This window comes from Sorex araneus, chromosome X (genome assembly GCF_027595985.1).
Source record: "Sorex araneus isolate mSorAra2 chromosome X, mSorAra2.pri, whole genome shotgun sequence".
NCBI classification, from domain to species: domain Eukaryota; kingdom Metazoa; phylum Chordata; class Mammalia; order Eulipotyphla; family Soricidae; genus Sorex; species Sorex araneus.
Window position 1 is genome coordinate 264,306,274 of NC_073313.1, and position 115,602 is coordinate 264,421,875.

At 60.8% G+C, this 115,602-nt stretch overlaps 1 protein-coding gene across 3 annotated transcripts; it reads left to right on the plus strand.

Moving 5' to 3' along the window:
* The first annotated feature begins 13,482 nt into the window (after positions 1 to 13,482).
* Positions 13,483 to 95,979, plus strand: ARMC9 (armadillo repeat containing 9). 3 transcript variants are annotated; one of them, XM_055122550.1, is made up of 25 exons: positions 13,483 to 13,590; positions 18,942 to 19,135; positions 20,952 to 21,077; positions 22,539 to 22,709; positions 24,179 to 24,334; positions 25,616 to 25,708; positions 28,038 to 28,062; positions 30,412 to 30,569; positions 32,404 to 32,502; positions 38,398 to 38,432; positions 40,274 to 40,385; positions 40,704 to 40,796; positions 41,851 to 41,941; positions 44,833 to 44,956; positions 47,129 to 47,268; positions 47,571 to 47,647; positions 50,359 to 50,433; positions 53,662 to 53,752; positions 55,503 to 55,558; positions 77,103 to 77,210; positions 83,847 to 83,962; positions 89,793 to 89,929; positions 93,225 to 93,321; positions 94,828 to 94,997; positions 95,616 to 95,979. In XM_055122550.1, exons 2-25 carry the CDS (start codon positions 19,085 to 19,087, stop codon positions 95,636 to 95,638), a joined length of 2,424 nt encoding a protein of 807 aa, XP_054978525.1. In that variant the 5' UTR covers positions 13,483 to 13,590; positions 18,942 to 19,084; the 3' UTR covers positions 95,639 to 95,979. The 3 variants fall into 3 exon arrangements, with proteins under 3 accessions (XP_054978525.1, XP_054978524.1, XP_054978526.1); XM_055122549.1 differs by having other exon boundaries at positions 13,487 to 13,590; positions 19,052 to 19,135; XM_055122551.1 differs by having other exon boundaries at positions 13,487 to 13,590; positions 19,052 to 19,135; positions 77,106 to 77,210.
* The last annotated feature ends 19,623 nt before the right edge of the window (positions 95,980 to 115,602 follow it).

Here is a 115,602-nt window from a genome sequence, read left to right on the forward strand (position 1 = left end):
ATGGGATGCTGGGAATCGAACCCGAGTCGGCTGCGTGCAAGGCAAATGCCCTACCTGCTGTGCTATCGCTCCAGCGCCCAATGTGGGCTTCTTTCCCCCGCTCCTGGCCTGCGCTAGTGTGTGTGTGTGCGTGTGTGTGTGTGTGTGTGCGCGCGAGCGCGTGGTGTGTGTGTGCGCGAGCGCGTGGTGTGTGTGTGCGTGTGTGTGCGTGTGCGTGCGTGTGTGTGTGTGTGTGTGTGTGTGTGTGTGTGTGTGTGTGTGTGTGGTCTGAACTTCTGGCACCAGGCCCTTGGTTGCCGTGGCTGCTGTGTTCCTCCGAAACTGCCGGATGGACAGACTGAGGAATGGAGAGATGGACACGGCCGCCACGAGCGACAGTCCCGGTGAGCACTGGTGTCCTCCCCACCCGCTTTTATCCTCCCCATCCAGGGGAGGGGAGCAGGACTCCCCACTCGAGGGAAACTGAGGCCCAGTGTGGTGAAACACAGCAAATTGGGAGGCTGGAGTTCGGGTCAGCGTTTCTGAAGCCCTGAGGGCAGTGATTCCACAGGCCAGAGTCCAGCCCGGGGTCCTGAGGCCACTCCAGCCTCACTGCCCCACCAGAGCAGCCCCCCAAGACCTCGTCCCCGAGCTGTTGAGATGGGGTGTGGGTAGGGGAACGACGAGGACCCCAGGCTGCGTCCAGAGCAGCGCCATCCCGAGCCCCCCAGATCTCTCCCGGGGACCCTGTGGTCCCGGGGAGGGAGCGCCCACACGGCAGCAAGTTGGCCCGCCCCGGCCCTTCACACGGTGTCTGTGGCACCCAGCACGGGGCACCAGACCTACTGGCTTCACCAGGGCCATTGCCACTCACCCTTCAGAAGGACTTAGAGGGACCGGAGAGAGCACAGTGGGCAGGGCGCCCTCCTGGCACAGCTGACCCGGGCTCCGTCCCTGGCGCCCCACCAGAGGGATCCTTGAGCACTGCACAGTGAGACCCCTCTCTCTCCCCCGCACAAAAAGGACTAAAGGACTTGGGGTTTGTCTTGCTGGCGGCACCATTGAGGAGGTCCCAAGGACCAGCAGACACTGTGTCCCCCTTTCCCCGGAAAGACACCCGCTCTGCCCACCCCGAGCCACACGGGCCAGAGGGACAGCCCCCACTGAAAGCCTGGCCCAGGGGGCTGGGCACATCCCATATGTGCCCCCCAATAAGCTCCAGCCTCAAGACCCCAGCGGATGGGACTGGAGCGATAGCACAGCGGGGAGGACGTTTTTGCCTTGCATGCAGCCGATCCGGGTTCGATTCCCAGCGTCCCAAATGGTCCCCCGAGCACTGCCAGGAGTAATTCCTGAGTGCAAAGCCAGGAGGAACCCCTGTGTATTGCCGGATGTGACCCAAAAAGCTAAGAAAAAAAAAAAAGAGTCCAGCGGTCCCCTCTGGGTGCCTGCACCTCTTCTTCCTGTGCTGTTCAGGGGCCAGCCGAGGGCAGTCCTGGTCCCCCCCCACACACACACCCGCCTGCAGAGGTGCAGGGGTGCTGCGGGAGGGGGCCAGGCCGGCAGAGCAGGATTCCCCGCGAGCAGGCCCAGCCCAGCGCGTGCCGGAGCAGAGGCCCAGCACAAAATAATTTCATTTTTCTTCAGATAATTGGATCAACATACATTTGTCGCTGGTAATCATCCCCGTGAGGAAGCGAGCAAGTTGTCAGACTTCCTCCCATTGATCTGGGAGCCGAGGCTTAGTCCTGGCCGCAGGGGCGGGAGGCGGAGGCCCCTAATCTCTTTAGCACTGAGCGCCCAGGGCCTAATTCGCCCAGTAGGGACCCTGCGAGGGGCCAGGCCGCCCCCCCCCAGCCGCTGGTTCAGCGCCAGGTCACGCTCTGGCCGGGCTGCGCCTCACGGGAGCAGACCGTGGAGAGAAGTGGGGTGCCGGGCGGGCACGTGAGCATCAGGGAAACCGAGGTCGGACTCAGGAGAGAGCACCTGAGATGCTCGTGCCCACGAGAGAGCACCTGAGATGCTCGTGCCCACGGCCATGCTCCTGTGAGCGGCTAGAGCGTTGGCAGCCTGACCTGGCCTCCGCTGGCTTCCCCCCGCCGGGAGCTGGCGCCTGGCCCTAGCTTCTCCGCGGGGGATCTGCCCCGCCAAGCCCTGCAGTGTCCTGTCCGCAGGCCGGGGTGCCCGGCTGAGGCAAAGCCTGCATCAGGCCAATCCCAGCTGCCCAGAGCCAGCGCAGAGTCCCGTGTCCCGCTCAGAAGCGCCCGCCCTCCGCCTGTGGCTCACAGCAGCCTCTGCCACCGGCTGCAGAGCCTGCACGGAACAGATCTCCAGCCAGAGCCCCCCCACCCCCCCCGCCTGGGGCTGCTCTGGCAGCAACACGTGCTCTCGGCTTCAGCCAAACGCCAGACACTTGGCAACGGGGTTCCTGGGGCCTCCAGCCGAGATCTCACCTAGGCCCTGAGAATCTGAGCGTGTGGAGAGCGGCTTTCCCCAAGGGCATGAGGTAAACCGAGTTGTCTGGCTGGCCCCCTCCTCCAGAATGACTGGTGTCCTTAATGGAGGAGCCTAGGTCACAGGCACACCAGACCAAGGGACACCAGGTGGGGACAGTCAGAAGGTGGCCGTCTGCCATGAACCAGAGACACACAAACGAATCTCGGTCGGGCCCGAGCAGGTTGCTGCAGGGACGGCTCTGGACTTTGCTTTAGCCACTTTCACTGGGCCACTGCAGACGGGGGCAGGTGCCGGCCCCCCGCCTGCCCCCGATGAATCCCGGCGGTCACCATCTTCTAGAACCCAGCAAAAAGCTCCAGGTATGGGTGGTGGCAAACGCCAGGCCTCACGGGACAGGGGAGGAGTCGGTCCTTCCCCTTCCCCCGCCCCATGGGACTCTGAGATGACGCCCACACACGGCCACCATCCACTTAAGCGCCTCGGCCTACAGGGCTTCAGCCCTGCCTGAGGGCACGAGCGATGCTCCCTCGATTTCCAGAGATGAGGGCCCAAGCATTCTGTTTTCTTTCTTTTTTAGGGGGAAGGAGTTTGGGGGCACACCCAGGGTGCTCAGGGATCACTCCTGGTGGGCTCGAGAGGCTGCATGGAGTGCCAGGGATCGAACCCAGGTTGGTCACATGCAAGGGAAGCATCCTGCCTGCTGTTCTGGCTCCTGCCTTTTTTCTTTTTTCATAAATGTCTTTCCTTTCATTTATTTTTTCTTATTTTTATTATTGCTGGGGGGGTCATGCCTGGTGGTGCTCGGGGGCTTTTCCCAGCTTTGCTTGGGGGATCATGAGTTTCTGGGGGTTGAACCTGGGGGCGCCTCCCCCTTGCAAAGCCCGCGTTCAGCCCCCAGGCCGTTTCTCCAGCCCTAATTTTTGTATTCAGGGCCTGAGCAAGAATAGTACAGCAATTAGGGCGGCTGACCTGGGTTCAATTCCTGGCACCCCTGAGCTCCACCAGAAGTATCCCTGAGTGCCAAACCAGGAGTAACGCCTGAGCACCACTGGGTGTGCCACCCCCCACACACACCTCACAAAAATCCTAAATTTTACATTCTGTTAGAGTCAGGGCATAGGATTATTTTTTTCTTTTCTTTTTTGGGTCACACCTAGCGATGCTCAGGGGTTACTCCTGGCTTTGCACTCAGGAATTACTCCTGGCAGTGCTTGGGGGACCATATGGAATGCCGGGGATCGAACCCGGGTCGGCCGCGTGCAAGACAAATTCCCTACTCGCTGTGCTATTGCTCCGGCCCCGGCATAGGATTATTTTTAAATCATCCAGTGGGGGAATAAAAACCACTCTATAGGTTTTATTATCTGGGAATTTCAGGGATGGAAAGATGATGTGAAACGTGATTAAAGGGGGTGTCTGGGGTGAACGATGCTTGGAGGGCCCACTCGGATGGGAGATGCGGGCTGGAAGTAAACTATGGACCGAACATAATGGCCACTTAGTACCTGTATTGGAAATCATAACACCCCAAAGGGGGAGAGAGGGAGAGAGAGTAAGAGGGAATGTGCCTGCCACAGAGGTTGAGGGTGATGGGGAGATGGGGGGAGTGGCGAGAGGGATTCTGGGAACGTTGGTGGTGGAGAATGGGCACTGTTGGAGGGACGCGTACTCGAGCATTATATGACTGAAATGTAATCACTAAAGTTTGTAGATCTGTCACTGTATTGTGGTGATTCATTTAAAAATATTTAAAAGGGGCTGGAGCGATAGTACAGCACGCAGGGCGGTTGCCTTGCACAACGCCGACCTGGGTTTGATTCCCAGCGTCCCATATTGTCCCCTGAGCACTGCCAGGGGTAATTTCTGAGTGCAAAGCCAGGATTAACCCCTGTGCATTGCCAGGTGTGACCTAAAAAAAGAAAAAAGCAACTTTTAAATAAAACTTAAAAATAAATAAAAATAAAATAAATCACTGTAACACTTGATGTATCACTTGACCATCCCGTTGGTCATCAATTTGCTCAAGCGGGCACCAGTAACGTCTCCATGCGTCCTAGCCCTGAGATTTTAGCAGCCTCTCTTCACTCGTTCTTCCCAGCGGTGCCGCTTTGGAGGCCCTTTAAATATAAACATAGATCCCTGAGCCTTCCCAGGAGTGAGCACTGAGTGCAGAGCCAGGAGAAAACTGTGACCATTCCTGGGTGTGGCCCCCCAAAATAAATAATAAATAAAGGGGGTGTCTGGGTAGGTGGAGACACAGCACGGGTGGGGTCTGACAGCCTGGAGGGGACCCTCAGGGCCCTGCCCCGAGGCCTGGTCCCTGCTGGCTGCCACCAGGCGCAGCCTCTCCCTATAAGGGTCTAAGCTGAGTGGCGGGGAACTAACGGGAGCCCCTGGCAGGCTGCCTGGAGGGGGAGGGCAGAGGGCGATGCTGCACCCCCAGAAACTTCCAGAAGCTGGAGGGGACGCGGCCAGCTCGCCTGTCCTGTTTCATCCCTCCAGGCTGGCGCACGCATGTTCCTGGGAGTGGACAGACGGGAGCCCCGGGCACTCTGGGGCCAGGCCCAGGCCTCTGGATCTGGCACCATCTGGCAGAGGTTAGGCAGAGGTGGGGCTGGCCGGGGCTGGACATCCCCAGGGGCTGAGACTAGCCGTGGGGGACTTCGGGGCCCAGCCACACCTTGACGCCCAGGGCCAGGGGTGCTGTCCCTCCCAGGGCGCCCTGTGCCTCCTCCCACAGCGCTGCCCGTGGGGGTCTTCTGGGACACGGGGGTCCAGGGCCCGACTCAGTCCTACATGCGGGCCGCCCGGGTTCACTGGCCACCCCCTTCTCACCCTTTGGCCTCCCCCAGAAGGCGCCATGCCTCGAGCTGAGTCCCCAGAGTAAAAGCAGTCTGTGGCCGTTACTGGACCACCGTTGGGGTCACCTGCCTTGATCTCGGGTCAGTCACCTGATCTCGAAGGTTCCACCGTCCAGCCCAGGACCGTGGTGGGGGCCGGGTCCCCCTGAAAAAGAATCAGCTCCCGAGGCCGGAGTGATAGCACAGCCGGGAGGGCATTTGCCTTGCATGTGGCCGACCCGGGTTCGATTCCCAGCATCCCCTATGGTCCCCCGAGCACTGCCAGGAGTGATTCCTGAGTGCAGAGCCAGGAGTCAGCCCTGAGAATCACCGGGTGTGACCCAAAAAGAAAAAAAAAAATGTCAGCTCCCTCTCGGTGCTCCCCAAGGATGCCCTGGCAGAGAAGCGAGGGCCTCGCCAGAAACAGCTTCACCCTCCTGCTCGCCCGCCCCGCTGGCCCTGCCCGCCAGTGCCCAGCCCCCCCTGCAGGGAGCAAGGGAGCAGCCTGAGTGGCCAGACGGGCAGCATAGGAGTCAGAGGTCAGAGCACGGTGGGCTGCCGGGGGGGGGGCCTTGGGGCCAGGCTGAACGTCCAGCTCCGGCTTCTCGCCCTGCTTCAGCTCCTCCCTCCCCCTCCCCCCTCCCCCCTCACCTGGCGCCCTGGAGGCAGCCCCTCCTGCCTGTGGTTTGGCAGCTAGGCAGGTTTGTCACCGGTGGGTGTCAGCCGCCCCCCACTGGTCCCTGGGCAAAGGATCTAGACAAAGAATTGGCAACTCTTGTCTCCCGGGATGCCCTGGTGACCCCAGCACTGCAGGGGGGCCCTAAGCAAACAGGAAATGACCGGCATGGCACATGCGGAGGACAGTCACACAGGGGCCTGGGCTCAGCCCCCAGCATCACATGGACCCCAGCACTGCCCCCAAAGACCCAGCCCCCTCTCAGCGCCCGCCCCAAGAGCGGCCTGGCAGAGAAGCAGCCTCCCTGCCCTGCCAACGGGCGCCCGCCAGCTCCTCCACCCCGCCCGGCCTGGCCTGTGCACCAGAACCCAGCGCGCGGCCTTATTTGGAAATCGGGTCGTCCAGAAGTGATTGGTCGCCGTGTCACTCTGGAGCAGGGAGGCCAGAGTCCGCGCGGTCCTTATAAGCAGAAGAGCTCACACAGGGACACCGGGAAGCCACGTGACAAGGGAGGCCGGATGGAGGCACCCACCACCCCACCCCCAGGCCCCCCAGAGCCGGGGGAGAGGCCTGGCTGGAGGCCGCCCTGCTGTGGGCGGATGGGGAGCAGAGCACGCCTGGGATTCCCTCGCTGCAGTGCTCCGTCCCCCGCAGCTGGGGTCGTGGCTACAGTGGCCCCAGCCACCCTGCAGGCACCTCGCCCGAGGCTCCCCAGGGGCCATGGGTGCTGCTCTGCCCTCCCGGTGCAGTGTCCTGCCCCACTCCTGCCCCCTCCCGGGCCAGTGCCCCGGTCTGGCTACTGTGGGGGAGGGGAAGGGGGCCACAATAAAGCCCACCCCAGCCAACAGCCTGCCCTGAGATTTCTCGGGGCCCCTCTGATGGATGGGGCCACACAGTGGCCGGAGCCATAGCACAGTGTTTGCCTTGCATGTGGCCGACCCTTGTTCAATCCCCGACATCCCATATGCCCCCCTCCCCCCGCCCCCACGTCCCCCCTTCCCCCCCCCCGCCCAGTACCACCAGGTGTGATTCCTGAGTGCAGAGCCAGGAGTAAGCCCTGAGCATCGCCGGGTGTGGCCCCCAAAACAGAACCAAGATGATCTCAAAGGGGGGCCACACAGCAGAGCTTAGCCGGGAGCAGGCCAGTAGTTCTCGGGGGCCTGCAGGGGGAAGGCAAGGACTTAAGGCACCAGAATACCACTCGGGGACCCCTGCACCTCCAGCAGGGGTGGGACAAGGGCGCTCCCCAGTGATGCTAAGGGGCGGCTCCTGCTCTCTGCTCAGGGCTCGCTCAGCACCGAGTGGAACCCGGGGCTCCGCACGCTGCCAGCCTGGCGCCACGGTGCCCTCACGATCTGGGCGTCAGGCTGCCAAAATTAGGAGCGAGAGGTGACTCCCAGGCTTTTATTTTATTTTATTTTATTTTTTTGCTTTTTGGGTCACACCCGGCAATGCACCAATGCACCAATTCACAGGGGTCACTCCTGGCTCTGCACTCAGGAATCAGCCCTCGCGGTGCTCAGGGGACCATATGGGATGCTGGGAATCGAACCCAGGTGGGCCGCGTGCAAGGCCCTACCTGCTGTGCTATCCCTCCAGCCCCAACTGCCAGGCTTTTCTGTGGAAGGACAGCGGGAGGGAGGGTGCAGGCACCCGTGGATTGTAGGTGGGGCTCTGGGTCACCGCAGAGAAAGTCAAGGACCTACCTCTTTTTATGTCTTTTTAACCAGGGGGATGGGTGGGCACCTTTTGGGTGTGGAGGGAGGGTTTCGGCCACCCCCGGGGTGCTCAGGGGTTACTCCTGGCTCTGTACTCAGACACTCACGGGATGCTGGGGTCAAACCCAGGTGGGCCGCACCCAAGGCCAGCACCCGGCCCTCTGTACTACCCCTCACTGTAGGCTGAGCACTTTTCACTGAGCCTAAAGCAGGCTGGCCGGTGAAATAGGGCTCGGGAGGGGAAGATGATGGTCACCCAGGGTCACCCAGGTTCTTGGGTCCATCCAGTGACAATCTATCGCCTCATCCAGAAAATTCTCTTCTTCTCCCATGGGGCCCTGTCCCCCCCCCCCCCGCCTTGGTCCCTCTGCGACTGGCCGGCTCCTTCCTCTGCAGCCCGCAGCCCCTTGGGCACAGCTCCTGCTCAGTTCAACCCTGACCACCGCGCTGGGAAGCGAGAGGCCCTGAGCTTCACCCCACCCCCACCCCCAAGGACGCACCCACACATTTCTCGCAAAGGCGTCGAGCGCCCCCTAAGGAAAGTCTGGGGAAGTCCCCTCCGCAGACAGAACATCAACGTGCAGGGAGGATGCTCTGTGCTCCCGGCCGGGCACTCGACTCCTCTTCCTCTCCACACGCTCAACCACGCGCTCGCCCCACTCCAGAGCCGGGGCCCACCTCAGAGTGCCCTGCGGGATGCCAAGGTGCCCAAGGGTGCCGTCCACCGCCACCTGTGCCAGCTCCACCCCTGCGTTGGGCGCCAGTGTTCCCTCCAGTGTCAGCCTCCCCGAGGCTCCCTTCACCTTGCGGCTGGCCTGTGCACCCCAGAGGTGGCTGGGCTCTGCAGGGGTGCCTGTTGCCCGCCTCCGGCCCTCAGCTGGGCCTTACGCTCCTGGATCCGGGAGATGGCCAAGGTTCCCTCATCTCCTGGATCGAAGCAGGGGCTGTAAATATCGAGGGGACTGGGGGAGTGGGTGACCAGCCCATTTGTCAGAAACTTCTAGGCTGGGGGAGGAGTTGCCGTCCCGTGGGTCCCTCTGACATCTGGGTCGGCTCCTGCACCTCCCCTGGGCCTTGGCAGGGGCCACGCCTCACTGGCAGCTGGAGGGAGGAGGGGGTGGCAGTGCTCGTCGCTAGGGTCAGCCAGACTTTGCCCAGCAGGTCAGGTCACCAGCTTAGAAGCCCCTGAAGGGGACTTTACGCTGGACGAGACACTCCCTGGGTCTCTGTGAGGACAGGAACAAGGGGCCCCCGGGAGCAGGAAGGACTCTCTGTCCCCGGGGTCTTGCTGGGTCTCCGGTCCTCCCTGCAGGCTGCCCAGTGCTCCCAGCTCATGCTGGCTCCTCCGGGCACCTGCCTGTCCCTGCTGACCTCTGAGGGCAGCTCCTGTACCTGGTCCAGCCGTGCTTTAACTCTGGGAGCACTCGAGGCTGGTGGCAAGGCCAGCGGCTGCGAGGTCCTGGCAGTGCCCATGTTTTCGCCAGGATCAGGGGCTCGGGCTCGTCCGCCCCTGAGTACAGAGGGGCGGGAGGCACTAAGGGTGGTGGGTTGGGACAACAGCAATGACAGGAGGCTTGGGGGCACTGCTCCATGCATGACTTCTGGGAAGCACTCTGGACTCTGCCCCCAGGCCTGGCACCGCCAGGAAATGGGTTCCTGGAACTGACCGCCCGGGAAGGCCCAGTGCAAGCTCTGTGAGACTCCCCCAGGGGCCGAAGACATAGGACAGCAGTTGAGCCTTGACGATGCAGATGCAGTTCCTGGTACCACACAGGGTGACCCAGATCTGAGCACAGAGCCAGGAGTCAGCCCTGAGCACAGCCGGTGTGGCCCCAATAAACAAGACAAAAACTCTTCCCCAGGGTTCCCCAACTGACTCAGATGCTTCTTGGGGGTGGAGGGGGTGTTGGGCCACACTTGGGGACCCTCTGTGGTGCCAGGGATGGAACCCGGGGTGGCCACGTGCAAGGCAAGTATCTGCACTCTCACTATCTCTATTCGGACCCTCCTACAGTGGGTCGCTCTTCATGGAAACCCCAACAAGCCCCATGCGACTTCAGAGAAACGCGCCCGAGGGCAGCGGTGTGGGCACCCGTGACCTCCGAACCTGAACTTGGCCAGTCGCTGGCCAGCACCTGGCCCCTCCCTGGGCAGCTCCCTGTGATTCCCACGCCCCACCCCGCTGCAGGCCTGGGGATGCTCGAGGCAGTCCAGCGGGGGCTGGCGGCCAGCACTGTGTGAGGGCTCAGAGGTTACCTGCCTCTCAGGGCGGGCACAAAGGAGCAGGGCAGGGACGGAGACCGGGCAGGAATTGGGCATCGAGGGTCTGTTATGGTCTCCGGTGGGTGGGGGGATGGGATGGAGCAGCAGCGGCAGGCAGAGAAAGCGCTTCCCTCCCTCCGTGGGACCTGCCTCAGTCTCCTGCAGAGGAATCTGGGGGGCAGGGCAGGTCTGGTCTGCCCTCAGCTGGTCTGGACTCGGGGTCCCACCCACCCGGCCACCAGAGAGCAGGACTGCTTCCACCACTGGAGAGTCCTGGGAGCTCGGCCTTAGGCACGTCCCAGTTCTCTGCTCTTGGCAGAGAAAGATGGTCCAGGCTTGTCTTTATCCTCCGGAAAAGAAAGCAAGCGCTCTACTGATGACGGCTGTTAGAATTCTGGTTGCATGACTGAAACCCCGTCCTGAACAGCTTTGTAACTGTATCTCACAGTGATTTGGTGACTCAGTTCACAAATCACGAATCACAAAATCCTGTTGATTGTCGATTTCTCGAGCAGGCTCAGTAACGTCTCCATTCATCCTATCCCTGAGATTTTTTTTTTCTTTTTTGGTCACACCCAGCGATGCACAGGGGTTAACTCCTGGCTCTGCACTCAGGAATAACTCCTGGCGGTGCTTGGGGGACCATGTGGGATGCTGGGAATTGAACCCGGGTTGGCCGCATGCAAGGCAAACGCCCTACCCGCTGTACTATCACTCCAGCCCCCTATCCCTGAGATTTTAGAAGCCTCTCTCTACTTGGCCTTCCCAACGATGCTGCATTGGAGGCTCTTTCAGAGTCAGGGGAATGAGATCCAGCTTGTTACTGGCTTTGGCATATGAATACACCATGGGAAGCTTGCGAGGCTCTCCCATGTGGGCAGGAAACTCTCAGAAGCTTGCCCGTTTCTCCCAGAGGGAGAAGTAGGTTATAAGATATCCTTCTGAGAGCTTGCTTTTAAGTCTCTGGATGTTGGCCGTTGATGGGCTTACACACACCTAGGTTCCTCTGCCGGTACCTTCATGCGTGAGCCTTGTCCGAACGTGTGGAGAGGGTCCTCAAGCATGGCTGTGGCTAGGTTCTGGTGGTCTTCGGCTGCTGGGAGCTCTGCTCGGGGCGGGGAGGGAAGCTGGAGCCCATCACCTCCGAGGGGCTTCAGGGAAGACAGCCAGGCGCGCGGGCAAGAGACTCTGCCAGTGACTCAGTTAAAAAAGAGAAACATTTCTCTTTTTTGGGTGCCCCCAGGACCCAAAAACATTCATTCAAAGAGGCATATACGCACACCAATATTCACTGCGGCACTTAGTCCAGTAGCTAAGATGTGGAATCAGCCTAGGTGTCCAACTGTGGGTCAGTGGATCACGAAGGTGTGGTATACATATACACAACGGAATACTCCGCAGCTGTAAGGAAAGATGAAGTCATGTAATTTGCTGCCACGTGGATGGAACTGGAAGATACCATGTTAAGTGAAGTAAGCCAGAAGACAAACACAGGACGACCTCACTTACATATGAGACATAGAATAGTTGGACGGATTCAAACACAAGAATGCTGGGTTTGAAAGGGGGCGCCTAGATCTAGACCACCCTTGACCCCAGAGTATAGGTAGAAGGACAGAGAAGGAAAGAAATCGAGGGGGAGAGAAGAGAGAGAGAGCTGAAGCTGAGGGCAGTAGGGGCCAAGGGGACCCAGGAACATCAGCGTGTAAAGAAGCAGAAGGCACAGCTATGCACCCAAGAGATTCTAACTCCAAAGACCGAACTTAAAAATGTCCAGGTGGGGGTGGGAGAGAACCTGGGACCCTGCATAGAAAACACGTGGTGGGACTTGGTATGTCTGAAACTCAGCTATGATTAACTTTGTAACTCATGGCACTTTAATAATGACATTTTTTTTAAAGTGAAAAAGAAGGATTTCAGGAGGAGACAAATAACGCTGTAAAACCATATTTTTTTATTGCTGCTTTCTTTTGTTTTTTGGGATGGGACCACACCTGTGGTGCTCAGAGCTTACTCCTGCTCCCTCCAGCAGTGCTCAGGGACTATATGGGGTGCCTGGGATCAATGGGTTAAAGCGCAAGGCAAGAGCTTTAACCTTTGTACGATCTCTCCGGTTCCAATAAAATAATTTTATCGGAAATAAGAGGAGGTAGTCCATAAAGTCAAAGAAAGAAATGACACATAGGGGTTCCATGTCTTTCCTTTTTGTGCCTCTGGCCTTGGTGGTAGAACAACTGGGTCTCTCCAAGCCTGAGGGAGGGATTTTCTTCTGTAACGACCTTCCTGTTTGGTACCAGTGGCCTCCAGTTCAAATGCACCAGACACGGTGGGAATGATAGTACAGCGGGCAGGGCCCTGGCTTTGCACCCGACAGACTGGGGTTCGATCCTCAGCACCCCATCAGGTGCCTGGGGCTCAGAAGTTATCTGAGCAGAAATAAGCCCTGAGTACCACCTTGTGTGGCCCAGAAATAAAACAATAAAAAGGAAATCTTGGGATAAGGAAAAGCAGGGTCTGAGCTCAACTTAGAGAAAAAGAAAGACTTTTTTTCTGGATTTTTTGGAGGAGGGTGGGAGGGAGCTACTGGAAAGTGGGGAATCTGGGCGGAAGAGGCCCAGCCCTGATCCCAGCCGGCTTGGAGGTCTCAGCAGCAAGCGACATCTTTTAGCCTAGTTCTCCCTCTGGGAGAAACTGGCAAGCTACGGAGAGGTTCCTGCCCACATGGGAGAGCCTTGCAAACTCCCCATGGTGTATTCATATGCCAGAACCAGTAACAATGCTGGGTCTAATTCCCCTGACCCTGAAATGCAGCACCACTGGAAAGGACGTGGAAAGAGAGGCTTCTAAAATCTCAGGGCTGGGACGAATGGAGACGTTACTGAGACCGCTCAAGAAATTCGACGATCAATGTGATGATGATGATGATGATGATGATGATGATGATGATGATGATGATGATGATGATGATGATGATGATTAGAGGGAGCGGTAGGGAGGGCAGAAACCCCAATTCTCTAAAATTCCTTGCAGGAATTTGAATTCCTTGAACTCTGATTTCTGGCGCTTTAAGGCAGGTCCTGGGTGCAAAGGGGGCTCTGGGTCCCTTCTGTTAAATAAGAACAGCACCATTTTTGTCGACTGTGGTGGTGGCAGCTTGGCGCTGGGATGGGGGTTCCGCGGTGATCGTGCCAAACGCTGGCCAGGCCGACCTCGACCACTGAGCCACGTCTCAGGGCCCCACACTCCATACTGCGCCGTGATTTTCCAGAGACGCTGCGAGTTTTATTTTTCCCGGGAGATCAGCGGCTCAGAGGTCCAGGTGGGTGCGGCTCCCGCCAGGGCTTGAGGCTGGGAGGCGAGACAACGGGCGGGGGAGGGGAGAGGACCCCGGAGAGGACGCGGAGCATCCCCGAGCTCGCCGGCCACTTCCGCCTCTGGCCGAGAGGGGGCGCGGCCGAGCGGTCCCGCTCCCGCCTCTCCTCCCGGGATGCTCCGCGCCGGTGCGGGCCGTGATTGGCTGCTAGACTCCACGTGAGGCGGGGCTGGCGGCCCCGGTTGCCGGGGTGACGGCGGCGGCGGCGGCGGCGGCGGCGGCGGCGGCGGCGGCAGAGACAGTCGGGCCGGTGGGCTCGGCTCGGGGCCGGTTGCTGCGCAGCAGGTGAGTGTCTCCCGCGTCGCCGATCGTGCCCCTGTGCTGCGGCCGGGTCTCCCCTGAGGTCGGGGGTTCCCCGAGCCGGCCGCCTGGACGCCCCCGAGAGAGGCCCGGCTGCTTCCCGCCTGTTGCCTCTCTCCTGGGCTGCAGCGGCCGAGCAGGAGGGGAACCTGGAGCCGAGCAGAGGATGATCGGGGGCTTCCAGACCCCCGCTTCCCGCCGGCCCCAGCCCCGGAGTGCTCACGTCTGGGGCGGAGCGGAGCCAGGCTGCGGCCCGGCCGAGTCGCCTTCCTGGGCGATCCCGGCTCTCCTGGGCGCTGGGTCTGTAGAGATCCAGAAGCTGCCACCGGCGCTCTGCAGAGCCAGAAGTTTCCCGTAGTTTCTGGGCCGTGCACAGAGCAGGTCGCCCTGGCCCTCGCCCCGCGCGCGTGGCTGGAAAGCTCAGCGGTTCCAACTCGGTCTCCCTCTCTCTCTCTTTGATTTGGGGCTATACCTGGCCGTGCGCAGGGCTTATTCCTTTTTTTAAAATTTTATTTTTAAATTGAATCACCGTGAGATACAGAGTTGCAAAGCTGTGCCTGGTTGCGTTTCAGTCATAGTGTTCCAACTGTACACGGTCCTTCCATCAGTGTATATTTCCCACCACCAATGTTTCCAGTTTCCCTCCCGCCAGACCCTCCAACCCCACCTCACCCCAGCCCGCATCAGTGGCAGCACTTTCCTTCTTTCTCACCGTCTCTCCTTTGGGGCATTATGGTTTGCAATACAGGTATTGATAGGTTATCCTTTACCTACCTTCAGCACGAAGTGCTTATCCAGAGTGATCATTTCCAGCTATCATTGTCGTGGTGGTCCCCTCTCTATCCCAACTGCCTTCTCCCCCCGCACTTAAGTCAGGCTTCCAATTGTGGACCAGTCCTCCTGGCCCTTGTTTCTACTGTCCTTGGCTATTAGTCTCTTACTATGTTTTTTCATTATCACATAAATCTAGAGTGCAAGCATTCTCTCTCTGAACCTCTCCTTCGGACTTGTTTCACTCATGATACTCTCCATGTCCATCCATTTTTTCTAAATTTTAATATTTTATTTTCACAGAGGTATTCACAATAATTGAATACATTCAATATTTCAACACCAATCCCATGACAAGTACATTTTCCCACCACCATTATTATTTTGTATTGCTTGTTATGAATAGTATGAGATGTCTGTAAGGCTCTATCTCACAGTGATTCAATAAAAAAGTAAAAAAAAAAGTGGCAGTGCGCTCCTGGAACTCTAAGATTTTAAATTTTTTAAATTTTTTTTAAAAAATTTTTTGTTTGTTTGTTTTTGGGCCACACCTGGCGATGCACAGGAGTCACTCCTGGTTCTGCACTCAGGAATTACTCCTGGCGGTGCTCAGGGGACCATATGGGATGCTGGAATTTGAACCCGGGTCGGCCGCGTGCAAGGCAAACGCCCTACCCGCTGTGCTATCACTCCAGCCCCGGAACTCTAAGATTTTAAATAATTGGGGCCTGGAGACATCTCTGCAGCGGGCTGCTCTGTCCCGAGATTCATTTGTGAGTCACCATTTACATCCATTTTTTTTTTTTTGCTTTTTGGGTCACACCTGGCAATGCACAGGGGCCACTCCTGGCTCTGCACTCAGGAATTACCCCTGGCCATGCTCAGGGGACCATATGGGATGCTGGGATTTGAACCCGGGTCGGCCGCGTGCAAGGCAAACGCCCTACCCGCTGTGCTATCTCTCCAGCCCCCCCTTTACATCCATTTTTAAGTGGATTTCATGATTTTTTTTTTCTAACAAGTGCATAGTGTTCCACTGTGTAGATGTACCATAGTTTCTTTAACCATTTGTCTGTTCTTGGGCACTTGGGTTATTTCCAGATTCTGGCTATTGCTGCAGTGAACCAAGATGTGCAGTGCAGATCGCATTTCTGCTGTGTTTTTGCACCCCTGGAGAATATTCCCAGAAGTGGTATTGCTGCGTTGTATGGAAGCTCAATTTCTAGTTTTCTGGGGAATGCCCATGCTGTTTGCCAAAAAGGCTGGACCACTTAGTATTCCCGCGAATAATGAAGGAAAGTCCCTTTCTCCCCACATCCGTGCCAGCACTGGTTGTTCTTGTTCTTTTTTGGTGTGCGCAGGGCTTATTCCTGGCTCTCATTTGGGGATCACTCTTGGTGGTGCTCGGGGAATCATATGGGGTGCTGGGGTCTAACTCTGCTCACTGCATGCAAGGCTATCTCCCTCCCTGCTGGACTATGGCTGCAGCCGCAGGTGGTTCCAACTTTGGACAAAATGGTGGGGTGCTTTCTGGGGTTCTGGGTCTAAACCCCCGCTCTGCTCCTTTTCTCTTGCCTGAGCCTCAGTTGCATCAACTGTAAAACGGAGACACCAAGTTATCTCACTTATTGTAGAGATTAAACTTGAAACACTTTGTGGTGTGTGCGTGGGGGGAGGGGCGGGCGGCATACAGCCAGCAGTGCCCAGGGATTACTCCTGGCTCTGTGCTCAGGGGTCACTCCTGGTGGGGCTCCATTGCCCTGCATGGCAACCCCACATGGGTTGCCAGGGATGGAACCTGGGTTGGCCACACGCGACGCAAGCACCTACTCCCTGTAGTATTTCTTTGACCCAAACATGAAGCATTTGCATGTCTCCAGGCATCCGGGAAGCTCTCCGCGGTGCACCCGAGAATATTCGGTGCTTTCTAGGGGCTGGTTGAGCCATCGAGGACCCACTTGCTCTCCCTGACAGGGAGATGTCCCAGCAGAGCCCTGTTCAGGTGGCGGCCCAGGGGCTGCAGAGATATCTGGAGCCCTAAGATGCTCGGCTCACCTGCATGGTCGGCCAGCTCGAGCTGGGAGAAGCCCTTGAACACCGTCGGGTGTGGCCACTGAGCCTCCCCCCCCACACACACCAAAAGCCCGGATGCCTGGCACAGGGAGCATCTCTGAGGAGGTGACAGTAGGACGTCAGGGGCTAGCTCGCCGAGGGGAGGGGGAGCCCGGAACCTGGCACGTGGCGCTCCTGGGGCTGCACATGCGTCCTATCATCACCGGGAAAGTGGTCCTGATGGTGAAGGGGGGACGGGGTCCCCAAAGATCTCCTGCAGTTCCTAGGATGCGCGGGGTGAGCACGGCGCAGGGTGGCTGGCTGGAGGGGAGCGTCAATGTTGTGGGGTCTCATGGCAGGAAGGGGCAGGAACCGGCCCGAGTGCCCTGTGGTCCACACAGTTCACACCTTGCACCTCGGGCTGCTGGAGCTGGTGGGCGGGGCGGGGTTGGGTCTCTGCCCGCCAGACCCCGCCCACAAGACCCAGGCCCCGCCCCCTGGGAGGAGCATCTGGGCGTCAGTTTCTGTGCTGTCCTTGATCCCTCAGCGAGGGTCGCGGGGAGCCCAGAGCTACTCCATTCCTGGCATCCTGGCCTCATCCTTACCTGTGGGCAGCCTTTTCCTCTTTCTGCCTCCACCACCTGCACCTGTGCTCATAAGTTCTTGGTTTTGATTTTTCTTTTTTTCTTTCTTTCTTTTTTTTTTTTTTTTTTGCTTTTTTGGGTCACACCTGGCAATGCACAGGGGTTAATCCTGGCTCTGCACTCAGGAATTACCCCTGGCGGTGCTCAGGGGACCATATAGGATGCTGGGAATCGAACCCGGGTCGGCCTCGTGCAAGGCAAACGCCCTACCCGCTGTGCTATCGCTCCAGCCCAGGTTTTGATTTTTTCTTGGATTTTTTTTTTCTTTTTGCTTTTTGGGTCACACCCAGCGATGCTCAGGGCTTACTCCAGGCTCTGCACCCAGGAATCACTCCTGGCGGTGCTTGGGGTTCCATGTGGGATAGCGGGGATCGAACCCGGGTCAGTCACGTGCAAGGTAAACATCCTACCCGCTGTTCTATCGCTCTGGCCCCTTGGTTTTGAGGCTGCATCCAGCGGCGGGAACTATGTGGTGTCCAGGAGCAGGCCTGGGGCTCCCTCATGCCATGCGGACGCTCCAGCCCAGTTGGTCATCCCCTTTTTTACTGGATCTGCTCTGAAGTCTGGCCTGAGACACACCGCCTGCCCCTGAGCTCAGTCTTCTGCCTCTCACACTCCCTGGACTGTGCATACAAAGCATCTCTCAGCCCACTGACCAGCTTCCTTGCCCGATTCTTTTAATTTTTTTCTTTTTTTGGCTAGAATCTGTTTGTTTGTTTTATTGGTTGGTTGGTTGGTTTGGGGCACACCAGACTACGCTCAAAGCTTACTCCTGGCTCTGTGCTCAGGGATTATTCCTGGTGATGCTCGGGACCATATGTGGTGCCAAAGATTGAACCTGGGTTGGCTGTATGTAAGGCAAACGCTCTACGCATTGTGCTATCTCTCTGGCTTAGTTCTTTGAAAATAACAGACCTAGTTTGTAGTTCACGAGCTTTATACTAGTAGTGTATAAAGACACCCCACCTTCTCCCCTTTGCCATAAGGAGGGAGGGAACCGTAGCCATACCCACGTGCTCTGTGCGTACGGTCAGCTTTCCTTCCTTCCTTCCTTCCTTCCTTCCTTCCTTCCTTCCTTCCTTCCTTCCTTCCTTCCTTCCTTCCTTCCTTCCTTCCTTCCTTCCTTCCTTCCTTCCTTTTTCCTTCCTTCCTCCTTCCTTCTTCCCTCCCACCCTCCCTCCTCCCTCTCTCTCTTCCTTCCTTCCCTTCTTCCCTCTCTTCCTCCCTCCCTCTCCTCCCTCCCTCCCTCCCTCCCTCCCTCCCTCCTTCCTTCCTTCCTTCCTTCTTTCCTTCCCTCCCTCCTTCCTTCCTTCCTTCTTTCCTTCCCTCCCTCCTTCCTTCCTTCCTTCCTTCCTTCCTTCCTTCCTTCCTTCCTTCCTTCCTTCCTTCCTTCCTTCCTCCCTTCCCTCCCTCCCTTCCTTCCTTCCTTCCTTCCTTCCTTCCTTCCTTCCTTCCTTCCTTCCTTCCTTCCTTCCTTCCCTCCCTCCCTCCTTCCCTCCCTCCCTCCTTCCTTCCTTCCTTCCTTCCTTCCTTCCTTCCTTCTTTCCTTCCTTCCTTCCTTCCTTCCTCCCTTCCCTCCTTCCTTCCTTCCTTCCTTCCTTCTTTCCTTCCTTCCTTCCTTCCTTCCTTCCTTCCTTCCTTCCTTCCTTCCTTCCTTCCTTCCTTCCTTCCTTCCTTCCTTCCTTCCTTCCTTCCTGTGAAGGAGAGGCACGCCCAGCGATGTTCAGGGCCGGCTCCTGGCTCTGTGCTCAGGGATCACTTCCGGTGCTGCCCGGGGGACCCTCTGGGGTGCTGGGGATCGAATCTGGGTCAGCCGAGTGCCAAGTGAGCAAACCTTCACCCCGGAGTGTGTGTCTGGCCCCGCTCCAGACAGCTGCCACCGGCAGGCCCCGGTGAGGTTGGGGCGTCTTCGAGGCCGTCGCTTGGTCTGTGCTGGCGCCCGGTGTTGCAGCGAGTGCCTCGCCTTCGCTCTCCCGCAGAGACTTGCTGTGGACTCAGCAGCAGCACCCAGGATGGGGGACATTCTGGCTCATGAATCTGAACTGCTTGGACTCGTGAAGGAGGTAGGGTGGCGCGGTGAGCGACAGCTCGGGAAAACCTGCGGCTCTCCTGGGGCTGCTTCCCGTGTTATTTTTCATGTGTCTGTATTTGGTTTTTATAACTAACTTGAAATCTTGAAAGGACTTAAAGTCCTATTATTTAAAAAGCGACTGTGGGGAAGAGAGGGGTTGGGCTCAGTCAGGGACAGCGCCAGGCTCTGTGCCCAGAAGTGACCCCTGGCACTTTGCATCCCTGCGTGGTGGCGGGGACTGACCCGGGTAAAGCAGAATGCCTTACCCCTGGACTCTCTGCCTGGCCTCAAGTTTTTATTTATTTATTTTTTTTAACTGTGTTTTTTTTCTTTTTGGGTCACACCTGGCGATGCACAGGGGTTACTCCTGGCTCTGCACTCAGGAATTACCCCTGGCCGTGTTCAGGGGACCATATGGGATGCTGGGATTTGAACCCGGGTCGGCCGCATGCAAGGCAAACGCCCTACCCGCTGTGCTATCTTTCCAGCCCCTTTTTAACTGTGTTGAGCTCTTTTTTTTTTTTTTCTCTTTTTGGGTCACACCCAGCAATGCTCAGGGGTTACTCCTGGCTCTGCACTCAGGAATTCCTCCTGGTGGTGCTTGGAGGACCTTATGGGATGCTGGGAATTGAACCCGGGTCGGCTGCATACAAGACACTACCCGCTGTGCTATCGCTCCGGCCCTCAAGTTTTAATTTTTTTTTTTTCTTTTTGGGTCACACCTGGCGATGCACAGGGTTACTCCTGGAATTGCACTCAGGAATTACTCCTGGCGGTGCTCAGGGGACCCTATGAGATGCTGGGATTCGAACCCGGGTCGGCCACATGCAAGGCAAACGCCCTACCTGCTGTGCTATCGCTCCAGCCCCTCAAGTTTTAATTTTTTAAAAATTTAATTTAATTTTTTATTTTGGTTTTGGGGCCACACCCAGCCATGCTCAGGGGTTATTCCTGGCTCTGCACTCAGGAATCACCCCCGGCAGGGCTTTGGGGACCATAGGGGATGCCGGAGACCAAACGTGGGTCAAGGCAAGGCTGGCCCTGCTGTGTCATCACTCTGGCCCCACATTTACTGTCTGAAATAATCGTTTCCCAGGAGCCTGTCTGTCTGGAGTTCAGTTGTCCCGATGGTTACGAGCCTGCTAAGCTGGGTCCCCAGTTACTCTCTGAAAGAGGAGGGTACATCAGCCCCCTGGGACAAGCCCACGACAGGGGCCAGGTGTGGGGGCATCAGAGACGGTGGATGTGAATGTTCATGTTTTCTTGAGAAAAATGTGGATGTTTTCACTCAGGTTCACCTTGCTGCTGTTTTTTTTTATTTTTTATTTATTGTTATTATTATTATTATCATTTTGCTTTTTTTGGGTCACGCCTGGTGATGCACAGGGGTCATTTCTGGCTCTGCACTCAGGAATTACTCCTGGAAGTGCTCAGGGGACCATATGGGATGCTGGGAATCGAACCTGGGTCAGCCGCATGCAAGGCAAACACCCTCCCCGCTGTGTTATCGCACCAGCCCCCCACCATGCTGCTGTTTATTTTATTTATTTATTTATTTTGGTTTTTGGGTCACACCCGGCAATGCACAGGGGTTTCTCCTGGCTCTTCACTCAGGAATTGCTCCTGGCGGTGGTCAGAGGACCATATGGGATGCTGGGAATTGAACCTGCGTCGTCAGCCGCGTGCAAGGCAAACGCCCTACCCGCTGTGCTATCGCTCCAGCCCCCACCTTGCTGCTGTTTAAACAGAGACTTAATGTGTGTGCACTTATGGGATTTTACTATTATTTTTGTTATCGTTATTTACAGTATTTAGACTTTGCTGAATTTGAAGACACCCTGAAGATATTTTCGAAAGAATGCAAAGTCAAAGGGAAGCCGCTGTGCAAGGCGGCGGGCGGCTCCTCGAGGGACTCCCGGCCGCTGGTCATTCAGGTGACGCTCCGTGAACGTCCATGGGCTCGGAGCAGGCTGCCCGCTGTGCAGAACGCTGCCGGGAGTGAGGGCTGGGGCCTGGGGACCCGGTTCCCAGGGGTGTTTCGGTGGCCTCAGGGCGTGCAGGGGCTGGGGGGGGCGTTTCCAGTGTCCTTGGAAATGGGGCCCGGGCCGGTGGGGCCTTTCTCCTGGAGCAGCGGAGAGGGTGAGCGTGGAGGCCGGAAGGAAGGGGCGGCCCCCACTGTGTCTTACGGGCTGAGGATCTGGGGGGTCCCGCCCACCCGGACACCAAGGCAGTGGCTGGCTCGGCCGGGCACTCCCAGGGAGTAAGGGGGCCCCGGGGTGGGGTGACCCCTGCCAGGACAAGTCTGAGGAGCAGAGCCCAGGCCGCCGCAGCCCGTCTGAGCCTGTCTCCAGCACCCCCCTGCCCTGGGCACCACGTGTGGGACCCCGAGGGCCGCGCCAGGTGCTCTGTGTCCCGTAGGCTCCAGGTACCTGATGGCTGTGCTGCGGCCCCCAGATCTCAACTCCTCTGAGCCCCACGGCAACCCGGGGAACCCCCACCTCCCATCTGGAACAGATGCCCCTGGGCAACCCCCCTCTGGAGCAGATGCCCCGGGGTACCCCCACGCCTGGAGCAGATGCCCTGGGCACCCCCACTCTGGAGCAGACCTTTGGGCACAGGCCTCAGGTCCTCGTGGGGCGTCGGCTGTCTCCTCTGAGCCCGGGGCTTGTTCTCTGGGAAGCTGGCCTCACGCGTGGGCACTCACAGCTCGTTGCTACTTCCTTGGGGTGCGGGGGGGGGCAAGGTGACCCCCGACACCTGCCCCCAGGGCTGCCAGCATCTCTGAGAGCCCCCTGAGCACCTCGAAGGACACCCACGAGCCCGTGTCTGGAAGCTTCTCTGGGAACGTCCCCGACGCCTGTCGCACGGTCGCACCAGGGGACAGTTCCATTTTGTAGTGTTCGTAGGCTCGGTCATAAACAAGTGGTCTGTGTCACCTGACAACACGGGAAAAACATAGGAACTTTAAGCGCGTCGAGAACAGTGGCCGGACGGTGTGTGTGCAGCCGGGGACTCTGCACGTAACCTGCCCATGAGCTTGACCGGCCGCCCTGGGCCCCGGGGCCTTGGTGCGGGAGGCAGGACGGCCCCTGTCCTGGGCACTGCAGCGCTCCCCTCCTGCCTGCCCCCCGCAGCCGCGGAACTGCACCCCCCCTTGATTCTCTGGAAGGTTCCGGGAGTTGGGAGGCCGTCCTGCCCGCCGCCCCCAGGCCCGTGGCAGGCGGCCCCGGCTGGGCCTGGGCGGGCCGAGTCTCTCGGGGGCCTGGCTGCGGGTGGGCCCCGCAGGCCGCCAGGCTGTGGCCGGGGGTCTGGCCCTGCTGCATTCTGGCGCCCGGCGGCAGGGCGGGGGGGCTGCGTGCGCGTGCCGTCCTCACCGCGGGCGCGTCCTCCCCCAGAGGGACCTGCTGGCGGCCTTCGACAGTGGACACCAGAAGGTGTTCTTCGACCTGTGGGCCGAGCACGTGCCCCGCGCCATGCGTGATGGCGACGCCCTGGCCCAGAAGCTGGAGTTCTACCTGCACATCCACTTCGCCATCTACCTGCTCAAGCACCACGTCGGGAGGCCGGTGCGTCCGAGGGCCCGAGGGGCGGGGGGGACGCTCGCGCCTCTGCCCCAGGGAGCTGCAGTGAGGGTTCTGTTGGTGTCTGGGGCTCACACCAGGGTTACTGCTGGCAGTGCTCGGGGGACCCCCTGGCATGCCGGGGATTAAGCCCAGGTGGGCCTCCTGCAAGGCAAACCCCTCCCTGCTCTACTGTCGGTCTGGCCCCTGGAGTTCCTTTTGTAGCATTTTTCCCCCCAGTGCTCCTGAGGGCCAGGCAGCCTGTGTCCCGAGGAACAGGGAGTTTAAGCCTCGTTCCCGGCAGACTGGTCCTAACCTGTTTGGAGCGTGCAACACTTCTTTCTTTTTCCGTTTTCTTTGTTTTTGTTTTTGTCTTTGGGCCACACCTGGCAATGCTCCTGGTGGGGGTTGGAGAATCATGTTGGTACTGGGGATCGAACCTGCTTCGGCCGACACAAGGCAGAAACACCCCCCTGCTGTGTTGTCACTCTGGCCCCAGGAGCGTGCAGCATTTCTGCTGTGAGAGTGACATCTCCGGAGGAGGGCCGCGGCCTTCTGTGAACTCGGCAGGACAGCTGACATGTAGAGGCTTGTTTGGAGGCTTGTCCCAGGGACTCTGCAGAAGAGAGGACAGCGGGGCCCAGAGACTCTGGGTGGAACACTGGCGGGGCACATGTGGCTTTTCTGCTGGTGGGCTTCCATGGCAGTGTGGGGCTGATGGTGGAGGCTGATGGCAGTGCGGGGCTGATGGTGGAGGCTGATGGTGGAGTCTGATGGCAGTGCAGGGCTGATGGTGGAGGCTGATGGCAGTGTGGGGCTGATGGTGGAGGCTGATGGTGGAGTCTGATGGCAGTGCAGGGCTGATGGTGGAGGCTGATGGCAGTGTGGGGCTGATGGTGGAGGCTGATGGCTTTCCATGACTGGTGTCCAAGGGGGCTGATGGCAGTGAAGGACTGATGGTGGAGGCTGATGGCAGTGCGGGGCTGATGGTGGAGGCTGATGGCAGTGCGGGGCTGATGGTGGAGGCTGATGGCAGTGTGGGGCTGATGGTGGAAGCTCATGGCTTTCCATGACTGGCATCAGAGGGGGCTGATGGCAGTGCAGGACTGATGGTGGAGGCTGATGGCAGTGCGGGGCTGATGGTGGAGGCTGATGGCAGTGCGGGGCTGATGGTGGAGGCTGATGGCAGTGCGGGGCTGATGGTGGAGGCTGATGGCAGTGCGGGGCTGATGGTGGAGGCTGATGGCAGTGCGGGGCTGATGGCAGTGCGGGGCTGGTGGCAGGGGACCCAGCCCGTGTGTTGAGAAGGACACCCATTCCAGCCTACGTGCTGCGGGCTGCCGGCTGCTCCCGGCCTTGGATTTGGGTGAACCCCGTGACACGTCAGGGGCGGGAAGGGACACAGAGAGGAGAGACAGGGCGCGGCCCCCCCGGAACCCGTTGGGCCCTTTGGGAGCCTCTGCCTTTCCTCACAGGACAAAGAGGAGCTGGACGAAAGGATCTCCTACTTCAAGACCTACCTGGAGAGCAGGGGGGCCGCGCTGAGCCAGACGACGGAGTTCCTCCCGTTCTACGCGCTGCCCTTCGTCCCCAACCCCCGGGCGCACCCCGCCTTCAAGGAGCTCTTCCAGGTGGGAGGTGTGGCCGCGCCCTGCTGCTCTCACAGGGAGCCAGCCTGAGTGCCCCCCGTGTCCTCAGCCTGGAGGACAGGCCCAAGGCCTCCAGCGTGTCACCAGGGGCTCCCTTCGGGAACTACCTTCCCGGTTTGGGGCCACTCCTGGCCGTGCTTGGGGACCATGTGGCCGGACCAGGGCTACCGTGTGAGAGCACGCGCCTTAACCTGAGCTGACGCTCACCCCGGGTGTGTCGGGGGGGGGGGGCTCTGTCCTCCCCCCCGCCCGCCTCTGGCCATAGCTGCCAGGCCCGTGACGCGCCCCTCGCCCCGCCCCCGGCGCCTGCAGTAGGAGAGATCATTTTCTTTCTTTTTTTTTTTTTTTCTTTTTGGGTCACACCCAGAGATGCTCAGGGGTTACTCCTGGCTTTGCACTCAGGAATTACTCCTGGCAGTGCTTGGGGGACCATATGGGATGCCGGGGATTGAACCCGGGTCGGCCGCGTGCAAGGCAAACGCCCTCCCCGCTGTGCTATGGCTCTGGCCCCCTGGAGAGATCATTTTCACGCACGGCACTAGTCCCGGTTTCAGCTGAGGAGAAAGGCTGAGGCCTCAACCAGGCCATGGTGTCAGGGCCTCGGGGGGCCAGCAGGCGGCATGCTGGGGGCTTCCCATGACAGTGGGTGGGGGCTGCAGCTCTTTCCTGCGGCGCTTCCTGCGCCGGGCAGCTCGACCCAGGCCCGGAGACTTGCCCGTGCTGTCTCGAGTGAAGGGGGCTCCCCAGGCAGACGGGCCTGCTGGCAGCTGCCCCTCCCAGGACCCCTGGGGATGGTCTTCCCGCTGGCCAGGGAGCAGGCACTGCCCTCTGAGGGCAGGGCGGGGGGGCGGGGCTCAGGGAGGGGCCGGCCTCTGTGTTGTGTCAGCTCAGATGCTCTGCGATCTCGGGGTGATTGGGGAACCTCGAGGTGATCGGGTTCGAGTGCTGTCACCCCACAGAAGGACCCACATCACGGTGGGTGTGAGGCCCCGCTCTCCTGCTGACTGGCTGGCCCCTCGTTCTCGGGCGCTTGGGCCTTCTCTCTCGGGGACACGGCAGAAAGGCCCCGGCTCCGAGGGGCGCTGCAGTCTTTCACCTGAACTGTCCCCGCATCCTGCTCTTGGCAGGGCCCTCTCGAGGGGACCCGGCCGGCCCTGGAGACCGTCTCTGGCCACTTTCCCTGTCCTCGGGGGTCCCCTCCAGGTGGGACCCCGAGGTACGGGGCGGGGAGGAATGACCTTCGCTTCCTTTGTTCCCCTGCAGGATTCCTGGACTCCAGAGTTGAAGGTGAAGCTGGAGAAGTTTCTGGCAATGATCTTTAAAGCCAGTAGCACTCCGAAGCTCTTAACGTTATACGTATCCTTTGGACGTGAGGGCCCCGCCCCCCGCCCGGCCTCAGAGCAGGCTTGGCTGGGACAGCCCACCTGGGGGGAGTTTTCCATTTCTCTGTAGAGCCATGCCTGCCTCATGCATGCCAGGCCTGAGCCCTGCCACGGCCCGTGATCCCTGCCCGGGGCGGGCGGGGTGGGGGGGGATTACTAATTTCACTCATCGGTTTACCGGCTTGGGGCCACCCTCGGCCTTGTCCAGGACTCCCTCCCGGCTCGGCCTTCAGGGACTGCGGCTGGCAGTCCTCATGGACCGTGTGGCCCTGGCGTTGGCCCCGGCCCATTGAGCGGAACACCCTCATCGGGGGCTGGACACAGCCCCAGTGGGGAGGCCGGCAGCATGTATGTGCCCCCAGGCACCCCCCGGGGGCACGCCCGAGCTCAGGGCCCAGAGAAACTGGGGGAAAAAGTAAAGAAATAGCAAATGGGCCTCCTTGAGGTCTAGTGCACGCACCAGGGACTTGTGTTCTAGCAGGTGGGAGTTGGCAGCCACCCCTCAGCCCACTTCAGCGGGGACCCCCGGGGGCAGAAGGGGGCCCTGATTCCCCTCCCTCCCCCGCTCTCCGAGAGTGAGCCAGTGAGTCTTGTTGCGTGTCCGGACAGACGCAGGCCACTTTGCCGCCCTCGCCTCTGCTTCCTTTCCCGCTCCCAGCCCCTGCAGGGGTCTGGAGGGCGTGTCAGGCCTCGCCCAGCGCTCTCAGAGGCTGCTCCTGCATCTGTGCTCAGGGATCACTCCTGGTGGCGCTTCGGGACCGACCGTACAGGGTGGCCGGGATCGAGCGGGAGTTGGCCTTATCCCGGGCAAGCTCCTTCCCCTCTGTCCTGTCAACCCCAGCCCCTGGCTCCCTCTTCTCTTTCACACCCGACAGCGCTCAGCGGTTGCTCCTGGGTCTGTGCTCAGGGCCGCTCCTGGGGAAGCTCAGGGAACCGTGTGGGCTGGGGAGTGCCGGGGAGTGAGCCTGGGTGGGCTGCAGGCAGAGGAAGCACCTTTCAGGTGAGTCCCTGCTCCCCGCAGAGAAGTGGGAGCACGGATGGCGGGCGTTGGCACACGCTCCCCCGCACTGCGCGAGCAGGTCTCGGGCCGAGCAGGAGCAAAGGCTCAGACGCCAGAGCCCCCCCCACACCCGGTGCCGGGCCCGGGCATGGTGCAGTGCTCGTGTGGCGGGGGGTGCTGTGGCCCGGAGCCCACTGCTGCAGGCGCTCCGCAGGCAAAGGAAGAGGCCAGAGCCACAGGAGAGTGCGCAGGGCTCTTGCCTCGCACCCAGCACTCCACATGCTCCCCTGAGCTTAGCCAGGAGTCAGCCCGAGCACCACCACCAGGGAGGCCCCCAAACCTAACCTATTTACCACTTTACTTTGTAACTTGGGCGCACTGCTAGAGAGGTCATTATAAGCGATACTTAGGGGACAGCCATAAAACTGTTCACAAGCCTCAAAAATGTTCAGTACTGGGGGCCAGAGGTACTGACGGGGCTGAGTGCTGGTCCTCAGTGCCTTGGGGCCGGCCCGAGCACTGCTGGGTGTGGTCTCCGCAACAGAGAAACCAGAAGGAAGCGAAAGTCCAGCTCATTGATTTGCTCGAGCGGGCACCAGTAACATCTCCATTGAGACTTGTTGTTACTGTTTTTGGCATATCTAATACGCCACAGGTAGCTTGCCAGGCTCTGCAGTGCGGGCGGGATACTCGGTAGCTTGCCGGGCCCTCTGAGAGAGACGGAAGAATCGAACCCAAGTCAGCCATGTGCAAGGCAAATGCCCTACCCGCTGTGCTATCGCTCCATGTGTATATACATATATGTGTATACATGTATGTGTATGTATACATACACTTGTGTATATGTGTATATACATACACTTGTATGTACATATACATGTATATACATATATGTGTATATAGGTATATGCATATGTGTATACATAGATGTGTATATACACATAGATGTATATACATATATATCTACATGTGTGTTTCTATACATATACACGTGAGCATATATGCATGTTACATGTCTGTGGTTTGGGGCCACCCCAGTGGTGTGCAGGGGACACTTCCTGCTCTGCACTTGGGATTGTGGTGTGCTGGGGATCGAACCTGGGCAGAGGTTGTGCTCAGGCGTCCAGTGCTCTCCGGCCCCTGTAGGCATCTTGTGGACGGGACTGTGGCTGGGGGCTTTGGCGGCGCGGCGTGGCAGTCAGGGGCGGGGAGATCGGGGAGTGGCCGCCTTCCGCCGCCATCGGCGTGGGGGTCCCGGCCCTGGCCTGGAGGCCTGTTTTCCTGAACCTGGTTCTCACCTCAGAAGGAGAATGGACAGAGTAACAAAGGTAAAGTACCCTCGGCTGCAGGGGGGCCTGGCAAGGGGCTTCCCCGTCCGTTCTGGGGGCGCGGCGCCTGCTTTCCCTCCAAGGATGGCGTCGGGGAGCCACCGCTGAGCAGGCAGAGGGCCCGGGGCCGCCCCCCACAGCGGGGTCCCAGCTTTCTCCTTTCACCGAGCCCAGGGTGTTTGTGGGCGCTGTGCTGGGGACACTCGGGTGGTGCTCGGGGACCCAGCCCCACTGGGGGCTGAGCCTGGGCCTCCCCGTGCAAGGCGCCACCTCCCCGGCCTCACTCCCGGGCTCCGTGCTCACTCACTGCCATGGATGAGTGGCCCTTCATGGAAAGTGCTTCCAGTTTTCTTCCGTTGATGCGGCAATTACAGAGTTTCCAGCCTAAAATGATCGCTGAGTATGATTAGGCCTTTCTTGCCCAAACTGGCCTTTTCAGGAAGCCAGAAGCTTAGTGAGCTCCGCGGGACCCCTAAGCTTTGCTTTGATGCCGCCCAGTGGGACGTGCCCGCGTGCCCCTCGGCAGCCAGCAGGGGGCAGCACCGCTGCCAGGCTGCAGGGCTGCTGCTGGTGCTTCTGAGAGTCTGGGGTGGGCGCTGAGAGGCGGGCCCTGCCCGGGAAGGCTTCCTCGGCTCTGTGTGCTGTGCTCGGGACCAAGTGGCTGCCTTCCCGGGGAGCCGCTGGAGGTTGGCCGAGGCCAGTCCCTCCTGCGGGGTCGCAGCCACACCCACCGTGTTCTTCCATCCCTGTGTCCAGGCGGGCGAGGGGCTGCACCTGCCAGGGATGCTCAGGGTACCTTGTGCAGGTGCTGGGCCCTCAGGGCTCCCTCAGGAAGGCACCCCCCACACTGCCCTTCTCGGGGTCGTGGCTGTGGGGTCGGGCGGCTGCTTCACTCGCCTCGTTTGTTGGTACCTGGGCAAAGTCGCCCAGATTCAAATCCTGCCGTGGGGGGCCAGGGAGATAGTGCGTGGAGAGGACACCTGCCTTGCTCCCGGCTCACCTGTTTCCATCTCCAGCACCCCAGCTGGTCCCCCGAGGCCCTCCAGGACTGGTCCCTGAGCTCAGAGCCAGGACTAAGCCCTGAGCATCACCAGGGATGGCCCCAAACCAAATAAAATAAACCAGAAAACCGCCACAAGGGGAGCCTAGGGATGCGCTGTGGACAGGAGCTCGCTCTTGTGTCAGTGACTCAGCCTGGGCACTGCCCTGTCCCTCCCTCCACCAGCCGCCCGGGAGGAGCAGCGGGAGGGGGCCCCGTGCCACGGTGGCCGGCCCTCTGCTCGGCTGCAGGAAGGTCCCCCGGAAGCTTGCCCGGCCCGGGCCTCCCCTGAGGTGCAGAGCCCCTGCGGGCAGCAGTGGCAGGATGCTGAGTTGTTTCCAGTGCTTTGGGTTTTTTTTTTTCTTTTTGAGACACACCTGGTGATGCACAGGGGTTACTCCTGGCTCTGCACTCAAGAATCACTCCTGGCGGTGCTCAGGGGACAATATGGGATGCTGGGAATCGAACCCGGGTCGGCCACATGCAAGGCAAACGCCCTACCCACTGTGCTATCACTCCAGCCCCAGTTTGAGCCGGTCAGAGCCAGCTGGGAAGCCGGCAGGGACGCCCCCGAGAGCCCCGAGATAAGCCAGCAGGCGGCGTGAAGGCAAGCGAGGTGCCATCCGCAGAGGTGTGACGCGCAGGCCTCAGGCCCAGATAGGCTAGAGCCCGGCCCGGCGTTCAAAACACCATGACCTCTTAGCACCTGTATCGCAACCGTAACACAGAAAGGGAAGAGGAGAGAGAGCGAGAAGGAAAGGGCCTCCCCTGGAGGGGGCTGGGGCGGGGGGGAAACGGGGCACGTGGGTGGTGGGAAATGCGCATGGTGGAGGGATGGGTGCTGGATCAGTGTGTGACTGACACCCAGTTATGTACAGCTTCGTAACGGTCTATCTCACGGATATTCAAGGGAAAAAAAATTAAAAATATAATGTGAGGTTCATGCCCAATGCAATCAGCTTCATCAATGGCTGAATAAATCGCAGTGCTCCAGGGGCTGGAGCGATGGCACAGCGGGGAGGGCGTCTGCCTTGCAGGCATGGCCAACCCGGGTTCAATTCCCAGCATCCCATGTGGTCCCCCGAGCACTGCCAGGAGTAATTCCTGAGTGCAGAGCTAGGAGTAACCCCTGAGCATCACTGGGTGTGACCCAAAAAGCAAAAAAATAATAAAATAGCAGTACTCCTAAAAAAAAAAAAAAAAGAGAGCCCAGCGTTCAGACATCCTGCCCACGGGTGGGCGGGTGGGCGGGGCGCCCCCCCATGTGTGTGCCGGGTGGGTTTCACGTGGTCTCCCTCCCCTGTCCCCAGAAGCCTTGCAGCAGCTCCACCAGCAGCTGGCGGAGGCGGAGCGCAGGGCCATGACCTACCTGAGACGCTGCAACAAGATCCAGGCCGACTACCACAACCTCATCGGGGTCACGGCCGAGCTGGTGGACTCGCTGGAGGCCACAGTCAGCGGCAAGATGGTAAGGGCGTGCCCGGCCTCTCCCCGTCAGCGCGACCCGGGGGCTGTTCCTCCGAGCAGAGCATGCGCACCAGCCTTTAACTGACCCCCCCCCCCGCCCCTGCATTTAATGTATGTGTGTGTGTCGGGGGTGGGTGGCTTTGCTTTGGAGACACCCCTGGTAGTGCTGGGCGGCTACTCCCGACACAGTGCTCACGGCGTAGCCCTGGGGTTCCTGCATGCGAAGCCCTGCCGGGTGAACTGTCGGTGGCCCGGAAGCCTGGCTAGGTCAGAAGTCAGGGCACTGCACTGCTGGTAGAAATCGCTGCGCTATTTCTCCTGGAGGCTGCTGAGGTCTCGGCCCCCCTGCCCTGGCCCCCCGCTGCCCGGGACCTTCTCCACATCTGTCCAGCGCCAGGCCTGGTGTCCTGAGAATTCTACCCGTTTGGCAAATGAAACTTGGCTCTTTCTATATGATTTTGGGTCACACCCGGCAGTGCTCAGGGGTTAGTCCTGGCTCTGCCCCCAGGGGTCCCTCCTGGTGGGGCTCAGGGGACCCTGTGGGACGCCAGGGATTGGACCCAGGTTGGTGACGTGCCAGGCAGGTGCCCTCCCCGCTGTCCTGTCGCCCCGGGCCTGAGGTTTGGCCTCGTGTGTGCTTAGTCGGCGTGTTGGGGCTGACCGTGTCCCCCTGTCTGTCTGGCGGCTCCTGTACCACTGCCCGTCGGCCCGTCTGGGACAGTGAGGGTCAGGCCGAGCGGGGAAGTTTGCCCTGGCCCCGGCGAGCTCGGGGCAGTGCTGGCCGCAGGCCCTCCAAGGCACGGGGCTGAGGCCCGAGGCTGGCCTGGTTATGCTCCGGTGGACACAGCCGAGGAGCAGCCGAGGCCCGACCCCGAGGAGGGAAGGGCAAGCGCGGAATTGGCAGCCCACCCCCGGGCTGGGTGCCCGCTCCGGGCTCAGCGTTGGGGGCCCACGCGGCGCTGGGGCATGAACCCCGAGTCAGGACGTGACGCCCAAGCTCGCCCTTTGGACCATCTCCCAAGAGTCAACTCTTGTTTTCATTTGTTTGGGGCCACAGCCTGGCGCTGCTCAGGGCTTACTCCTGGCTGGGTAAGTGACTGGGACTCAGCAGCCACTCCCAGCGGGTCGGAGGATCCTATGGGGTGCCGGGGATCGAACCCGGGTCGGTTACATGAAGGCAAGCGCCCTCCCTGCTGTGCCCCCTCAGACTCCCCATCTGACGTTCTGTGGTGGCCGGGATGGAGCCCATTGCCACAGACACGAGGGGACACGGAGCTGCAGGGGACACCAGCTGCAGGGGGACACGGAACTGCAGGGGACACCAGCTGCAGGGGGACACGGAACTGCAGGGGACACCAGCTGCAGGGGGACACAGCTGCAGGGGACACCAGCTGCAGGGGACACAACTGTGTCCTGGCTTGCTGGAATTTCGCTCAGAGGAGAGCTGGGAAATGGGATGGGCACCGAGGTCCCATTGAGGCGGCCGTCCACCCCGAGCGACAGAGCTAATGGGAGGCAGGGGAGGGTAGTGGGCAGTGTGCAGGGAAGGGCAGCCGGGCCCGTGGTGTCCGGCCGTGGCCTCGGGGCTTCCCCTGAGCACCCGGCACGGCTCAGCGTGTCCCCGCGTCCCCATCATGCCCGGGCGCTCGGCTGAGCCCCCCCCCTCTGGCACGGTCCTCCTCCCTCTTCTCCGCCGCGAAGGTGGGGAGGGCAGTGGGGGGAGGGGCAGGCACAGGCAGGGCTGTAGCAGAGCAGCTGGGGCGGGAGCCTCCATGCCGGGCAAGTCCCCGCGGTTCCCGACACCCCGAGGCCTCACAGGACCCCTCGTCCCTCAGATCACCCCCGAGTACCTGCAGAGCGTCTGCGTCCGGCTCTTCAGCAACCAGATGCGGCCCAGCCTGGCGCACAGCGTGGACTTCACCAGGCCCGGCACGGTAGGCCTGGCCCGGCGGGAGGGGGGGCAGGAGGGGGGGGCAGGCCGGCCGTACGAGTCGCCGACGGGAGGGGCGGGCAGGCTGGCCACACGAGTCGCCGGTGGCCGGGACAGATGTTGGTCTGGTGTTTGGGTTTGGGGCCTCGTCTGGTGGTGCGTGCGGTGCTCGGGGGCCATTTCTGGCTCTGTGCTCGGGGGCGGGGGGGCCAGATGTGGCGCCAGGGGCCAGCCCGGGACGGCCGCACGAGCGGGGCAGACGCCTGCCGTGCTGGCCTGTCCCTCCGGCCCAGGCGAGGACGGGAACTTGGTGGTCTTCAGAGTAGCGGCCGTGGCGCAGCCGTGTCTAAGAACGGGGGCTCCCGCCTTGCTGGCCCCCCCCCCCCGGCACTCGGGGTTGGTGCCGGGGACAGGGCTGGGCCTCCCTCCCCTCCCCTCTGCACTGTGCGACCCTCACACAGCCGCTGGCTCGAGGCTTCGGCACTGTGGGAGAAACGGGGGTGTCTCCCTTTGTTTGTGTCTCCTGGGGGTGCGTGTCCACTCGTCAGTGGTGCCGGTGCCTCCCAGGGCTCCGGGGCCCGGCCGGGGGACAGCAGGTGCCGGGGGAGTGTCGGGAGCAGAGTGGGGGCCCCGGAGCCTGGGGCTAGGACGGGGCTTCTGGGCGGCCCCGGGGGTCAGGACAGCGACTCTTCCTGAAGGCTTGACGTGGGCGTCTGCGGCTCCGAGAGCAGAGACCCCCTGCCACGGCCCACCCCCCCCCCCGTCCCCTCTGATGGCCTCCCGAGGCGGGAGCACTGGCCGCTGGGGTGTGAGGGAGGGAACCTGCGGGGCGGCTGGAGAGGGACCCACGAGGGTGATGGTTCCCGCTGTCCCCTGGTGCCTCCTCTCAGGCGTTGGCGAGGGTGGAGAGAGCGAGGCCGGGTCACTTGCACGTAGGCCTCCTTTGGGAAGGGGCACCTGGGGGACCCGAGAGAGGGGGGAGTCCCCTGACCCTGCCAGGAGTGACCCCTGAGCGCAGAGCCCAGAGTATCCCCCGAGCACGGCCAGGTGTGGCCCCCCAGCCAGAGCCTGTGCGGGGTCCGTGAGGAGCAGTTCTCGGGGGGGGGGGGGCGGGGGGGAACTCGCTCCTTTACTCTGAGGGGGAGGGAGCCTCAGTGGGCGGAGCCCTGGCACCGCGCCAGCCAGTGCCACAGTCCGAGGGGGCAGGGGGAGTGGCACTGAGGTCACGGGGAGCGGCCTGCGCCTTCGCCCTTCCTGCCTCCCGAGTGAGAAGGTGGCAGCGTCTCCTGTTAGCCAGGGGCGTTCCCTGGAGGCGGTCACCGCCGGGTAGGGCTGGCGGAGGATGATGAAGGATCTGTGTCCCCTTGCGGGCCCGGGGCAGGTGGCCCGGGGGGGGGGGGGGAGGACACGTGTCTGTCGAGCGTGAGGTGAGGAGGGAGACCCAGGGCTGACGGGGCTGAGCTGGGGGGAGCGGGGCTTGGAAGGGGGAGAAAGATTCCTTTTCAACTGGGCGCCGGAGCCATAGCACAGCGGGGACGGCGCTTGCCGTGACCCAGCCGACCCAGGTTCCATCCCCGGCATCCCACTTGGTCCCCCGAGCACTGCCGGGAGTGAGTCCTGGGCGCGGGGACAGGAGGAAGCTCTGAGCATTGCCAAAAGTAAGTAAATAAATAAAAACTTAAAAAAACAAATCTAGGGGGCTGGAGTGATAGCACAGCGGGTAGGGCGTTTGCCTTGCACGCAGCCGACCCGGGTTCAAATCCCAGCATCCCATATGGTCCCATGAGCACCACCAGGAGTAATTCCTGAGTGCAGAGCCAGGAGTAACCCCTGTGTATCGCTGGGTGTGACCCAAAAAGAAAAAAAAAAAACTACAAATGTGGAGTTGGGGGGGGTCACACCTAGAGGTGTGCTGGACTCCTCACACAGTGCTCTGGGCCACCTCGTCGTTGGAGCCACTGCCCCGGCCCCACTGCCTAATTTTAAAGGCAGCAACTTTGAACCCGGGTCAGCCGTGTGCAAGGCAAGTGCCCTGCCTGCTCTGCTATCGCTCCAGCCCCCTCGCGGTGCTTTTAATAAAAATAAACATTGAGAAGAGAGAGAGAGAGAGACGGGGCCTCTGCGGCTCAGCCCCCGGGAGAGACCCACGGGGGTCCCGAGCACTTGCTGTGCATCGCATGTGGCCCCTGAGCACCAGGAGTGGCCCCGGGGCCCCAACGTCCTCGCCCCAGACAAAGGAGAGAGCTGCAGACACCACGCTGGCCCCGCAGCGCGTCCCTGGGGCAGGGGGACGTGTCCCCACCCACCCCCCGTCATGGGCAGCCCTGCCCGGCCCCTGCAACACCCCTCTGCAGCTCAGGAGCGCCCCGGCCATTGTCCCCCCAAGCCCCCAGTTTACCCTCTGCGGGGGTGAAGGTGTCCCAGGTAGGGGTCCCGCAGGACCGCCCTCCCTCACTGGTGCCCAGGTCACCGAGTCCCCAGCCCGCTCCCCAAGAGGGGGGACGAGCTTCCTGATCTGTGGCCCCGGGGTCAGCCTGAGCCAGGAGCCAGGAGGGAGGCTTGTTGGCTGGGCGTGAAAGTGGCTCTTGTGACAGGCCGTGAGTGCCGAGGACAGAAGGGGACCTGGTGGTGCCGTGAGGGGCTTCCATTCTCGGAGGTGACACGGTGCCGAATCTGCTGAGACCCGCGCAAACCCGGGGTCCCGCCCGCTCCGTGACCGTCTCACCTCCCCCCTGCAGGGGCCTGAGGCCTCTTCCTCCTTCCAGACCTCGAGAAATGAGACTGAGGGGATCATGGGTTAGACGCTTGCCTTGCACTCGGCCCACCCGACTCCATCCCCAGCGCCCGTGTGTTCCCCTGGACTCCACCAGGACGGACCCCTGAGCACTGAGCACAGAGCCAGGACAGATCCCTGAGCACAGCGGGTGGGGCCCAAAAGCAAAAAGAAAACATAACTGAGAGCTGGGGGTTGGGGCCACATCTGGCAGAGCAGGGACGCCTGGGGGGCCAGGCAGTGCGGGGGCCCGACCCAGGCGCCCGACCCGTGCCCGTGGCCGGCCCTTCGAGCATCTCCAACCCAGCATCCCACGGTGGTTTCCGCTTTCTCTCCTGCGGGAACCGTTGGCTATCCCGCTGCCCCTCTGCTCTCCCTGACAGTGCCCCTGTGTCACTGGCCCGTGTCCGTCCTGTCCCCGCCCCACAGTCACTGTGCTCCACTTGGCTCCAGGAGCCCAGCTGGGCCCCCCTACACACACACTCCCGGGACGATGCTGCCTCTGCCGCTGTCTGTCCTCGCCTGGGGTCTGGCCCTTGGGGCCCGATGGCTCCGCCCCTTCCAGACGACACTCCACCCCCCCCCCCCCCGCCTGCCCCCTCAGCCAGGCCCTCCTGGGTCCCCGCCCCACAGGTCGGCCCTGCTGCAGGGGCCACTCAGCTCCCCAGCTCCCGCCAGTGTCCCTGGCCGGAACGCTTCCGGTTCCTGCCGGTGGCTGCACTTCCCCTGGTACCCGAGCCACCGCCCCAACCACGCCACCCAGCATCCCTGATCTCTCCACCTTGATCTGTGGTGCCGGGTGCCAGGGATGGACCCAGGGTCCCCCACATGCAAGGCAGGTGCCTCACCCCTGGCACAGCCCCGCCCCTCCCTCAGTGCTGAGGCCTCCCTCGACCCACAGATTTCGGGGCCCACACAGCGCCTCTGCCGGGTGCTTGCGAGGGGGTGAACCAGCCCCCAGCACTCAGGTGGGCACCCCGTCCGTGCCCGGGGCTCTGTGAGGGGCACCCCGTCCGTGCCCGGGGCTCTGAGAGGGGCACCCCGTCCGTGCCCGTGGCCCGGCAGCGGGCACGCTGAACCCTTACTCAGGGTCTCCTTTCTCCTCTGAGCTGGAGAAGGCGAATGTTCCGTGAGGCTGAGGCCTTCGGGGGTCCCTCCTCTCCCCCAACCCCTCGGTGCTCCGGGTCGACCACCCTCGCTTCGGGCACAGGCACCGCCCTCCCACCCACAGTGCCCACGCCTATTGGGAATCCCCTCGGTGTGGGGGGCTCCAGAGCAGGGCGCCCCCCCTCTAGCGTGCTGCGGGGGGTTCTTTACGGGGGCAGATCGTCCCGGGCAGTGTCGGGGCTGCTCCCAGATCTGTGCGCGGGGACCCTCGTCCTCGGCAGAGCCCACTGAGCTCTCTGGCCTCCAGGGGAGGGTCGTTGGCACCCCCAGGAGGGAGCAGGGCTGGGGGCCGAGCCCTGGGGGGTGTCCCGAACTCCCTAAGCAGGAAGGGCCGCTCGCCCTGTGCCTGGGGCCCGCCTTGTGTCTGTCCTGAAGGCCGTGGGCTCAGCCGCCCGCGACCCCCCCTGTCCTGCGTCCCCCTCGAGACGCCCCCCAGCCTGCCTTCGCGCGATGCTAGCTGTCCTTGAGGGGCAGCCCCAGCGGGCAGGCGGGCCGGGTGCTGAGTGAGGGGACGGGTCGGAGGAGACTGGGGGGTGACGTGGAGGAATCTGCGGAGCTGTGAAGGCGGTGCAGGAGAGGAAACTGAGGCCCAGAGCGGCTGTGTCGCTGGGCTGGGCGGTGCTCCCGGCCCGTGCTCGGCTGCGTCCTTCCCTCTCCCCGCCGTGATGCGCAGACATGGCTGCCGTGGGAAAGGCGAATGCGGAGAGAGGGGCTGGGGGGCTCGAAGGGGTCTCCAGACAGGCGTGGGGGCCGGGGGTCCCACAGCACCCTGACCTGTGGCGCGTGGTCAGCTGCGTGCTCTGGGAACCAAGATGGGCGCGAGGTCCACTCCCCTTCTCTGAGCCCTGGACACGGAGTGTTGGGAGCTCCGGGCACTGCTCCGTCTCCCCCTGCTGGGGGGGGCACTGCAGCCCCCCCCCCAGGGCCACGGGTCGCCTGGGCTGGGGCGGGAGCTCAGGGCATGCCTCGGTGCTGCCGAGCCTGACTCTGGCTGGGACTAATTTTATTTTACTTTTGTTTATTTTTATTTGGGGGGAGGGGCCACACCCGGCGATGCTCAGGGGTTACTCCTGGCTCTGCACTCAGGAATCACCCCTGGGGGTACTCAGGAGACCATATGGGATGCTGGGGGTCGAACCTGGGTTGGCCACATGCAAGGCAAACGCCCTACCTGCTGTGCTATGGCTCTTAACTTTTAAAAGTGTTTTGTTTTATAAAGTAGTTCACAAGGGGCTAGAGCGATAGCACAGCGGGTAGGGCGTTTGCCTTGCACACGACCGACCCGAGTTCGATTCCCAGCATCCCATATGGTCCCCTGAGCACCACCAGGGATGATTCCTGAGTGCAGAGCCAGGAGTGACCCCTGTGCAGAGCCAGGTGTGACCCAAAAAGCAAAAAAAAAAAGTAGTTCACAATATTTGATTACGTTTAATATCCAAACACCAGTCCCGGGGCTGGAGCAATAGCACAGCGGGTAGGGCGTTTGCTTTGCACGCGGCCGACCCGGGTTCTAATCCCAGCATCCCATATGGTCCCCTGAGCACCGCCAGGGGTAATTCCCGAGTGCAGAGCCAGGAGTAACCCCTGTGCATCGCCGAGTGTGACCCAAAAAGCAAAAAAAAAAAAAAACAAAAACAAACCACCAATCCCACCCCCCTGACGCCTTCCCACCACCATATTTCAGGTGTTTCCATCCCGAACCCAACCCCTGCCCCAAAGCAGAACCGAAATAATGTAACGTTTCCCTCTGAGGCTGGCTGCCTCCTACTTTGAACCCCGTCAAGCGTGGCGCAGTGCTCTCGAGCACGGGGAGGGTGTGTCCTGTGAAGTGTCGTGCGCCCGTAAACGGTCGGCCCCGAGTTTCAGCTCCGGGTGATTGTGGAGGCTCCCGGCCCTGCGGCCCCGGGGCTGGGCTGGCCGCTGACCCTCTGTGTGATGCTTCTCCTCTCTCCCCGCCAGGCTTCCACCATGCTGCGAGCGTCCTTGGCGCCTGTGTAAGTACTGACTGTCCCCAGGGGGTCGGGGGGCAGCGTGGAGGCCAGCGGGGGGAGAGTGCCCGGTGGGAACCGGCCGTCCCCGCTGCTGGCTCTGTGGGCGGGGCCTGCAGCCGCAGTGTCGGCTCCGGCAAGGCACAGACGCAAGGGCGGGGTGGTCTTGGGAGTCCCACACCCAGCGTGTGTGTGTGTGTGTGTGTGTGTGTGTGTGTGTGTGTGTCCAGGCGGAGTGGGGTGCTGGGGTTCGGGACCCTCACCCAGTGTGTGTGTGTGTGTGTCCAGGTGGAGTGGAGTGCTGGGGGTGGGGACCCTCACCCCGTGTGTGTGTGTGTGTGTGTGTGTGTGTATATGTGTGTGTGTGTGTGTGTCCAGGTGGAGTGGGGTGCTGGGGTTGGGGACCCTCACCGTGTCTGTGTGTGTGTGTGTGTGTCCAGGTGGAGTGGGGTGCTGGGGGTCAGGACCCTCACCCAGTGTGTGTGTGTGTGTGTGTGTGTGTGTGTGTGTGTGTGTGTGTGTGTGTGTGTGTGTGTGTTCAGGCACAGTGGGGTGCTGGGGGTTTGGGACCCTCACCCAGTGTGTGTGTGTGTGTGTGTGTGTGTGTGTGTGTGTGTGTGTCCAGGCACAGTGGGGTGCTGGGGGTGGCTCAGTCACCCCAGCTCAGGCGCAGCCCGGGACCCGCCCTGGGGCTCCGGTGTGCGTGGTGCGTGCCCAGCCCTCGGACCCTGGCCCTGTGCTCCATTTAGTTTGGTTTGTTGCCTCTTTCTCACATTTGCCGCCCCGCCCTTGAAGAGGATCTCATTCTCTCTCTCTCTCTCTTTTTTCCTTTTGGGTATTTGGCCATACCTGGTGATGCTCAGGGTTCGTTCCTGACAGTGCTCAGGGGACCATATAGGATTCTGAGGATTGAAGCAAATTTGGCCCAGTGCAAGGCAAACGCTGACCCACTGTACTATCGCTACAGCCTCATGTTCTCTCTTAAAATCTGTTACTTAGGGACAGAGAGACAGAGACAGACAGATACAGAGAGACAGAGACAGAGAGAGGAAAGGAGAGAGGGAGTGTTCAGGGTTAAGCCGTCCAACCTAGCTTGATCCATGACACCACGTAGGGCCCCTGGAGCCTTGCCAGGAGTGACCCTGAGCACAGAGCCAGGAATGACCCTTGAGCACAGAGCCAGGAGTGATCCTTAAGCACAGAGCTGGGAGTGAGCCCTGAGCACTGAGCCGGGAGTGAGCCCTGAGCACTGAGCCGGGAGTGAGCCCTGAGCACTGAGCCGGGAGTGAGCCCTGAGCACTGAGCCAGGAGTGAGCCCTGAGCACTGAGCCGGGAGTGAGCCCCGAGTGCCGCCGGCTGTGGCCCAGCCCCCCGACTCTGGAAAGCCGCATCACTCCATTGTGCAGTGCCAGGGCCGCCCACTCTGCCCGCTGCCACTCCCCGTGGGTCAGAGCAGCCATGCCTCTTGCTGGAGATGATCCAGTTCTCAGGAGGCTGTGCTGCCCCTCCCCCTGAGGCCTCGGGGCATCAAGCCCTCCACGGGGCTGCCCCTGCACCCCGGCGTCCCTCGGGACAGACGCCCACGGCTTCCTCTCGCTCCGCACAGAAGCCGCCCGGCCCGGGGTCTGGACCCCTCGCGGCTGACCTGGCTCTGGCCCGCGCTCCCTCAGCTGCAGGTGTTTCGGGGGTCCTGGGGGCCCCGGTGTAGCTAGGCTGACACTCAGCCCCGTCTCAGGACCCCCGGCCAGGGCACGGACCCCCCTCAGGGCCGCGCTGTCCAGGCCCCGGAAGCTTCTGTGGCCCCCGGGCGGGCGTGAGCGTGCCCTTTGCCCTCTCCCGTCTGGCAGGAAACTGAAGGACGTGCCCTTGCTGCCCTCCCTGGACTACGAGAAGCTGAAGAAGGACCTGCTGTGGGGCAGCGACCGCCTGAAAGCCTTCCTGCTGCAGGCGCTGCGCTGGGTACCCCCCTACCCCCCGCGGCCACCCCCACCCCCAAGACCCCATCGGCTGCCGTCCCCCTCAAAACCCCACTGGCCACCCCACCCCCCTGTGACCCCACTGGCCACCCCCCGAGACTCCACCGGCCACCCCCCACTCCGCTGAGACCCCCACCAGCCCCCCCCAGCCCCCCCCGCCGCCCCCCGAGCCCCCACTGGCCATGGCTTCCGCAGCCCTAGCTGAAGTCCCCCCCCCCAGCTGACCATGGGCGTCCTTCCCGCATGACCCAGGGTGTCTGTCCCTGTGAAGACTCGCTTGTGACTGTGCTCCTTCCCCCAGCGCCTGACCACGTCCCACCCCGGGGAGCAGCGGGAGACGGTCATGCAGGCCTACGTCAGTAACGACCTCCTGGACTGCCACAGCCACGGCCAGGTGGGTGGGCTGCCCTCGTCCCCCGGCCCAGCCCCCGCACCCACCCTGACTGCCCCGGGCCCACCTGCATCTGGGGTCGTTCAGTGCTTGTCCTGGCCCCACTCCTTGAGGCCTCGGGCCTCCTCCAGGCCCTTGCCGTGATCCAGAGGCTGTCTCCCTTTTCAGGGCTGTATAGTGTTCCTTGTGTGCACCCTGCTGTGTTGTGTGTGTGTGTGCGCATGAGCTGTGCTGTGTGTTCTGTGTGCGCACTCGCATGTACGCGTGCTCACAGGACACGCTCCCTGCTGTGTGCACATGTTGGACCGTGCTGTGTTCTGTGCACGAACCACACTGCTGTGTTCTGTGTGTGCAGACCACATGCTGTGTTCAGTGAAGGAGCCACGCTCTGTCCTCCGCGTGTGTGTGCGCAGACCCTTTCTGGTGACCACTGGGAATATGCCGTGCGGAACGTGGGACTAGCCCCCCAGCCTTGGTGTCCCTTTAGGCCCCACCCTGATTGGTAGCTGATTTTGTGACCTCCTTGCAGCATGTGGGTGCTGGTTCCCAGGGGCCCTCGGGGATGGCGAAGCTTCCTGGGGCTCTGCCACGCCCTGGCTACTCTGATCCTGGGCTGAAGGCGGAGCTGGCAGCATGTGGGAGCCAGGCCCGGGGGTAGCAGCGCTGCTCTGGCCTGGGGGGCTTCCCTGGCAGGCGTGTGGGGCATCTGCAGATTTTTCCTTCCCCCACACGGCTTGTCCCCGAGCCTCTCTGTAACAAATCTGTAACAAATCGTCTCCTCTCTGCTTTCCCTTGGTGGGGAGTAGGCCCGGCTTACTCCTGGCTCTGTGCTCTGAGCTCAGTCGCCCTGGGGAGGTGCCAGGGATCGAACTCACGGCTTTGGGCTTGCCAGGCAAGTGTTCGGACTCAAAGTCACCTCTTGAGCCCCGCCCCCAAAATTATTTTCCCCCAGACGACACGCAGTGTCCGTGGGACCCGGCATCGTGGTCCCTCTGCCTGTCTCGCCTTGGGGTCCCCTGCCCCGCGCTCACCCGCTGTCCCTCCCCTCTACCCGCAGAGGACGGTGCTCCAGCTGCTGCACTCCCCGAGCGAGGTGGTGCGCCAGTACATGGCCCGGCTGCTCAACGCTTTCGCCTCCCTGGCCGAAGGTGAGCCGCCTCGGGCTCTGCGGACAGACAGACGCCTTCCGCAGCCCGGCCACCCTGAGTCTCCTCTGCTCCTCGCGGCCCCAGCAGGGTGGGAGGCTTTGCGGCTCTTCCCCGAGTCTTGCAGTTGGGTCCTGCAGGCTCTGCTTCTGCGCAGAGAACGCTTTAGACGCTGGCGGGGCCAGAACTGTAACAATGTAACAGTGCGCTTTCGGGCTAAGTAACCAGAGAAGGAAATAAGCTGGGGGATATTTCTCTCTGGTTCCCTTCAGCACCACATTGTTTTCTTCAGAATTTTTCATCTAGAGGAGTGGAACATCTTATTTTGTTTCTTTTTGTTTGGGGGTCACACCCAGTGGTGCTCAGGATTTCCTCCTGGCCCTGCGCTCAGGGCGGACTCCTGGTGGGCTCCGGGGACCATGTGGGGTGCGAGGATCAAGCCCCAGACCAAGGCATCCACATGCAAGGCCAGTGCCCACCTGCTGTGCCGTCTCTCCAGCCCCGAGGCTTTGAACCTCTTACAGATAGATGCTGTCCTCCTCACACCAGTGGCTTCACTGGCGGGACTTTTTCTAAAGTGCTCAATTGTTTGAGCTTTTTTTCTCATGTATTTGACACCCGCTAGGGTTAGATTTCTGATTCAGCACACTGGTTTGATATTTATATACAGATGCGGAGCAACCACAGTGAGTGTGACTCTTCCTGCTAAGCTCTTTTTAACATGGAAGGGAATTTTTTAAGTTTGTTTTTTGTTTTAATTAACCAATTTGGTTTTGTAGGCACACCTGGCAGTGCTCAGGGCTTCCTCCTGGCTCTGCACTCAGGGCTGACTCCGGGCAGGCTCCAGGCTTGGGGGACCATGTGGGGTGCCAGGGATCTTACTGGGTTGGCCACATGTAAGGCAAACACCCTACCTGCTGCGCTCTCTGATCCATTTTAATTTTACTTTTTTTTTTTTTTTTTTGCTTTTTGAGTCACACCCAGCAATGCTCATGGGTTACTCCTGGCTCTGCACTCAGGAATTACTCCTGGCGGTGCTTGGGGGACCATATGGGATGCTGGGGATCGAACCCAGGTTGGCCGAGTGCAAGGCAAACGTCCTGCCTGCTGTACTATCACTCCGGCCCTTAATTTTACTTTTTATTTAGGTTTTTGGGCCAAATATGGCAGTGCTCAGAGCTTCCTCCTGCCTCTGTGCTCAGGGAGCACTCCTGGTGGAGCTTAGAGAGCCATATGGATGCCAGGGACTTAACCTGATTGACATGTGCCAGGCAAGTGCCCTGCCCACTGCACCATCACCCCGGCCCTCCAGTCCATTTATTTTATTTTTTATTTAATTTCTTTTTTTTTTTTGCCTTTTGAATCACACCTGCCGATGCACAGGGGTTACTCCTGGCTCTACACTCAGGAATCACTCCTGGCAGTGCTGGGGGGACCATATGGGATGCTGGGAATCAGACCCGGGTTGGCCTCGTGCAAGGCACACGCCCTACCCACTGTGCTATCTCTCTAGCCCCTCCAGTCCATTTTATTTTTTTTTTCTTTTTCTTTTTGGGTCACACCCGGCGATGCACAGGAGTTACTCCTGGCTCATGCACTCAGGAATCACCCCTGGCGGTGCTCAGGGGACCATATGGGATGCTGGGATTCGAACCCGGGTTGGCCGCGTGCAAGGCAAACGCCCTACCCGCTGTGCTATCGCTCCAGCCCCCTCCAGTCCATTTTAAATAAAAGATTTTTAAATTTTATCTAGAGGGCTTGGGGTTGCTCAGGGTCACACCCACTGTGCTGGGCTATTCCTGGCTCTGTCACTGTGGCCAGGTGTGGTGGCCGGGGATTGAACCAGGGTCAGCCACATGTAAGACAAGAGCCTCAACATTTATGCTGTCTACTGAGAAGTTTTCAGTTGTGAATACCTAGAGTAGCGCAGCTCGGAAATGTGTGCTGCCACTCGGGTGAGGGTGTTTTACACAGACCGGAGAAACTTACGGTATTGGTGAGTGCAGTGCAGCCCTGGGAAGGGTTTATTCCTCCTCACGATTCCCTTCACCTGGGGCCCGGGGAGCATGGGGCCATACCTGGTAGGGCTCAGGGCTTTCTCCTGCTCTGCTCAGTGACCACTCCCGGCTCGGTGCGCGGTGCTCGCTCCTGCAGGTGTTCGGGAGACCCTATGCCAGGCCAGGGATTGGGCCCAGGTTGGTCGCACGCAAGGCCAGCGCCCTGCCCACTGCACGTCTCACTGGCCCAGCACTTACACAGGGACTGAGAACTGTTCAGGGCGTCCTTACGCCCCTGTGTTGTTCAGAGGCAGCTACTACCAAGGTTTTCTCCTTCATCCATTTGCTTGTTCCATTTGCTTCCCTGTAAGTAACTTGTAAGCCGGGGAGTATGCGGGACCGTTCAATGGTACTATTGGGGCGTGCCTGGCATCCGCACTATCTCTGTTGACACTCAAGCCCACCAGGTTAATAATGGCAAATCCAGACTTATCTAGGGGCCCAGGAAGTTCCCACCTCCTGAAGGTCAGGGACACGCCTCGGAGCCAGAGCGAGAGCAGGAAGCACGGGGGGGCAGGGGGGGCTGCCTCTCTGGGGAGGCCCCAGGGGTCCGAGTCCCAGTAACCCGACCTTAGGCTTAGGCTTTCAGGGAAAGAGCAGTGCAGCCCCGGAACAGGGCAGTCTCGGGCACTTTCCGGGAAGAGCAGCCTCTGGGCGTGAGGCCTGTACCGGGCCCCTGGGCCGCCCTGCCCGTACGCTCGGGGCCCTCTGGCCCCGGGCCCCTGGGCCGCCCTGCCCATACGCTCGGGGCCCTCTGGCCCGGGCCCCTGGGCCGCCCTGCCCATACGCTCGGGGCCCCTCCGGCCCGGCCATTCACAGCCTCTCTGCCCCCACCAGGTCGCCTCTACCTTTCGCAGAGCCCGACAGTGCTGCGGATGCTGGAGGAGAGGCTGAAGGAGGAGGACAAGGACCTCATCACCCGGGAGAATGTTCTAGGGGCCTTGCAGAAGTTCAGTCTCAGGTACCCGCCGGGTCCCTGAGAAATTGAATACGAGGCGCCTGTGAAATTGAATACGAGGTTTCCTTAGCATCAGCGTCGTGCTAAGGTAGCCTGCCGGGCCAAAGGTGCTTCTTGCTGATCCTCATGGGGTGTGTGGCGGGGGTGGGGGGCTCTTTTATTTATTTATTTATTTACTTATTTATTTATTGCTTTTTGGGTCACACCTGGCAATGCACAGGGGTTACTCCTGGCTCTACACTCAGGAATCACCCCTGACAGTGCTCAGGGGACAATAGGGGATGCTGGGAATCGAACCCGGGTCGGCCGCATGCAAGGCAGATGCCCTACCCGCTGTGCTATATTGCTCCAGCCCCAACATGGGTGCTTTTTTTTTTTTTTTTGTCTTTTATTGTTTTTATGGCTTTTTGGTGTCACACTCAGTGGTGGCGCTCAGGGCTGACTCCTGGCTCTGTGCTCAGGATTCACTCCTGGCAGGGCTTAGGTGAACCCTGTGGGATGCTGGGGACTGAACCCAGGCCGGCCGCGTGCAAGGCAGGTGCCCTGCTCACTGCACTACCTCTTTGGCCCCCGTTGCTCGAACTCTCTTGTTGGCAGGCGGCGTCTCGAGGCTGGGGACGAGATGGGTCCTGTCAGCTAGTGTCTGCCGCGGGGCCAGGCTGTGGGTGTCCTGCCTACTGGGAGCACGGATGGGGGTGCTGGGTGGTTCTGGGGGAGTGCGCAGGGGCCTCCCTGGAGCACTCCCTGACACTTCCCGCCCCCGGGAGAGCCCGGGAGAGCCCGGCACCTTGGCTTGGACCTGGCTCTTGGCCCCGCCCTGTTTTACCCACCCCTGTAGTACTCAGGGCTTGCTCCTGTCTCTCTCACTCAGGGGACCTTACGGGGTGCCAGGGATCGAACCCAGGTCAGCCGCGTGCACGGCTGGCGCCCTCCCTGCTGGATTATGACTCTGCCCCTGTTTTGGCTACTTTGCATTGGACTTTTTTTTTTTTACCTTGTTTCTTATTTATTTATTTTTAATTTTTTTTAATGAATCACCGTGAAGTACAGTTACAGATTTATAAACTTTCGTGATTGTTTCAGTCATACAAGATTGAGTACCCATCCCTCCACCTGTGCCCATTCCTCACCACCAATGTTCCCAGCATCCCTCCCACCACCCCCCATACCCCCCACCTCTGTGGCAGGCACATTCCCTCTTTCTCTCTCTCCTGTTGGGTGTTGTGGTTTGCAATACTGGTACCAAGTGGCCATCGTGTTCGGCCCATAGTCTACTTCCAGCCCGCGTCTCCCATCCCGAGCGAGCCCACCAAGCACCCTTTACTTGGTGGCCCCTTCTCTATCTCAACTGGCTTTTGGCTTTTTAAATTTCTGTGTATTTGTTCTGGTTTGGGGACCACCCCCAGCGGTGCTCAAGGCTGACTCCCTTTCCCTTCGTGGTCACTGCTGGTGGGGCCAGTCCAGCTGCCCGCAAGGCGAGCGCCCTCCCCGCTGTGCTGTCACTCCAGCTATAGGTCAGAGCGCCTGTGCTGGCTTACAGAGACAAGGATTGAATTTTTCGGAGAAACCTGTTTGCCATGGCCAGGACTGGTGGTGTGGCCCCGGGCCCCCAGCGCTGCTGGCGTGGCCTCCAGGCACCGAGGGGGATAGCTTGCTGTTCTGGCTCCGTTTCTGCAGTTACGGAGATCAGAAGCCGTCAGCACAAATCTGATTCTCTGCTGACAAAATCGTGTTCTCATTTGCTTTGTCTATCGCGGCCCCCCCCAGAGGGGCTGGGGTCCGGGCGCAGGAGGCGGAGGTGGAACTCGGGGTCTCCCCAGCCGGGGCCACTGCTCAGCAGGAGACGGGGAACTGGCCCGTGGGTCTTCCCCTGCCCCGTCCTGCTCGAAGCCCCCCGGAGCCTCCTGGGTAGCACTCGTGCTTCCGTGGCGCTGGAGGCTGGTTCTTTTTTTTTTTTTTTGCTTTTTGGGTCACACCCGGCGATGCTCAGGGGTTACTCCTGGCTCTGCACTCAGGAATTACTCCCGGCAGTGCTCAGGGGACCATATGGGATGCCGGGGATCGAACCCCTACCCGCTGTGCTATCACTCCAGCCCCTGGCGGCTGGTTCTTGCCCGCCCTCCCCCAGCCGGCTGGTCCCCCGGGGCCCTCACCGAGCGGGTGCTCCCGCCCTAGGCGCCCGCTGCAGACGGCCATGATCCGCGACGGCCTCATCTTCTGGCTGGTGGAGCTGCTGCGGGAGCCCGACGGGCTGTCGGACTACACGCTGGAGTACGCCGTGGCCCTGCTCATGAACCTCTGTCTGCGCAGCGCAGGTGGGCGTGAGGCCTCGGGCCCAGCTGCGTCTCCAGGGCCCGGAACGGCCCCCAGGGGCGGGTGCTGTTGGCGCCTCAGTCGCCTGCGCCAGCTGCTTGACCCGGCTCCAGCCCGCTCCCCGCAGCGGTGGGGGAGGGGGTGCCTGGGGTCCCTGCTGCGGGGGGGGGGGGGGTGTGCTTAGACCCCGAGTGCTCAGCCCTCCCTGCGCACCGCCCCCTCGCCCACGGCCCCCCGGAGGTGACCCCCTGCCAGAGGGGCTTCGCGGGCAGCTGTGTGACCCCGTCTGCTGTTTGGTCCAAAGGGAAGAGCGTGTGCGCCAAGGCGGCCGGCCTCGTGCTGAAAGTTCTCTCGGACCTGCTTGGCCACGAAAACCACGAGGTACGGACCCCGCGCATCTGCCCACGCCTCCCCCCAGCCCCTCAGGGGCTCCCACTCCCACCCCCGCCCCCCCAGGATGCTGCCTGCACGCGCTGAGGGCGCCCGAGGGGGTGTGCATGTGTGTGTTGACACGTATGGGTGTGCATGTGTGTGGATGTATATCTGTGTGATGTGTGTGTCTGTGAGTGTGTTAGTGTGTGTATGCGGTATGCTGTATGGGGTATGCCTCTGTGTGAGTGTGCGTGGTGTGTGCTATGTGTGGTGTGTGGTGCCTTGGTATAGTCTGTGAATGTGTTAGTGTGTGTTTGTGGTATAATATATGGGATGTGCCTTTGTGTATCAGTGTGAGTGTGTGTGTGGGGGGGGGTTGTGTGGTATATATATGTGTGAGTATGTTACTGTGTATATGTCATATCAAATGCGGTGTGGCTCTGTGTGTCTGTGTCTGTGTGGTGTGTGGTGCTTGTGTGTATCTGTGTGTTGGTGTGTGTATGTGGTTTTTTTTTTGTTTTTTTTTTTTTTGCTTTTTGGGTCACACCCAGCAATGCACAGGGGTCACTCCTGGCTCTTGCACTCTGGAATCTTGTATGACTGTGCTTGTATGGCGGTGCTCAGGGGACCATATGGGATGCTGGGATTTGAACCTGGGTCGGCCGCGTGCAAGGCAAACGCCCTACCTGCTGTGCTATCACTCCAGCCCCTGGTGTGTGTATGTGGTATACTGTATAGGGTATGCCTGTGTGTCGATGTGTGTCTGTGTGTGTGTGGTGTGTGTTACATGTGTGTGTGTTAGTATATATATATGTATATGTATATGTATGTTAGTATATGTATGGGTGTGTCTCTGTGTCTGTGTGTGTGTGTGAGTGTGTTAGTGTGTGTATGTGGTATCCTGTATGGGAAGTGCCTCTGTGTGTATGTGTGTCTCTGTGTGTGGTGTGTGTCTGTGTGGTGTGTGTGTGTGTGTGTGTGTGTGTGCGCGCGCGCGCGCGCGCGAGAGAGAGAGAGAGAGAGAGAGAGAGAGAGAGAGAGAGAGTGTGTTGGGGCCCTGGAAGGCACACCCTGATTTTCAGGGCCCCTGTTGGGGTGTTCATGAGCTCTCACTACTGCACCCTTGTGTTCCGGGAGGGAGCCGCCTCGGTGGTGCCTGGGGATGGAGCCTGGGTGCAGCCTTGGGCATCAGAGCCAGGGATGGAGCCGGGCTCCCGAATGCAAAGCCTGTGCTCCAGCCTTTTGAGGTGGAGTGCAGGTAAATGAGGAGCAGACCCCCCCCCCCCCCACACACACACAGACATATCGTCATTCTCCCGAGCCACCATGTACCTGCAGAGAGGTGGCTCCTTCTGACTGGAAGTCAAGGTCGCGCAGCCGGTCAGCCTGCCGCCCTCTCCAGCCCCTGCCCAGACCTGCCCTGGTGATGAGGCTTAGGGCCGTGCCTTAACTACACTGTCTCGGGTGAGGGACAGGGCTGAGAGGCAGAGCACATGCCTGACGTGTGTAGCATGTGTGAGACATGTGTGAGACTTGTATGAGGCTCTGTGTTTTCCTTTTTTTTTTTTGCTTTTTGGGTCACACCCAGCGATGCTCAGGGGTTCCTCCTAGCTCTGCACTCAGGAATTACTCCTGGCGGTGCTCGGGGGACCCTATGGGATGCTGGGAATCGAACCCGGGTCGGCAGCATGCAAAGCAAACACCCTACCCCTTGTGCTATCACTCTAGCCCTGCGTTTTCCTTTTTGTATGGGTTTGTTTTGTTTTGTTTTGTTTTGTTTTGTTTTGTTTTGTTTTTGCTTTTTGGGTCACACCTGGTAATGCACAGGGGTTACTCCTGGCTTTGCACTCAGGAATCACCCCTGGCGGTGCTCAGAAGACCATATGGGATGCTGGGAATCGAACCCGGGTTGGCCGCGTGCAAGGCAAACACCCTACCCGCTGTGCCATCGCTCCAGCCCCTGTATGGGTTTTTTATTTGTTTCTTTTCTGGACCACACCTGGCTTACTCCCAGCTCTGTGCTCAAGGGTCGCTTTGGGCAGGGCTCAGGGGACCCTGTGGGATGCTGCGGACTGAACGGGAGCCAGCCTCTTGCCAGGTCAGGGCTGTACCTGCTGAACTGGTGCTGCAGCCCCACAGGGCCCTGAGTTTGATCCTCAGACCTCACCCCCCGCCCAGCACCGCCAGGGTGGCCCCTTCAGATATGGACATCCTTGTCCTGTCGTTCTGGCGTCTGGGCGCCGGGGCGGGTGTGACCCAGGCACCAGGACCGTCTCCTGAGTGGGGATCACGGGCTAGATCAGAGCTTCCAAGGCACGTCCCGGTGCGGTGGGTGATGGGGCCTCCCCAAGTGCCAGGGACGGGACCCGGCCAAACACCTGGGGGGTCCCAGGCCCTCCTGGCAGCTCAGGACTCTGCAGGTGCGGGGAGATGCGGCTGATTCCCTCCTTGGATGGCCGGGCACCGGGGAGCAGTGGGCAGTCGGCTGGGGACAGAGGGCCCCGGGCACGGTCGGGGCGTCAGAGCAGACGGCGGTGAGGGGTCACTGTTAGAGAGGACAGGGACGGATGGGTCTCGAGCGATGGGATCAGCCGCAGGAGTGAGCACCGGGAAGGAGCCGTGAGTCGAGGTAGCCCCAGCACCTCCCTGGGACTGGCCCGTGGCGGGCCTGTTGCTTGGAGACTCCCGGCGGTGTCTGTGACCGCACGCTCCCCCCACAGATCCAGCCCTACGTGAACGGAGCCCTGTACAGCGTCCTCTCCGTCCCGTCCATCCGAGAGGAGGCCCGGGCCATGGTAAGACGGCGGCTCCTGGGGGCAGGGGGGGAGCCCTCGGGGGACCCCGACGTCCTGGAGGGTCCCAGACTCCGTTCCAGAAATTCTCAGCAGGTGTATTTGGGGGAATGGTATTAAACACTCCAGATGGCTCTGTAATGTTTGGGGCTCGGGGAGCACTAGGAGTCTGCAAAGCCCAGCAAGGAAAGGATGGAGGGGCTGGTGAGCTAAGGGTAGAGGGGGCTTGGTGCTCGCGTTGCACGCGCTAACCTGGGCCCAGTCCCCAGCACCCCACACCCCGTGGACCCCTAGGCCCCACCAGGAGCAATCTCTGACAGAGCCAGGAGTAAGCCCTGAGCACTACTGGTGTGGACCCAAACCCCACAGTTTAAAAAAAGAGACAAGGGGCTGGAGCGGTAGCACAGCGGGTAGGGCATTTGCCTTGCACGTGGCCAACCCGGGTTCGATCCCCGGCATCCCATATGGTCCCCCAAGCACCACCAGGAGTAATTCCTGAGTGCAGAGCCAGGAGTAACCCCTGAGCATCTGTGACCCAAAAAGCAAAAAAAAAAAAAAAGAAAGAAAGAAGACTGTAGTGGGAAAAGCATCAGCCAGCCAGGCCGCCTCTACTCCTGGCCCCTCCGTCTGTGCCTGCGTCTGTCCCCCGCCTCTGGTGGGGCAGCACGGAGGGGAGCTGGGGCCACTCCGGGGTGCTTGTCCAGCGTGCCCGGCGCTCTGTGGGTCTGCGTCTGTGCGGACACTTGCAGCCTGGAGCAAACCTGGGCCATCAGCACCTTCTGTCGAGGTGTCACATCTGTTTTGGGGGGCCACACCTGGCGATGCTCAGGGGTTCCTCCTGGCTCTGCGCTCAGGAATTACTCCTGGCGGTGCTCGGGGGACCATCTGGGGTGCTGGGGATTGAACCCGGGTCGGCCGCATGCAATGCAGACGCCCTCCCCGCTGTGCTATCGCTCCAGCCCCTCGAGGTGACACATCTTTGCCCCTTTCCCGTCCAGTGTGTGGCTCAAGGTGGCCAGTGGAGGCATGTGTGCAGCGAATGCCATGACAATGGGCCCCGGGTCCTGTGGCCGCACACACACAGAACATGTTCTTCCACTCGGCTGTGCTTAACTTAGAATCGCTAAAGCTCCTAATTGCCCAGCTAGAGTTACACCAGCCGCTACACCAAAGGTTTAAAAAAAGCTGATTTCGGAATCTCTGCGGCCACCGTCACAATAGAGCTTAATTGCTACAGCTTTCCCAGCGGAAACTCGACCGGGACGAGAGCTTGGCTCAGCTCTGCGTGATGGTCACTCAGGCGCGGGAGGGGGAGAGTGTCAGGGGTCACAGGGGCGCGGAGTGCGGGGCTGGGCATGGGCCAGCCTCCCAGGTCACACCCACATGGCCTGAGGCCCGGGAGGAGAAGCAGAGGGGACAGTGGAGAGGGAAAGAGGAGATGCCGGGGAACGGAGAGCCCCGGGTGGGTAGGGAGGTGTGGCCCGGGCCCCGCCTACTGCCCACGGCCTGGCCTGTCCCCCCTTCCCGCCTCCTCGGAGGACCCTCCCCACCCTGCCTTTGGGGTCTTCCAGCCTCCCTTGCGGAGGCCCCTCACGTGCTCCTCTGTGCACACGTCTGCCCTCTCTGAGTGCAGTGTGAGTCTTCTGGAAGGTTCCGCCCCACCCTCTTCTCACAGCGTCCCTGGGGGTCCTTGACTTCAGCTGCCAGACCTCTCCCGTCCCCTCCCCGCGCAGGCACCAAGCAGTGCCCAGTACAAAGAGCGCTGACCAGCAGGCGCCCCCCGGGTCTCCTTGGTGCCTCCTCTGTGGGGTGGGCACACCCAGAGGTGCTGGGGGCACTGCCGGGTGCTCTCCCCAGCCCTGCTGTGTCTGTCCTGAGCTCGGCCGCCCCGGGCCGTCCCCCTCACTGAGGGGCTGCAGAAATATCGGGGAGCAGCGGCACAGCTTGTTAGGCCACGAGTTAGTCAGGGCGGAGCGGGGACGAGTCGTTGCTCCGCCTCTCAGAAGGCGTCTAGCTCGGCTCTCGGAGTGGCAGTTCACCCTGTCCAGACCGTCCAGGGTTCAAGTGTCTGGGTACATTACCTTGTCCAAAGACTCAGATCCCTACGGGGGATCCTGGCCAGGGGCCCCTCCCATAGCCCTGGAACTTCCCTGCCCTCCTGTCCCCTCCTTTCCCGTCTCTTGGTGCCCGGACAGATAGCACAGCAGGGAGGGCGTTTGCCCTGCACACAGGCTGACCTGGGTTCGATCCCCGGCATCCCACGCCGTCCCCTGAGCACCACCAGGCGTGATTCCCGAGTGCAGAGCCGGGAGTGACCCCTGAGCACTGCCGGGCTTGGCCCAGGCAGGGGCACTACCCACTGTACTATCGCTCCAGTCCCCACTTTACACTTCTTGGAGATGACATTTAGCCCCAAAATCTAGAAGGCAGTGTGTAAATTTAGGAAAAACAAGCAGAAAATTTTTGTAGTTTTTTCCCCCCCCTAAAAAAAATTAAGTCGAGGGGCTGGAGCGATAGCACAGTGGGGAGGGCGTTTGCCTTTCACGCGGCTGACCCGGGTTCGATTCCCAGCATCCCATAGGGTCCCCTGAACACCGCTAGGAGTGATTCCTGAGTGCAGAGCCAGGAGTAACCCCTGTGCATCGCCGGGTGTGACCCAAAAAGAAAAAATAAAATTTAAGTCGAATAATCAGTAATCAACCAAGAGGACAATTTCACGGGGAATTATAAAAGGAACTATAAAAGGAATGTTTCATATTTACAAATCCCTACCCCCCAAAAAGGGATTTTTTTTTCTTTTTGGGTCACACCCGGCGATGCACAGGGGTCACTCCTGGCTCATGCACTCAGGAATCACCCCTGGCGGTGCTCAGGGGACCATATGGGATGCTGGGATTCGAACCCAGGTCGGTCGCGTGCAAGGCAAACGCCCTACCCGCTGTGCTATCACTCCAGCCCCAAAAAAGGGATTTTTTTTTCCGGCTTTTTTGGGTCACACCCGGCATTGCTCAAGGGTTACTCCTGGCTCTGCACTCAGGAATTACTCCTGGTGGTGCTCGGGGGACCATATGGGATGCTGGGAATCGAACCCGGGTCAGCCTTGTGCAAGGCAAACGCCCTACCCGCTGTGCTATCTCTCCAGCCCCCCCCCCCAAAAAAAGGGAGTTTTTGACTCACGGCCCCACCCCTGCGAGGCCCCCGCCCGGCCCCCACTGACCCGTGTCCCCGCAGGGCATGGAGGACATCCTGCGCTGCTTCATCAAGGAGGGCAGCCCGGAGATGGTGCGCCAGGTGGAGTTCATCCTCCGGCAGCTCGGCTCAGGTGCGTCCGCGTCCCCCGGGGCCCCCGCCCGGGCAGTGCCGCACCCCTGCACAGGCCCTCCGCCCAGTGACCCGGCCTCACCGCTGTCTTCTGCTCCCCGGTCCTGACGGGAACCCACGGCCCAGGCCAGCCGCACAGGAAGGGGTGGGGGGGTGCGGGCCCCGCCGGCCCCTGCCCTGCACAGAGGGAGCCCCTCCTGGCCAGCACCCCGGGCTGTGCCCCACTCCCTGGAGGAGACAGGAAACTCCAGGGCGGAGAGCGTTTGGGACACCCGGGTGACACCCCAACCCCAGGCAGCGCAGACATGGGGGGTAGCGTGGGGTGTTGGGGGGCCCTAGAAACAGGGACCCCACCCGTCTCTCGTGGGACCCGCCCCATGCTGGGCTGAAGCACCTTCGTACCCGGGCTCCCGAAATGGGGCAAGGAAGCTGCAGGATTCTCCCCCTTACGGCAGTGGGGGGGCGGGCAGAGAGATGGGGAGGCTGGGAGGGGGCTTGCTTGCACGCAGCTGGCCCGGGGTCCCTCCTCGGCACCCCACAGCTCCCCCAGGCCTGTCAGGCAGCCCCAAGCCCCAACCAAGCAAGTCGGAGGTAGAAGCCGGGTCCTGGCGGAGCTGGGCGCGGGGTGTGGGGGGGTCCTGGGAGAAGGGGCCTCTCACCCCGGGGCTCACTCCGGGCCACCCGGACTCAGGACTGTCCCGCGTCTGAGCTTGGGCCCCTGCCTCACGCAGGCGGGCCAGAGAGTGCCCAAGGCGGGCCCCTTGGTTCCTCCCGCGCCCGAGCTGCGTGTAGCCTGAGGAGACGCCCCGCCGCGGCCCGGGTGCTCTGAGTCACTGGACACTGGCGGCCCCACCTCCTGCTGCACCCAGTGCAGGGGAGCGGGCGAGCCGCAGAGTTGGGGCCGCAGGCACGGCAGCGCCTCCCCCACCCCCAGCCAGGGCCCCCGGGGGCAGGGCCCAGGGGGTGCGGACACAGCGAACAGCATCAACATCGGCACCCCTCGTCCCCCCAGAGACAACGGCGGGAACGACACGGGGCGTCCTGGCCGCTCCTGCTCCCTCGTCCCAGACGTCCCGAGGGCGCGTCCCGGGACAGGCCCCCGGCCTGGCCATTAGTCAATATTGATCGTCCCGGGCGCGAGCACCTCGGTCCCGGAGAACACGTCGGCGTATCGGGGAGACGTGACTGTTCAGTCTGGGAGCCAGGGTGGCCCCCGGGAGACCGTGACCCCCGGCCATGACGTCCCTGCCCCGCCCCTGCCCCGTGCGCCCAGGACGTGGGTGGCCTGGTGGCTGTCGTAGGGGTGCAGAAGCAGCTCACTCCCCTGCGCCCTCCTGGGTGAGCCCCCAGAGCCCCAGACCCCCTCCCTGCCAGGTCCTGTACCCCAGCCTTTGAGGAGAACGCGGGGGGCTCAGAGGCGACTCAGTTTGGCCCTGGGCCCTGTCGCTCCCTGGGAAGGTGGCCCCAGCGGCCCTTTGTCCCCCAGGTCTGTGGCAGGGGGAGTCTCCCGCAGATCTCCGAGGGGCGAGTGGAACGTACGGGGGTCCGACAGCGCCTGGCCCTGACCCTCGTCACTCTCTGCTGGTCCCCCCTTCCGCTGTAGGTTGGTTCCTCCCGATCCCTCCTGCGGCACCAACGCCTCGGGGCGGGAAGGAGAGATTGATCCAGCGCCCAGCTCGGAGCCCCAGGCACAGGATGGCTCAGCTGCTGGGCCGGGGTCACAGTTAGCCACTGATGTTTCTCTCTTGCAGAAGAGCCCCTGGACGGCGACGTTGAATCTGATGATGAGGAAGACGAAGATGAAGAAGTAAGTCAGAGGCCCCAGGCCAGGCCCGGTCTGAGTTTCTTTCCTGCTTTGTTTGACACTTCGTGCCGAGGGGCCGGGCAGACAGCACGGGGTTAAGGCACTGCCACGCGGCCGACCCCAGTTCAGCCCCTGGCACCCCACACCGTCCCCTGAGCCCCTCCAGGACCCCTGAGCCCCGAGCAGCAAGCCAGACAACGGGGGTCTTTAGTCAGAAGCAGACGGTCACCCCCACCTCCCTCTTATCCCCTCTCACGGGGGGCGCTGGGTGACCACCCCTGGGGCTCCCCCGCCTCACTGTGTGGGGGGCGTTGGCAGCTGAGCCCCGGCGGGAACCTCCAGCCCTTCTCCGGGCTCAGCGGGCCCAGCCTGTTGGTCAGCGGCGGGGGGAGGACGGACTCCCCCAGCAGTCAGGGTGGAGGCCACAGCCCCATGCCCTCCGGGGGGCACTGCGGCCAGCTCGGGGTGCTCTGGGGTCTCCCAGGCCCATAGTCCTTCACCGTGTGCTCAGGAGGCCCTATGGGGTGCTGGAGATCAAACGCTGGCCGGCTGGGTTCAAGGGAGGGGCTGGAGTCACTGATTTTCAGAGGGTGGGGGAGTCAGAAGTCGTGTGGGTGTAGAGAACGGGCTTCCCTGAGCTGCTCCCCCCCTGCTGGCTGTCAGTGGGTTGTTCAGATGATGACCTTTGCCCCCTTGCTCTAGAGAAATCATTGGTGTGGGGGAGGGGGCCTGGGTGAGCGGTGCGGATGTGGTATTGGGTTCTGTCTTCCACGTGGTGGGGGCCATGTGTGTGCGGGTGGAACCATCACTCTGAAGCGCCCGTATCTGCCAGGTCAAAAGGTGTGTGACGGCATCTTCCTGGGAGCGAGTCCCTTGCAGAGATCCCTGCTGCCTCTGGTCCCCTCTGGGGGGGTCTGTGTGGGAGGGGGGGTGTCCCACAGCCTGTGCCTCAGCGCCTGCACTTCCCTCTGCTGCCTGTAGGTGGCACCAGAGGGCGCCCTTGCTCTGCGCCTGGCGGTCACTTTCCGCCCCTCCCTCCCAGCCCCTCCTCTCAAAGTTGGACCGAAGGCCAGCGGGGGCGGTAGCAGGGGGAGACCAGCCCAAGGTCACACAGAGTTGACTGCAGCCGGGTGTGGTTTACAACGCGGATATGCAGATAAAAGGGACGGTATTAAATGTCTTTGGTTTCGTGGTGGGCCCTTCCAGTGCACGCCCAGCTGGCCTGGGGGGGGGCGGGGCCCGCAGCCCCCACTCTGCAGAAAAGCACCGCGGCCGCACCCCCGGGCCCTGACACTGACTGGGCTGCGGATCTTTTTTATGGCATGGATTTTTTTTTTTTTTTTTAATATTTGTAAGTGGGGGCCAGAGAGATGGTGTGCAGGTTCTGGGTTTGCCTTGCACGTGGCCAAGCCTGGTTTGGCCCCCGGCACCCCAGAGACCCAGAGAGTGTACCTGAGCCCCGCCAGGAGTGACCCCCGGGCTGGGCGTGACAGTACCGTCTCAGCCTTTGGGGACACCTTGTGTGCTTTGGAGCTGGGGGTGGCTTTGATGGTTCCTGTTCTTGCTGCTCATCCCTTTGTGGTGGTTTTGCATTTCAAGGGGAAATGGTGAATTCCAGCTGTTCCGGTTAATGATGGGAGTTCAACTTTTGGAAATTCCCCGCCCCCCCCCATGGAAGCCATTGTAATTATAAAATGCTGGTGGGGGAGCAGTCCTGGGGTCTTCTCCTCGGTGTCTTCCCTCCTCACTGGTCCCAGACGCTTGGAGCTTTTCCCCACACACCAGCCCCTTCACTGGGGTCCTTTCAAGTGGACTCAGTTCTGCCTCTCTCCCTGAGCGCCGCCAACAGTGATTCCTGAGTGCAGAGCCAGGAGTGACCCCAGAGCACCGCCAGGTGTGGCTCCCCCTCCCCCCCCAAAAAAAATTCTGGCCCTTTCTTCCGGCAGCAGCATCACCGCCCCGTGCCGAGGGCTTCATCCCACAGACCTTCCCCGCTTGCTCATCCCAAACCCGTGTTGTCACCCCCTTGTGACCAGCCGGCTGCAGGAGGCAGGGCTGCACGCCCTTGTTGGCGGTGATGGATTTGCCCGAGCAGTGGGAGACGGAGCCACCCGCTGGGGCAGAGCATGCGGGCGGGTGGGGCGGGACTGGGAGCACCAGCCCTGTGGTCTCGGGGGAAGGACCCGGTGTGAGGGTGACTGTCCCCGCTCAAGAGAACTGGGAGGGGGCTGGAGCGATAGCACAGCGGGTAGGGCGTTTGCCTTGCACGCGGCCAACCTGGGTTTAGTCCCCGGCATCCCATATGGTCCCCCAAGCACCGCCAGGAGTGATTCCTGAGTGCAAAGCCAGGAGTAACCCCTGAGCATCGCTGGGTGTGACCCAAAAAGCAAAAAAAAAAGAGAACGGAGAGGAGGCGGCAAGCACACACTTGACTTCAGGGTTCGCTCAGTGCCCAGTCCTGGAACGGGAGTCACCGCGTTGGAGCAGAAAATAATCCTGATGCTCTTATCGCCCCGGAAATGGCAGGCGCTGAGGGACTCAGTCGCCGGGACACGTCCCCTGCCTTATCAGCCTCCGAGGCTGCCCGTTAGGCACCTGTGCCGCCCGGGCTGGCGGCCACACAGCCTCTCGGCTTGCGGAAGCCGGGCACTGGCACAGCCCCGCCTCGCCCGGCCCGCGGACGGTGGTTTCTCAGCGGGGAGGATTGCACCTCTGTCCTGGCACAAAGGGAGCTCGCAGCTCCCCGCTAGACAAAGGTTTACCCTTTGCCCTTTACCGGCATTTGTGCAGCTCTGGCCACACCCCGCCCCGCTCAGGACTTCCTCCTGGAGCTCTAGACTCGTGATCACTCCTGGCAGTGCCCAGGGGGCCGTGTGTGATGCCCAGGATTCAACCCAGGGCAACGGCAGCAGCTACACCGCACCCACTCTCAGGCCCTTCTGCAGACTTTCACTCTCAGAGGCTGGGGCTTGAAAATATCTGGTGCAGGGACCAGAGAGGTGGAGCAGCGGGTAAGGCACTGGCCTTGTCCACGGCTGTGCTGCCCCCTGGGCCTCGCCAGGAGGGTCCCTGAGCGTAGACTGGATATGACCTAAAAACAAACCAACAAAAAAAATCTTTTTTTTTTTTTTTTGGTGTAGTAACTAGAATTTCCAGAACATTCTAGAAGGGCTCTTGGTGGGAAAATGAGGAGGGAAGGGTCAGAGAGGCTGGTGTTTGCCCCTCTCCTCTCTCCAGTCCCTGGCTTCCTCCCACCCGAGGCGCGATCTGGTCTGGGGGACATGCGCGGGAGCCCCCTTCTCCCCTTGGGCCTTCCCAGACGCCACGGGGGGGAAGCGAGTGAGCCGTGTGTGGACTAAGGAAGGGCCACTTCTGACAGCTGCCCACACCTCGAGCTGCTCTGCACGGTGCTCACGGCGGAAAAGAGAGACGGAAAAACAAGTTTGGGGCCTTTGCCTCATCTGTCATCTTGCTTCGCTGCAGAATATTTTTTAATTAGACATTTAGACCCAAACCAAGGAGAATGGAATCACTGTTCGCAGTTGGCCGCTGAGACCTGAGGATCGAGTGGCCACCCCAGCCCCCCCTCCGCCAGCAGGGGCCTGAACGGGGGGGGGGGGGGGGGGGGAGGGGGGCTGCCCGACCATCGGGCAACCCTCTCCGGCCCGGGGGCCCCTGCCCTGCCCGCCCTCCTCTCCTCTCCCTCCTCTTTCATCTTCCCGGAGGTAATGACAGGTTCTGCAGAGTAACAGCGGGGTCTGAATAGACGTTATACTTAGACGCCCAAATTGCAGAATACAAAGGTAGGGTTAGGCCGCCAGCCCCGGAACTGGCAAGGAACTGGCAAGGGGCACCAGCCGCAGGATTCCACTTTGGGAAAAACAAATGGAGAGGCCCCAGGACCCTGGGCCACGTCGCAGGGAGGTGTGGAAAATTCCAGCCTTGCTGGTGGCCCTGAAGCCTCCCGCGGGGGGGTGGGGGGGGTGGGGGGGCTGGCTCGGGGGAGGGGGAGACGGGGATGCACCCGGGCCCCGGAGGGAGGGACGTGAGGGCGGCAGCCATCTCCACGTCCTGTTTCCTGCGGGGAGGAACCAGCGTGGGACAGGGGCCAGCTGGGGACACGAGGGTCCCGGTTTCCCACGTCAGCTCCCTTGGCCCGCAGGACCTCTCGGGGAAACGGGCCCTTCCTGCCGGTCGGGGGCAGCACCCGCCCGCCTGCCTGCCTGTGTGCTGTGCCGTCCTCAGGGTGAACCCACCCCCGGCTGGCACAGCGGCCCGTGCCAGTCCCCAGGCCCCCCCGAAAGCCCGGCGTGCAGCGCTGTCGCCCGGAGGGCTGGCAGCTGAGCGGCTCCCAAGGGCTCGTCAGTGCGGGTGGAGGTGGCCCTGGGCCCCGACCTGTGGAGAGACCCGAGTTCTCCCTTCTTGGCAGCACGGGCTGGGGCTCCCCTGCCGCTACTCGCCGTCCTGTCGGTGTTTCCCTTCCCTCCCGGTCCTCACAGCTGAGCCGGTCCTCTGTTGCTTCTCCACCCCGCCCTGGAGGGCACCGGGCACAGAGCCAGGGAGGAGGCTCCACCCCGCCCAGCCCTGCGGGGGGGGGGGGGGGGGGCCCAGCACAGCGCCTCCTTGGGGTCCGCTCGAGGGTCCTCTGTCTGCTCGTCCTCGCAAAAATCCTCCTGCCTGGTGTCAGCCCATTTCCCAGATGGGAAGACTGAGGAAATAATGCGTCACTGGCCAGCTTGGCCGATAAGCAAGTGAGGGGCGGCTAACCCCGGATCTGGAGTGGCCATCCATGTCCTTAGCCACTCCACAACTGTGTCTGTTGCGAGACATGCGCAGTTAGCAGGTGATGGAGAGGCCGGAGAAGTGGTACCGCGGGGAAGGCTTGCTCCGTGCACACCAGGGTTCAAGCTCCGGCTTCCCATAGGGTCCACCCCGGCCCCGCCAGGAGTAAGCCCAGGTGCTGTTGGGTGTGGCCCAAAACCACAGAAAAGTCGGAGACCAGCCAGCCGGCTGACAGAGCAGGAAGTGCTACTAGAATTCCCCAGGCTCCAGCACAGAGCAGGGCCGGGACACCGGGAGGCAGCTGGGAGCGGAAGCTCATCCCGCACCTCTCCCCGGAACCCCACACCCCGGAGAAGTGCCCGGAACTCGCACAGGGCACGCACACATCACTCACGTTCCCTGGGCGCTTTAGTCAATGTTTGTTTTGCAGGATGAGATAACAGAGATATGCTTGCGCACACACAGGCTGCCGTGCCCTCCTGTTCCCAGTTTCTAGAAATCCCTGACGTCACTCAGCATTGCCAGGGGGTTCTTTTTAATGAGGTGCAAATAGCATTTCCCAGAGTTTTGTGACTTCAAACACTACTGCAGAAAAAAAGAAAGAAAGAAAAAAAAAACCCTTTGTGAATATGTCCTTCCTCACTGGTGATTTTATTCGCATGGGCTCAGTTGCCAGGTTTACACCTGTGTGGAGTTTGGGCCTTCGCTCTGCAGGGAGGGCTTGGAGCCACACCCGGGGTGCTCGGGGCTGGCTCCTGGTGGGGCTCCTGTGATTAGACGCCCTCCTGGGGACTCAGACCGAGGCTGGCCCCCCACGGCAGGCAGGCACCCATACTACTCTACGCACTCTCCGGCCACCGGGAGTGTATTTGCCGGAGGTTTTTCCAGATTGCTTTTCCAAAAGAAAATAGGGATTCAGATCCCCAGAGGGGCCTGAGAGATGCCTGTTCCCTCCATCGCTGCCAGCCGTGGGTGCTGTTAGCCGTGGGTGCTGTCAGCCATGGGTGCTGTTAGCTGTGGGTGCTCTCAGCCATGGGTGCTGTTAGCTGTGGGTGCTGTCAGCCGTGGGTGCTGTTAGCCGTGGGTGCTGCTACTTTTTTTTTTTCTTTCACTTTTTGGGTCACACCCAGTGATGCACAAGGTTTACTCCTGGCTCATGCACTCAGGAACTACTCCTGGCAGTGCTTGGGGGACCATATGGGATGTTGGGACTCAAACCCAGGTCAGCTGCATGCAAGGCAAATGCCCTACCCGCTCTGCTATTGCTCCAACCCCTTTTTAATTTATTTTAAATGGTTCCACCAATCAAGGTAGGTAAACTGTGATCAGAAAATGATTTATTTAGGGGCTAGAGCAATAGCACAGCAGGTAGGGCGTTTGCCTTGCACGCGGCCGACCCAGGTTCGATTCCCAGCATCCCATATGGTCCCCTGAGCACTGCCAGGAGTAACCCCTGTGCATCGCCAGGTGTGACCCAAAAAGCAAAAAAAAAAAAAAAAAGATTTATTTAGCTTTGGGGCCCACACCTACTGTACTCAGGGTTTACTCCCGGCTCTGAACTCGGGTTTACTCCGGGCACTATATTGGGGGCTTGCCCCCGGCTCTGTACTCAGGGTTTACTGATGGCTGTGTACCCAGGGTTTATTGCTGGTGGTGCCAGGCTGAAGCTGGGGTTGGCCGTGTGCAAGGCAGGCACCTTGCCCACTGTATGTCTCTCCGGCCCCTCTACTAGCCCTGAGGCCCAGGCTGCAGGCACCTCAGGCCGGGGTGGGAGAGGCCTTCCCGGGAGAGACCAGGCAGTGCCCAGGATGCTCAGAACTGGCTCGGAACGCGTTCGGCACCCTCCCGAGACTCCTGGCTCCGGTTTCCACTTTAATTGCAGGGTTGGTGGCTCTCACGGCAGTGCTGAGAGAGCGAGGGGAAGGGCAGCTGTCCAGGCCCTGGCGTTTACCAGGCTTCCTGAGAGAAGCCGCCCACGGGCCATCTCCACAGAGTTCTGAGGAGCAGGCTTGAGGCTTTCTGTCCGCGTTCGCTGCGTTCGCGGGGGGTGGGGGGGTGGCTGGTGGGAGTTCCTTGCGCCTGCTCTGTGCGCCCAGAGGCTCCTCGGCCGGTGTGTGGCTTGTTATTTTCAGCGTGGATCATTTGTCAGGTTTTGCAACCCTTGCGCACGCTGGCATCTCTCTCTAGAAGTCCCTCTCCGAGGTGGGTTGGTGGGTCTCGCCACTGAGCTACCTTTGACTACCGAAGGAAAAGTCTTTGGATCCTGCGGGCACAAAGGCAGACACCGGTTTTATTAGTCTTGTTTTCTTTCAAGAGTTCAAGTTTGATGATGATGATAGTGAGATGGTGATGGTGATGATGGTGGTGATGGTGATGATGGTGATGGTGATGGTGGTGATGATGGTGGTGATGGTGATGATGATGATGGTGGTGATGGTGGTGATGTTGGTGATGATGATGGTGATGATGCTGATGGTGATAATGGTGATGGTGATGATGGTGATGATGGTGATGGTTATGATGATGGTGATGGTGATAATGGTGATGATGATGATGGTGATGGTGATAATGGTGATGATGGTGGTGACGATGATGATGGTGGTGATATTGATGATGATGATGGAGGGGTGTGGGGATTGAACCACACTCGGCGGTTCTTGACTTTGTCCTCTGCAATCACCCTAGTGGTGTTCAGGGACCCTCTGTGGTGCCAGTGATTGTAGGAGGTTTTCTGCATCAATGCCAGCCCCTCTCCTCGCCCTCTCCCTGAAGCCCCATGTCACCTTTCTCTCTGCGGTCTGTCAGTCTGTCTTGGGTGGCAGGGACTTCTGCAGGACTCCGGGAACCCCGCCTTCATGGGCACCGAGTGCAGAGGGCAGTGCCCTGCTCCAGGCTGGCACTTGAAATCACTCAGCCACGTGGTCACTTGCTTGGGGCCGTCACTTGTGCAGAACTCTGCATTGAGACCCCTGATAAGCCTCGGCCATCCATCCTGCTGAGCCGTGAGCTCCAGCCTCTGTGTCTGAGCCCCGTCCTTTACCCGGCGGCATGAGAGAAGCTCACCTAGTGTCTCTGCTGGCGTCTCTGCTGGCCCCACGGGCACGGCCCTGTTCACGGCTGTCTCTGTGGCCAGGCAGTGCGCGGATTGGCCCTCGACCCTTCCTTCTGTGACTCTGTGTGTGTGGGGGGGGAGGGTGACGGGGGCACACAGGGGATCGTTTTAGGATTTCAGAAGAAAATGGTCCCAACACTTCCTGTCCGCCCATCACGTGCCCTGGGGTCGGCTCATTTCTCATGCGGACATTTAGGACAGACCAGCTCGCCGGGTTTGAGCTGTGCTGGCCTCTGCAGGCTGCGTTCCAGCTCCCCGTGATGGTCTCTGGGTTAGCGGGCACCGCAGCACAGCCCAGACAGACCCGGCCCAGGGAGGCAGCCGCGGCCAGGGGCTCTGCTTCTGCCCCGCCCTGCCCCACTCCGGAATCCGGAATCCGTCCGCCCTTCGTGCACCGGAGCTGTCTCTCGGCGTCTAGCTGAGGAAGTGAGACCTTTTTTAAGTCTAAAAACCATCCTTATGATCATTAAAACAAACCAAAAAAAGGATTGCTTGGTTTTAGACTGAGTCTTAAATGTTGATATAGTGACACTCTCCTAGGAAATTTTTGTTTTGTTTGGGGGCCATACCTAGCAGTGCTCAGGGCTTACTCCTGGCTCAGCTCTCAGGATCACTCTTGGGAGGGGCCAGAGATATAGGACAGGGGCTGGAGCGACAGCAGAGCGGGGAGGGCCAACCAGGGTTCGATACCCAGCATCCCATATGGTCCTCTGAGCACGCCAGGATTAATTCCTGAGTGCAGAGCCAGGAGTAACCCCTGTGCATTGCTGGGTGTGACCCAAAAAGTAAAAAAAGAACAACAAATATATATATATATATACACACACACACACACACACACACACACACACACACACACACACACTCTCACACATATATATGGCTGGAGCGATAGCACAGTGAGTAGGGCTTTTGCCTTGCACGCCACCGACCTGGGTTTCGATTCCTCCACCCCTCTCCGAGAGCCCGGCAAGCTACCTGTTGTGTATTGGATATGCCAAAAACAGTAACAAGTCTCACAATGGAAACATTACTGGTGCCTGCTCAAGCAAATGGATGAGCAATGGGATGACAGTGATACAGTGATACTTATATGTGTGTGTGTTTGTATATGTATATATATATACATATATATATGAAAATACAACTTCTGTTGCTGCAAGATAAGTATTCCTGGCTTGTTTCTGTAGAAGAGCAAGAAGTGCTTCAGGATTTTGAAACAATTTATTGGATGATAATGACACTCTCTCACTTGTAGCAAACAGAATCAGAGACAACCCCCTAACTCAGTACAGAGTAGTGACCCGAAAAGCACACCTTCTGTTTGAACAGAGAATTTCTAGAAACACTCAAACACTTAAGCGTCCCTCCTCTGCCGGAGCGTGTTCACGGCCTCTGAGGGACTCCCCGGAATGAAAGGGGCAAGTGTGTACTATTTCCTATCCGTAAATTGTAACGTAAAAATTATAACATAAAATTATACTGTCATTGTCATCCCAATGCTCATCGATTTGCTCGAGCAGGCACCAGTAGCATCTCCATTGTGAGACTGGTTGTTACTGTTTTTGGCATATCCAGTATGCCACGGGGAGCTTGCCAGGCTCTGCCATGTGGGCAAGGTACTCTCAGTAGCTTGCCGGGCTCTCCGAGAGGGGTGGAGGAATCGAACCCGGGTTGGCCTCGTGCAAGGCAAACGCCCTACCTGCTGTGCTATAGCTCCAGCCCAATGTAAACTTATAACTTAAAAACTAATTATGGGGGCCGGAGCGATAGCACAGCGGGTAGGGCGTTTGCCTTGCACGCGGCCGACCCGGGTTCAATCCCCGGCATCCCATATGGTCCCTCAAGCACCGCCAGGAGTAATTCCTGAGTGCAAAGCCAGGAGTAACCCCTGAGCATCGCTGGGTGTGACCCAAAAAGCAAAAAAAAAAACAAAACCTAATTATGTACTATTTCCTATCCGTAACTTATGACAGCCGAGTTTATCGTACGTGGCATATAACAGCGAATCGAGGTGAACATGCTTAAGTTCCTTGCCCCACGCTCAGGACCAGACACGTTGGGCTTTGTTTTGTCTGACCTCTACGAGTTTGGGGGTCGAGCATCCTGGCACCCTGTTGCTGGTGTCATATAATATATCATTCAGGGCATTATGGCGCTTGCCTCACGTGTGACTGACCCTAGTTTGGTTCTTGGCCCCACGTGGTCCACTGAACATGACCAGGGGTCACCCCTGAACCTCAGGTGTGGCCCCAAACTCCATTCATTCCCCAAATTAAAGGGGAATTAATTCACAAAACAAGAAAGTTTGTTTCTCAGTGTTTTCCCGGGCCCCAGAACAGTTTTATTTGCTTCCCCGTGTCTCTCAGCTCTTGGGCCAGACCCACGGACACCGTCCCCAGGGGCTGGTGACCCGCACAGGAAGGAGGGGCCCAAGGCACGGCCACGCCTGTCGTTCCTCACTTCCCAGAGGAGACCATCTGGCTTGTGAAGGAAGGAGGGTGGGGTGCAAGGTGGGGTCTGGGCTGACTCACGGGCAGCTACAGGGAAGTGACCCCAGACCATCTTGTCTGATCACCGTGCCCAGGAAGGTTGGACTTTACCTGCCCTTTTCCCCCCCGGAGCAATTATTTCTCTCACAGGCGGTGCTGGGGCTCAAACCCAGAGCTGGGTGCGAGGTATGTGCTTCTCCGCCCAGCCCGGCCCCTCAGACCAGTGCTCACGTATTCGTGTGAAGAACAGAGACCTGGGGCCAGAGCAAGAGCACAGTGGGGAGGGCGCTGGCCTGGCACGCAGCTGACCCTGGTTCGACCCCCAGCATCCCTCCCATCTGGTCCCCCGAACCCGCCAGGAGTGACCTCTGAGTGCAGAGCAGGTAGTCGGTGCTGAGCACCTCCGGGTTTGGTTAAAAAATAAACAAAAAGCGGGGGCTGGAGTGATAGCACAGCGGGGAGGGCGTTTGCCTTGCATGCGGCAGACCCGGGTTCAATTCCCAGCTTCCCATAGGGTCCCCGAGCACCGCCAGGAGGAGGAATTCCTGAGTGCAGAGCCAGAAGTGACCACTGTGCATCACCGGGTGTGACCCAAAAAGGAAAAAACAGAAGTCTGGGACTTGTTCCTTAAAAAGAAATGTTCATGTAACTAAATTTCAAGGAAGAACTGAACGGAATTCTCTCAAGACGGGCCCGGCGGGGGCTGGAGCATAGCGGGTAGGGCATTTGCCTTGCACGCAGCCAACCTGGGTTCGAATCCCAGCATCCCATATGGTCCCCTGAGCACCGCCAGGAGTAATTCCTGAGTACAAAGCCAGGGGTGACCCCTGTGCATCGCCGGTGTGACCCAAAAAGCAAAAAAAAAAAAAAAAGATGGGCCCAGGGTATGAGCACTTGAGCCAGAGCAGGGGCCAGGATACGGCAGGGGGCCAGTAGGGGATTCTCTGTGTCGGGGACGGGGCGGGGTGCTACGAGAGGTTCAGCGGCCTGGGCTGTCACTGAGAAGGTTGTGGAGGGGCCACACCGGGTCCAGGGGTGACTCACGGGGCAGCGCTGGGGTCCTCAGGAGGCAGGGGCGGGGGGAGACGGGGCCCAGAGCCTGGGTGGTGGGTCCCCAAGGCTGCATGGGGGAGCAGGCAGAGGGCTGGCTCGGGGGGATCATCTCCGGGGCTGGGGCGGGCGTGGTGGGCGCAGAGGGGCCTCCCCAGGGTGACCGTGGAGGCCTCGTCCCCCCCCATGGGCATCCCTTGTCCAAGCAGGGGGGAACGTTCCGGCCTCCTCTCCTGCTGCAGGGGCCGGCCCGGCCTCCCTTCCTGCTGCTCCCCACCTGCCTCACCCCTGCACAGGCTATGGGGACTCGGGGGCTGCAGATCCCCATCTGTGTGTCTCCTCAGGTCACCTGGGCCACATCGGCCCCCTCGCGTTGCCCCCAGCCGATAAGGGCCTGCGTCTTCTCAGAGAGCCTGCTCAGAGCCCAGCCGAGCTGCCCAGGCACGGGGTGGGGCGGGGAGGGGCCGGGAGGGGGGCCCTGGGCTGGGTCTGTGCTCGAAGAGGACAGGTGGGGGTGAAGCTGGGGGGCACGTGAAGAGCCGGGTCTGCCTGGGGGGTGCGTAGAGCCGTGTCTGGGGAGATGCACCCCGGAGACGCAGAAAGCAGTGTGTGTGTGGGGGTGGGGGGTGCAGGCAAGGACCACATTCACCCCTCCCCGCGTCCCTCCTGCTGGATCCCCAGGAGGCCCGTGGGCACCCCAGTTCCTGGTGGGAGCTGTGGCCTAAGGCGGGCGGGGGGCTGCTCTCTGGGGAGCCTTGAAGGGATGCGTGCAACACTGCTCAGGGGCAGCCTGGTGCACTGGGGGTCTCCCGGGCACAGCGTGGGACTCGTCTGTACTGGAAGGGGACCCGGCTGTGGCCACCCATCTGCCGTGACCTGTGTCCCCGCCCGCCTTCCCCAGGGATGGAACCTGGGGCCCCACGCACGCAAGGCTGAGCTCGACCCTCCCAGAGCACGCCTGGGCCTGGGCTGACGCTTGCAGCCCCGGCGCCCACTGGCCTGGCGAGGTCTGGCCTGGCGAGGTCTGGCCCCCCCGCCCCCAGGCCTTGCCAGCACTGACCCAGCCCTTCTGGAGACCTCGGTTCCCGGCACCGCCCTTGGCGTCTCTCGGCTTCTCGGCCGGTGCCTTGGTCCGACTGTGCTCACAGACCCGCCGGGCGGCACCTCCAGGCCGGCTGAGTCAGGGCGGCCGCCCTCCTTTCCATGCGGGTTTCTATGGCGATAGACACCAGGGGCACAAAACAAGGTGCGCTCAGAGACGGCTCCCCGTGCCCGCCCGCCCAGCTCTGTTTGTCCAACCCCAGTTTCCATGGCAACCGAGGCGGAAAAGGTCAGACAGTGCGCACACCAACATTTTTCTCTTATCTCTCTCTCTCTCTCTCCCTCTCTCTCTGTGCCCCTAAATACCAAAGCCGGGCATGGCTCTTTCCTGTCTTCTCAGATGGAGGGTGCGTGCGGCGTGCGGGGTGGGGGCCCCTACAGTCCAGGCTTTGAGATGAGGCACGTTGTTGCTTGGATCGGATCAGTCCTCAGACGGAAGTGCCCTCTTGCACGTTACAGTTCTTGTGTCTTGGTTTGTTTTTGATTTGGCGGCCACCCCTGGCGATGCTCAGGGTTTGCTCCTGGCTCTGCACTCAGGAATCACTCCTGGTGGGCTCGGGGACTCTATGGGATGCCGGGATCAAATCCAGGGAGGCCGCGTGCAAGAAAAGTGCCCACACCCTCTCTCTGGCCCTATCATTACAGCTCTTATCTGGGGCGGGAGAGATCGTAGTGTGAGTAGGGCACTTGCCTGGCACACAGCCAACCCACGTTCAGTCCGTGGCACCCCATCTGGTATCCTGAGTACCACCAGGAGTGATCCCCAGGCACCGATGTGTACATTCCCTCACCCCCAAAATAATTCTTTTTTTGGGTCACACCCGGCAATGCACAGGGTTACCGCCTGGCTTTGCACTCAGGAATTACTCCTGGCGATGCTCAGGGGACCCTATAGGATGCTGGGAATCGAACCCGGGTCAGCTGCGTGTAACGCAAACGCCCTACCCACTGTGCTATTGCTCCAGCCCCCAAAATAATTCCTTACTTAATGAGAAAATCAGTTTCTGCTTCCCTTGTTCGATCCCACAGATGGGATTCCGAGAGAGCAGCCAGGTAGCGGCTGACAGCGACGGGGCCTGTCCAGGACACAGCAGGGGGCGGCCAGGGAGCTGGTGCAGAGGGCAGCACACATGTCTGCCTGCGAGAACCAGGGTTCGAGTCTCCGCTCCGCGAGGGGTCCTGAGCATCCCTGGGAGTGGCACCCCCAAACACACACACACACTCACACACACACACACACACTTACACTCACACACACACACTCATACACACACACTCTCACACACACACACACACACACACACACATGAGCTGCTAGGCAGAATGGGTTCGAGTTAAGCCCGGTGTGCAGTAAGAGTAGACGGTGTCGGCCGTTCCTCTGCAGGAGAGCAGGGGGGTCACGAGAAATAGAAAGAGGCCGAGAGCAGAGCGGGACTGGGCATCTCCAGGAAGCTCGCGCAGAACTAGTTCAGAATCAGTTCAGCCGCCACCAGACCCGTCATCACCCTGCTCTCACGCTGGATTCAGAGTGTGTGTGCGCGTGTGCATGTGTGTGCAGGTGCACATGCATGTATATGTGTGCGTGTGTGTGTGTGCACACTATTCACGCTGCCCTTTGTTCTCCACGCGTGACCTGTGTGTGTCCCTGGGGCAGGGCCGTGCCAGCCTTATTCTCCAGGGCACCCCCCCTACCTCCCAGCATGTGGCCCGAGTGGGGTGTTGGCGGGGTGGGGGCACGCTCCCGCTGACCGTGTGAGAGTCCTGGAGTGCAGAATTCCTCCCGCGGTGGGCCCCGGGGCGTCTCCTGGCGTTTCCATACTGCTGAGTGCCAGCTCAGGGCCGGGCCAGGGTGTGGTGTGGGGGGACGCAGATCCTAGAGGTTCACGGAGCTGAACTCTCCCCAGCACACGACCCGGTGGCTGGGTGGACATGGGGTCAGCCACGCACAAGCCCAGCCCCCGTGAGTGACCACGGCCAGCCACGCCACGGCCACCCGGGGGAAGCAGCAACAAAGGCCTCTGACCACGACCAGAGGACAGTGAGCCAAGGACAGTTCCGTATCTTAAGACTGGGAAGAACCCGGGGCTGGAGTGATAGTACAGCGGGTAGGGCGTTTGCCTTGCACGTGGCCGACCCGGGTTTGATTCCCAGCATCCCATATGGTTCCCCGAGCACCGCCAGGGGTGATTCCTGAGTGCAGAGCCAGGAGTGACCCCTGAGCATCGCTGGGTGTGACCCGAAAAGCAAAAAAAAAAAAGGGAAGAACCCGGGGCCGGAGCCATAGTGTAGCAGGGAGGGTGTTTCTCTTACATGTTGCCGGCCCAGGTTCGATCCCCGACATCCCATAGGGTCCCCCGAGCACTGCCAGGAGTGATTCCTGAGTGCATGAGCCAGGAGTGACCCCTGTGCATCACTGGGTGTGACCCGAAAAGCAAAAAAAAAAAAGGGAAGAACCCGGGGCCGGAGCCATAGTGTAGCAGGGAGGGTGTTTCTCTTACATGTTGCCGGCCCAGGTTCGATCCCCGACATCCCATAGGGTCCCCCGAGCACTGCCAGGAGTGATTCCGAAGTGCAGAGCCAGGAGTGACCCCTGAGCATCGCCACGTGTGGCCCCCAAACAAACAAAACCAACCAACAAACCTATTACAAGCGTTGCTGATAAATGTACGCAGGAGAGGGGCAGACACGGGGCCGCCCAGGCGCGAGGCCCTTCCAGAAGCACCGGAGAGGAGACCAGAGGAGCGAGAGGCAGCGGGGGTGGAGCAGCAGGGCCAGACGGAGCCCGCCAGACTCACCCCTGCAGCTAGTGCGGGCATGAAACTGGGGCGCACAGGAAGAACAAGCTCCCCGCAAGCTACGGATGCCGAGACCACGTGGTCTAGGCGGAAGCGACACACAGCCCAAGTGGACACAAATTCCCGGTCCTGACGCTGTGTCGACCACAAAACTTCCCATTTGTGACAGGGCAGCTCCAGGGCGGGGGCCTCGCCTTCCCTATTTCATTAAACCGAGGGGCCCGGGTGGGCTCCCGCCAGCCTGAGCTGCCCTCCCGCCCCGCGGCAAATCCCACAGGACCGGCTGCCTCGACCCGCCGGTGGGGGCGGCGCCGTGAAGTTCCCCAAAGGGCGCAGGAGGACGTCCCACGGCTGTGGGTTCAGGCCGAGAGTGACCGCTTCCCAGGGGGCGAGAAGCAGCGGCTAAGAAACACCTTCAGTTCCGCCAACAGGACGTGGGGCGAGGATTCTTGGCACCGCGTGGGTAGAGGCCGGAGGCGCCGCTTGCCTGCTTCCCGGCACGGGGCGGCCCCGCCGGAGTGGGGTCCGGCTTTCTGAGTTCCTCTTTACCTGCTGGGTGTGAAACCACAGCCGTCTCAGCCCGCCACCCGCTGTGCATGGGGGTGGCGGGGGGGGCTTTCCCGAGCCCCTTTCCTCCAGGCTGGGCCTGGCTGCCGGCCAGAGGAAGGGGCAGAAGTGAGACCCTCTCGGAACTCGGGCCTGCCCGCCCCTCGCCTGCCCTGGTGGACCGGCTCCCTCTCTCGGGGACGGGCTTGTGTGTGGCTGATCGTGGTCACTGTGGGGGCTGGGCTGTGCAGGGCTGGCCATGGCCATGGTCGCTCCTGGGGGCTGGGTGTTCGCACACGTGGCAGTTGCCTCCTTCTGGGTGCTTGTTCAGTCGCGGGGGCTTGCCGGGGGCCATGCTCACTACCCAGTGCTCATACATCTGTTTACCCCCCGCGGTGCTGAGGGAGTGTCAGACAGTAGGACACAGGCTGCGGCACTGAGGCTCGGACTCTCAGCCCGGTGCTTGCTCGGCTGGGACTTTAGACCCGAGCGTCCCCCTGGGTCTCCCCTTCAGTCCTGAAGCCTCCTTCGGAGGGCGGCGGCCTCTCCATCAGCAGCTTCTCCTCGGTGCCTTTGAAGGCGCCATTCTGTCATCTTCTGGCTTCCGTCCTGTCTGTGTTTCCTGCCTGTGTCCGCGGCTCGGCTGCTGGGACGCTGGCGGTTTGTCTCGGGGGGTTGTTCTGTAGAGTTCACTGTGACTCCTGGGCTAGAGGGGACACACACCACATCTGGGCTGAGGTGGGCTGCGGGTGGGGGTGGAGGGGTGGTCCCTGGAACAGCAGGACCTGGAGGGGTGAAGAAAAGGGGTCAGGGCGGGATTGAGCAGACACCCTCGGCCTTGGGAGGGACCTTGGCTTTGTCCTGAGAGGGGAGGAAAGTGAGAGGGAGGCGGAGAAGGGGCGTCCTTGTTCCATCCAGTGACCCTCAGGCCGCAGCCTTGCTTAGCGGGGACAGAGGACAGGGACTGAGCTGGGCGGGCAGGGGGTGGGGGAGCCTGTGACCTCCGGAATTCCCAGGCTGAGGGGGCATTTGAACTGAGCCAAATTTCTCCTGGCATGGGGGCTGGAGCGATAGCACAGCGGGTAGGGCGTTTGCCTTGCACGCGGCCAACCCAGGTTCGATTCCCAGCATCCCGTATGGTCCCCCCGAGTACTGCCAGGAGTATTTCCTGAGTGCATGAGCCAGGAGTAGCCCATGAGCATCACTGGGTGTGACCCAAAAAGAAAAAAAAATGTTGACAAATTTCTCCTGGCCTTGCCACACCCAGCATGGTGTGCACAGGCCTGTGGAGGGGAGAGGGGTCGTGGTTCTGCCACACCCAGCATGGCGACTTTTGCTGGACTCACTGCCCGCCAGGGGCTAACGCCCTCCCTGCTCGCTGCAGATTGAGAGCCCTCAGTGGGCTGAGGTCCAGCAGCTGCCCGTGGCCCTGAGACTGCCCGTGCTCTGGGATGGGCCCTTGTCCTTCTGGGGCTGGACAGAACAGCAGGGAGGGCGCTCGCCTGGCTCAGCAGCCCGTAGAGTTTCCTGAGCCCCATCAGGAGTGATGCCCAGCACACAGGGCCCGGAATAACCCCTGAGCGTTGCCACGGTGACACCCCCCTGAGGTGCCCACTGAGGCGTGGCTCCATGCTGCTGGTGGGCACCTGTGGGCTGCCCACGCCATTCAGATGTGGTCTGAGGGTCCCCTGAGCCCCCAGTCTCTGCAGCGCACCGAGAACCCTGTTTAGAGTGATTTGGGGTTGCCCCCTGCTCTCCCCCTCACCCAGCTTTCTACACACTTCTGGGGGAGGGAGTTTGGGGCTGTTCTGGGGATCAACACAGGCATTCATCACCACCCACACGCACACACATGCACACAAGCACGCATGCACACACACACATGCACCCCTGATTCTGCAGTCTCCAGGAGACAGCCGCTGGCCCCTTTGGGCTGGCTTCCACGGAGCCCCTGGAAATGGCCGGAAGGAGCAGGGGATTGAGGGATGGGCGCATCTGGGCAGACGCTCAGAGCCGAGTAGCAGCGTCCCCCCTGCCCGCCAGCCGGGCTGGCCACCCCCCTCCACTCACCTGGGTGGACCCCACTCCCCGCCCCCAGCTCCCCACCACCCGGGGTTTTGTAAAAGGGCGAGATTTCCAAAGCAGCCTCCTGAGGTGTCTCAGATTTAAGCGGCGCTCGGAGGCGGCCCCTGAGTGCGGGCGGGAAGCACACTCGATCCGTCCCCGTCCTGTTAGACGCCGAGAACATTCTGCCCGGGCCTTATCTCCGCCAGCATCTGCGTTTCCAAATGCATTTCGTGGTCAACCTGCGTTTTGTTTTCAGGCCAGCGGGTTAGAATCTGGTTTGTCAGGAGTATTAGGTGTCCAAAGCCTCCAGTTCAGGACCTTGTCGTGTCAGAGGTGACCCGGCCTCTCGGGGGGGAGCCGCGCATTCGGACATTCCCCCAGGTAATGGCTTACTCGGGGCCCAGCCCTGGTAACCGGACACGCCCCGCACCCGGACATAAAGAGCAGCAGCAGTGCCCGTAAGAGCCCTCCCCACAAAGGCATCCGAAACCCACCCTCGCCAGGCATTTATTCCCCGAGCATTTCCTCCTCGTCACCTCGCGTCGCCAAGCCTGTGTCCCGGTGCCAAGCTCATGTGGGCGGCCCCAGGGGGGTCAGGGCCCGCGTCCCCGTGGGGGGTGGAATGGGCTTAGGAGGCTCAGGGCGGGCCTGCAGTGCCCCATCCTTGCAGAGATTCTTGTTTCGTTTGTTTTGTTTGGGGGCCACGCCGGGCAGTGCTCAGGGGTCACTCCTGGTGGTGCTCAGGGACCCTGAGGGGTGCTGGGGGATCAAACGGCTTGGTCACATGTACATGCCCCTCCCCCCATGCTGTCGCTCCAGCCCCTTCCTCATGCCGGAGGTTCTGACATGAGTTTCACACCCCGGCCTGCCTGTGAGGAGCTGGCGGGCTGCGTCACCGTCCCCGTCTCCGTCCCCGCTGCCAGGCCACCTCCCAGGGACGCTCAGGCCGGGGACCGAGGGGGCGGCGGAGCTGCGCCTGCCCTGCCCGTCTCCACGAGTCCGCACATGTGCTGGGCTGTTTGTTTGGGGGCCAGGCCGGGCAGTGCTCAGGGCTCCCTCCTGGCTCTGGCTCTGGGGTCGCTCCTGACGGGACCTGGGGAATCCTCTGAGGATGCCGAGGCTCGAACCCAGCTCGACCCGGTGCAAGGCCAGTGCCGTCCCCACGGCACTCTCGCCCCGGGAGCTGGAGCAGCGTGGCCGGCAGGTTTCCTGGCGCGTCCAGAGGCTTCTCCTGGCCCACGTGCCCGGCGGCCTGGAGACGGGGGAGGGGAGGCGGCCGCTGGGCTCCTGCCCTTCCTTCCCTAAGCCCCCACCACGCCGCCCTCTGCTCCCAGTGACGTCAGTGTCATCAGGAGACAGACAGGCTGGGAAGTGGCCCGGGGCCGAGTCAGAGGCTCTGGCCTGGGTCCCCACACCCTGTGCTCCCCCCCACCCCACTTCCCCCAACCCCGCTCCCCCCCCCGCCCCCGCAGTGGCCTGGGAGGAGGAGGACAGAGGTGTGTTTGTAGCCGCCCCGCTTCCCATAGTCAGGGAACCTCAGAAATGTCGGTGCTGGGTGGGGGGGGTGGGGAGGACAGCGGGTTCCTTTCGCGCCCCTCGGCCCTCTGGCCACCAAAACGGCTGGAGCCCGTTAGGTCGAACTGACTTTTATTTGTTGGGTTTTTGGGTTTTTGGTTTTGGTCTTGGGGCCACGCCCGGCCGTGCACCGGGGTTATTCCTGGCTCTGAGCTCAAGGATTTCTTTTTTTTTTTTTTTTTTTTGCTTTTTTTGGGTCACTCCCGGCAATGCACAGGGGTTACTCCTGGCTCTGCACTCAGGAATTACCCCTGTTGATGCTCAGGGGACCACATGGGATGCTGGGAATTGAACCCAGGTCGGCCGCGTGCAAGGCAAACGCCCTACCCGCTGTACTATCGCTCCAGCCCCTGAGCTCAAGGATTTCTCCGGCCCAGGACTAAACCCGACCTACTGTACTATGTTTTTATTTGTCTATTTCTTTATTGGGCAGGGAGAGCTGAGGGACGTGGGGTTGGGCCTCACCCGGCAGTGCTCAGGGCTGATTCTTGTCTCGTCTCTGTGCTCAGAGATCACTCCTGCTGGACTCAGGGAACCCTGTGGGTTGCCGGGTCGGCCGCACACAGGGCCGAGGCCCGCCCTGTCCAGCGGCCTTGCTGAGAGTCGCCAGGAGCAGCCCCGGGGCCCCTGGGCACCACTGCGGAGGCTCCCAGATAAACGAGGAATACTGAAGTTTTTGTTGGTCTGTTTGGGGAGATACCCAGCGGTGTTCAGGGCTCACTCCCAGCAGGTCTTGGGGGCCCTGGTGATGCTGGGGCTCGAACCCGGGTCTCCCGCGTGCAAAGCCTAAGTCAGCAGGTTCATTGTCTCACCCGTCCATTCCCTCCTTGGGCTGGGGGTCACGCCATGGCTGTGGATGTACACGCATGCTTGTGGGGGTCACACCCCCTAGATGGGGGGGTAATGGCCGGGCTGCCTGGGAGGGCACACCCCTCTCTGCCACGGAGCACCGGGCACGGCCATGGCACCCAGAGGCCCAGGCAGCAGCCTCGACAGGGTCGCACCCGGGACCCTGGGTCCAGCTCACAGCCTCACGCTGGCCTTGGGCGAGCCCGGGCAGGGGCGGACGCCGGCTTCCTCCAGGCTCTGCGCTGAGCGGTCCCTCCCGGTGGACTTGGGGGACCACGTGGGGTGCTGGGGATCGAACTCAGGTCGGCCACGTGCGGGGAAGCGCCCTCCCCGCTATCCTGTTGCTCTGGCCCTTGTCCAACGTGTTCTGCCCAGCACCCGTCCCGCCCCGTTGCCCAGGGTCTCCACCGGCAAGGGTTTGGGGTGACCGTCTCCAAGTCCACGTCTCGCCCCCAGCCGTGTCCACGGCACCTCTCCAGCCTCCCCTGCGCGGCTCTCACGCTCGTCCCGGTCTCTGGGGTCACACAGCGGGGGGGAGGGGGCGGATATCGGGAAGGGGCCTCACTCTGTCTTCCCAGAGCAGGACCCCGTCTGACCCTGGCCAGCGGGGAGCAGTCCGTGGCCCGCCCTGCACCCCTGGGCCCTGCCAGTGCGGGGACTGCTCGATTTCCCGTGTCTCCCCGGACACGAATCTCGAGTGCTTGTGTCTCTCGGCTTGCTTATTTGCCCCCTGGACAAGCCCGGGCTCTCCCCTGAACACGTCTCCCCCCCTCTCCTCTCCTCCCAGAATTCTCAGCAAGTTTTGTTCAATGTAAACTACTTGTGTCACTTTAAAAAAGCAAAGCAAGGGGCCGGAGTGATAGCACAGCGGGTAGGGCGTTTGCCTTGCACGCGGCCAACCTGGGTTCGATCCCCGGCATCCCATATGGTCCCCCAAGTACTGCCAGGAGCAATTCCTGAGTGCAGAGCCGGGAGTAACCCCTGAGCATCACTGGGTGTGACCTAAAAAGCAATAAAAAAAAAAAGCAAAACAAAACGGAACAAGAAAAAAAAGATGGTGTCAAGCCCCCGGGCGTCACGGAGGGACCGGAGCCTGGGGGCCTTGTGGGGGGGGCAGGCGGGGGGCGGGGAGGGTGACCCCAGGGCAGGGCCCGAGCCATCACCGCGTCTCTCTGGAGCAGGAGGACCACGACACCATGGAGGCCGACCTGGACAAGGACGAGCTGATCCAGCCCCAGCTCGGGGAGCTCGCGGGGGAGAAGCTGCTGACCACCGAGTACCTGGGCGTGAGTACCCGGGCAGGGCCGGGGGAGAGGGGCACGCCGCGGGGTGCCTGGGCAGGGCTGCGGGGTGCCTGGGTGGGTACCGTGTGGAGGGGGTCCCGGAAGGGGTGAGGGCGAGAGGGGGACCAGGCTGCTCTGAGAGCCGGACAAGAGTGGTTTCGGGGGCCGCAGCCCAGCGCCCCAGGCCTGTGGAACGGCATCCGTGCTGCCCTCCCCGGGGTGTGGCCCCTCCAGACGGGGTGTGGGGTGCTCGGAGGCAGCCGTGGGGACAGTCCGGGCCCGGCCCTGCGAGACGCCGGGTGTCAGGCAGCCCCTGGGGCCCGGGGTGCAGAGGGGGAGGCAGGCTGTGCCGGGCCCCTGAGCTCCACCCGGAAAGGAGACGCCCCTAGAAGCCTGCGCTGGTGGCGGGTGCGGGCGCAGCGGGAGCGGGCTGTGGGCAGGGCTGGCTGGCCGGGCCGGCTGCGCTGGGCCTCGCCCTGCCCGTCGGGATGGCTGGGCCGGCTGCGCTGGGCCTCTGCGGGCGGGGACGCGCCTCGAGAGCAGCGGTTTGGCTCCGGCTCGCTCGGGCCACTTTTCGGAGATTAGAGGGGACAAGTGTGAAAGGAGGGAAGCTGGGACGGGGTCCGGCTCCAGCAGTCCCGAGAGAGTCTGCCCGGACCCTCGACTGCGTGCAGGGTCCCTGCCTGCGGGGGCTGCACGGGGGAGAGGCGGGGGGAGGCCGCAAGGGGTCCAGGCTCTGCGGGACCCTTGCAAGGGTCTGTGGAGAGCAGAGGCTGACGGACACCCGGCCGTGGACCGGAAGATCAGCCGGTGAGAGACAGAGCCCCCCCTAGGCACAGCCGTGAGGAACCGTGGGCCACCGAGGGGGCCCCTGTCAGCCGTCTCACAGCCCAGAACGTGCCTCTCACCCTGTGAGGGGGACATGGCGGAGCGTTAGCAGCAAAGGAAGCAAGACGCAGAGCACTGGGTGTGATGCAGACTGCTCGGCAGTGGGACAGAGTACTAGTGATGGGGTACTAGTTAGTGGCGCAGATGACTAGTGGTGCAGGGTGCTGGTTAGTGGTGCAAGCCACTAGTTAGTGGTACATGTGGCTGGTTAGTGGTATAAGTGACTAGTTAGTGGTACATGTGACTGGTTAGTGGAACAGAGCATCAGGTAATGATACAGAGTACTGGCTAGTGGTACAAATAACTAGTTAATGGTGCAGAGGACCACTTAGTGGTACAGATGACTAGTTAGTGATACAGATGACTAGTTAGTGATATGGGAGACTAGTTAGTGGTACAGAGGACTGGCTAGTGGTACAGAGGACTGGTTAGTGGTACAGAGGACTGGCTAGTGGTACAGAGGACTGGTTAGTGGTGCAGACTGGTGAGGCACTGGGAAGATCTTCAATTAATGGTATCCAGAGCTTTCCCCATCACAGGCATTTTAAGCCCCATTCCTGTTCCTCAGACCTCACTGGCGGCTCCAAAAACAGTGCTCCCCTCATGCTATCACTTGCTTTGGGCAGGGAAGCACAGTGGGGCCCAGGCAGCAGGTGGCGTGCTCACCTTGTATGGTGCCTACCCGGGTTCGATCCCCAGCACCCCATCTGGTTTCCCGAGCACCACTGGGTGTGGCCCAAAACACACAGCCCAGGATGAAGCCCAGAGAGAGTTCCTGGCGCCCGGGAGAGGCGAGTGTCCCGCGTCCTGGGCTCCCGGCACAGCCGCCCGCCATGGTGCTTCCAGCCCCCGGTCTGTGCATTCCAACCCTGGACCAAGTGTCCATGAGCAAGGGGACAGGGTGGCCAGGGCTGGGGCTGTCTGCTGACCGCCAGGCTGCAGGCACCTCCTGGCTCATGACACTCACCTTGACCCGCCTCCAGTCCGGGGCACTGAGGACGTTTGTTAGTGGACTTGGGACATTCCAAAGAGCCTTAGCTAAAGCCTATTTTATGGGACTCTTCTCCCCTTCGGTCACAGTTCCTGGCCTAGGATTGAGCCCGGGGACACCGGGAGCCACTGGAAGTTTCCATTCCCAGCTCGGCTCTCCTTGCCCCCACCCCCCCAGCGTTGTGGCGGGCCGGGCTTCAGTCAAGGCTAGGTGGCTGCGCTGGGCCGAGACGCACCTGCCCACTGGGGGCTCCTGCCGGAAGCAGCTGCCACTGCGCCTTCCTCCCCGCTCCCACGTGCCAGGCCAGGCAGACAGTTTGTCAGGAGCAGCTAGGCGCCGTGGGCTTTGCCAACACCGTGTCCGAGGGTCCTATTCCCGAGACTTCATTGACCTCGGCAGGGGGCCTGGCAGAGGTCAGCAGACAGGGCGCCAGGACTGTGGGCGGGGCCTGGGCTGTGGGTGGGGCCTGGCAGGAGTTTCCCAGGGTGCCCCCCTCCTCCCACACTAAGGCATTGAAAGTCGCTTGGGGGTGCAGGGGGGCCCCACGCGTTCAGGCTGCAGCTGCGGGGGGCACGGCCGGGGAGCTGGCAGTGGGCGCATCCGGGCGCCACCACGAGGCCTGGTAGGGCTCCCGGGGGGGTGCCCGCCCTCGCTTCTCTGTGGTTCTTGCGGCACCATCCTGACTGTCCTCCCCAGAAAGGAGGCCCCGGGAGGCAGAGCAGGGCTGCGGGCCACGTGCCAGGCCAGGAGCCGCGGCTGACCGGCGTCTGGGATGGCTGCTGCTCCTGCCCGCTGGGAACATTCCGCCAAGGAAGCGCAGCGTCGGGCCGGAGAGGAGTTCCTGTAGGAAACGCGGGAGCCGGGGTAGAGCAAGCGCTGCGTTAGAGTGAGAGAAGAGGGGCTGGAGCGATGACACAGCGGGGAGGGCGTTTGCCTTGCATGCGGCCGACCCGGGTTCGAATCCCAGCATCCCATAGGGTCCCCTGAGCACCGCCAGGAGAAATTCCTGAGTGCAGAGCCAGGAGTAACCCCTGTGCATCGCCGGGTGTGACCCAAAAAGAAAAAGAAGAAATCACGGTCGAGTTCTTGCGATGTGAAAGAATTAGCAACACGAGCCGGAGAGCCAAGGACAGTGGGGAGGGCAGTCACTTTGGATGCAGCCAGCTCAGGTGCGATCCCCGGCGTGCCATAGGCTCCCCTGAATATCACCAGGAGCGACTCCTGAGTGCAAAGCCAAGAGTAACACCTGAGCATCGCCAGATATGGCCCCAAAATAAAACCAAGCTGAAAAAGAGGCAAATAGCACCAAGAGAAAAATCGGGGGGCGGGAGGGGCTGGTGGTTGTTGTGGTTTGTTTTGTTTTCCATCAGGGTTTTATTACCAAACTCCGTGTCGCAGCCCCGGCTCCCGTCCCGCTCGGTTTGCCCCGTGCCAGGGGGGTCAGCTCTTCCCAGCAGCGGGGAGTGAAACAGTGCCCTCCAGACAGTGAAAATCAGTCTTCCCTGCGCACTTGGCCAAATTGTGTTTCTTCTTCTTAGTAGAAATCGTTCTCTGAGCCCACACTCGGTGTGGGAGACACTGTGAAAGAATTGAGGATTATTAACTCTGTGAACACTTTCCTGACTTTTTTTTTGCTTTTGCTTTATTACTCCTGACAGTGCTCAGGGGACCATAGGGGATGCGGGAATCGAACCCGGGTCGGCCGCATGCAAGGCAAACACCCTACCCGCTGTGCTATCACTCCAGCCTCACTTACTGACTTTCTATGGGCTGTAGGGGGTGGGGAAAGGGTCAGACCCAGGCCAGACTCAGCCTGCAGGAGCCCGGGTTCAATCCCCCGACTGCCTCCAGTGGTGCCAGACGAGCACCCCCAGGAGCAAACTGCCAGCACCAAGCCAGGAATAGCCCCTGAGCACAGTGGGTTTGGCCCCTAAAATAAACACAAAAGAAAAGAATGGGACGCAAGCTTTGGGGCAAGCTTTTGCCCCACTCTTTTTAGTGTTGGGAAGTTAGCGGGTAGGGCGTTTGCCTAAAGCCGACCTGGGTTCAATTCCCGGCATCCCATCTGGTCCCCCAAGCCCTGCCAGGAGTGATCCCTGAGTGCAGAGCCAGGAGTTACCCCTGAGCACTGCTGGGTGTGGCCCCAAAACATCAAACAAATAAAGCCCCAGTGCCTAGGAAATACGTTTATACCTTAAGTGACATGTTCTGACGTCTTTGACCACTAGAAAAGTCACAGTCGGTCATAGACTTTGTGTGTGTGCGTGTGCATGTGTGTGTGTGTGTGTGTGTATGCATGCATGTGTGTGTGTGTGTGTGAGACTGTGTGTGCGTGTGTGTGTGTGTGTGTGTGTGTGTGTGTGTGTGTGTGTGTGTGTGTGTGTAAGAGACAGCCCTTTTCTTCAGCAGCAGGATCTTTCACACGCAAGCCGAGCCCCTCTGGATGAGTAAGGGACGCTGCCCTTGGGACCCCTTGCACTGCCCCTCAGTGTCCGCGGCCAGTCTGAGCATCCCCAGTCTGTGGGACACGGGGCTGTTGCCTTGTGCCGGTACATAGAGCTGTGTCTTGAGTGTTCCATGATCTGTGCTGGACGCTGGGCGCGGGTGGACAGGACATGCCGCAGGGTGGGAATCGCCTTCTGAAGCCCTGAGGCTGACGGGAAGCTGGAAAGGCCCCACCAGCCCCTCGCCCAGTGGCGTGTTTACGGTGAGGATCGGCACAGAAAGTGCATTTGCCAGCGGTTCCATCTCACCCGGTCTACACGGCTTCCATCCCAAACGGCCTTGAATCATCACTAACATAGGAAACCTGCATGCAAGGCTGAGCCTGGGGGTTAAGGCGCCTGCTCTGCCCGCCGCTGATCCAGGTTTGAATCCCCGGCACCCAGTAGGAGCCCTGTGCACCGCCAGGAGCAAGTCCTGAGCACCGCCAGGAGCGACTCCTGAGCACAGAGCCAGGAGTAAGCCCTGTGCACCGCCAGGAGCGACTCCTGAGCACAGAGCCAGGAGTAAGCCCTGAGTACCACCAAGAGCGAGTCCTGAGCACAGAGCCAGGAGTGAGCCCTGAGCACCGCCAGGTGTGACCCCCCCCCACACACACTGAAAACAGAGAGAGAAAAAGAGCCATGGGGAACATGCGTCCCCTGGCCCGAGATCCTGCCCACCCCCACAGTCATCTGGCCCCAGGGTCATCCTGCCAGGCCTGTGTGCGAGCACGGGTGAAGGCATCGCTTTGGACAGTCCTAGAACCTGGTTGTCGCTGGTGTTTAAAGCGAGCCCTGGGGCTGGAATGATGGCACAGCGGGGAGAGCCTTTGCCTTGCACGCAGCCGCCCCAGGTTTGATTCCCGACATCCCACATGGTCCCCCGAGCACTGCCAGGAGTGATTCCTGAGTGCAGACCCAGGAGGAACCCCTGTGCATCGCCAGGTGTGACCCCAAAGGCAAAAAGTAAATAAAATAACAAAGCAAGCCCCGTCCTTCACCCGAGTCTCACGGCGTGCAGCCGCTAGCGTCGTTCTCTCGTGACCGACCCGCTTTCCCTGCAGTTCCCTGTTTCTTGACTCCATCAGAGTTTTTAACAAACAGCTTGTTAATCGGGCGTTTCCTGCGCTGGAGCAAACTTTTGGTTTTGTCACTTTTTTACTCGGCTTTGCAACCCAGGGGTGCAAACATTTTATGACTCTTGATGTCAAATGCCCCAGTTGCTTTCCAAGCCCCCGCCGTTGTACCCGGCGCCTTTGTTGCTGGTTCCTTTGTTGCTTTTTTTTTTCTTTTTTGGGCCACACCAGGCGATGCACAGGGGTTACTCCTGACTGCACGTAGGAGTTATTCCTGGCACTGCTCAGGGGACCCTATGGGATGCTGGAAATCGAACCCGGGTCGGCTGCATGCACGGCAAACGCCCTCCCCGCTGTGCTATGGCTCCAGCCCCAGTGGTTCCTTTCTTCGCCCGCTGGTGCCTTCTGTCTTGTGACTTGGCTCTGGGGATTCTCTGCCCAGTGTGTGTCTTAGGTTGGTATGACGACTTCACTAAGGAAAGTTTTGACCTTGTAAATTACTGTCAGCACTTCTTCCTGACTTGCCTACTCACTGCCCTATTGTTCTCATTATGTGAAAATGTTTGATTTCTCTTTTCATGTGTACAGGGCCGTGGGAAGGGATCGGCCACACCCGGCTGCACTCGGCAGTTATTCCAGGCTCTGTGCTCAGGGGTCACTCCTGGCTGGGCTCAGGGACCATATGCAGTGACAGGCATGGAACGGGGGTCATGACCAGACCCCTGAGCTCCTATACTGCTTCTCTCGCTCCCGTGAAAATATTGTTTTATGGTTGTTTCGGTTTTTTATGAAAGTAAATTCTTCCTTTCACCCATTCTCACCTGCAGGGCTCGGTTCAGCTTTGTGTATTCAACTGCTTATTCACCCCTTTCCTGTCACGAGGCTGATGCCCCATTTGCGCTGACCCGGGGTCCACTCCTGGCCATACACAACCCGGTGGGTGCTGCCTGGGCCCAGCAGTGCCGGGCCACGAGCCCCCCACAGTGACGTTTGAGCACCGGGGTCTCTGCATGGCCGGCACGTGCTCCAGCCCCCCCACCCCCAGCCATACCCCCCACCCCACCCCAGCAGCCCGGCTCCATGGGGCTGTTTTTGTAGACGTTCACACCGCTAGGTGATGTGCCAGCCAAGGGGTTTGCCCCTGTGTTTGGCTGGTCAGAGTGACCGTGACCTGCTGTCATCCTGTTCTTTCCTCCTGCAGATCATGACCAACACAGGCAAGGCGAGGCCGAAGGGGCCGGCCGACGGGCGGTGGAGCCGGGACGAGCCCCTGCGCCGGCCCGTGACCCCCGGCGGACACAGGAGCGGGGGCCCCTCGTAAGTCCGGGCGCGGGCAGCGCGTGTCTCTCTCAGCTTCACTCGGAGTCGTCAGGGGTGCGTGTCTAAGATGCCAAATAAACTCGGAGCGTCGGAAACCATTTTTCGCTCCGTTTTTTTTTTTTCCCTCTTCCGGGGATGAGCCTCCCTCCTCCGCCAGAGCCCGTGTCTGCTTGCAAACCACGAGGAAGCAGTGGAGGAAGCAGTGGAGCGTGGCACTCCAGGGCCACTTCCCGCCACGGTCCCCGAGGAGCCAAGGGCGGGGGGGTGGGGGGGGCCGTTCCTGAAGAAAGGCCCGAGGGAGCGGCAGGTGCTGGCCGAGCCTCCAGAGTGCTGTGACTTAATCCTTGTGTGTCCCTTTGCTCCTGTCCGTTGACACAAACAAAACAAAACGGGTCTCCCTGGAGCCCGGCCCCTGTGGGCCACACCGTCCGGGGCCACCTCGTCACACTGCTGCGCCCTTCGCTCTGCGGCCGGAGGGAAGCAGGTGCCAGTGGGGGCATCAGAGGGAGAGTAGCGGGCGTGACCAGGGTCTGTCCTCCAACCCTTGGGGGTGTCCTCCAGGCGTCCCCCGTGTTTTGCTGCATCCTGGGGTGCCAGCAGCTGCCTGTGACACTGAGAGGGGTCCCCGCAGGGCCTGCCACATGCAGCTCTGGGCCACGATCCCCCCCAACCCCACCGTCCCGAGTCCTGTCCGCGCTCGGGGACACGCCCGGTGAGCACGTCAGAGCTGAGTCCATCTGAAAGCGTCAGCCTCTGCCTTCCATTTTGAGCCCCTTCTTTCTTTTTTTTTTTGGGGGGGAGGGTCATACCCAGCGATGCACAGGGGTCACTCCTGGCTCTGCACTCAGGAATTACCCCTGACAGTGCTCGGGGGACCACATGGGATGCTGGGAATCGAACCCTGGTCGGCCGCGTGCAAGGCAAACGCCCTACCTGCTGTGCTATCGCTCCAGCCCCTCAAGCGCCTTATTTCTAAAGAACTAATTTGGAGGGTTTGGTTTTGTTTGGGGGCCCTACCTGGCCATTCTCAGGGGCTGCTCTTGGCGCTGTAGCCAGAAATGACTCACTCCCGGAGGTGCCCGGGGGACGATGTGGGCTGCCGGCCGTGTGCAAGGCAAGCGCCCTGGCTGCTGTGCGGCTGTCCCGGCCCCTAAGGACTAATATTTATAAGCGACCGTGTAGCGGCATATATAGTTGATATCTTTGCCTCTCTTTTCAAACCTACAGCCGGAATTTTGTGGTTGTTGTGACCTCCAGGAAAAGCTGGGAATGTTTCAGGGGAGAGCCAGGCAGCGGTGGTCAGCAGCTGGCCATACCTGCATGCCGTGCGCACAACCGTCTTGTGTACCTTGCCAGACTGTCTGGAGGTCGTGACCGTGAAGGGCTTCCAGCCCAGGGCTGGGGCCGTGCCACATACGCTGCTACGCGCCCCGCCTATCGTGGCATTCATTTTGGGCAAAATGGTGGAAGGATTTGCAGAATCTGGATCCCCACCTCTCGAAAAAACGAAGATCCTGGAGCCCCGGGATAGTACAGTGGGGAGGGCACTTGCCTGTGTGTAGCTGACCCGGGTTCGATCCCCAGCACCCCAGATGGTGATCACCCACCAGAGTGATCCCTGAGTGCAGAGCCAGGAGTAAACCCTGAGCACCACTGGGTGTGGCCCCCAAGCAGAAACAAAGAAAAGAATAAGAAGACTCTGTCCTTATTCAAACAATAGCCTGTTGGGGGCTGGAGCGATAGCACAGCGGGGAGGGCGTTTGCCTTGCACGCGGCCGACCCGCCTGGGTTCGATTCCCAGCATCCCATATGGTCCCCCTGAGCACGTCCAGGAGTAATTCCTGAGTGCAGAGCCAGGAGTAACCCCTGAGCATCGCCAGGTGTGACCCAAAAACCAAAAAAAAAAACAAAAAAACAAACGATAGCCTGAGACACTGGCCATAATTTAACACCAGTTTATTTACCTTTTAAAAAAATTCTAATAGTGGCTGGAGTGATAGTACAGCAGGTAAAGCACCTGCCTTGCGCACGGCCGACCCGGGTTTGATCCCTGGACCCCCGTATGGCTCCCTGAGCACCACCAGGAGTAATTCCTGAGTGCAGAGCCAGGAGTAACCCCTTGAGCATCTCTGGGTATGGCCCAAACAGCTAAAAGAAAAAAAAATTTAAAATGTCTTATAAACCATTAACTTTATAAAATTATTTCGATTCCTTCTGGGGTATACGCCCCTGCCTTCAGAGAAACATCACCGACCCGAGGATGTTTCTCTTAGAGATGCGGAGACGCGAGTAAACGGGTGCTCTAAACAATGGGTACCTGCCCCTTTTTTTTTTTTTTTTCTGCTTTTTGGGTCACACCTGGCAATGCACAGGGGTTCCTCCTGGCTCTGCACTCAGGAATTACTCCTGGCAGTGCTCAGGGGACCATATGGGATTCTGGGAATCGAACCCGGGTCGGCCGCGTGCAAGGCAAACACCCTACCTGCTGTGCTATTGCTCCAGCCCCTTTGCTGGTTGTGTGTGTGTGTGTGTGTGTGTGTGTGTGTGTGTGTGTGTGTGCTGCTTGTTTTGTGGAAGGAAAGAGAGGATGTTTCTCCTGGCCGTTGCAGCTGGCCCCTGCTTTGCTGAACATGTCCTTACTAGGACCATCATCCTGCACCCCACCCTGGGCCTTCACACCCAGACATCTGCCGCTTTGGAGTCTGGTGTGGGGGCCGGAGAGATAGTCCAGTGGGTAGGGCATTTGCCTTGCACACAGCTGGCCCGGGTTCAATTCCCAACACCCCATCGGGTCCCCCGAGCACCACCAGGGGTCTTCCAGGATCCCTGAGCACAGAGCCAGGAGCGTGTCAGATGTGCCCCTCTCCCCGACCCATGAGAAAACGAACAGTGCGGGGTGCTCGGTGCTGTAGACACCGAGAATGGGGGCTCCTGCCTCTGGAGGGAGACGAGTGTGCAGTGGGGGAGGGTGTCCTCTCCTCCTTAAAGGAGGAGGTGCCGTGGGTGGGCGTTTGCCTTGCACACAGCCGACGAGGCTAGATCCCCGGCACCCTGTATGGTCCCTGAGCACCGCCAGGAGTGACCCCTGTGTGCAGAGCCAGGAGGAGCCCTGAGCACTGCCAGGGGGTGTCCAAACACCAAAAAGAAAGCCTGTCTCCGAGGGTCTCCAGCCGCACCCACGTTTTACTCCATGTTTCGGGGCCGTGGCCGGGGGAGTCTCGTCCTCCCGGCCTCGTGGACTCTGGGAGGAGGCGATCTCACCTGTGGGTTCCTCCCGAGACCCAGACGCCCACAGACAGACCCTCAGGGGGGTTGTTACAGCGCGGTAAGGTGAGGCAGAGCCCCGGGCCCGCCCGCGGGAGAGGGCCACGAGGCAGCGGCTGAGACGGCGGCACGAGGCGGGGGTGGCCGTGTGGCCAGGCCAGGCCAGGCAGCGCCTCAGAACCTGTCCAGGTTTCCAGTGTTGAGGGCGGCTGTGTCGGGAGCCGGGAGGGCAGAACCTTCCAGAAACCGCCTGGGGTCATGTTCACCAGAACACCCGCTTTGTAGTCAAGGCTGGACATAAGCCCTCGGTGCCCGGGGCCCCAGCCTCAGACCCCACCCGCCCCCCCCCCTGCCCCTGCACATCTGTCGCTGGACGTCTCGATTCACTTTTCCACTCATCTCCCCCCCTCCTGCCTTCTGTGGGGCCCCTGTGCCTGCCTCGGCTTCCCCAGCTGTCGTTCCACCTCAGCCCACGGCCGCGGCCACCTCTGCAAGCCGGTTGAGTGCCCGGCTCTCCTGCTCCCACGTCCACCCACGCCTCCCAGTCTGACCCAGATGTCCCCCCGGGGCCCCCATACCGTCTTTCCTGTGTCCCGGGAGTGGCACTAAGGCTACCCCCCACGGCCCCCCGACCTTTGAGAACACCGTCACAGAGGTCACTTCTGAGACTGGGGGGGCGGGGGTGCTGCCCATGGCCCCCACCGACACCCTGGACTGCCCGGCCTCGAGTCTGTCTCCAGGACTCGCCCCCCCAGAGCACTGGAGCTGGCGGGCCAGAAGCCCCGGGGGAGCCAGAGCGAGAGCACAACGGGGAGGGCACCTCCCTTGCACACGGCCGAGCCAGGCTCAGTCCCCGGCACCCCGTAGGGTCCCCCGAGCCCACCAGGAGTGATCCCCGAGTGCAGAGCCAGGAGTCAGCCCTGGGCATCGCCAGGTGTGACCCAAGAACAAAAAGTGAGCAAAGGAGAAAAGAAGCCCGGGAGGGTGCAGCCGAGCACTGCGGGACTCCGCGGTGCGGCCAGCAGGTCCTGCTCCGTCTCTGGAAGCAAGCGAGAGGGTGGCGGGGTGCCAGCGAGGGCCCGAGGCCGGTGACATCAGGGGACGGCACACCTTCCCGGGCGCTGCCAAGACCGTTACACAGGGCACAGAGGACTTCAGAGGCCAGCACGTGTCTGAGTGTGTCTGTGTGTCTGTGTCTCTCTGTGTGTCTGTGCGTGTCTGAGTGTGTCTGTGTGTGTGTCTGTGTCTCTGTGTCTCTCTGTGTCTCTCTGTGTCTCTGTGTGTCTGTGCGTGTCTGAGTGTGTCTGTGTGTGTGTCTGTGCGTGTCTGAGTGTGTCTATGTGTGTCTGTGCGTGTCTGAGTGTGTCTGTATGTGTGTCTGTGTGTGTGTCTCTCTCTCGTCTCTCTGTGTCTCTGTGTGTCTGTGCATATCTGAGTGTGTGTCTGTGTGTGTCCGTGTGTGTCTCTGTCTGTGTGTCTGTGCGTTTCTGTGTGTCTGTGTGTCTGTGGTTCTGTGTGTGGTTCTGTGTGTGTGTCTCTGTGTCTCTGTGTCTGTGTCTGTGTTTGTGTCTGTGTGTGTCTGTGTTTCTATGTCTGTGTGGTTCTGTGTGTCTGTCTGTGTCCGTGTGTGCCTGTGTGTGTGTCTGTCTGTGCGTGTCTGTGTGTCTGTGTCCGTGTGTGCCTGTGTGTCTGTCTGTCTGTGCGTGTCTGTGTGTCTGTGTGTGCCTGTGTCTGTGTGTGTTTCTGTGTGTCTGTGTGGTTCTGTGTGTGCCTGTGTGTGTCTGTGTGTGTCTGTATGCCTCTGTGTATGTCTCTGTGTGTGTCTCTGTGTGTCTGTGTCTGTGTGTCTGTGTATGTCTGTGTCTGTGTGTCTGTGTATATCTTTGTGTCTGTGTATGTCTGTGTCTGTGTCTGTGTCTGTGTATGTCTGTGTGTGTCTGTGTCTGTGTGGTTCTGTGTATGTGGTTCTGTGTGTGTGTTTGTGTGTGTCTGTGTGTCTGTCTTTGTGTCTGTGTGTATCTGTGTGTCTCTGTCTGTGTGTGTCTGTGTCTGTGTCTGTGTGTGTTTCTGTGTATCTGTATATGTCTGTGTGTGCCTGTGTGTGTCTGTGTATGTCTGTGTCAGTGTCTGTAACTGTGTGTCTGTATGTTTCTGTGTATGTCCTTGTGTGTGTCTCTGTGTGTCTGTGTCTGTGTGCATCTGTGTGTCTGTGTCTGTGTATGTCTGTGTCTGTGTGTGTGTCTGTGTCTGTGTATGTCTGTGTGTGTCTGTGTGGTTCTGTGTATGTGGTTCTGTGTGTGTGTTTGTGTGTGTCTGTGTGTATCTCTATGTCTGTGTCTGTGTATGTCTGTGTGTGTCTGTGTGTCTGTGGTTCTGTGTATGTGGTTCTCTGTGTGTGTGTGTCTGTGTGGTTCTGTATGTCTGTGTCTGTGTATGTCTGTGTGTGTCTGTGTGTCTGTGGTTCTGTGTATGTGGTTCTGTGTGTGTTTGTGTGTGTCTGTGTGTGTGTCTGTGTGTGGCCTGTGGCCCTGCACTAACAGCTCCGTCTCACTCTCCTCCACAGGTTCCAGGACTGTCCGGCGTCTCCTCAGACGGCGCGACACCCCAGAAACGGCTACTTCCCGGCACTGCCCCCCACCCTTCTCCCCGCCTACAAGGGGGGTGAGCCCGGGGCCCCCCCGCCTCGCGTGTCCTCCTCACGTGAGTGTGTGTGAGAGCCCCCCTCCCACCCCAGAAGACTCAGCCCTGGGGTCTCCTGTGCGGGCACCTCATCCCTGGGGAGGGTCAGTTGCCCGCCGGACGCCCGGGCCGCACTGTGTGGCCGTGTGGACCCCATCCCGTGTGCCATCCCACCCCAGCTGCCACCTGGGCGCCCACCCAGGTCTGCTCCAGCGCGCCCCCTCGGTGGGCTGCAGATTACTGACCCCCCCTCACCTGCCCTCTCCACTCTCATCGGGTGGACAAGCCACCACCTGCTGGCCTCCGTTGCCCGCGCCATCCTGGCCCCCCCGTGGGCCGCTGCGCCCCAAGCCGCCGTCCCCCACCCTGTCTCTTGCTCTTCAGCCCTCTGCATGGGGGAGCCGTTGGCAGGCGGGGGGCGGGGGGGGGGTCCTGGGCCCAGACGCTGCCTTAGGGGCGCAGCTTCCTGAGCCATGGCGCCCGGGCCCTGCCCCGTCCAGCTCCCCGCCCCGGGCCTCCCTCTCCCTCCCTGCTGCACCCGGGCCCCACACACGACTGCTGTGGGGTCTGGCCCTTGCCTCAGTCAGCACCAGGGAAAGTCCCGAGGGGACACGCGGGACCCCCAGCCACTCGCCACCCGCTGGCAGGTCTGTGCCGGGCCGGAGCAGTAGCACAGCGGGAGGCACTTGCCTCACCGTGACCAACCCGGATTCCATCCGCGGTACCGTATGAGCGCCCCCAGGAGTGACCCCTGAGCACAGAGCCAGGAGTCAGCCCCGGGCACCGCCAGGTGTGGCTCTAAGACCAGGGGAAGGTGCGTCCTTTGGAAGCAGAGGCAGCAGAACCGCGGGCTCCCGGGGCACACTCGCCCCTTCGGGTCTGCAGGGTGTGGCCGGGGGGAGTTGTCCTCATCCCCCAGCAACGGAGATTGCCTCGGATTGTGTGACCCTGTGTCATCTACACCCAACAGAGAGGAAATAGTGCTAGTCCCAGGAAAGACTGCACACGCGTGTTCTCTCTCTTACACATACACACACACATACACACAAGCTCACACACATACACTCACATACACACTCATACACACAAGCTCATATACACACATACACTCACACACACACTCATACACACACACTTACACAATCACATACATACAAACATACACATATACATTCACACATATACTCACCAACACACTCATTCACACACAGACACACACACTCACATGCACACAAAGTCACACATACACATTCACACACACATACAAACACAGTCATTCACACACAGACACACAAGCTCACACACATACACTCACATACACACACTCATACACATAAGCTCATATACACACACATACACTCACGCACACATTCATACACACACACTTACACACTCACATACACACAAACACACACATATACATTCATACACTCACGAACACTCATTCACACAGACACACTTACACACTCACATACACACATATACATTCACACACACTCACAAACACTCATTCACACATAGACACACACTTACACACTCACATACACATAAACTCACACACATACATTCACACACACATACACTCACGAACACACATTCACACACAGACACACAAGCTCACATGCATACACCCACATCACACACTCACATTGACACGTGCTTACATGCACACATACGTTTATACATACTCACACATTCACACTCACAGACTCACACAAACATACTTGCCTCACATGGGCATGTTCACACACACTGCCTTCTGCACACATACACTCACACTCACATTCTCACACACACACATTCACAGTCACAAACTCACATCAGCCTATGCTCACACATTCGCACACACTTGCCTCTCTACATATGTGTTCACAGACACATGCCTGCTTACTCACAGGCATGTTCACACACATGCTTGCCTCACATGGGCGTGTTCACACACACACCTGCCTCACACCTGGGCATGTTCACACACAGCTGCCTCATACATGGGCGTGTTCACACACACACACCTGCCTCATACACAAGTGTGCTCACACACACACACCTGCCTCGCACATGAGCATGCTCACACACACACACACACACTTGCCTCACACACAGGTGTGTTGCTTCACACATGGGCATGTTCACACCTGCCTCACATATGGGCATGTCACACACACACACACATCTGCCTCATACACAAGTGTGCTCACTCACACACACACCTGCCTCACACATGGGCAGGCTCACACACACACACTTGCCTCGAACACAGGTGTATTGCTTCACACATGGGCATGTTCACACACACACACACACACCTGCCTCGCACACAGGCGTGCTCACACCCCACTCGGATCCCAGCTTCCTCCCCGTGGGGTCCCGACACGTGGTGCCTGGAAGGGACCAGCCGAGTCTGCACGGCCACGACACCCCCGGGAGCCCGTCCTGGGGGACGCGGCCCAGGCACCGCCCCGGGAGCCCGTTCTAGACACAGGTCCCGAGAGTTTTCCGGAAGGAGGGGGAGGCCCTGCAGGGGGAGAGGAAGCGGGTCCTGCGGTGGTGCTGGAGTCTGTGCAGACGTGTGCGGGCACGGGGCGGCCTGCACACTCGGGGAGGGGCAGGTCACGGGAGACGCTGCTGCTGCGTCCCGGGCCCGGGCGTCTGGGGGGCAGCCTCCGGCGGCCCTGGCGTGTGCCGAGGGGAACCGGGGGGGGGGCAGCCGGGGGTGATGTGGGAGCAGCTGGGGTCAGGGGGGCAGCTGGGGTCATGGGGCAGCTGGGGTCAGGGGGTCAGCTGGGGGTCATGGGGGCAGCTGGGGTCACGGGGGCAGCTGGGGTCAGGGGGGCAGCTGGGGGTCAGGGGGGCAGCTGGGGTCATGGGGCAGCTGGGGTCAGGGGGAAGCTGGGGTCACGGGGGCAGCTGGGAGTCACAGGGGCAGCTGGGAGTTACGGGGGCAGCTGGGGTCGGGGGGCAGCTGGGGATCATGGGGGCAGCTGGGGGTCACGGGCGCAGCTGGGGTCAGGGGGGCAGCGGGGGATGTGGGAGCAGCTGGGGGTCACGGGGGCAGCTGGGGTCACGGGGGCGGCTGGGGTCACGGGGGCAGCTGGGGGTCACGGGGGCAGCTGGGGTCAGGGGGCAGCTGGGCAAGGGTGGGCTGAGGCGCGGTGGTCCCGTGAGGGCACTCACAGGGCCCTTGTCGGTGCCCTCGGCACCCCGGGCTTCCGTTCCCAGCCACACCCGTGTCCCCCTTGGCGGCGTCTGTGGAGATCCCGGGGCCCCGGGTGCGGCATCCTCCGGGCCTCGCTGACCCGGTCTCTCCTGCCCCCAGCCGCCTTCCACGCCAGGCCCGGGGAGTGGGTGCCTGCCGGACGCCAGGGCCAGCCGAGGGAGGCGCCCCGGGAGCCGGGGGGCGCCGAGACCACCAGGTAGGCTGGGCGGGGCAGGCTCCCGCCGGGGACCGTGGGTTCTGGGGGCCAGGCCAGGGGAGGGCCAACTCTAAGGCCGGGGCTGACCCCGGCGCTGGGCCTGACCCCGGGGTCTTGGCGTTTGGCAGGAGGGAGCGCGGGGAGCAGGGGGGGAGGGTCCCGCCAGCTTCCTGCCGGGAAAGAAAACCGTTTTCTCTGCTCCGCTCCCGGCCCTGGGGCATTCCCGGGCTTCACGGAGCCCCTGGCCAGGCCGAGCTGCTCCCAGGTGAGGGTCCTTGTGTCTGGGGGCCGGGTAGAGGCCAGTTAGGGGGAACCTCCAGGCCTCTGGCCAATGGCTCAGCCGTGGCCGGGTTCCTCCGGGGTCTGGGGCTTAGGGCGCTGTGTCACGGTGCTCATGGTCCCCAGGGCTGAGCCCCACTTCTGCTCCCGTCCCCCCAGAGGCGCGCCCCAGAGCCAGCGGGGCGGGACCCCAGCCTGTGTTCTGGAAGCCCCTCCCCCAGCTTCTCCACCACGGGTGGGGGCGCCCATGGGGCCAACCTGGTGTCCCGCCCCCTCGCTCAGCTTCAGCTTCGTGCCTGGGTTTCTGTGTGCGGGAAAGGAGGACCAGCTGAAGGGGCAGCTATGCCCTCAGCCACGGAAGATTCCGGAATGTTCTGTCCCCACCACAGAGCTAACTAAGCAGCCCCTTCTCCTCCCTGCCCCAGCCCTCACCAGGGGACAGTGTCCACTCTGTCATCCTGGGGTCCAGCACGGACTTCCGCAAATGCCTGGGCATTTGTCCCTGGGCCCCCGCGACCGGCCCGGAGCAGGTGTCCCCCTCGGCGGAGCTGGCCACTGTCCCCTCTTCCCCCTGCCCTCTCTGCATCCCTCCACTCCGGCAGCCTTATTGTCCAGGTGGGACCCATGGAGGTGATGTCACGGTCACCCATTCGTCCAGCTGTGCCTGGGCCACCGAGCTGGGGCGCTGACCTCCCTGGAAGCTGGGGTCAAGGGTCAGCGTCAGCCCCATGCCCTCCTGCTTCCCTTCCTCCTCACCGCTGTCTAGACCCTACTCCTGGCAGGCTTGAGGGACCCGCCGGGGTGCCAGAGGTCGAACCCAGGTCAGACACATGTGAGGCCAACGCTCTACCTGCACTGCTGTCGCTCCGCCCCGCCTCCCTCCCTCCCTCCCTCCCTCCCTCTCCATTTCATTCCTTTTGTTTTAGGGCCACACCCAGCAGTGTAGGAATCACTCACACAATCACTCCAGGTGGTGCTGGGGGTTGAACCCAGGTCAGCCCTGTGCCACGTGAGCCCCCACAAGGGCTCACTCCGAGTGATGCTCACGGGACCCCGTGGTGCCAGGGACAGCGCCGGGGGTCCCACGTACAGCCCCCACACACAGTGGTCCGGCGGGCCTGGCTCCCGGTCAGTGCCCCTCCCTGGGGCGCGCTCTGGGACAGGGGTTCCCGCCTCCACACACCGCCCTGGGCTCCCTGTGACTTGGGACTCGCCTTCACATTCCAGGGACTTGGCGTCGGCCTTCCCCCGAAAGCCCCGGACCCCCCGGACGCCGGAGATCCTGGACCTGAACCCACCCAAGGCCAAGGCGTCGGCCCCGGCCCCTCAGTTCTCCTCGTGGGGGCCCCAGCAGGCCGGCCGCCCCAGCTCCACCCCCTCCCTCAGGGGCCTGCACAGTGAGTGTGGCGGGGGGCCCCCCCCCGGCATTGCCCTGCCCCGGGACTGTGGAGGGGCTCAGTGTTGGTGGGGGACCCCGGCCGTGTCGAGCTTGGAAGCATCTGTGGGGCCTCCAGGTGGGGGGCAGCTGTCCACAGCCCACCGGGGCCAGCAGCTGCTCCGGAGCCTGGACACGGGTCGGGCGGGGCCTGGGGCCCACTCTGCCACCGCCCCTCCCCCTCCTGTCCCCCGCCCCCCCCCCCCACTCTCCCTTTAGAATTGGGCCTTTCTAAGGGCTTATAATAGACAAATAATAGACCAGAGAGAGACAGAGAGAGATGGGAAACAAAGGGACAGGCCAGGCCGAGTGAGTCACCCTCAGGACGGGGAGGGGGAGGGCTGGTCCCTCCCCCGTCCCTGACACCGGCTCAGGGTCACGGTCCGGGTCAGGCTGCACCTGTGTGTCCAGGCCTCGCCCCCTCTCCCCGCCTGCCCGCCAGCCGGGGGCCCCCCCAGGGCTGCGGGCCCGGCAGAACGGGGCAGGGCCGGGAGGGCGCCCTCGGGGCAGAGCAGGGATCGTGTGGGACAGACGGGCTCTGTCCCGAGGCGGCGCTGGCACCCTGGCCCTCTCCCCGCAGGCAGCCCGCCCCACAGGAAGTGAGGCCGCAGCTGCAGGGGCAGATGCGCAGAGGCCAGGCACAGTGGACACCACAGTGGACCGTCCGCCGTCCTCGCCCCGACCTCAGGCAGACCAGAGACCCGGCGGCACCTCCTGGTCCCACAGTCTGGGCTCGGCGCCTGGGGTGCAGGCCCACCTGCTCGGCCCTTGGCCCCCTCCACCATGAAGTCCCCCCCGGCCCCTCACAAGGTGGGGCCCCTCTGGGGCCGTGTCGTGCCCCAGGAAGGAGATCTCTGCAGCCTGCGTGGCCAGAAGCACCCCCAGCCCCCAGGGGACAGCATCTGAACTCCACTAAATACTTTGAAATAAAATACTTTCGTCTATTGGTTGGTTTTTTGTTTTTCTGTTTGTTTTGGGGTGTGGGGCCCGCACCAGGCAGTGCTCAGGGCTCTCTCCCGGCTCAGTGCTCAGGGATCACTCTGAACAGTGCTCAGGGGACCAAATGCGACACTGGGCATCGAACAGGGTCTGGCCATGTGCAAGGCAAGTGCCCTACCTACTGTCCTATCTCTCTGGGCCCCCAGTGTGGTCCTGGAGGCCCCGGGATCAGAGTGCCGCCTGCCTAAAGGCCACTGAGGGTCCCCGTATTCCCCGGGGGCTGTGGGCCGGGGACTGCAGAGCAGAGGCTGGGTGGCATCAGCACCTTGGAAGCGTGGGCACGGCCCGAAGCAGAGAGCAGCCACCTGAAGCGCCCCCCTGTCCTGCCCGCTGCCACCCCCGCCCAGAGCCCTCAGCTCCTGCTGGCCGCCCAGCCTCCCCACCTGGTCTGGGGGTCCCCGCCCCCCCGCGGGAGGGGGGCTGCAGAGAGAGCAGAGCAGGTAGGGCCTTGCCTTGTGCACGGCCAGCGAGGTTCAGGTCCTGGCACCCCACGGGGTCCCCCTCTTGCACCTGAGTTGGCCCAAACTCAGTGAGAGCAGACAGAGTCCAGCCGGAGGGAGGACAGGAAGCTTCAGTCACCCTCTGTCCGCCACGGCGGGCAGCACCTCGAACCCTTCACAAATGACTCAGACTGTGATCACACTTACTCCCTGAAACTACATTCCAGGGTGCCACTCAGAGCACACAGGATTAACTGCACCTGGGGTGGAACAGAGTCGCCCCACATCCTGTCGAAGAGCGGCGGGAACAAGGCTATGGCTGCACTGCTGAGGGTCAGGGCCGGGAGAGAGCCACGGGAGAGAGCCACAGGGCAGGCCACGGGAGAAAGTCACAGGACAAGCCACGGGAGAGAGCCACAGGGCAGGCCATGGGAGAGTCATGGGACAAGCCACGGGAGAGTCACAGAACAGGCACAGGAGAGAGCCACACGGGACAAGCCACGGGAGAGAGTCACAGGACAGGCCACGGGAGAGAGTCACGGGACAAGCCATGGGAGAGTCACGGGACAAGCACAGGAGAGAGTCATAGGGCAGGCCACGGAGAGAGCCACGGGACAAGCCATGGGAGAGAGCCACAGGGCAGGCCACGGGAGAGAGTCACAGGACAAGCCACGGGACAATCCAGAGGAGAGAGCCACAGGACAGGGCACGGGAGAGAGTGACAGGACAAGCCACGGGACAAGCCACAGGACAAACCATGGGAGAGTCACGGGACAAGCTACAGGAGAGCCACAGGATAAGCCACGAGAGTGAGCCACAGAACAAGCCGCGGGAGAGTGTGGGCTTCACAGTGGGGCAGAAGGCCATGTGCGGGGACATCCCCGGCCCTCAGGAAGACTGGGGGCCTCCATCCTCAATTGAGAGCACAGCCCCGTCTGGCCACCTGCCTGCCCCGGGGCCTCTCGTTCTTCAGCAGTAAGGTGTGGACACTGCTCGCAGCCACTCACCCGGTGCTGTGGGCAGGAACAGAGCGGGCAGGCGGAGATGCGAGGCCGGGCTGGGGCAGCGACACTCAGCTGCGGGGGAAGGGACCCGAGGCAGAGTCACGCACACACGCCCCCACACTCGGGAATGCAGAGTCCACCCTGCCCTGCCCACGCCCTCCTGGCTCATCTAACTTCAGCCTGGATTCCAGGAAAACTTCCAGTGCACGAGCCTGACTTTGCTTCCGTTATTTTACCTGGGGGAGTGGGGACTCACGCCTGGCAGTGCTCAGGGGCTACTCCCAGCTCGGGGCTCAATCCTGGCAGTGCTCTGGGCCTGTGCAGTGCTGGGCACTGAAGTGTGGGGCGCCTGCATGCAGAGCACATGCTCCAGCCTTGGAGCCCTCCTGGGCCCCCGATTCGCTTGTTTTATTAATATTGAGCTACAATACTATATAGTTTCATTTATTTATTTATTTATTTGCTTTTTGGGTCACACCCGGCAATGCACAGGGGTCACTCCTGGCTCTACACTCAGGAATTACCCCCAGCAGTGCTCAGGGGACCATATGGGATGCTGGGAATCGAACCCAGGTCGGCCGCATGCAAGGCAAACGCCCTACCCACTGTGCCCTACCTACTCCAGCCCCATCGTTTTATTTTTTATTACTTATTTTTCTGCTTTTTTTTCTGGGTCACAGCCAGCAGTGCTCAAGGGTTAGTCCTGGCTCTGCACTCAGGAATTAGCTCCTGGCAGTGCTGGGATGCCGGGGATCAAACCAGAGGTGGCCACGTGCAAGGCGGATTCTCTCCCCTCCTCCTGTCGCTCTGCCCTACCACTTAGAAACTCGTGTGCGAGGGGCTGGAGCGATAGCACAGCGGGTAGGGCATTTGCCTTGCACGCGGCCGACCCGGGTTCGAATCCCAGCATCCCATATGGTCCCCTGAGCACTGCCAGGAGTAATTCCTGAGTGTAGAACCAGGAGTAACCCCTGTGCATTGCCGGGTGTGACCTGAAAAGAAAAAAAAAAACTCGTGTGCGAGGGCTGGAGAAACAGCACAGCAGGCAGGCACTTGCCCTGCACGCCGCTGACCTGGCTCTCTCCCCGGCACCCTATATGGCGCCCCGAGCACTGCCAGCCGTGACCCCTGAGCTCAGCCCTGAGCCCCGCCAGGTGTGGCCCCCAAACCAAAATAAATCAATAAATCTTCCATGCAAGTGCCCCCACCACGTCACCTTCTTCCGCCTGCTCTGGCCCTCCCCACCCCCATGACTGGGTGTTGCAGACGCGGCCAGCGGCTGGGCCCGACTCCCTCTGACTCTCCACACAGCCAGTGAGAGCCCCTTCCTGGGGGCCCTGGGCTGATGTGAGAAAGCCTTACTGGGGTCAGAGAGACGGTACGGGGGGAGGGCGCTTGCCTGGCACACAGCTGACCCGGGTCTGATCCCCAGCACCGCCTTGGGCACCGCCAGGAGTGACCCCTGAGCACAGAGTCCAGAGTAAGCCCTGAGCACTGCCAGAAGTGACCCTGAGCACAGAGTCCAGAGTAAGCCCTGAGCACTGCCAGGAATGACCCTGAGCACAGAATCCAGAGTAAGCCCTGAGCACTGCCAGGAGTGACCCCTGAGCACAGAGTCCAGAGTAAGCCCTGAGCACTGCCAGGAGTGACCCTGAGCACAGAGTCCAGAGTAAGCCCTGAGCACTGCCAGGAATGACCCTGAGCACAGAGTCCAGAGTAAGCCCTGAGCACTGCCAGGAATGACCCCTGAGCACTGCCAGGGGTGGACCAACCCCACCCCACCCCAAAAGAACAGGTTTTCCTTGCTTGTGGATTGAGAAATGTCATTAACATGGAAATACTCCCCAAAGCACTGGGCAGATTCAGTGCGGTCCCTCTAAGGACATTTTTTTTCTTTTTTTTTCTTTCTTTTTTGCTTTTTGGGTCACACCCGGCGATGCTCAGGGGTGACTCCTGGCTCTGCACTCAGAAATCACCCCTGGCGGTGCTCGGGGGACCATATGGGATGCTGGGAATCGAACCCAGCTGGGTCAGCCGCGTGCAAGGCAAAGCCCTACCCCCTGTGTTATCGCTTCAGCCCCAACCCAGGACATTTTTCGAAGAAATAGATCACATTCTCTTGAAACTCATGGAGCGGAGGGGTGGGCTGGAGAGGTGGGCCCACACGTGTTGGTGCGGCAGGCAGGGCTCCTGGACGTGACTGACCCGGCAATCAATCCCCGGCACCACAGAGGGTCCCCGAGTCCTGCTTGGAGTGAACCCCAAGCACAGCCGGTGCACCCACCCGCCCCCAGTACAGTAGGCAGAAACAAACGAGCACTCCAACAGCCTTCCACGGCCCCGCTCCCAGAGGCCTGGGGTGTGCCTGTGGGCGCAGGGGAACGTGGGGGGGACCAAGGGTTGGGGCCAGGGAAAGCAGGAAGGCTCAGAGTGTCCTCCTGGGAAAGAGGGTGTCTGGGGCAGGGGCCGGTGGCGCCTGAGCACCCCACTCTTGCCCCCCCCCAGCCTCTCGCTCCCCTCGGCCACCTCCTGGGCCTCCTGAGAATGAGCCAGTGAAGCAGGGGTGCGGTGCCCTCTGGGGGGGCTGCCTGGGGCGGGGTACATCTGCAGGGCACAGAGCTCGGCCCTGAACCCCTTCGAGGGAGCACCCCCGGCTCCCGTCTGACCTGGGCAGCCGCATCCTGGAGGGTCCCGAGGGTCGAGCTGAGAAAGTGGGGAGGGGGGCCCGGCCCCAACCCCAGGGCCCCTCCTGGGCAGCAGGGCTGGGTGGGGTGTGGCCTGCCGCGCCCGGAGCTACCAAGGGGGGTGGGAGCTCCGGGGACCTCAGGCCCTGGGGAGCCGGACTGGGGCGACCTGGGGGTACAGCGTGATCAGGAAGCCCCAGAGGGACACAGCAGCCAACACCTTCCCTGCACCAGCGTCCTGGAGCGGGGGTCCGCGTGGAACCCCCAGAGAGGCACAGAGAGGGGAGCTGGGCAGCGCGAGCCCCTTTGGCATGGGTTTGGGGGGCCACACCCAGTGATACTGGGGCTTGCTCTGGGGAGGCCCGGCTGCCCCCAGCCCCTGAGGGCCCCAGGACGGAGCCAGATGGGCAGGTCCTCTGGGGGCGTTTGTCTTTCCGGGCTCTGGGGGCAATAGTCTCCTCACAGTGACCCTAGGAGTCACAGCTGGGCACTGCCCTGAGGCCTGAGCAGACCCATCCCGCCCGCCCTCCTCCCCGACTGCCCGAGGGCGCTTCCCCCACCACCCCAGTCTGCCCTCCTCGAGTCCTGCCCGGTTCTCTTTTTTTCCCTTTTGCAATTTCTTATTTATTTATTTGTTTGTTTGTTTGTTTATTCTGAGTCTCCGTGAGACAGTTACAGAGCTGATCCTGGTGGGTTTCAGTCACGCAGTGTCCGACTTCCGCCCCTCGTCCATGTGCATCTCCCAGCACCAGCGTCCCTCCTGCCACCCTCCCGCCACCCTCCCCCAGCCTGCCTCCCTGTCTCTAGGGCAGCAGACACTCCCCCCCCCTCTGTCTCTCTCACTCTCTCAGCCTGTCTCTCTGTCTCTCTGTGTTTCTCTGTGTCTCTCTCTGTCTCTGTTTCTCTCTGTCTCTGTGTCTCTATCTCTGTCTGTTTCTCTCTCTGTCTCTATCTCTCTGTCTCTGCCTGTCTCTCTGTCTCTGCCTGTCTCTGCCTGTCTGTGGTCTCTCTCTCTCTCTCTCTCTCTCTCCCCCCCCCTCCTTCTCTCTCTCTCCTTTTGGACCTTACGGTTTGCAACACAGTACCAAGAGGTGGTTATCCTGTGTGCTCCTTTACCTGTCTTCAGCACTCAGTTCTTATCCAGGGTGATCATGTCCAGCTACCTTAGTCACGTGCTCCCTTCTCTAGCCCAGCTGCCTTCCTCCTCCATGGGCCACCCGCCCTTGTTCCCACTGTCCTTGGGCGTCAGTCTCATGTTACGGTTGTTGGGTTTATATATATGTATATATCCCACAGGTGAGCCCTTCATCCTCTGTCCCTCTCCTTCTGACCCATTTCACTCGCCACGATACTCCATCCTGCCTCTTTCTTCTGATTCTGTGCCATTGACCAGAAACAGAACGTTTTGTCTGATGTTTGGGGGAGGTTTTTTTTTAAAAAAAATGTATTTATTGAATCACTGTGAGAACAGTTACAAAGCTTTTGTGACGGAGTCTCGGTCATACAATGATCAAACACCCGTCCCTTCACCAGTGCACATTTCCCACCACCACCAACCCCAGCCTACCCCCTGCCCCCTCCCCCTGCCTGTGTGGCAGATGGTTTCCACATTACTCCCTCTCCACTTTGATTACATTCAATATTTCGACACCAGACCCACCATTATTATTTGGAATTTTCCCCAACACTCAGACCTGCCGAAGAAGCAACATTATTCACTTTGTTTTTTTTTCTTCTTTTTTAATTTTTTAATAAGTGAGTCACCGTGAGGCTACAGTTACAGATTTATCCATCTTCGTGCTTGTGTTCCCCTCATACAGTGTTCGAGAACCCATCCCTCCACCAGTGTCCATTCTCCACCACCAACAAACCCAGTATCTCTCCCACCCTCCAATCCCGTCCCCCCCCACCCCACCCCGCCTCTGTGGCAGGGCATTCCATTTTGTTCTCTCTCCTTTTGGGTGTTGTGGTTTGCAATAGGGATATTGAGTGGTCATCCTGTTCAGTCTCTAGTCTACTTTCAGCACGCATCTCTCTTCTCGTGGGGATTCCCAACCACATTTTACTTGCTGTTCCCTTCTCTATCCGGGCTGCCCTTCCCCCAGCATGTGAGGCCAGCTTCCAAGCCACGGAGCCAACCTCCTTGTATTATATACTACTATTCTTGGGTGTTAGTCTCCTACTCTGTTATTTCATATTCCACAGATGAGTGCAATCTTTCTATGTCTGTCCCTCTCTTTCTGACTCATTTCACTTAGCATGATACTTTCCATGTTGATCCACTTATGTGCAAAGTTCATGACTTCATCTTTTCTAACAGCTGCATAGTATTCCATTGTATAGATGTACCAAAGTTTCTTTAACCAGTCATCTGTTCTCGGGCACTCGGGTTTTTTCCTAGACACTTTGTTTTCTATTGCTGGTTATGAATAGAATGTGATGTCTTGGAGCAGTAGCACAGCGGGTAGGGCGTTTGCCTTGCACGCAGCCAACCTGGGTTCGATTCCCAGCATCCCATATGGTCCCCAGAGCACTGCCAGGGGTGGTTCCTGAGTGCAGAGCCAGGAGTAACCCCTGTGCATTGCCAGGTGTGATCCAAAAAGAAAAAAAAAAAAAGAATGTGATGTCGCTCGGCCACACGATCTTGGAATTTACCAAGAGCCGCTCGGTTCCGAGACTCGTTTGTGTGTCTCTGGGATCATGACCACTATGGAGCTTGATAAGTAGCCAGGGGCCGTTCGTGGGCAGCATCTCAGGGTCCCATCGGGCCGGGGAGGAGAAGGACCGGCTCCTCCCCTATCCTGTGAGGCTGGTGTGTGTCGTCACTGCTGCCCATACCTGGATTTTCCAATGGATTCTGGAAGGCGGCGGCCGCCAAGCTTCCAGGGAACAGGCAGAGGGACAGCACCCGCTCCCACCCGGCGGCCCGGTGAAGGTGGCCTACTGCAACGTCCAGAGGCATTTCTGCCAAGAGCTGTTCAGTTCCGAGATTCGTTTGTGCGTCTCTGGGACCATGGCCAGTAAGGAGTTTAATAAGTAGCGGGGGGCTGTTTGTGGGCGTGATCATGTTTGGGGGTGTTTGGTTGGTTGGTTGATTTTGGGGGCCATACTCAGGGCTTACTCCTGGCTCTGCACTCAGGGATAACCTCTGGTTGGGTTTGAGGGACCATATGGGGTGCCCAGAACCGAGCCTGGGTCAGCGACGTGCAAGGCAAGGGCCCTCCCCACTAGACTATTGCTCCGGCCCCTGTTGTGGTTTTGCTTCTGCTTTTTGAACCACACTCAGCTGTGCTCAGGACTCACTCCTGGCTCTGTGCTCAGGGCTCACTCCTCGTGGGGCTCAGAAAACCATTAGCAGTGCCAGGGATTGAACCCGGGTCAGCCGCCTGCAAGGCAAGTGCCTTCCCCACTGTACTATTATTCTGGCCCCAAAAAGAATACAACTCAGGGCTGGAGCGATAGCACAACGGGGAGGGCATTTGCTTTGCACGTGGCCGACCCGGGTTCAATTTCCAGCATCCCATATGGTCCCCCGAGCACCGCCAGGGGTGATTTCTGAGTGCAGAGCCAGGAGTCACCCCTGAGCATCGCCGGGTGTGACCCAAAAAGAAGAAAAAATAAAAAAGAATACAACTCAGCACCCCTCTGGCTTGGGGTGAAGTGAACCCTCTTTCCTGCAGGGGGTTCAGCTGCTCCCTGAGCTCTGGGTGGGGGGCCTGAGGCCCTGGGTGGCTGACAGTGGGGGACAGGCTGGCCTGGACTCCAGGAGCCACCATGGCATTGCTCTGAAGCAGACCTGTGTCCCCTCCCTGCACTCTGGCCTGGCAGGCCTGGGGACACCAGAGCAGGGCCCCCTGTCCAGAGGGGGTGAGACCCCACACCTCCACACCCATCAGCTCCCAACACCCCCGGGGCTCCTGCCACTCCCGCCCCAAAGGGCGCTGGGCTTCCCCTCTCTCCCCTCCCCCATACCAGAGAGAAAGATCCAGAGAGAAAGATCCGGCTCCCTGGGGCCCGGGGTCATGCTGGGCTCTGCCCGGCCCAACTGCCGGCTCCTCCTGGTCCCCAGTACCACCAGCAGCAACCTCTGAGCACCAAGCTAGGAGTCACCCCGAGCACTGCTGCCTGAGGCCCCAAGTGCCCCCAAACAGAGAGGAAAGCCCCAGAACCAGGGCCCCTGCTCTGAACCCCGCCTTCCCTGGCCTCCGCCCCTCACCCCACTGAGGGTCTCCACTGGGAAAGGGACGGCGTGAGAGGAGAGGGCCCGCTCCAGGGAGTCCCCCTGCACAGGGAGGGAAGAACCCAGGGTCTGCCCAGCCCCGCCAGAGAAGCTTCCGGAAGGACAGAGTCTGAAGCTCACCCCTCCCCTCCGAGTACCCCCGAGGCCAAAGGACCCTCAGTTCCCCCCAGAGAAGCAAGGGCCAGGGGGTGCACGTCCTTGGAGACCCCCACTCTCCTCCCGCCCCCTGAGGGGAGCGCGGCTGTGACACCTGCAGGGGTGAGGGTGTCTGGGCCTGCGGCCCCCGCGCCCCTAAAGCCGGACTGCTTCTGAGTTGGTGGGGCTGGACGTGGGCAGAGCAAGGTCCTCTCTGCGGGCACTGCTGGCTCAGCCGCCAGGAGGGGTGACCACGGAGAGAGGGGCGGGCCAGGCACGCGCTGGCGGGAGGAAGCCCCGTGAACCCCCGGAATACGCCCCACCCGCCCCAGGGGACACGCAGGGACCCCTGGCCTGTGGCCGCCTGGAGGGCACGGGGCGGGGGCAGGGACGGCTCCCCCAGAGTGACCTGGCAGGTGCCCGAGTCAGCGGCCCGAGTCACGGGAGGGCGGGCAGCGCTTTCCTCCTGTCCACACGGCCTCACGGACTCTCCCGTTTGTTCTCAGGGTCGGGGCTCGGGACCACGTCCCCTGGTCACGTCTGGGGGCTGCGGGAGGCGCCCCTCCACCCCCACGCCCCACGCCCCTCGCCTGGGCACTGGGGTCCCTGTGTGAGTACCATGGGGTCAGCCCGTCCATGGGGCCTCCTCACTCACGGCAGCCTGTGGGGGAGACAGTCCCACCTCTCCCTCCTGCCACCGCCCTTGATTGTCGGTCACTCGTCAAACAGGCCTGGCCTTCCCCCGCGTCCTTGAGAAAGGGGAAGGGCCCGGGTTGACGCAGACACACGGACGGGGCTTTGGTCCCTGTGAATCAGCCGCTGGTATTATTTCTTTTTTCTTTTTTTTTTTTTTCTCTTTGGGGTCACACCCAGCGATGCTCAGGGGTCACTCCTGGCTCTGCACTCAGGAATTCCTCCTGGCGGTGCTCAGGGGACCATATGGGATGCTGGGAATCGAACCCGGGTCAGTGGCGTGCAAGGCAAACGCCCTACCCATTGCGCTATCACTCCGCCCCCGCGGGTGTTATTTCTTTTTTTTTTTAAAGAAATATTTTATTGAACCACCGTGAAAACAAAAAAAATACAAAGCTTTCAGGTTTAAGTCACAGTCAAATACTGATTAAACCACCATCCCTTCACCAGTGCACCCGTTCCACCACCAAGAACCCCGATACACCCCCTCCCACCCCTCCCCCCATCTAAGTAGCTGATGATATTCCCATTATTCTCTCTATATATTGAGTACATTTCATATTTCCATACAGAACTCACTATTGTTGATTGGAAATTTTCCCCAACAATCAGGCCTGCTGAATAAGCATCATCTAATAATTTCTCTTCCTTGGTAAAGGTGAAGACTTTGAGTCCGCGCGGCCGCTATCGCGACTGCGCGGTTTTGGGTTTCTAATATTTAGGCTCAGTTCACAGTCAAAATGGATGGCTGCAAGAATCTGCTCTGGTGCCAAAATGGGTTAGGAGACCTCAGGATCACAGTCAGTAGGCGGGAGGCTCTGCTTCTCGTGACGCGGCTCTTGGTTCATCTCTGGGCGGAAGGCGCGCCGGGAACACCTCCCCTCCCAGGATCACCTACAGGCTACGTCACTAAAGAAAGTCCTACCTCCTGGTGGAGGGGTCTTAGAGGGTGGCTCTCACCCCGCGGGTGTTATTTCTAAGCGAGGTGCGTGTCCATGGGGGCTGGGCTGTGGGCGTCTGTGGAGGCCCCAGGTGGGAGGAGCAGAGGCGGGCGGGCCAGGAGGGATGGATGTGGTTCCCGAGGGCTTCAGGGGAACTTCGTGGGGGAAGCTGATTCCCGGAAGGAAGTGGGCGTGTGGGAGGGAGGGGACGGCCCAGGGGTGAGGGGGGAGCACTCCATGTCTCCTGCCACTGGTGGAGGATGACGCTCCTCTCCCTCCCGCCTTCCTTCCTTCGGCTCCCCTCTCCCCGTCCATCCTTCCTTCTCCTGCCTTCTTTCATTCATTCATTGTTTTCCCTCTCTCCCTCCCTCCCTCCTTCCCTCCTTCTCCCCCTCCTTCCCGCCCTCCCTCCTTCTTCCCTGTCTTCCTTCGTCTCTTCCTCTGCTTCTTTGAGAAATTTCTATCACTCTTTCCCACCTTTTTTTCCCAAGCTCTTCTTGTTTGGCCCGCATAGGTCACCTCTACAAGGAACAAAATCCCACCTTTTCAATTATTTTCTTCTGCAAATCTTCCTTCAAGTACGAGTTTCCATGCCTTTTCTCTCTTATTGGGGGGAGGGGGCTGGGCACACCCAGCTGTGCTCGGAGCTGACTCCTGGCTCTGTGCTCAGGAATCACTCCTGGAGGGGCCGTGATCCAAATGGGGTCAGTCGCACCAAGGCACGCGCCTCGCCTGAGCATCTCTCTGGCCCTCCAATTCTACATTTTGTTATAAGGTTCAACTGACATAAAATTGTAAGGGGCTTTCTGTCACAGAGGCGGGGTGGGGTGGGAGGGAGGACGGGATGGGGGGTGGGAGGGATACTGGGACCATTGGTGGTGGAGAATGGGCACTGGTGGAAGGATGGGCACTTGACCACGGTATGACTGAAACGCAAGCACGAAAGTTTGTTAGTCTGTAACTGTACCTCACGGTGATTCACTAATTAAAAGAAAAAAAATTGCATGGGGGCCGGAGCGATAGCACAGCGGGTAGGGCGTTTGCCTTGCACGCGGCTGACCTGGATTCGATCTCCGGCATCCCCTGAGCACTGCCAGGGGTGATTCCTGAGTGCAGAGCCAGGAGTAACCCCTGAGCATCGCTGGGTGTGACCCAAAAAGCAAAAAAAAAAAAAAAAAAATTGCAGAACTGCACAGGAAAAAATATTATAAGGGGCTTAAATTGTGCATTGTCACAGCCAGGAGTAGCTCAGTACCACTGCGTGCAGCTCCTTTTCTCAGAGGCTCAAAAAATAATAATAACAATTAACCAGTAACCAGGTGGGGTGGAAAGATCCGGTGGATAAGGCGGCCTGGATTCAATCCACTGCATCTTTGTGCCCCCCGGGGCCCGCCAGGAGTGATCCCCGAGCACAGAGCCAGAAGTGAGCCGTGAATAGCATGGTGCTGACCCAAAAGCAAACCCCAGAAAGTTTTCAATAAACTACACCGTGCGGTGGTTTGTTGTCGTGTCCATCGCGAGGAGCTCCCTGGCCCGGCAGACCCGCCAGCCACCGCAAGGCCCACCTTCTCTTTCCTGCGCGTCTGCCGTGAAACTTTCTGCTCCCCTCGGCATCCCACGCATACGGCTCTGAACTCCGGCCGCCACGTTTGCTGTGGAGCCATGTCTTAGGGCTGGAACTCTCTGCCTCTCCCCGTTTCTCCCACCCTGTAACCAGTTTCTAAGACTTTGACCTTTTATTTTTGTTGCGTTTTTTTTTTTTTCATTTTTTGGGGGGGGGGTCACATCCGGCAGTGCTCAGGGCTTACTCCTGGCTCCATGCTCGGGGCTCACTCCTGTGCTCAGGAGATCACAGGCAGAACTGGGCCGCTGCACTGTCTCTCCGGCTCTCTCTTCTGTAGAAGGCCACTGCGCCTGTAGTGGGCAGGGGTGGGTGGGGTGGGGGTTCTGCGGGGCCAGCAGGGTGATGAGAGGTGCTGGGGTTGGTGTGGCTCTGGGGACCCAGCCCCGCCCGGCATCTGCTGGGCTGTGCTCTGCCAGTGACCTCTCTGCCCCTTCTTTGCGTCCTCCTTTAAGACCCCAGCTGGGGCTAGGATAGGACGGGGGCTACGGTGTTTGCCTTACACACAGCGGACCCCAGTTCAGCCCACAGCGCTGCACACGGCCCCTCTGGCACCACCAGGAGTGTTCGCTGAGCCCAGTATCAGGAGTAAGCCCCAAACTGCCTCCCCCTCAAATAAAAAAAAGAAATCCCACCTGTAAGTGATATCACGCATTGTTCAGCTTTATCTTTTTTACTTACATAAAGTCCTCATCTTTCACATCCTATGGCTGCAAATGAATCCCCCTCTTTTTTTCTTTGGCCACATCCGGTAAGGCTCAGGAGTTATTCCTGGCTCTGCTCTCAGGAATTAACTCCTAGCAGGGCTTGGGGGTCTATACGGGATGCCAGGGATCAAACCCAGACTGGCCCCAAGGCAAACACCCTCCCTGCTATACGATCTCCCTGGCTCCCGAATCTCCTGTCTTATGACAACAATATCCTCCAGTGGGTTCCCCTATAGAGATCTATATTTATCCATTTAATATAGTCCAGTTACTTAATATTGTGTTAAAAAAAATAAAAAGGGGGTGCTGGAGCGATAGCACAGTAGGTAGGGCATTTGCCTTGCAAGTGGCCGACCTGGGTTCAATCCCCAGAAATCTTGTATGAACCCCCAAGCACACCAGCAGTGACCCCTAGGCACCAACAGTGTAGCCCCACCCACCCCCGAAGAAGCTGGGTGGGACTGGAGAGATAATACAGAGGGCAGGGTGCTTACCTTGCACAGGCAGACCCAGGTTCGATCCCTGACACCCCATACAGTCCCCCAAGTACTACCAAGAGTGACTCCTGAGCACAGAGCAGGAGTAATCCCTGAGCACTGCCAGATGTGCCACCCCCCCCAAAAAAAAGCCAAATAATCACCAAGACCAAAGCTGACCCCTGATTTTCCTAGTGGCTTCACGATTTAAGATCCTATCTCGTTTATACCTTTAACCCATTTTGACTTGAATTGGGTTTTGGAGGGGTTGTGCTTTCTTTTTTTTGGGGGGGGTGTTTTGTTTTGCTTTTGGGGTCAAACCCGGCAATGCTTAGGGGTGACTCCTGGACCTGCACTCAGAAGTTATTCCTGGCAGTGCTCAGAGGGACCCTATGGGATGTCCGGGATCAAAACCAGGTTGGCTGTGTGCAAGGCAAGTGCCCTTCCCACTGTGCTATCGCTCCAGCCCCTCTAATCGGGAGAAGGTATAGGACAAAGGTCCCGGTTCATTCTTTTGTTTTTGTGTGTCTCGTATTTCCAAGAGAACACCTTTTTTTTTTCCCCAGCACCTATGCTTGGCTAAGTCCTTTACCCTAGAGTAATGGGCCATATGTACAAAGGTTTATTTCTGGCTCCCTCTTCTGCTCCACTGACCTGCGTATCAGCTTGGAGGCCAACACTGTATTGTTCCTACTGTTACGGCTCTGTGACATTCTTCAGAACCAGCCATCGTGTCACCTCCGCTCTGCCTCTCTCTCTGCTTTCGGGTTCTGTGCGGTTCTACACACCTGTTCTTGTCCTTTCATGTCTGTGGACAACGTTCTGGGTGGTTCACAGGAGAGCTGGGAGGACAGAACCAGCTAAGACCCGTTTCTCTGCCGGAGCCCGAGGCTCTCCCAGACACAGCCCCGGGTTCCGAGCAGGGGTGCTGGGGCCTGCCCTCTTGTAGAAGTCTTAGAAGTTAAGGTGCTGCGGGGGCCGGAGCGATAGCACAGCAGGGAGGGCACTTGCCTTGCACGCGGCCAACCCAGGTTCTAACTCCGGCATCCCATGTGGTCCCCCAAGCATCACCACGAGTGATTCCTGAGCTCAGAGCCAGAGATAAGTCCTGAGCACTGCTGGGTGTGCACCTTGCCCCCTGCAAAAAAATTAATTAAATTTTTTAAAAAGTGCTAAATGTTGAGGGGCTGGAGCGATAGCACAGTGGGCAGGGCGTTTGCCTTGCACGCGGCCGACCCGGGTTCAAATCCCAGCATCCCATATGGTCCCCTGAGCACGGCCAGGGGTAATTCCTGAGTGCAGAGCCAGGAGTAACCCCTGTGCATCGCCAGGTGTGACCCAAAAAGAAAAAAAAAAGTGCTAAATGTTGAGCCCCAACCCTTTACTCCTTGGGGGAGGGGGTGCCCCATGCACCTCTCCCACGGCCCGCCGCCCTTTCCGGGGGCACCGCACTGGACTTCTCTCTGAGAGAACCATTCCGTGCACAGGGAGAGCTGGGGAGCCCCAAAACTCACTACCTGGGGTTGGAGCCCCTTGCCCCGTCCTTGGACCCTTTACACCATCAAGGCACCAGCCAGCCTTGTTGGACAGTCTCACCTACGGCTCTGAGAGCGGCCCCCTGGCCTGGCGGGGGTCCAGCTGCTGTGCTAGGGACCCCCCCAGCCTTCCGGCCTGTCCAGTCCCCACCCTCCCGAACCTCTCCCCGTGAAGGCAGACTGTGGGGAAGGGGGTCCCTCCCCAGAGTCTACTCGCAAGCTTCCGGGAGGGGGGCTGGGGTCAGGGCGGGCACAAGACACCAGGACAGATGTGGGGGACAGAGTTCACAGGGACGTGGGGGGTCTCTAGCCCAACTGGGGTTTGGGAGCAGCAAACCCTGTTGGTGGAATCTTCCAGGCACCCGGCTCAGCCCCCTTCTCCATCCCCTGCCCCCAGCTCACACCAGGACCCCTTCTCACACCCGCCCCTGCACGCCGGCCAAGGGGTCAGAAGGCGCCAGGCTCCTTGGTGCAGGCAGGACAGGGAGGCAGCCGGACACACCTGGCCAGGCTCCGGCCATTCAGGACGGCCTTGGACAGCAGCCGGGTGACGAGAGACAGGGGCCGTGCAGGGAGGAAGAGGCCAGGAGGCCTCCGGGGGAACGCTGGCGGCCAGGAAGACTGAGCTGGTATGTGAGGCCGGCCTGAAAGGCCGCTGTGTGTGCCCAGCCGGCCGCCTGGCGCAGGACCGTGAGTCACTGCGGGCCCGGGGGGCGGCCAGCCCAGCTGTGCAGGAGCAGGGCACGATGCCCACGTGTGCGTGAATGCCCGCCAGTGTGAGCTGGCCGTGGTGCCGGGCGGGGCTCGCGGGGACTGGGTCTCCCTGGGCTGGACACTGCCCGGCCATTTCCGGATCCAGCCGGGGTCCCCTCCAGGCTCCGATGCCGGCAGCTGCTTCCTGGGCTCGCTGGCTCCGGGTGCTGCCCCCGCTCTGCCAAGGCCGGGGCTGGGGAGAGGGAGAGGGATGGCGGATTGATGCCCGCCGACCACCTGCCAGGAGGGACGTCTGAGACGGGTTTTGAGAGATGAGCAGGAGTTCGTTCAGGAGCTTGGTAGCCTGGAGCTTGGTTCAGGCCACCGCGGCTGGCGGGGTGCAGGGAGGGAGGCGCAGGGGAAGCCAAGGGCCTGTGGGCTGTGCCCCAGAGCCTCCCAGAGGTGGGTGGGACATCAGCTGGCTGCCTGGGAGAGACTAAAAAGTGATTCAAGGATGTGGTCAGACTGGCCGGGGCCTGAGCCTGTTCCCGAGGTCCTGCATGATGGGGTGTCACAGGTAGCAGAGTTGGCTGGGGAGGCCCTTGGACCCAAGAAGGGCCATAGGCATGTGTGTGAGGGTGTGCATATGTGATTCAGGGTGGCTAGGTGTGTGTGTGTGTGTGTGTGTTTCTTGCTGGGTATATGTGTGGACACTCGTGTCAGACTCTCAGCACATACATTCTGTGGGACTGCATCTGTGCGGCTGAGTATTTGCTGTTCCTGTTCCATGTGTGCCCATGTGCATGTCCCTGGGTGTGGGGCGATCGTGTCCGCACTGGCATGAACACATGCCTGCCCTTGGGGTATGACTGTGTCCTGGTGTGTCTCTGGGGGTGTGACTGTGTGCATGTGTGTCCCTGGGGGTGTGACTGTATCTGTGGTGAGGCTGTGTCTCTGTGTGTCACTGTATGTGTGTGCGCACTTGTCTCTGGGGCTGTGACTACCTCTATGTGACTGTCTTTCTGTATGTACAAATGTCCCTGGGGGTGTGACGGTGTGTCCTTAAGGGTGTGACTGTGTCTGTGTGTCCCTGGGGCCGTGACTGTGTGTTTCTGGGGGTGTGACTGTGTGTCTGTGTGTCCCTGGGGCTGTGGCTGTGTGTCTGTGTGACTGTGTGTGCTGCCCGCCTGGTCTGAGGAGCACGTGCCCCCGGCGAGCCTGCAGCCCCCTGGGAAGAGCCCCTCTCCTTCCACCCGGCACCCTACCCCCAGCTTCTACAGAGGCCCTAGGCCTGGGGCCTGGGCTCCTTTGAGCCTCCTGCTTCTCCCACCCCTAGAAGCCCCCGGGGTAGCCTGTGCGCCCCCAGCCCCGCCAGCGAGGTCCAGCGAAGGGCCCAGGGCGCCGTCCCAGCAGCTGCCCCGATGGGCTCGGCAGAGCACGTTTCCCACCGGCCTCCCTCTTCCTCCGGGGCTCTCGAGGGCCTTGGGAGTTTGTTGTGCGGAGGGTGACGATGGGAGTCCACGGGGGCTGCACGTGCGTGGCAGGGCTGGCTAGGGCAGCTGCATCCACTTCCTTGGCCACGTGAACGTCGTTGGAGAGTTTCAGGCCGGCCGTGGGTGTTGCTAACGCCGGGGCCTCGCCCCAGCCACGGCGGGAGTCACATGACCCAGACCTGGCCAATCACGGGACGCAGATCCCCTCGACTTGCCCATTGGCTCGGGCTTGGGCACGTGCTAAGGCCGGGCCAATGAGGGCCCTGCCCTGGGATGTTTTTACGCCGAGGGTGGCAGAACAGCCTGGTTTCCTCCAGGCGCTCGAGACTGGGGCTAACTGCCCCAGGCGGCGTTTCCCCTGCTCCCCGGGAAGCCTGTGCCCCCGGCCCTGCACAGAGGCGGGCTCCGGGACAGCCAGGCCACACGGTCCTGGCCCTGGCTGTCCCAGGCCACACGGTCCTGGCCCTGGCTGTCCCACTCTCAAGCCCCCGCTGCACCCCTCCTTCCTCCACTGCCCCCCATCGGCTGTCCCCTCGGGGTCCTGGGGGCAACTGAGCGCTGCGCCCCCCCCCCACCGCCCAACGTCACATGGGCTGGACTGTGGGGACCTGCCTGGAGCATCTCCGCGCAGCTCTGGGGGGAGACGCGTTCCGGGCCCGCCGAGCCCTGCGGGCGGCTCTGGAATTCAGCCCTGGAAGCAGCTTCACCAGCTATGGCACGCCGGCCCCGGCCCTGTCGCGGGCTGCCCCCGGAAGGGCGTCTTGGGGGGCTGCTAAATCGCTCCTCAAGGGGCCCCCGTCAGCGCCCGTTTTGCTTCTGGGACGCCCAAGCAGACCACTCAGGCCGTGGGCACCCCGGGTGGCTGGAGAGACGCCGCCGTGCACACAGCGCCCCTGGCTCCATTCCCGACTCCGTGCATGGTGCCCTGAGCACTTCCAGGAGAGAACCTGAGCACTGCAGGGAGGGACCAGAAACCCCCACCAGAAACCCTGCCGCCCTCAAGGCCCCTCTCCCCTCCCTCTGCAGCCCTCCCCCTCTCTGCTTCTATCCCCGTTTCCTCCCGCCCCTGCTGGTGTGGGGGTGTCTCGGGGCCCCGTGTGCTGCCTGCAGAGGGCCATGGGGAGTCGCCCCCGCCCGGGCCTGGGCGCCCCCACAGGACGGCTTCTCCGGGGGCACTCGAGAAAGAAGCGAGCACTGGCCGCCCCTCGGCCCCGACACGCGTGAGTGTGGGACTTGTGCAGGGCTGACTCAGGAAGGTTCTGGACCCAGGCACTGCTCAGCCGGGCCGCTTCCGGGGGGCTGCTCCTGCCACATGGCTGCTCTTCCCCCCCTTTCTGGTTTTGGGGGGCCCAGGACCGCCCACCGTGGGGATGCACGTGCCTCCATCACGGAGCTGCAGGCCCTGGATTCCAGTCGGTTCTGCAGGGTCTAGGGTCTCACCCTGGGGGGAGGGGTGGGGAAGGGGACTGGGGGTGAGCCGGGGAGCAGGGCAGGGGAGTGACGTGCAAAGGGGAGGGTCTGGGGAGAGGAAGGAGCTTCTTGAGGTTCTTCAGCCTCACCCTCTCTCCAAGGAGCCTCTTCCTCCATGTGACCCCTACGAGCCCCCGGAGTCCCGTCTGTGACTCCGGCCCTGCCCACCGGCTCTTCCCCTCCACACACGGCCCAGGGCTGGTTCCTGGTGGGGGGGCCGCGAGAACCCAGGGAGCCTGCCCAGAGCACCAGGGGGACCGTCCACTCCAGCCTGGCCTGGTGCCCACCTGCCTCCAGGAGAGGGAAGTGAGGCTCCCAGTCACCTTCCAGGCACCAGGACAAGGACAGGGGTGGGGATGAATACAGACCCTCCCTCCAGGGGGAGCAGGTTCCTCCCCACCCCAGCCCCTGGGGGCCCAGAATTAACTGCTCGAAGTGACAGGCCCCCGCCCTGCTGATGTCACTGACAGATGACACTGCTGGCTTTGCAGGCGTCATCACGGCCACCCAGTGCTTGCAGGAAGCTGAGGTCTGTGGGGGAAGCCACCCCTCAGTCATCCACCAGTGAGCCAGACGCTCCCCAGACCTGTGCTCCTACCCCCTCCCCAGAGGCTGGCAGCATCCTCCTCCCCCACTCCCTGACCTGAGCCCCCTGCTTCCCACTGTGGCGGGAGGCCTGAGGGGGCAGCTGTGCCCCAAAGCTGGGACACTGGAGCGGCTCTGTCCTGGGGGGCGGGGCCAAGCTGGTGGGGCTGCTGCGTGGGGAGGGGAGGGGGACCCCCAGGGGTCCCCGGAAGCTGCCTGTGGGCCCTTCCCGGCACCCACTGGCACACCCCTAGGTGTTCTGCACCTGCTCCTCCAAGGAGCCCTTCAGAAAAGGACCGAATGGTCCCCTTGACTCCCCTTGGGGACCGGGAGCCCAGCTCAGTACATACATTCACCTTTGGCACCCCGTGACTGCCCCGGGCCTTCTGGCAGCTAAGTGGCGTCTCCAGGAAAAGCTTGGTGCCCACTTCAGCCTCCAGGCAGGCCTCCTGGGTTTGTCTGCTCCCTGGGAAACCTGGCAGGGACTTTACCTCTGACACTTCCTCTTCGCCAAGACAGTCACGCTCTGTGGCTCTGGGACTGGGCGGGTGGTCCAGGCTCCCGGGAGCACAGTCGGCGTGTTTTACTGCTAGAGGTGAAGCGCTTCCCCTCCGGGCAGCCCTTCCTGCCACTCGGTCCCCTCAAGGCCGAGGGGGCACGATGAGAACAGACCTCTGGGCTGGGGCGAGGTGTGTGTCAGAGCCTCAGCCACAGGCGGGGAGCATCAGCGTCCTGCGGGTGTGTGTGGGGGGTGTCGCAAGGCCCCCGGGGCGGGCAGATGATGCAAAGAGCTGGGACATGCTCTGCATGCCAGGGGCCCGGATTCCACCCCTGGCACCGTGTGGCCCCGC

Coding starts and splice junctions, on each gene's coding strand:
- ARMC9 (XM_055122550.1), top strand. CDS start 19,085: ATGGGGGACATTCTGGCTCATGAATCTGAACTGCTTGGACTCGTGAAG. Junction 24,335..25,615: donor CCTTCAAGGAGCTCTTCCAG/GTGGGAGGTGTG, acceptor GTTCCCCTGCAG/GATTCCTGGACTCCAGAGTT. Junction 55,559..77,102: donor AGGAAGACGAAGATGAAGAA/GTAAGTCAGAGG, acceptor GTCTCTCTGGAG/CAGGAGGACCACGACACCAT.